Here is a 101,820-nt window from a genome sequence, read left to right as displayed (position 1 = left end):
CAGATACAGGAACCAGTGATGTGGGGGTTTTAACCTGTTTCTACCACTTCTTGTGACATCAGTCAAGGTTACTTAACCTCTCCATATCTCTTTCTTTGTACTGTATGTAAAATGGGGATAATAATAGAATGTATTTGAAAGAGTTACTATGTCTAACACATAGTACAAAAAAGTACACAAAACAAAACAAAAAAATTTTGGTAGTGGGAATTAAACCAATGGGTACTCTACCACTGAGCCATATCCCCAACCCTTTTTTTAAATTTTGAGATATGGGCTCACTAAATTGGCCCCAAACTTGCGATCCTCCTGCCTCAGCCTCCCAAGCAGCTGGGATTACAGGTGAGAACCACCACACACAGCATCAAAAAAACTTTAAGTGCCTAAAAACTTGAGTCCTGAAAATCTATGTGGGTAGCCCCATGAAATCCCAGAGATCTACACGTCGCAGTCTTCTGAACTCTTATTGTAGATGGGGTAGGAGAAATAAAGGGAAGTATCACAAAATTATCCTTTATGAGAGGCTGAGCCCAGAATTCCCTGGAGAATAACAATCAACTCTAGAACGATAACTCTGGCACTCTAAACTTGGGCATAAGTCTCAGGATTAGCATCCCTTTCAAATGACCATTGTGGTGCTGTATAAAGGAAACACCATAGTTAATCTAAGCAAGAAAACTACTAAAACCAACTCCTAGAACTTGAGAAATTAGATCAGGCAACTAAATTTAATCCCAAATTTAGAACATCCTTGAAATGCTACATGAACCAGTGAGCACCTGGACAAGGCTAAAACCAGTGCTGTCCTTTTTTCTCTCCTGTGCTTATCCTGCCCATGTCTAGGGAACCTCTTGGATCAAAGGAATAGTTAGATCAAAGCAACAGTTCAGTATTCCTGAGTTCCCTGACCAAAATGCCATTACATACTCTCATATTAGCCCAGTTACATCCCAATGACAGATTCTGAATCTAAAAGTTTACCTATGATACCATGTACAAGCAATGGTAAGATTTTATTTCCATCAAGAGAAAAAATCCAGTATAGGGCATATATGAATTTTAGTTTTGCAATTTAAGAAAAAGTCTGGGTTGGGTGCAGTGGAGCCCCCCCGTAACCAGCAGCTCAGGAGGCTCAAGCAGGAAGATCATAGGTTCAAAGCCAGCGTCAGCAACTTAGTGAGGCCCTAAGCAATTCAGTGACACCCTGTCTCTAAAAAGGGCTGTGGCTGTGGATCAGTGGTTAAGCACCCCTCTGTTTAATCCCTGGTACAAAAAAGAAAGAAAAATTGGGGGGGTTGGGAGTATAGCTGAGTGGCAAAACACTTGCCTATTACATGGGAGGCCCTGAGTTTAATGATTCCCAGCATCGCAAAAAAGAAAAGAAAAAAAAAGGTACATGATTATATGCAGACTACTTATTCTCTGGGAAGATTTCTCATCTATAAGTGGGAATATATTGTTTTACTTGTGTGACAGCACAGCAAAACTCCCATGTGAGTTCTTTACCACTATATATTCAGTGTCTTAGAGAAAGCAGGTACTCAAAAAAAGATTAACTGAACAAATTCATACACACTCACTTTAAATAAAAACATATTAGTGATTGTTGATCAAGAAAATAAACTTAGTAGCACTAACCTAACGCCAGAGGGTGGTGTGTATGGAGTGAAAAGAGTGATGGAGATCAGTATTGATTAACGGAAGACTGAATTTCACCCAGATTTTTCATAGTCTGTTCCTATAAAAGTATTTTTCTTATGAAATGCTATAACACTTCACTTTCAAACAATACAGTATAATATATACTTTGAAACAACATAGTAATATTTCAATAAACAAAATAACTGTACAAAAAATAGACAAATTAACTTTATTAAGTTACTACTTCAGTTCTTATATTGATTTGTTAAAAAAATATGTTTGGAATATATTACTGAAAGTGAATACATGCAATAAATAGAAAACAGGGATGCAAAGTGCTGGAGATATACCAACCAACTTATTTTCATCTGTTGCTTACTGTGGTAGACAGAATTTAACACGTGATTAGCATTATTGAAAGAGTAGACACAGAACCTGGGAGAAGGCTGCAAACTACTACTCAGTATCATAAAGCTCTGGACCACTTACCCAAACAAAACAAAACAACAAAACCAAACAAACACCTTCAGTGTTTACCTGGGAGCTAATCTCACAATAACAGTGAATTATCAACTACTACCCATATGAACAATCAAAGTTTTTCACTTTGAATATATGATGATTACTCAAATGGTCATATGGCAGGCCCTATAGCAATAAGTTACAAACACTCTGAATATAATAACTTAAACATGATATGTTTAATATATATTGAAGTGCTCCACAGAGGGAGTATTCTCAACTAATCTCTTTCAAGTAAGGTGATAATTAAAAGAATTAAATTTACACTTTCAACTTCCATACAGAAGAGTAATGTCAATATTCTGGCAGTAATGATGACATCCCATTATTATAAATGCAGAACCTGCTGATGTACACATTACTTTAAATTATACTTGATTGAAAAAATAATTCTATGTACAAGTGGGTCCATATTCTATGTGCAAATTTTCAATGGAGGTTTATAATCAAAGTTGGGTTTAGCAAATGCTTTCTGACTTCTGAAAATAAACCATGAAAGCACTTCCTAAAAGTGAACTAAAATTAAAAGTAGGTGACACCAGTTCTTTTTTTTTCTTTATGTGTGGTGAACTTCATGAAACATTAATTCCCGAGGTATACTTGTTTCTGGACCATACAGCTTACATGCTCTTCTTTCAAAGGCAGCTACCATCTGTTTTACAACTTCATCAAAAAACAGAGTAGCAAGCTGCGAGTGTAGAAGCGAGCGGAATTCAAAAGAAATCTGTAAGAAAATGTTAAAAATTGTTTTAGAAAAATCTTTCTTCTGCTAAATTTCCACTGAGGACAAGGTGTTTACACTGTGACCTGGGGATCTAAGGTAAAGTTGTGTAGGTATATAGAGGTGAGACTTTACCATCAGAAGAGGGAATCATCTTTATTGCATTATGCACAACTACTGGCAAAATAAATTTAACAAGGCCAATGCATCTCATTTCAGAGCTAACAGCCTACATCTGAATAAGCTGGAGAAGACTAGAAAAAGTTTTACTGTTCTTATTAATGTATACTTCTTGGATATATCCTACTTCACAAAAGGAATAAGGAAGGGAAGTGACTGTTCTCATAGGCATCATTCCAATGATAAATAGCAGCAAGGAGATCACCTGTGTGCACACATGCATGACTCAACCACAAAGCAGAAAGGGCAGGTGATTGACTCTTATTGAGTAGCCAGAATTCAATGCAAATGTTTGTTTGCTTTTGAATAAATTTTGTTTTAGTTGTAGATGACACAATACCTTTATTTTATTTATTTATTTTATGTGGTGCTGAGGATCAAATCCAATGCCTAACATGTGCTAAGCATCACTCTATCACTGAGCCACAACCCCAGCCCAAGGCAAATGTTTTGAGAAATATTTTTTGTATGTTTGTTTTTTAATTTTTTTGTGGTTGTAGATTGACAGAATGCCTTTATTTTATTTTTTATTTTTTTATGTGGTGCTAAGGATCAAACCCAGTGCCTCACACATGCTAGGTAAGTGCTCTGCTACTGAGCTACATACAGCCCCAGCCCGAGAAACAGTTTTTAAAAACGAACAAATGCCCTCTAGATTTTAAAATGTTTTAACTTTTCATCCTTTTCCCCCCCTAAGTACTGAGGATCAAACCCAGTGCCTCCATTGAGCTATGCTCTCAGCTCAAAGTTTCATTTTGAAATAATTTTATTTTTATAAAAAGGTTGCAAAACTGGTATAAAGAATCCCATGTATCCATACCGAGATTTCTCCCTCTTTCTAAAAAAATTTTTTTTGGTCTTAGTTGTAGTTGGACACAATATCTTTATTTTATTTATTTATTTTTATGTGGTGCTGAAGATCAAACCCAGCACACCTAGCACATACTAGGCGAGCACTTTACTGCTAAGCCACAACCCCAGTGCCCCTCCCCTCCTTTTTTGGTACCAGGGATTGTACTCATCAGGGGCACTCAGCCACTGAGCCACATCTGCATCCCTATTTTGTATTTTATTTAGAGACAGGGTCTCAGTAAGTTGCTTAGTGCCTCGCTTTTGCTGAGGCTGCCTTTGAACTTGCGAGCAATCCTTCTGCCTCCACCTCCTGAGCTGCTGGGATTACAAGCGTGAACTACCACTCCTGGACAGATTTTTTCCATCTTAATGTCCTACGTAACCACAGTATAACTGTCAAAATCAGGAAATTAACAGAGGGAATTCCTTGGAAAACTGGGAATGGAACCACCATTTGACCCAGCTCTATCCCACTCCTTGGTCTATACCCAAAACACTTAGAAACAGCATACTACAGGGACACAGTTACATCAATGTTTATAGCAGCACAATTCACAATAGCTAAACTGTGGAACCAACCTAGATGCCCTTCAATAGATGAATGAATAAAGAAAATGTGGTATATATACACAATAGAATATTACTCAGCAATGAAAGAGAATAAAATCATGGCATTTGCAGGTAAATGGATGAAGTTGGAGAATATAATGCTAAGTGAAGTAAGCCAATCCTAAAAAAACAAATGCCGAATGTTTTCTCCGCTATAAGGAGACTGATTCACAGTGGGGTTGGGAGCGGGAGCATGGGAAGATTAGACAAACTGTACATAGGGCAAAAAGGGGGAATAGGGCTGGGGTTGTGGCTCAGTGGTAGAGTGCTCGCCTAGCATGCACAAGGCATTGGGTTCAATCCTCAGCACCACATAAATGTAAAATAAAGATATTGTGTCCACCTAAAACCGAAAAATAAATTAAAAAGGGGGGGACAAGGGGGTTAAAAAAAGATGGTGGAATGAGATGGACATCACTACCCTAAGTACATGTATGAAAAAGACATGAATGGTGTGAATATACTTTGCATACAAGTAGAGAGATGAAAAATTGTACTCTACATATGTAATATGAATTGTAATACATTCTGCTGTCATATATAACAAAAACAATTTTTTTTAAATTAAAAAAAAATTTTAAAAAAAGGTCCACTTTTTTTTTTTTTTTTTTTTGTGTGTGTGTGTGTGTGGAGGGGACAGGGAGAGGTTGCTGGGGGCTGAACCCAGGACCTTGAGTACACTATGTCTACTAATGTTTTAATGAGAAAGAGCCCAAAACAAAAATAAAACAATTTAACCAAAATTATTACCATTTCTTTTTTGTTTGTTTATTTTGCAGTAATGAGGACTGAACCCAGAGCCTTTTGAATGGTAGGCAAGCAATCTACCACTGAGCTACAACCCTAGCTCACCACCACTGAGTACTGAACACAAACGTGCTTTATAACTGAGCTATCCCCATCCCATTTTTTGAGACAGGGTCCTACTAAGTTGCTGAGGCTGGCCTCAAGCTTACAATTATCCTGCCTCAGCCTCTTGAGTTGTTGGAATTGCAGATGTGTTCCACTGTACACTTGGATCACCAGCATAACTTAGCATTCAATGTCTGACTGGGCATGGTAGCACACACCTATAATTCTAGCAACTTGGAAAGCTGAAGCAAGAGGATTACAAGTTCTAGCCGAGCCTCAGCAACTTAGCAAGACCCTGTCTTAAAATTGAAAAAAAAAAAAAAAAGGTGGGGCAATGGCTGGGGATTTAGTTCAGTGGCAAATCACCCGAGTTCAGTCTGTAGCACCAAACAAACAAAAAGATTCAATGCCTGAGTTACTAAGTTGCAAGACAAAGAACAACTTATATTACCTGCTGCCAAAGAAATTTATAGTAGGCTTTAAGTTTTCTATTTTTAAGGTGATAAGAAGAAAATTATGAGTCCCTAGATTCTAAAATCAGAGTTTCTCCTTTATTCTTCATTTCTACATATAACATGCAATATATAGATTTAATTTGGTATCAATTTTAAATTGTTACTAAGTTTAAATGTTTTTAACTGATGTAGTAAATTCATGGCATGTGGAGCTTTTTGTTTGTTTTTTCTGCATTACGGGTGAGCAAACCCACCTCATGCATCCTAGACAAATGTTCTACCACTGAGCTACATCCTCAGCCCAGGCATATATCTTAAAATCGATGGATTTGTAAAACGTAGAAAAGAGAGAAAGAAATATTCACTGTTGCAAGATTAGAACAGAGAAAAAAATGTTCATAGCATTGGTGCAGCAAAATGTAATCAATACTCAGAAATTTGAGATTTTTAAAAAACTGAGTTTTGGTTATCTCTATGCATACAATATGACTTCAGTACTCACTTCACTTTATATGTGAAACAAATCAAGGACTTTTTGAGAAACTTACTGAAAAATCCAAGGTACAAGTTCTTGGGTAGCCAGGAAGACCTGGGCTAAAACGCCAAATGGTCTCCAAATGATTGAAAAGTTTCCCATCAGTACAGGATGCCTAGAATAAGACAAAAACAAAACAAAACAAAACAAACAAACAAACAAACAAACTACAGTTAAGTACCTTTTGGATTAATAAGAATCTACCATTTTTTTTTTCCAAAGAAAAAAATCTGATTTTTATAGGTCAGACCACAGGAGATGAAGATATTTAACAGCTTGATGCTAGGAAGGAACTTTTTAACCAAAATTAGTTATTTTCTTTTCTTTCAGAATCCCCAAGACTGCCAGTTTTTCTTTATTTCATAGCTATTACCCACTATACTACTTAGATTTCTCTCCTCTAGCAATAGAACAGGGAGTGATATTTTTGGAAGCTTATTTCCAGATCTACCACTTAAAAGGGATCCTGAAAAAGCTAAACTCTTGTACCATATTTCCTTGAAATGTAAAATAATACCTGCTGTATACCATTTCTACGAGATGGCAAAAATGGTTATAAGGTAACTGGTACAGTTAGAACAATTCTATAATTCTCTATTACCCAAATTTCTTTTGTTAATCATATTTAGTCTTTCCTTTTCTTCTTCTTCTTTATTATTATTATTATTATTATTATTGGTGGTATTGGGGATTTAACCCAGGGTTGCCCTATACCAATGAGTCATATCTCCAGTGCCTTTTTAATTTTTAAAAAATTCTTAATTTTCTAGTTGTAGATGGACACAATGTATGTATGTATGTATGTATGTATGTATTTTTATGTGGTGCTGAATATCAAACCAAGTTCCTCACACATGCAAGGCAGGCGCTCCACCACTGAGCTAGAGCCTCAGCCCTCCCCAGCTCCTTTGACACAGGGTCTTACTAAATTGCCCAGGCTGACCTCAAACTTGCAATAATCCTGCCTCAGTCTCCTGTGTAGCTGGGATTACAATATTGTGCCACCCCAACCAGTTCAGCTTTTTTACCTAAAACCCTCAGATGTTATTGGGCATTATTACACTAGTAAACAATTGACTTCAAGAATACCTATCACTTTCCTTTAGCAGCAGACTGTTTCCAAGTGTACAACTTCCTCCTCAGCTCTTTAGGCATATCCTGAAGTCAATAATCAAGCCTCTTTATCCCTTTTTCTTTGGTGATAGATTCCCCTCAAGAGTTTAGAAAGCCCTTCCCCTAAGGCTATAATCACTACAAAACACATTAGCAAAATCGGGACTTGCATAGATAAACTGTTTTTCCTCCAAGTATTTTTTTACTTTTTCTTTCCCAGTTGTAGCCCCTCTGAACAAAGAACACAGGACCATTTCTTTGACTAAATTCTGCATTTCTCCATAGATATTGGAGCCAAAGCAGAAATTCTTTTGCAGTTTCTAACTTTCTCTTCATCTACACACTCTTGAATGAATTATCATCATGAATTACCAGCCAGTAACATGGTAAAATTATTATTAAAAAGATCAATAGCACCCAAGCTAAAAAAGCATTTATGTGCTCCATTCACATGTTTATAAAAAGAAATGATAACATTATTTTAACTTGAAAAGTGGAAACTAGTGAATGTTAAAAATTCATATAGGGTTGGGGATCTAGCTCAGTGGTAAAGTACTTGCTCAGCATACATAAGGCCCTGTGTTCAACCTCCAGCACTGGGGAAAAAAAAAAAAAAGGAAAGAAAAAAATTAATTTTGACATATTAACATAATAATAATTAAAATACTATTAACTAATAAGTGAATTATGCTAAGTCACTGGAGAGAAGTAAATTTTTAGCCATACATGTATAATTCAATAACTGCCAACTCTCTAATTTTTAATACCAGTAAGTATCTACAATGAATGGTGGCATATATGTGTAGTCCCAGTTACTGGGGGGGCTGAGGCAGGAGTTCAAGGCTACTTGAGCAACACAGCAAATCTCTGTCTCAAAAAAAAAAAATGGGGCTGGGGTTGTGGCTCAGTGGTAAAGTGCTTGCCTAGCAGTGTGAGGCCCTGGGTTCGATCCTCAGCACTACATATGAATAAATAAAGTTAAAAATCCATTGGCAACTAAAAAAATTTTTTTAAAAAACTATAATGAAATCTTATTATTTCAGTAATTTAAGTTTAAGATAATACATTTTGGCTGGGCATGGTGGTGCACGCCTATAATCCTAGCTACTCGGGACATGAGACAGAAGGATGCCAAGTTCGAGGTAAGCCTGTGCAACTCAGTGAGACCCTGTTTCAAAATAAAAAGGGCTGAGGAAGTAGCTCAGTGGTAAAGCTCTCCTGGTTTCAATCCCCAGTACAGCAAAAAAACAGAAAAGATAACACATTTTGCCCTTCTTTATAATCACATAAGAAGCTTACAGGAAACTTAACACTGAAGGAAAAACAGCTGTTGGAAATACTCACTATAACACCTCCCCCCTCTGACTATTTTTATACAAAATATGGCAGTGTGCACTCACACCAATGATGTAGTCCAAGGACACATGGATTTTTACTGGTATTTTTTCACATGAATGATATTACCAAAGACCTTATCCCTAAGAGCAGAGATATTTAACACAGATGCACCTGTTATTATAATGACCTTCTACTGGTTGTTCAAAGTAAATTGACCAAGTCTGTCAAATACTCTAACCCAAACAAAATTTTTATATTGTAAACCAGGAAGTAAGATTATTTGAAATGTTTGTTGTCCCTGTTAAATCTGAAAACTTCCAAGGGCTTGTGACCATTATAGATTCATGTAGATTAGAATTACTGACATACTAAGTGATAGGCACATTTTAGTAAGTTAATAATTCATAGATATGTAACACGGCTTCTGTTGTTCCCTTGTTATAATGATTATTACTATATGTTACAAATATGTATTAGGTATTAAAATCTAACACCTGAACTGAAGGATAACTGAAAGCTAAGCACACACAATTCTGGGTTATTCTCAAGTATATCTTTGAAAATAAACTTGTATATAAAGTGACACAGCTTTTTATAATGGAAAAGTGTTTGGAATACAGTGTAATTCTTTTTTTTTTTTTTTGGTACTGAAGGTTGAATCAAAGGGCACTTTAAAACTGAGTGTTGGTCTGGGGATACAGTTCAGTTGGTAGAGTGCTTCCCTACCATGCACAAGGCCATGTGTTAAAAAAACAAAACAAAAAAAAAAAAAACAAACTGAGTGTCATCCCCACCTCTTTTATTTTTAGTTGTAGGTGGACACAATACGTTTATTTTATTTGTTTGTTTTTATGTGGTACCAGGGATCAAACCCAGTGCCTCACACATGCTAGGCAAGCGATCTTACCACTGAGCCACAACCCTGGCCCCATCCTCAACTCTTTGAGACAGAGTCTTGCTAAGTTGTTCAGTTTGGCCTCAAAGTTGTGATCCTCTTGCCGCAGCCTCCTGAGTTGTATGCAACTGTGCCCAGCTACGGTGTGAATTTTTTTAGGGTTATTAATCTTCTTAAGCTTCATAAAAGTTAGATAGCAATGATCATATAGGTTATTATGAAAATTTTAAAAAATCCATTCTCCTCAGATGTGCTGAAAATAACAGATGATTATGAACATCTCTGATCTTCAGGAGTCCAAGAATACAGGTAGTGATAGCTTCATATGAAAGGACTGATTGCCATAGTGTTTGTACTGAGGACACAGAGAGGAAAAAGACAGTGTCCCTTGGGGCTGGGGTTGTGGCTCAGTGGCAGAGTGCTTGCTTAGCATGTGTGAGGCACTGGGTTAGATTATCAGCACTGCATATAAATGATTAAAACAAAGATTCATTGACAACTAAAAATAGAGTCCCTTCCCTCAAGTTCTTCAATCTTGTCCAAAAAATCCAGTGGAAAAAATATGACAGAGAAATAAAGTACATACAAAGCCCAGAAGAATCACTGAGGTAGGACTGATGATTTACATGAAAAGAAAGGGAGCATATAACACTAGACAGCTGGAATTTGAAGGATTAATAGGCAAGGAGAGAAGTACATTGCAGGTAGAGGAGTGAACAATATGCCAAAACACATGGCTGTGGAACAAGTACTATTTGGTGCAATCATGGAACTTTAAGATATGTGGTATACCTGAAAATTAAGGGGAGGGGGCCCCCGTGCAATGATAAAGAGATTGACTTTATCCTGTATATTTTAAGAAGCCAGAGAAGGTAAGAAAGTCAGAGGATAGAGTGGTTAGGTTTTTTTTTTTTTTTTTAAGAGTTCTTTATTTAGATGCTGCATAAAATATTAACATTTAAGTTATAAGAGCTTGAAATGGTAAGAGATTGAGGTCAGAGAACAATAAAAATTTAAGATTATAATTCACCGATTTTGGACAAACTAAAGTGTTAGCTCTTTGACTCTAGGCAAGTTATCTAACTCTTCCAAGCCTTAATTTGCTCTAGGAGATAAGGAATAATAAGATTTGACCCTCAAAAGGCTGTTGTAAGAATTAAAAGAGCAATTAAAGCATTAAGAGCTCAGTAAAGGGGCTGGGGCTGGGGCTCAGTGGTAGTGCACTTGCCTGGCATGTGTGAGGCACTGGGTTCGATCCTCAGCACCACACAAAAATAAAAGTATTGTGTCCATCCACAACTAAAAAAAAAAATATTTAAAAAAAATTAAAATAAAATAAAAGGCCATTAGCTAGGCACAGTGACATATGCCTGTAATCCCAGCTACTTAGGAGGCTGAAGCAGGCAGAAAACAAGTTCAAAGCCAGTGTGGGTGACCAGGGGACCCTGTCTGAAAAATAAAACATAAAAAGAGTTGGAGTGTAGCTCAGTGGTAGAGCACTCCTGGGTTCTGAAAAACAGAAAAAAAAAAAAAAAAAAAAAAAAGCTTTGGCCAGTACAAGGTAAGAATTTGAAAGAAATGAAGTATTACTCCATGGAATTCTCCATTTTTTAATTTTTTAAGTCTAGGTTTCTTTTTTTTTCCCCCCAAGTGTATCCTTCTCTGAAAAGGGTAAGATGATTAGTACAAGGTAACAGGAGCTGGCATTTCAATTCCTGTTACATGGCAGGAGGACCTCAACAATGTTAATATTCCCCACATTTGTATCTTTTCTACCTTTCCTCATCTTCTACCACTTTTCATTCTTTAACTTAAAAAAAAAATACTTATTAAAATTTCCCCCAGTATTCAAAATATATATTTTTAAATAGTACAAAGATTAAATTAAAATATTTCTCACTTGTATAACCCAAGTGATCTTTCCTAAGTGGCTAGACCTCAACAGAAAAAAGAAAAAAAAGGAAAAGGATAATGCTAACATTGCATATAAAATAGCACAATTAGGAGATAAAATAAATGGTTCATTACCTCTCCTCCTGGTTTAGAGACACCCTTTTATGCTTTAAGACATTAAACTATTTGGTATTGTTTGGGGAAACAGAAAAAAACAAACAAACAAAAAACAGAGCTATTACCTTTACCAAATGTGGTTTCACCAAGGTTACTACTGATGTGTATCGCTCCAGCACAGGTGGAAATCCAATTTCTAATCGTGTTTTACAATACCCAGATCTCTTTGATATTATATCTGATTTTTTGCACCAAGGAACGAAATGCTTGTAATCCTCCATTTCTGATACTACATCATACATTTCCTGCATCGAATATCTTTTAAAAAAAGATGAGGGGTGTTAACTGCTTATTATATATGATATATGTACATTTAAAATTGAACATGAAAAAACTTACTCATAAATAATTTTTCACGTATGTTGAACCATACTATAGAATGAATGACTTCAAAACACAGAAATTAGAAGGGCTCTACATAGACACATACAGCAGAGGTCACAATATAGTGGCTCATAGGTTGAATTTGGCTGTAGATGTGTTTTTTCAATTTTTCACTAGTTGCCAGTACTTAAAAACTCAGACTTTATAGTAAAACAACAACAACAAAACTTTAAAATTGAAAAGTCTTGCAGCCACTATATCCACATCGTTGCATAATATGAACTGGTCTGAGATGACTAATAATCCCTTACTGGAGCCAGGAATTTCACTTTCAGCAATTTAACACTCAAAAATAATGTACAAAACAAAGATGTTTACTTCAATATTGATGTGAAAGGGTGGAAAAAAATGGAAGCAACCCAAATCTTTGTCAGTACATAGATATCAACAAATGTTTAATAAATCATGCTAGGTAAGGTAGTGTATGGCTATAATCCCAGCTACTCAGGAGGCTGAAGTACAAGGATCACAAGTTTGAGGTAGGCTTGGGCAACTTAGTAAGACCCTGTCTCAAAATAAAATTTAAAAAGGGGATGGGAATATACAGCTCAGTGGTTGAGCACTTGCATTGCATGTGCAAAGCCCAGGGTTCAATTCCCAATACTGCTAAGTTAGTAAGTAAAAAAACAAAAAAGTAAATGTTTAATGAATCATAATAAAAGATTACTATGGGACTCTATACTGGTTGCTTTAAAATTTTGGTCAAATATATATTTTAAGGCACAGTTTACAGCATGTTATTAATGAGAAAAGCACATTATAAAGCAAAATATCTACAACTAACAAAAAAGTATACAAATACACTGTGTTCCTCAATTTAAACTTACTTAATATTTGTTTTTTCCTAAAAATAACTGTCAATAGTTGTCAAATGAATACATTTAAAAAGTGCTGGAAGGATATAACAATTAACATCAACTCAGAGAAAAAAAGGAAGGTTAAAATAGACCAATTCCTTAGACTACATGCTTCCATGTTATTATTTTTATATAAGCAGGTAATACTGTTGCAATTTTAGAAAGAAAAATGAACTATTTTAGAATACCCCCCAAAAAAAAAAAGCCTATTGTTTAGTTCTTGTTGTTTTTGTTTAGAGTAATGGGTATTAAATCCAGGGGCACTTTACTACTGAGCTATACTCTAGTCTTTGAAATTTTGAGATTGGGTCATGCTAATTTGCTCAGGCTGGCCTCCTGCCTCAGTCTCCCAGGTAGCTGGGATTATAGGCATGCAATACCACTTCTGGCTCCTGTTCTTTTTATGAATCAGCATAACCTCCTAATACCAAAAGCTAATAAAAGAGCATGAAAAGAAAATTACATACCAACATCCCTTATAAGTAGTGAGGCAAACACTCCGAAGAAAAATATCAACAAACAGAATCCGAAATATATTATAAAGATATAATGATCAAATGCAACTAATTGAGGGATATATGAATAATATAAAGAATTTTACAATTATAATCACATTCATTGCAAAAAAGGAAAAACTATATGATTAATTCCATAGATCATAAAATACCCGAAGCAAGTCTATTAGAGTAAGAAATAATACAAAGATGCTACATTATGTACCACTGTTCTGAAAATATTAGCTAAAACATCCAATCAGAGCATGAAATATAAAACATATGTGCTGAAAAATTAACCAAATTTATCGACTGGTAGATGATACAAACATCAATTCAGAAGAAGCAATTCAAAATTTAGTAAGGTGGCCTGTTAGGAAATAATTAGAAACCAATAGCTTTCCTATATTAATCAAAACCAGTAAGAAAACACTAGCATAGCAATAGAAAATATGTAGAAATAAATTTTACAAAAATATCTCAGGGCTTAAATAAAAAAACAAACAGCAAAACTCCATTGTCACATATAAAATACAACCTGAATAATAAGCCAGATATATAGTACTTTTGCTTATAAAGACTCAACACTGTTAATATATGATTCACCCCAAAATGATATAGTAATTTAAAAAATCACAACCTAAATCACAAAAAAAGTGTTTTTGGAAGCAACCGAATTTAAGCCTTTCTTTGTTTAAACTCTCTTGAGAATTGCCAAAAATATAACATACAGAAACGCAGGTCATAAATTATTTTCATTTTATGTCAAGGCTTAAATCTGTCTTATAATCACTCAATAACAAATATTTATAAAACTGCAAGGGGCAATGGAAAAATCAATATAAAAAAGCAGTTTAGTCTAAGAAAATAATTTGGAAAGAAAGAGGCACAATACTTTATAAAAAAAACTATGAATGTGTTCTTTTAGTAGAATTATTATTATATACAAACCCTATAATTCTTCTCTCTGAATATTCTTTTCTTTTGTTTATTAAGGGTGAAGCAATTTTGAAGAAAGTTCTTGAATATATCTCCTTAGGCAAAACTGAGTTATGTAATGGAAGAGTTCTGCTCATCAGTATACCACAGGAAGCTAAATATCTAAAAAGACAAAAATCATCCAATTTAGATTGACAGTAAAAATTAAGAGGAAGCACAAATTATAGAGACTGTAAAAAGTATTTCTTAAGACTTTGTAATTTTAGAGTAAAAAAACGATACACACACACACACACACACATGCACACAGAGGCATAGATAAAAATAAATCTTTGTTTTTCTACTGGGGATCCAAGGGAGCTTTACCACTGAACATCATCCCTAGTCCTTTTCTGCTTATTTTTGAGACAGGGTCTTGCTAAGTTGTTGTTCCATACTCCTGCTTCAGCCTCTCCAGTCACTGAAGTTACAGGCATGTGCCACTATTGCCTGGCTGCCTCGACCAGCGTGGCCAAACTAGCAGGTTCCTGCGAGGGGCAATGGGAGAATGGAAGAAATAGAGTCAACAAATGCAGATCTTGAAGATAAAGCTGGAGTTGGATGGAGCGCTACTCTCTGATGGAGAAGCAGGTCTAAAGAATTACACCAGCAATCTTTATTATATATTTATATCTCTCTAAATCAGATTAAAGACTATGCAAGCATTATTCTTTGTATTCATGAAAGTTAGAGTTAGCAACAGTATGTGGCTATTTCCTCGTTACTGTGCAATGTTAGGAGCACTGTGCAGCTCTCAAGAAAGTGCACTGTTTAAAGTTACTAATTCCGGGCAGATTCAGGGGCAGTGGAACTGGTGAAACATTGTGGTTATCTTAGCAAGGAAGTTCCTTCGTTCCCAGGAGCTGCTGTACCTGGGAATAAGGCAGAGGCTGATAAAACTCTAGCATGGAAGACATCTCCATAGCAACTGGGCATCCTATGCCTTTGCACAGAAACTTTCTCAGTCATCAAGTATGTCACAGCCATGAAGTCATCAGGGGACCCCAATCTCAGACACTGGTCTCCCAGACACTGTCACTGCTTTCCACACCTGGCCAGAAAAATAAAGCTTCTTAAGCACCATTAAGAAAACTAAAAATAGCTGGGACACCAGGCTCACACCTGTAACCCCAGCCACTTTCGAGGCTGGGGCAGGAGGATCACAAGTTTGAGGCTAGTCTCAACAACTCAGTGAAGTCCTTATGCCACTTAGTAAGACCCTGTCTCAAAACATAAAGAGGGGTGGGAATGTGGCTCATTGGTTAAGCACCCATGGGTTCAATCCCAAGTACAAAAAAAAGAAAGAAAAGAAAACCAAAAACAACAGCTTTAAAGTTAGATTAGAAACTTCTGGCACAAAAAGTATCTCTTTCCAGAAAAGAAATATCTTGTTCACCTAGCTATTTTAACTTTCCCTAATATGAATATCGCACATCTATTATATACTGCTTATATACTACTTATATATTCATTATCAATTCACATACTTACTGAGCTCCTATTCTGTTAGACTGTAGTAGTCACTAAGGATTTGATGGTAAAAGAACAAATAAGAACCTTATGAAGATTATATTCTAGTTGAGGATTCAAAACAAGTACCAGAAAAGAGCTGAGCATGCGTTGTACACCTGTAGTCCTCCTGTACTCAGGAGGTGGAGATCAAAAGATTATTTGAGCACAAAAGTTTGAGACCAGCCTGAGCCACACAGTGAGACCCCAAGACCCCATCTCCAAAAACGAAAAGGAAAAAAAAAAAAGTACTAGAAAAGAAAGCGGGGTAGAGGGCCAGGGTTGTGGCCCAGTGGTAGAGCACTTGCTGAGTATACGTGAGACACTGGGTTCAATCCTCGCACCACACAAAATAAACAAAATAAAGATACTGTGTCCATCTACAACTAAAAAATTATCAGAAAGAAAAAGAAAGTGGTAGAGACATCTAATGAGCACCTCAGGACCTCCTTTGGACAGGGTATCCTAGGAAGCCCTCTGAAGTTCTATTTCAGCTAAGATAGAATACAAAAGGAGTTTGCAGAGAAAGAAAAGAGGTAATTTGGTACATAACAAATGTGTGTACAAATATGAATATGCAAAGGTATTTTCCTGTGTGTGTGTGTGTATGGGGGGGAGGGATAGGTAACACTACTATAGCATTCTGGGCTACAGGGAAAGAGTTTGGCAGTGTCAAGAGTTGAAAAGAGACTAATCCTTTAGAAGCAGTATAGATGCCAAGAGAGTAGCAAGAAATAATGTTGGAGACAGTAGTTGGATCATGGTGCATATTGCTGGCCAAGAAAAAGCAATTTACAAAAAACTGAAAAAAATTTTTGAGGAAAGGGTTCCTGGGGATTGAACCCAGGGACTTTACCACTGAGCTAAACCCACCATACCTGGATGAAATTTTTCTTAATGAGAAGCTGTTGAAGAGCTTCAAGTATGAGAGTGATATTTCAATGGGCACAGTGGCATACAACTGTAATCCCAGCAACTCAGGAGGCTGGGGCAGGAAGATTGCAAGTTCAAGGTTAGCCTGGGCAATTTAGTCTCAAAATAAAAACTATAAGGTCTGGACATGGGGCAGGGGTTGTGACTCAGCAGTAAAGTGCTCGCCTAGTACATGCGAGGCCCTGGGTTCAACCCTCAGCACCACATAAAAATAAATAAATAAAATAAAGGTATATAAAAATGAAGGGCTGGACATGTACTTCTGTGATAAAATGACCCTGTATTAAATCCCAGTACCAGCAGAGGAGGAAAAAAGTGATATTTCATTAAATCAAATCTTTAAATTACTATTATTATTATTTTTGGTACTAGGGATTGAACCCAGGGGCACTTAACCAATGAGCCATATCCACAGCCCTTTTTTATTTTTTGAGACAGGGTTTCACTAAGTTTCTTAGGCCTCTCTAAATCGCTGAGGCTGGCTTTGAACTTGCAATCCTTCTGTCTTGGCCTCACGAGCCTCTGGGAATATAGGCATGCACCACCATGCCTGGCAAATTACTTTTTAAAAAGGGAAATAGGGTAGCTGTTATGGCTTTAGATATGAAGTGTCACCCAAATGCTCCCGTTATTAATGCAGGGATATTTGGAGATGAAACGACCAGATTATGAGAGCTATAACCTGATTAGTTCTTCCTAGTTTGAAAGGACTGACTTGTTGGGAACTGTGGGCAGGTGGGGCATGATTGGAGGAAGTGGTCCACCAGGGGTGTGCCCGGAAGGATTCATCTTCACTGCAGCCCCTTCCCCCTTCCCTTTCTCTGCTTCCTGATACTGCCATGAGCTGAGGAGTTTTTCTCCACAGGGTCTTTTGGCCATGATGTTCCACACCTCACTGTGGGCCCAGAGCAGTGGACTCTACTAACCATAGAACTATGAGGCAAAATTAACTTTTCCACCTCTTAAGTGTTCTTGTTGGGTGTTCTTGTCACAGTTATGCAAAGTCAGCTAAAACAGAAATTGATATCAAGAGTGAGGATGTTACTCTGATTAACTTGATCATGTGATTCAGAAGCAGTTGGAAATGATTTGTGGGAGGAGTTTTGAAAAGTTTGGTGATGCAGGCTGGAAAAACCCTAGAATGTTGTAGCAAAGCTTTTTAATTTTTATTTTATTTCATTTTTTTGGTACCAGGGATTGAACCTGGGGAACTTAATCAATGAACCACATCTCCAGCCCTTTTTGGTTTTTATTTTGAGACAGGGTCTTGCTAAGTTGCTGAGGCTGACTTTGTACTTATGATCTTCCTACATCAACCTACTAAGCTACCAGGATTACAGGCATGCACCATCATACCTAGCTGCAGTGGAGCTTAATGAGCAATTCTGGTGGGAACTCAGAAAACCAGAATGCCAACAGAATTAAGAACTGTGCTCAAAAAAATAAAAATAAAAAGAACAACAAAAACTATTTAAAAAAGAAAAAAAACCCCAAAACAAACAAAAAAAGGACTGTGCTCATGAGATTTCAGAGGGGAACAAGTACTCTTCTGGGAATGCAATTGGAGACCACTTACATTATACTCTGGCAAGACTTGCCTACATACTGCCCATGTCCTAAGACTTTCGGTGAAGCTGGAGTTAACGGTAATAGGACTAATTTGCAGAGGAAATGTCAAAGCAGCACAGCATTCAGGAGATGGCATGGATATTGCTATCAGTTTTTAGACAGGTATGCTGTGAGAATCAGGAACAGAAAGCAGAGCTGATGGGCTGGTGATGTAGTTCGGTGGTAGAGTGATTCCTTAGTATGTGTGGGCTCTGGTTTTGATCCCCGGAAAAACACACACACACACACACAGAGGAAGGAAAACAAGGCAGAGTTGAAGATTTCGAAAACTTGCAGAAAAAACTTTCAGTTATACCAGAAAAATACTTAGATACCTAGGACCAAGGATAATATATGGTTGTTAACAAGATTAACAAGCCACTAGGGTGTTAAGTACTTCACCGAGACAATAGAAAAGGTGGCTTGAGGGCATCTTAGAAATTTGCAAGACCACACCCACTATAGGCTCCATAGTATAGAAGGTAAAATTCCTTTGAGAAGATATCATGGGGTGCCCAACATATACAAAGGAGCCTAGCAAGGTGTTTCACCCTGTTCAGCTACCCAGACACTGAGAGACCATAGAGCCATAATTTCAGAGGGCCCAGCTCTTGAGCAAGCTTCAGCAGACCTTGGTGTCATCACATGGTGCTAGTTCTACAGGAATACAAGATGCTGGAGTTGTGGGGTTATAAGGTTTCCACTATAATTTTAAAAGAAGGGTTGAGAGGCCAGGTAAAGTACAGTAGTGATAAGGGGCAGGCTGATGCAATTGATGGAAACATGAGGTTAAGAGAAGAATTCTATAATATGTGCCCACTATGCTGACCCTTACATGCCGTCTTTTCTTTTCTTTTTTTTTTTTTTTTTGGTACCGGAGATTGAACTCAGGGGTACCCAACCACTGAGCCACATCCCTAGCCCTATTTTGAATTTTAATATTTAGAGACAGGTGTCTCACTGAGTTGCTTAGTGCCTTGCCATTGCTGAGGCTGGCTTTGAACTCTCGATTCTCCTGTGAGCCTTCCAAGGCCCTGGGATTACAGGCGTGTACTTCCATGCCCACCCGGCTCATGCTTTCTTTTCTAAGAAGCAATTTACCTACAGCCCTATCCAACTTAAGTGGGCAGGATATGTCACATTTCTCAGCAAACTATCTGTTATCTGCAGGAGAAATGCAGGCCTAAAATAATGTTGATAAGAGGAAGCCAAGTTACCCTCAAGGAGGAGCTTTTGTGACCCTTTTCACAGATCAGATCATGGAACTTATTATTATCCTTATCAGAGAGATAAGGATAATTCTTCCTAACCATAAGCTCTATAAGAATGTAAGAATGTATGGCTAAAGATCAATTAAAACCAGTCAGCATGGACCAGTGACCTAGAGTTATTGTAGCAATAGGAACTTAAAAGTCTCAAATCATTCTGCTGTCAGTCAAAAGTCAGGAGGTGGACCTGGGTGAGAACCTCTGGAAACTTCTCTGGGACCCCCAATAAAACTGGAAAGTGTAGGAGAAGCACACTGTCCCTCACTCCCTTCAGAGTGTCCCCTTTCCCTTTTCCAGTCCCTTCGATAAACTCAAGCCTGTTATTCTAAGCAATATATCTGAAATCTTTCTGACTTGGAGTGGGTGGGATCCTTCATACTACCTCAGTTTCTAGTAATGCTATCAGATTATCTCTTCTCACTTAAATAAATCCCACTCTGTTCAGTCTTCATTATTGACAATGGATTTTACTCTTTAAATTTGCCAGGTAAGAATACTGAAGGAAATTGGTAAGGCCTACAGACTGCACAAACCTCATCTGCCAGCAGAAGCAGGGAATCTAGTTTCATCTCAAAACTCTGGTTTCAGTAGAGTCAGAATCCCAAGGCTGGGGATATAGCGCAGTTGGTAGAGTGCTTGCCTTGCATGCATAAGGCCCTGGGTTCAACATCCAGCACCAATACACATACACACACACACACACACACACACACACAAGAATCCCTACAGGCTGTCCCGAAGGCAGCAATGTGTAAAGCTGTGAAAGTGAAGCCAAAACTGGAATGGAGACCCCAGAAATTTAGAAATGCCAATAATGTGGACTGTCTGCCAAGAAGAGCTGCTGGCGCCAAGCTGAAAGACAGCACTTGGCTGCAACCAGCAAGGCCAAAGGGGCGAGGCCACCCAAACCCTTGGGAAACCATCTCTTGTCACCATGTGCCCCAGATACTCAAGGTAGAACTATAAAAACTGTTTGCCCGGCTGGGATTAGGTCTTGTTTTGGCCCCATTCCTTCTTTCTTTCTTTTGGTACAGGGTACTTAACCACTGAGCTATATCCCCAGCCCTTTTTATTTTGACATAGGCCCTTGCTAAATTGCTTAGGGCCTAAGTTTGCTGAGGCTGGCTTTGAACTTTTGATCCTCCACTTGCCTTACCCTCTCGAAATCACGGGGATTACAGGCATGCCCACCACCATTCCTTTTATCTGTCTTTTATCTCTCCCTTTCAGAATGGGAATGTTTACCTGGTGCCACTGTATATTGAATTTATGTAACTTGCTTTTGATATTTACAGGGATTCATAGCCAAGAGTGCCTTGTGTCTCACAGGAGACTTAGGACTTGAGCTTTTGGGTAATACTAAAACTGTTAAGACTATAGGCTCTTGGAGATGAATTAAAAGCATTTTTTTATTGTGAAATGAACATGATCTTTTGGGGGCAAGAGTGGAATATTATGGTTTGGATATGATACCCCCCCCCCAAAGCTCCTGTGTTAATGCAGAAATAGTCAACTAGATTATGAGAGCTGTAACCTTATCAGCTCATTCTAGTTTGAATGGACTGACTAGGTGGTAACTATGGGCTGGTATACATGACTGGAGGAGGTGGATCACTGGGGTGTGTGCCCTGGAAGGGGCTCATCTTCCCTGCTGTCCTTTCCAACTTCCCTCTCTCTGCTTCCTGACCTTGCTATGAGCAAGCAGCTTTCCTTCAAAGATCCCTTTGGCCATGATGCTCTACTTCATTTTGGCCCCAAGCAGTATCCTCCATTGACCATTGAATGAACCATGAGGCAAAATAAACTTTTCCTCCTCTAAGTTGTCCCTGGTCAGGTATTTGATCACGGCATCACAAAGCTGGCTAAAACAGTGGCCTTGTGAAATCTCATGTTATTATATATAATATTTGATATAGGCAAAGTATAATTGATACATAAATAAAATTTCTTGAAGGACACTGAGACCCTACAATTTAGCTGAGGTGGAGGAGAAAACCTGAAAGATATAAAGAATTAGGAACAGTTGAAGAAATTGGGAATATTCAGCCAGAAGTTAAAGGATACCTGAGAATATGGCTTCAAAATGCAAAAAACAGCCCAACTAATAAAAGGAGACCAAATTTGGGCTCTATAATACCAAAAAAAAAAAAAAAAAAAAAAAAATTAAACAATTAGTTGATTATAAAAACTGAAAGGGGGCTGGGAATTTAGCTCAGTGTTAGCATGTTTGTCTCACACACACAGAACTTGGATTCAATTCCTAGCACCACACACACACACAATTTGAATGGGCTTAATGTAAGGTTCTTGCTTAGCATATGGATGGCCATCTTAAGTGACAGTCACCATTTTAAGAAAAATTTCACTTTCCTATCCAAGAGCATTTCTGAGAAAGGCTCACCACTCTCTCATATCAACCCCACCCTTAACCGCCTGCATCAGGACCCACCAGGCTCTAATCTCTGAGCCTGCCCCATAAAAGCCTTGATCCCCAAGTCTGTTTTGCCTCTCTCCATCTATGGAGAGATGGCCTTTATTTGTCAGCTCTGACAAATAAACTCTCATGTGTATCTCTGCCTGGTCTCTTTCATTTCTCGCTCACCAGTCTCACGTTTCTTTGCTTTCCTTTCACTTATTCTACATGTAATAGAGGTCAATAAAAAAGGTCAAGCTAAATGCTGCATGACTATTTGTTAAAACGTAATGGAAAAGGGCTGGGGTTGTAGTTCAGTGGTAGAGCACTTGCATAGCATGTGTGAGGCACTGGGTTCAATCCTTAGCACCACATAAAAACAAATAAATAAAATAAAGGTATTGTGTCCATTTACAACTAAAAGAAAAAAAAAATTTTTTTTAATGTAATGGTGGTGCATACCTATAACTCCAGAGGCTTGGGAAGCTGAGGCAGGAGGATCTTGAGTTCAAAGCCAGCCTCAGCAACAGCAAGATGCTAAGCAACTCAGTGAGACCCTGTCTCTAAATAAAATACAAAATAGTGCTGGGGAGGTGGCTCAGTGGTTGAGTGCCCCTGAAATCAATCCCTGGCACCCCCCCCCCCCAAAATAAGTCACATACACAAAAAATTATTTCTGGATTTGTTAGCTATATTGATTATAAAAGCTAAATTTAACATACAAAATGTACCAGTTATAACAGTTTCATCTACTTTTCCCCACTTCTTCCACTCCATAGATACCATGTTATTTATTATTGGAGGCTAATTATGTGGCAGATACTGTTAAAATTAACAATTTTCTGATAAATCAGTATCAGAAAAAGTAGGTTGAGAAAAGTTTATTTTTAAAAATATAGTAGACCTGAAGCTGGGATTATAGCTCAGTGATAGAGCACTTGCCTTGCACATGTGAGGCACTGGGTTTGATCCTCAACACCATATAAAAATATAAAATAAATAAAGATATTGTATCCATCTTTAAAAAAAAAAAAAAAAGATAATAGACCTGCAGATGTAGCTCAGTGGTAGAGTGCTTGCCTAGCCGGTGCCAGGCCTTAGGAGATTCACCTCCCCACAAAGAAAAGAAAAAGGATAAAGAAGAAAAAAGAAAGACCTTCACTTCTAAAGAGATAAATTGAATAAGTGTCTGGTTGACTGGAAAGCTTTCTTTCCACTGCATACAGTTTTGTATCAATTCATATATGGTTCCCCAGCACCCCAAATTTTTTGGGTTTAAAGCAAACTAATATAGATTTCCTGGTCAGTGTTCATGCTATGGTTCAGTGCCCTGGCATGCACCACGTGCCTTCTTTCAATACTACTCTCTCAAATACTCTATTATAAAGGCCAAAATCTATGTTAATGTAACACTTTTATTTGCAAACCAATATTTTTAAGAGTAACACAAACAGATCTAAAATATTGTTATTCTGTTTAGAAATACTTTTTGAGATTATTTCCTAAAGCAGGAGTAAATAATATCTGATTTTACTTGTTTATCCAATTTGTTTAAAAGGATTTGGAAGTGTGCCGCTGTTACTTCTTTAGATTCTTCTTTGAATCTAAATGGCCTGGGGCTAGGCCAGATTTGTGCTCTCTCACTGTATACATATTTTAAACACTAATTTTCCTCATACTGTCTACATTTTTTAAACACCAATTTCGAGAAAAATTATACACAATGTTATTAGTAAAAAGGAAACTAGTAGGGGCTGGGGTTGTGTCTCAGCGGTAGAGTGCTAGCTTAGCACCACATAAAAATAAATAAATAAAATAAAAGTATTGTGTCCAACTACAACTAAAAAAGAATTTTTTTAAAAAAGGAAACTATTAAAAAATATGGTATCCTTCATTTCTCCACCTCCATCTCCATTCCAACCTCTCCATAAAGGAACCAACCAGGAAAATCGAAGACAGACTCTGATACAAGGTTACAAGACCTCTAAGTTACAGCGGAATGGGGAAGGAAACAAAAAATAAAACAGGTCCTTCGTTGGCTACATTTAGTTTTTATAAATACCAAATAGTGGGGGCAAAAAAACTCCACCCAAACTGGAAAAGCGCCTCTGAACACCTGGCACTCAGGAGGAACAGAAGGGGAGCTCATCGCCAGGCCACAAACTCCCAAATCCCCAGCAGCGAGCAACCCTTCCGCGCAAATGCTTTTTGTCTTACTAGTTGGGGTGTTTCCGGGACACTAGGGTCTCATCCAGGGTCTCGCGCCTGCGATGCTAGTCCTCTATCACTGAGCTAGACTCCGAGAGCCCGGGGCAAAACAAAAACTTTCCGACCGCCACAGCAACAGGTCATAGGGAAGGAGATCGGAAGAGCCCCAAACACCTGTGGCTGAACTGCTTTATCAGATGCGTCCACAGTCGTTGCGCTAATGCCTCACCACCTACCGGGAGGGTAGCCAATCGCCCAGAGACTGAACTACCTAGACAGCAGGCCAGCCTCGGGCGCTGCGCCAGAGTCCCTCAAATGCCGACACTTCTCCAGAGACAAGGGAAACGCGCCGGGTTCGGCTCCTCCTCACCCCCAAATTTCCCTGTCTCGCCACTCAGCAGGTCCAGGAGTAAAACTGCTCTCGTCCCCGCGCCCCCATTGTTTATTACCTACTATTCCGCGCTGACCCTTGCGCTGGGACTGCGGCTGACGTCCCCAACCTCGGACGGCACTCCGAGACTACCCTTGTAAAGGCCTTCTGACCAGCTCGAGCTGCCATGATCGTCTCTCCGAAGCCGGTCGCAAACACCGGGCCAAGTCCGCGGCACCGCCCTCAAGCCGGGCGGGAGGACCAACTCCAGGGCCTCCCAGCCAATCGGTTGGCCCCTTGAGCACCCAGACCCGCCCCTTCTTCCCTCCCTGATAGCGTCAGGACCACGCAAGCTCTCACAGCCTTAGCGCGGATTGTGAAGGCCTCGTCCTCCTGACGGCCAATCAGAGGGGTGCAGGGGCTTCAGGACACGCCCCCCTCCATTTCCCCATTCCGGATCCTGCAGCGCCCTCGCGTACTTCCGTAAAACTCGGTGACCGCTCGCCCCACCTTCCGCGCTAGAACTCCTTCCCGGATTCGCCAACGGCCACGGATTTCTTGGGGAACTACTTCCGGTCTCGGGGCCCGGCACGTGAGTCCCTCCCAAGAGCCGGAGGGAACCCAAGGGCTGATTAATTATGTAAGTGTCCAACCTTGTAAGTGCTGATCCCCTCATGCCATCGTCTCAAGCTGTGAAGCCTGGCAGATTTTACAATACCTGCTGCTCTTACCTGTGGGGTTATGAGGGCAACATAAGACCATGTCTTTAGGGAAGCGACTCAGTTATCTCTAACAGCCTTCTTCCTGGGTGGCCAGTGACATATTTGGTGTTGGTTTATGTTTTGGATTTCCCTTATTGTTTATAAGCCAGACAACTTTGCTTTGATTCACGTGGTTCAGAAATCAGTCAAGCCCAGACTAATTTTCTCTCCATTTATTCCCAAGGCCTAATTAATCTCTGCAGACCATAGCTTTCTGTAGAGGGAGGATAGCAGTGCTGTTTAAAGAGTTTTGAGGTATAAAGGATATTGTTAAGTATAGTCAACTATTTTGGGGGAACTTACCTGATAGAGAAATAAAAGTTCCACCTCAGAGTTTATATTCTAGTTGGGGAAAGAAAGCAATTACATAGTACAATATCAGATAATTGTATGTCTGTAGAATTAAAAAAAAAGTAGAGCAAATTTATTCCTTTAGAATGTTTTAGATTCGGTAAAGAGCGCCCCTTGGTGTCATTTAACATGTTCTTCTATCCTCTTGTTGTGGAGCTGGGGCCTTCCAAGAAACTGAGGCACTCTGAAGGCCCAGTCTTCAAACCCCCATTCCTGAAATCAAATCAGAAAGATTTCAGACATGCTGCTCAGAGTAATAAGAATGAGTTTATTGAAGGGAAAGGGAAAGGGGATACTCTCAAGGGAAAGAGTGGGTCCTCTCAGGAGAGGGACAGTGTTCCTCTCCTGCACTCCAGTTTTTCCCAGAGAAGTTTCCAGAGAGTCCCATTCAGTCCACTTCTTCAATTTTGACTGACAAGTCCCCACTGTTGTGGCAACTCTAAGTCATGTTTAGCCCCCCCAAAAATGGAGATTAGTTCAGGACCTTTGTATAATCAGTGAAGCTGCAGTCCCTTTGCACCAGTTGTTCCAAACCCATTTACTCCCCAAGAGAATTACTTATAATACTGTCCTAGATTTGAAGGATACATGCATTTTTCTGCATTCCTTTTTGTCCAAAAAGCCAACCTCTATTTGCCTTGGAGGCTCCTACTTGTAAGGCCCAACAAGTTACCTCGACAGTCCTTCCCCAGAGCTTTAGAGACAGTCCCCATCTGTTTGGACAAGCACTGGCACAAGACCTCATGGACTGGTCATACCCTAAAACAGTGTTACTTAGGTAGGAACATGACTTTCTTTAATGTGGAGCTTAAGAAAAAATAATTTCTGAGAGCACCGACTCTCAATTTCCTGGACATATAAGAGATATAAAATCTCTTGAGAGAAGGCTCAGTTGTGCCTTCTCCAGGTTATTTACTTTGGCATGACACTGGGAGGTGAAAAGCGTGGCACAGAAAGAATTCAACCCAAACTCTCATATCCCCTTTCTCAGACAGTAAAACAACTCAGGGCCTTTCTATGAACAAGGAAGTTTTCATGGAAACTTATGCTGCCAGACCAGATTTATCTGATCATCCTATAAATTATCCCAATCTCGTGCTATACACTGTTGTAGTTCCTTGGTGATTAATGGGATTTGGAGATCTGGATATGCAGTAGTGACAGATTTTGAGGTTCTTGAATCAGGGCCACTTTCTGTAGTATTAGCACTTAGCTAACAGAATTAGTTGCCCAAGAGCCTTCTAAAGATAAGAGCATCATCATTACACACACACACACACACACATACATTCTAAATATGCCTTTCTTATATTTTATGCTCACACAGCTATCTGGAAAGAGCAAGGATTGCTTACTACTACAGGCATTCCTATTAAGCGTGCCAAGAAGATTCTTTGCCTCTCAGGTAGCAGTTATCCATGTTACTGGACATCAGAAGGGACAGGACATAATAGCTTAAGGAAATAAGGCTGCAGATGTTACAGCCAAGAAAACTGCTTTACAGGGTTCCATAGTTACCCCACTCCTATAGGAAAATTATTTTCTATCCTCTGAACACCCCTGGTACTCAATGGAAGAAGCTCAACAGGCTGTTACTCAAAGATACTAACTAGATCATAGAGGACGGTGGGTTTCTCCTGAGGGCATCCTATTCCCAAACATACCAATGAAAGATTTTAAAATCTCTCCACCATCTCTAACATTTGGGAAAAGATAATACTTTTACTCTAATACAAAAAAAAAAAAAATGTTTTCAGGAAAAAACTTGAAGGGCATAGTCCATCAGATCATCTAAAGCTGTGAAATCTGCTAACAGGTTAATCCCTCCAATAAATGTCTCTGTCCTCCCGGACAACAAAGAACAGGTTGTTATCTGGGAGTGGACTGGCAGTTAGTGGGGAATAAAATTCAAAATATTTAGTAGTTTTGATGGATATATTCACTGGATGGGTGGAGTCCTTTCCTTGTAGATCTGAAAAGGCTATTAAAGTTGTAAAAGTTCTACTTTAGGAGACCATTCCTGGATTTGGTCTCCCTCAAAGTCTTCAAAGTGATAATGAACTTGCCTTTTTAAATTTTTTTAAATGTTTTTTTTTAAGAAAGAGAGAGAGAGGGAGAGAGAATTTCAATATTTATTTCTTTAGTTTTCGGCAGACACAACATCTTTGTTTGTATGTGGTGCTGAGGATCGAACCCGGGCCGCACGCGTGCTGGGTAAGCGTGCTACCACTTGAGCCACATCCCCAGCCCTGAACTTGCCTTTTTAAAAAATATTGTTTTAGTTGTTGATGGACCTTTATTTATGTGATGCTAAGAATCCAACCCAGTGCCTCACATATGCTAGGCAAGCACTCTACCACTCAGCTACAACTCCAGCCCTGGACTTGCTTTTAAGGCAGAAACAACACAAAAACTCTCTCAAGCATTAAGAATTACATTTCATCTTCATTGTTCACAGAGACCCCAATCTTCAGGCAAAGTAGAAAAAAAAAAACAATGGGCTTCTTAAGAGACACTTAAGAAAATTGCTTTAGGAGACTAAAATCCCATGGGTTAAACTTCTGCCATTGGTTCTGATAAGGCTTAGAAGTACTCCTGGCTGACAGGGACTAACTCCATTTGAGTCCCTATATGGAAGGCCATTTTTTGTCTAATGATTTACTTTTAGATTTCGAGACTACTCAATTAGTATCCCATGTTACTCAGTTGGTCAAGTTTTAACAGATTCTTACAGAAATCTGACAAGAACTTCCTGAGGAAGATCATCAAGGGCCCCCTCTCTTCTGTCCAGGGAATCTTGTCCTAGTAAAAACTATAGATCCAAATAGGGGCTACATACTCCCAACTGGGAGGGTCCTTACCCAGTAATCATGTCAAACACTTTAGCAATCCATGTAGCAGGATAAGGCCTCTGGATACATCATACCCTCCTTAATGCCTGGAGACCCCTTGTTGAGTCCACCACAAAGGAGGCTCCTACAGAGATCACTATACCTGTAAGCTGATAGAATATCTCAAATTCCTGTTTAAACAAGTTAAGTGATATGTTTGATTTTACTGGTCTTTTGATTACAATATCAGTGGCTGTACTGCGTGCTATTGGGTTAATAGCAATAGCTCCACAAGACTGAAGTCCTACACATGAGATATTCCTAGCTTTAACCTATTTAGGCAGAAAACCCTGTTCTGTGTATTATTAGTATATACTTGAGTCTAGTTCTAACAAAGCCTAATTATGACCATATGTGCACAGATATATGTTGCAGGAATCTTTTCTCCTGGACTGTGGTACACACCAGGACTCACAGGATGCCTTTAACTCCAACAGTATAGGTATCATTTGCTTGGAACTATGATACTAAGATGAGGATATAAGATAAATTCATACACAATAGTAATAAGAAATATGTTTTTGCTACTTGGACTCTTCCACCAACTACTCTTGTGTGAAAGGGACCCTCACCTTTGTGTGCCTTGGCACAGGGAAGGTTGTCTTTCACACTGGACATTATGTCAAATCTCACCTTGTCATGCTGCAATGTTTCCTCTTTATGGCCTCCTCTTCCTGCACAGCACCATCCTTATTTATGTTCCTTAGCCATCTTTTACTCTGGTAATCCTATCTTTAAAATACTAATGGGAACATTACTATAGACAAACCACAGATTATTTTATATACTAATGCTACAGACATCCACAATTGTACAATGTGGGTGGAATACATTATCGTTTTGTCTAATATAAAAAACAAAGTACAGCTTCCCCAAATAGTTAGAGTTCCAAGATCTTGTGTAAATGTCACTTAAAATTATCAGAAACATCTACTACACTTTAATTTGACTTTCCCTATTTTAAAACAAGGTAATCAGGAAAAGAGCTTGATATGATACTTTGCTTGATGGAGCTGGAACTAACTGGTTTGGATAATTGACCTTGAGAGCTTGGCTGGCAGACTGTGCAGTGCTGGACAAGATGTAACTCAAGCTTTGACAATTAATGCTCAGTGGCTAACCACAATGATCCTGCCTCCAAAAATGCTCTTGATTATGATAAGCAATTCCTGACATTGTCCAATAAGTCTACTTTTAGCTAATCTAAATACAGATACTAATGTTAACATGTTGTTTAACTGGACTGTCTGCTCCTTAAAAAATATACTTTAATACAGAAAGAAAATGACAATGACTATTAACTGCTAGAAATGATGTCATTTTTAGGAAGTTATTTGCCATGTATATTCCTTTAACCCACTGGATGACTTTACAGCCACTTCATATACAATGCTCTGATTTATTTTGTACTAGGACTATACAGCATTATAAAACCAAAACAACATATATTTTATGTAATTTTCATGCTATATCTTTTGTTGTACATTCCTAATTTGCTTTGCCTCACTTTATTGGTACCCATGTAGATGAAACCAAGGTGACTTATTCCTTATCTGAATATGTTATTTGAGATCAAGGATGAGTATGTTGCTGGTTGAGTAGGCAGATGGAGCCCTGTCTGCTTAAGCATTCCTCTAATATCTGTGACCTCACTCTGTATCCTGTGAATAACTTTTCTCTGTTCTATGAAGTAACTGTTCAACATGTATGCTTAGCAAATAATACTCAATATGTCTTAAACTTTCTTAATCAAGTTGCTCCTTTTGCTGGGTGTATCAAATACCTTTAAGGTCCTCCCTTGGCTGGGTGATGTCTTTTAACCTTTCTTTTGACCAAGTAGTTGATATTATTTTAACATAGACCCCCAAATCTTTGCATATATATATATACACATACACATACATATACACACACACACACACACACATATATCTTTACAATTCTTAATAGATGTCCTTAATCAAACTATTGTAGTTAAAGATATGTTAACACATAATCAACATCAGTTAAATCAATATAAAAGATGTACTCAAATTATAACTAACAGACTAATTGATGTTATCACAATAACTACATACCAGTCATCATTGGTATGATTTTCTGTTTCTTGCTCCAACTGTACAACGATATTCTTCTGTTTAACACTATAATAATATTTGCTTTAGTATTAATCTCACTCTGTTGCTGTAATACGTTTCTGTATGTTAAGATCAAAAGAATGGCTATACAGATGAAACCCCACATAAATATGCTTTCCAGTTTCTTCTGAGGACCTCTGTACAGTCCTGACAATACCTCTTAGCCTTGGCTTCTCCTCAGGAGGACACTCAGACTCAAGCTTTATAATGCCCCTTTCCAGCTTGAAGTAATCAGAGTGGTCAGTGTCCCAACTCCCAGCAGTAGTCAGGGTGTCCTCTGAGAGGGGGGATTGAGGGAGATGTATAAGGGCTTAGGCAGCCAGGGCAGGATGGCAAGTGAGGAGGTTAGGGGCAGGATCAGAACAAAGGAGCACGGAGAGGGTCTTCTGATGAGGTCAACCTCCTGGTTGTTGAAAGCACTCATGGACACAAGTGGAGGACCAGTCAGACAGATACTTCCATATCTGTGCTCCTAAGTGGGGAATCCAAAAAAAGAAGACTTTTTCAAATAACAAAAGCATAGAAAAACTAAAACAGACACGTGGACAGAAGAGGCACCAATCAATAATAGTGAGGAGAGCACGGATAGACAGGCCAAAACCCCCTCACTAGATTCCCAGCTCTGGGGCCCCTTCTCTTCAGAGAAGTCTATCTCTCTCACTTTTGCAATAAATCTGCAGCTTGCTTGCTATCTCTGTTGCTATCTGGTTCTGATAGCTCTTGCTATCTCTGTTGTGTCCTGTTCTCCAATTCTTTGCTGAACAGAGAAAGAACCCAGCACTCCTAAATGGTAACAGAATAAACATGTGAGCCAGGTACTATGGTGAATGCCTGAAATCCCAGCTACTTGTGAGGCTGAAGCAGGAGGATCACAAGTTCAAGGCCAGTTTGAGCAACTTAGTGAGCTTTTGTCTCAAAATTTAAAAAAATAAGTAAAAAAGGCTGAGAGTGTAGCTCAGTATTAGGGTTTCCCTGGGTTGAATCCCTAATATCACAAAAACAAAACAAAAAGCAACAACAACAACAATAAAAACCATACATGAGACTGGGAAAAAATTTAAGTGACTGGATATTAGATGATTTTAAGTAATTAAAATTTGTAGATATGTGCTTGGTGTGGGGGCACATATCTGTAATCCCAGCAACTCAGGAGACTGAGGTAGGAATATCCCAAGTTTGAGGTCAGCCTCAGAATTTAGCAAGGCCTTAAGCAACTTTACAAAACCCTCTTTCAAAAACTAAAAAGGACTGGAGATATAGTTCAATGGTAAAGTACCCCTGGGTTCAATCCCCAGTACCCCACAAAAGAGGGAATTCATTATGATATATTCATACATGTGCATAGTATAGTTTGACAAATTTCAAGAAAAAGAAGACTTTTTCAAATAACAAAAGCATACCTACTGTTTTGTTTTATTTTATTTTGTACTGGGTCTTGAACCCAGGGGTGCTTTACCACTAAGCTACAACCCCAGGCCTTTTAATCATTTTAATTTTGAGTCATGGTTGCTAAGTTGCTTAGGACCTTGCTAAGTTGCTGAGGCTGGCCTCAAACTTGGGATCTTTTAGCTTCAGCCTCCCAAGTTGCTGGAATTACAGGTGTGTGCCTGTATGAATTCCACTTTTATTTATAATTATAATGCACCAATTAAAAAATAATAGAAAGGAGCTGGGCAAGTAGCACATGCCTATAATCCCAGCGGGCAGGGAAGCTGAGACAGGAGCATTGCAAGTTCAAAACCAGCCTCAGCAACCATGAGGCACTAAGCAATTCAGTGAGACCCTGTCTCTAATAAAATACTAAATAGGGCTGGGGATGTGGCTCAGTGGTCAGGTGCTCCTGAGTTCAATCCCTGGTACCAAATAAATAAATAATAATAATAGAAGGAAGACCACTAGAGTAGAGGAAGGGGCTCATGGGAAGGATCAGGGTAGTTACTGGTGATTGAAATGGAGCAAATTATGTTATTTGCATTGATGAACATATCAAAATGAACTCCACAATTATATATAAGTATAATGCGCTAATAATTTTTTTTTTTTAAAAAAGACTCTTCCTTGGCACAGTGGTAAAGACCCATAATCACAGCTAATTGGGAAGCTGAGACAGGAGGATCACAAGTTTGAGGCCAGCCTGGGAAACTTAGTGAGACCCTGTTTCAAATAAGAAGTAGAAGAGCATTGCCTAGCATATATATGACCTTGGGTTCAATCCCAATATTGGGGAAAAAACTTAGATATTTATATGGAAGTATTTATAGTTGAAATGACATCTGTGATTTCCTTTAAAATAACTGGGGGTCAGGGATATAATAGATGAACCAAAATTGATTGTATGTTGATATTTATTGAACTGAATGATGGGTTCATATGGAGCTTTTCACAATCAAATCTAATTTTTATGAATATTTGAAGTCTTCCATAATAAAATATTTTATCTCTGTATCTTTAAAAATGATGTTGTATTTTTTTAAGAGAGAGAGAGAGAGAGAATTTTAATCTTTTTATTTATTTTATTTTTTTTTAGTTTTCAGCGGGCACAACATCTTTGTTTGTATGTGGTGCTGAGGATCGAACCCGGGCTGCACACATGCCAGGCGAGCGCGCTACCGCTTGAGCCACATCCCCAGCCCCAAGATGTTGTATTTTTTATACCTTTCTTTAATTAACTATTTTTTGTAGTGCTGAGGATCAAATCCAGTGCCTCACACATGCTAGGCAATAAAATAAAGGTCCATCAACAACTAAAAATATAAAAAGAAAACAAATACAGGATGAATTTTTTTTTTTTTTTTTGTACCAGGGTTTGAACTTAGGGCCACTCAACCACTGAGCCACATCCTCAGCCCTATTTTGTATTTTTATTTAGAGACAGGGGTCTCTCTGAGTTGCTTAGTGCCTCATGGTTGCTGAGGCTGGCTTTGAACTCATGATCCTCCTGTCTCAGCCTTCCCAGCAGATGGGATTACAGGTGTGCACCATTGTGCCCAGCTACAGGATGAATTTTAACCACAAAACAAGACCTTTATGTGAACATCACATGTGTTTTTTTCTAAAATGAAGCAATGTTTTTATTTGTGCTGGGGATTGAATTCAGGGTCTAGCACATGCTAGGTAAGCATTCTAACACTGAGCTATACACCAACTTTTTAAATTCTTTATTTTGACACAGGGTCTCCCTAAGTTGCCCAGGCTGGCCTTGAACTTGTAGCCTCCTGCCTCAGCTTCCCAGTAGCTGGGATTACAGGCATGTACAACTACACCTGGCTAAAAGCAAATTTTTTGAATTTAACATAATTTCATTACTGGGAAATTTTTGATCAATAGAATAAACTTCACAAAGTGTTTAATGATTTTATATTTACTGAGATTTTTATTGGGAAATCTCTGATTTAAAGAATACCTTCCTTGACTAGGTAAGGAACTGAGTAATAAGAGGTTAGTAGTGTACAGATGTTAGTTTCTGATATTAAAAAAAAAGCAGGATAACAAAGGAGATTAACTGGACAGTTCATCTTCATTGAGTTAGGAACTAATCAGGAAAACAGAAATTATATTAAATATGAGCCATTATTTAAAAGGTTTTGGAAGGGATGGGGGTATAGTTCAGTGGTTGAGCATTTGTCTGCTGAAAGCAGGAGCCAGAAATATAACAGGCAGACAGGGCAGGGACCTCCATCACAATAATTCCATGTACAAAGTATCTGATAGGCCATATAGCACGATATCAAGCACATGATCAACATCCTGATTGGACACGTGGGTGCATGATCACAGAGTGTCACACTCTGGATGTAGAAACTCCTCTCCCTAAAAGTCATTGCCATTAGCTTTAAAGGTCACCTCCAACAAATACCTTTTAACCCCTTAGCAACTCTGCAGCAACCCACTTGGAACCCCTCTCTTATTGGAGCTCCACTTCCTGTCTTTAAAAAATTAATTCTGGGACTGGAGTTGTGGCTCAGCAGTAAGTAAAGCAAGCGCTCGCCTAGCACGGGCGAGGCCCTGGGTTTGATCCTCAACACTACATAAAAATAAAATAAAGGTATTGTGTCCAACTGCAACTAAAAAAAAATTAAAAAAATAAAATTAATTCTGTTACTTTATTCTCTGTTGTCCATGGTCATCTGGAATCATCCAGATTATCAGGATTATCAGATGGGTGAGTAAAATGGACCAACAGAACCATCAGTCTTGTTTTCTGGAGTTCTTTTAGAAAAATCTGCCTCAGTCCAAAATATATATCAGGCATCTGTCAGCCAGCTAAAAGCAGTTAATGTAGCCACCAATCTAAGGACAAAGGCGACAATCTTAAGGAGGCTGGATCAATCCCCTTTGTCTCTGACAGAGGACTGTTGGTCAAGCTCTGTTTCAGCTTCTCTCCTTGGAACACAAGCCGGGTTGACCTGACCAGTTCAAACATCCATATCTTCCTTTCACTTTTTGACTGACTTGGCTCAATGTTGCAGAGTGCCCTCACCAAATATATTTTGGATCCTGAGACAAAGTCTTAGTCTGATTCAAGCTCTTTTTTTTTTTTTTTCTCTGTGGTGCTAGGGATTGTGCATGCAAGGTAAGCACTCTACCAACTGAGCTATATTCCCAAGCCCTGGTTCAAGCTCTTTGGGAAAGTGGCAACTCACTAATCCCCAGAACATGAGCCAAACTTTCTATACTCTACTAAAAATGCCTTTCTCTCATGTTTGCTGTAGATTTCATGTAGACCCAGATTTCTTGATATGCTCCTCCAAACCCCAGTTGTCTCACTAGGACTCATAGATAAATAAGGCTATTGGGAATTTAAACAAGCTGTTGAGAGTTTAAGAAAGTTGCAGGTAGTTTGTGGAAGGTAAATATCAAAAAGTTTGTGAATGTTATTAAATTGGCTATAAATTGTAAGGTCAGTTAAGGTGGTATAAGTTTTTTTTCTGGGTTCAAGTTTTGTTGTGCTGGTGCAGGCCAGAGTTCTCTGTGTCTTGGATCAGTGGGGTTTTCTTGAAGCATTGTCAGGATGATTTCTTCTTTCTGTTGGGATTTGGTTGATTGGGAGGCTGGGTCTTAGGGGGTTGGAGATCATACCGGTTTGGGGGTCTTTTGAATGTCTGCTTCATGACGGATTGAACAGATGACTGTTGATTTGGATTGTTGCAGTATGGTTGACTTCCTAGGTGTGTGTGGCTGACTCTATACTGGGATCTGGGTGTGTTTGTCAGGGAGGTTTGTCTGAGTGTTGATGTGGGGGTTTGTGGAGTGGGGACTTGTATGAGCTTGGTACAGTCAGGATGGTTCGCCTGTGTTAAACCTACATGGGCTTTAATTTTACAGACTTTTGCATTGGAACTTAGAGCTCTCAAGTGGGCGTGTATGGTTCTCAGGTGTGTGCATGTACCTGGTTACTATTTGGTGTATTGGTTGTATTGTGGTGGCCTAGAATGACAATTGTCTGGCCAGTTATGAGGTGGTCATTTGGGGGACTTTGGAACAGGTGCAGGATCTGATTCTTTGGGACTTTGTTTGCTTGAGTAGTGGGAGCCTGGCTGATGTAGGAAGTTGTCTTGACACAAGCAGATTGGGATTTTGGGAGGAACTTGTTGATTTGACATATGGAGTGTTGGATTCTAATTTGTGTCAGTGCACTGAGGTTTGACCTAAGAGAATACTTGAATGATAACTTCTTCCCTATGGAGTGAGGCACAATTCTCCCCGCCAAAAGTCTTTCAACTGATGGTAGGCTTAACACAGGCAGGCCAGGGTTTATCATAATGGACAGGGAATCACAGGACGTGCAAGGCCATGTCAGTAAAAGTGACTACTCCAATAGGCCACAACCCTTTACCAAGGTCACTCATGGAGGAAAGGGAAGGAATCTAAGGGAATTAAAAGATGCAAGGAGAATACTCTGATAGGCCACAACTCTTCACATGAGAAAGGGAAGGAACATCAGGGATGCCCTGGTCAGGAAAAATAACAGAATCCCATGTTCTTCTCCTTTTTATCTTACAGATGGGACATACTCCCTGTGATGTCGACACACACTTAGAATGTATCTCAAATAGTTGGGATCAATTTAATCCACAAATTCTAAAAAAGAAATGCCTGATATTTTTCTGCACCCAAGCCTGGCCTGAATATAAGCTGGAGGATAGAAAAATGTCCTCTCAAGGGAAGCATAAACTATAACACCTTCTTTTTACAACTGGCTTGTCAGAAGTGCCCTGTGTACAAGCTTTGTGCCTCTCATGCTCAAAACAGCAGCTTTCCTTGCCCCTTAGTTGCATGCAGGATATTCACCTGGGATGTAGGATGCATGAATAAGTGCCCCAAATTTGAGAACAGAGGAAAAAAGTGTCACTTTTAAATCAAAACCACTATTGGACATAAATGGCTATTTTATATTTTCTTGTACTCTGGGATTCTGTTTCATCAAATTCCTCCCCAAATGCAAAAGAAATGGAGTGATGGAATGCCCTTCTGTAAAGGCCCTAGACCTTTTGAGGAGATGTACATTCTGCTTTTGAGACAACATCACAGGTGCTCAGCTTCAGAAAACTGACATGACAGGCCCTGTAATGTCGGGGAACACCCTAATTCCCATGGGGTTTTCTTTTCTCTCCAGGGTGGGCACCAGGAAGGAAAATGAAAAGATCCTGTATCTGGGCTGACTCTAATCTGATCCAAAAGTATGTTCTGGTCTGATAAAGATATTCCATGTGCTCCTTTACTAGCATAATTATGGCTGTGTCATTTTTCCCCCCCAAAAAATCTCTTTTTTTGAGCTCATAAGTTCTCTGGTAAATTCACCTTTGGTCCTGCATGCCTAAATTAATATATCTTTTTGTTCCAATTAGTCTTATCTAACTTGTGTTTTCTTTAGCCCTCATTTTTTTCCTGCTCTATTCAGAGAACAATTATTCAAGGGTTAACTCTCAAATACACTGGAAAAAGAGATATCCTTTAAAGAATCCTAAGGAGGGTGATAAACAGTGGTAATAGTGGGAGTAAGTCTGCCCCCATGCAGGACAGGTGGCCAGCTGATCCTTGGATTTCAGCATCCACCAGGGCTGACAAACTCTACTCCTAATATCCCCAATTGCACAGGCCCTCTCCATGTCTGAGTCATTGTGCATACCTGTGTATTGAATTTCATGTCTACATATGAACTTGTACCTACATTGTTTACATGTTACCAAAAATTGACTTGTAGATTTCCGAAGTCTGGCTGGGCACAATTCAGGAGCCACTTGTCAAAAGAAACGAACTTTATTTTTAGAACACACACACTGCACCACACAGCTCTTCAGGAAAACCCTCAGAGCCCAACTGTCACCACCGGCTTCCCACAAGCCTCTCCACCTCCCCAACTCCTCCTGCTCTTGAGGCCGATTGGTTGGGTCGTGTGGGCGGAGCCAAAAAGTCCCCCAATGAGCAGCTCCATGGTCTGAAAGCGGGGGAAATAACCCAATGAGCATCACCGCAGAGGAGCCAATCAGTTGGCAGCTAGAAGTTTGCTGGGGCCGCTGTGAGCCAATCATCAGCTGGCAGCTGGAAGTTTGCTGGCAGCTGGAAGTTTGCTGGGGCCCCTTTTGCTGGGGCCCCTTCTGCTGGGGCCACTGTGAGCCAATCATCAGCTGGCAGCTGGTGCTGGCAGCTGGAAGTTTGCTGGGGCACCTTTGGCTGTGGCTCTCAACAGTAGATAAATGAATACTCATAAATTTTTTAAAAAGGATCCAAATACCTTTTAGTTTATGTGACTTAAATAAAAATTTTTAACAAAAGGATAAATTTAATTGGAAAAGTAAAGATATCTTTTTTTAATATTTTTTAATTGTAGATGGATATATACCTTTATTTTATTTATTTTTATATGGTGCTGAGGATCAAACCCAGTGCTTCACACGTGTTAGGCAAATGCTCTGCCACTGAGCTACAACCCCAGTCCAGTAAAGATATCTTTAAAATTACTAACCTACTTATTTTTCTAGGTGATCAGCCTGTGGTCAGCCAATCAATGGAGTGATGTTTTCTATAAAATGTTTACCAACAAAGTGTAATGTTCATTGCTTTTAAGAATTTTCTTTGTATGGGGTAAAAATGGGAGTTCATAATCCACTTGAATCAAATGTATGAAATATGATATGTCAAGAGCTTTGTAATGTTTATAACAACTAATAATAAAAAAAAGAATTTTCTTTGGCAGGTAAAAAATGGCTTAAAATGTTAACTAGGCTTGTCTGATATCTTGGTTTTCATGGGTAAATTAAATTTAACATAAATGGGACTAATATTTTTATACATGTTTATTAAAAGATACTTTAATTTGCAATATTAAGATACATAAATATCAACTGCTAAATAAAATTCTAGAAGATTATAGAAGTCTGATTCAAGGTCTAATAACATAGGTTATTACATTATAGTTGACACACTAAATAAATGTGATTATAGATACTCATGTCTGATAACTAAATATGTTTGTCTGAACTTTGTATAAGTGTTTTGTTAAAGCTTGTAAAATAAGACCTTAAGTAGGTTTGATAAAGGCAAGGTAACTAATAAATGCTGACTTTTATATATTGTATCTGACACAAAAGCCGACACTGCCGTTTTAAAACCTGGCTTGTAGCCAGGTGTGGGGCACATGCCTGTAATCCCAGCAGTTTGGGAGGCTGAGACAGGACGATCACGAGTTCAAAGCCAGCCTCAGCAACAGCAAGGTGCTAAGCAACTCAGGAAAACCCTGTCTCTAAATAACATGCAAAATAGGGCTGGGGATGTGGCTCAGTGGTTGAGTGCCCTTGGGTTCACTCCCTGTTCCCCGTACCCCTCCCCCCCGTGGGGGGTGGGGGAACAACCTGGTTTGTCTGGTTTCTTTTGGGTACATAATGTCTTATTACATAAATGGGGTACATTTATACATCAGATAAGTTTATTTCTGATCATTAATGCTGTCTCTCTTGTTAATTTCTTTGGCATTTTTCTTGTAAAACTTTTTAACTGTCGCCTAACAATGTTTTGCAGAAGTACTATTCCTAACAAAAGAACCTGAATTAAGACAATAAGCCATCACCTACAGGAGGGAGAGAACATAATGCTGACTTCCAGTACTGATACTGACCCTAATTAAACAAAAGGGGTAACTGTCAAATTGTAGACATTAAAGCTAAAACTCATTACTCCTACTTTAAGACTGCTGAAACTGGCTTGCTTTGTATTTAAAGCCAAAACTTGGAGACAAAAGTTAAGGAAGTAAAAGGGCTAAGAAAAAGAAAACAGCCAATATTCTGGTACTTGCCTTCTAAAGTCAGCCAGAACCCTGGAAATGATGGACTCATAAGGGGCCTACAATTCTGGTGAGTCACCCAAATTTCTGATCAGGGGGATCATGAGAGCCCTAGAGGACAGGAAGCCAACCAGTGCGTATTTTGCAAAAAAGAAGGTTATTGGAGAGGGAAATGTCTCTGATCCTTCCAGGGGAAGCCACATGTGGTCAGCATGACCCTGACCCATCCTGATAGATGGCATGGCTAGTAGAAGAAAAGCTAAAGGAGCGAAGAGCTTCTCCCAAGTTCCTAAGAGTTACCCTCTGGCAAATCTCAGCTGACTTTAACAGTAAATAGAAACAAGGTCAATTTTTAACCAACTTGCTCTTGAACACCTGGCTGGAAAGAACAACCAAAGCACAGCCATACATGGACTTTGAGAAAGAAAAGACAATGGTTCTTTTAGTATAACTCAAGATGTACACTGTGTCAGTCCTTTCAAGGGTAAGTAAAACTGGGAGGTTATAAAAGAATTTTGTTTTTATATAGAAGTGCCTGATAACTATTACAAAAGGCTCTGTCAGAGTCACAGTTTGTTCTAAGTCAGTTCAAAACTTACAGATCTTCTTAAATTCCTACATAGGTAGGCTCAATATGTTTTTCAGTGGTGTGATTATTTAGCCCTGATATTTATCCCTCTAAAAGATATAATGTAGCACATGGAAGCCTAACCAACTTTACCAAGAGAACCCTACATGACATAGCTAAAGGGATCTCTCTACAAAACGAAGGTAATGGTAATAAAAAGCTATTTATAGGCAAAAATTTGATGACAGTTCAACAGATCCCTGAAGCCTATGAAATTTGTCAAAAGAAAAATCGCCTTAACAAAAAGGTAGCTCCTCTGGTATACAATGTTAAAGGTAAATATCTTGCTTGGGGAAGACTGGCAACTAGATTGCCCTTACATGCCAATGTCAAGAGTCATGCAAGTGTACAATGAGTCAAAATGCATTTTTCTGTTATATATACCTAATTAAAATAAATAAATAAACTTTCTTTAAAAAGAGCAATATCTCTGGTCTGGGTAGACAATTGGGTGGAAGAGTTCCCTTGCAGGATGGAAAGGGCCTTGGAAGTAATTAAAGTTTATGTCTCTGAAATCATACCCAGGTTTGGAATTCCCAAAGTTTACAGAGTGACAATGCCCTTTCCTTCAAGGTAACTATCACTCGAAGAATCTCTAAAGCACTATACGTACAATATCATTTTCAGTGTGTCTAAAGACCCTACTAAGCATGAGGAAAGGTAGAAAAGACCAAATATACTCTCAAAAGACACCTTAGAAAATTAGCTCAAGAAACCCATCTCCCATGGTCTTCCTTACTTCTTATGACCTTACTATGAATTAGGAACACTCCATTCCCTATGAAATGTTCAACATTTAGCTTCTGCCTTTAACTTACCTATTGTAGAGGAAAATCACTTGAAACTATAATCCCTGCGGGCCTGGAAATATTTAAATTACACCATGTCCCTCCGAGTGCAATATGAGAAATCATTTTCCAATCAAGAAACAGAACAACTGGGCTGGGGTTGTGGCTCAGCGGTAGAGCACCTACCTAGCATGTTTGAGGCCCTAGGTTCGATCCTGAGCACTACATAAAAATAAATAAAAATAAAGTTAGACAAAAATATTGTGTCCAACTACAACTAAAAAAAAAAAAAGAGGAAGTAGAACAACTGAGAACTGGGTGCAGTGGTGCACACCTGTAATCCAAATGATCTGGGAGGCTGAGGCAGGAGGATCACAAGTTCAAAGCCAGCCTCAGCAACTTAGTGAGACCTTGTCTCAAAATAAAACACAAAAAGGCCTGGGATTGACTCAGTGGTTAAGCATCCCTGGGTTCAATCCCTGGTATGAAAGAAAGAAGGAAGGAAGGAGAGAAAGAAAAAAATAGACAACTGTTTTTAGAAGAATGGTAGGAGGGCTTTCAGAACCAGGCCACAGAGTTTTATATCAGTTACGATTTTGTGATCCTTTCTTGGCTTAGTAAGCTTCATATGAATGCTTTGTTGGCATTTCTAGTTTGATTTGAAAATTCTTCCTACACTCCATCTGATAATTCTATCTTGGGATTTCTAAATATATCACTATGCTCCTGGACATTCCAGGTGACATTCACCACAGCAGAGAGAGAATGGGAGGGAGGATGGAATTCTTTCCTATACAATTAATTAGATGCATAACAAACCCCCCAAAAGACTATTTGTTCTTAAATTCTCCCCCTCCCCACAGGCCTCTTTCTGTTCACAAAGTAATACCTCCAATCTTTCGGTATCTTAACAGTACCAACCTCCCTATTGCCTGAGGATTACTATTTTCCTCTCAAAAATTCTTTTAAAAATATATACTCGTGGATTTGGGGTCAATATACTATATGAAAAAATAAAATAAAATAAATGATGCTTTACTTTGGGAGAGGCTTTCTGATTCCAGGTTCTCTCAGTAAAAAACTCCTACTTTGCATTTCAGTATGGGTTCCAAAAAAATTTGGAGCCAGAAAAGGGTCTATTTTATGGAGATAGGGCTGTTCATTAATTCTGTGAATAATGGGAACCCTCCCCAAAATGAAGTTGCCAGATGTGCCAAGGACAAACCTTTTAAGTAGGTCTTCAAAGGATAACAGGCCTACTCTTTTCTGCACATACCATCAGGGCTGAGAGAACCTATGGAAGATGTTGGGGTTATTATTAGCAACTTGGAGGAAAGGGTCCCACAGCACCAGAAACTAGATCTCTGATGGGAACAGCTTGGCTGGTGTTAGTCATTAGGAAGCATGGGACAGACATAACCTCTATCCCCAAACATCCTGGAGCCTGGGACTCAGATCTCCAAAGAGGAAGCATTGGCTGATGGTGGGCCATCTGAGAGGGTATCATGAGGTCTTTTTGATTCAGTCCTTCAGAATACATTTACATACCTAGGCAACTGAAATTTAAGGATATTAAGTAACTTATACCAACTAGAAGGAAGCACAGTGTTATGGTTTAGATATGAGATGTCCTCTCCAAATGTATGTGTGAGACAATGCAAGAAAGTTTAGAGATGAAACAATTGGTTATGAGAATCTTAACCTAATCAGTTCATTAATCCACTTGAGTGGGTTAACTGAGTGGTAACTATAGGCGGGTAGGATGTAGCTGGAGGAGGTGGTTCATTGGAGGCGTGTGCCTTTGGGATATCTATTTTGTCCTGATCTGCAGTTCTGCAGTGTGTCTGTGTCTGTCTCTCTGCTTCCTGGTCCCAAGTCCTGAGCTGCTTCCTTCCACCACACTCTTCCACCATGATGTTCTGCCTCATCTTAGGCTCAAAGCAATGGAGTCAGCCATCTATGGACTGAGACCTCTGAAATCAAGAGGCCCAAATAAACTTTTTCTACTCTGTTTTGTCCAGTCACAGCAATGAAAAAGTTGACCAAAACACACAGAGATAACAAGCAAATCCACATTTTCTGATTGAGTCAGAATGTTCTAACTGTATGACTTATTGAAAAATGTAGCAGCAGCAGCAACCTTGTTATACTAACAATATTTTCTTAAAAAAAAAATCAAGTGAGTCAAAACTAGGATTTTCTCTCTCTCTCTCTCTCTCTCTCTCTCTCTCTCTCTGTGTGTGTGTGTGTGTGTGTGTGTGTGTGTGACGTTGGGGATCAAACCTATGCTAGTCAAATGTTTCTACCACAGAGCTACATGCCCCGCCCCTCAAAACCAGAAATTTGAGAAGAAAATGGTATAATTAATTACTGAGGGCCACAAAGTGTGACAACATAGTTGGAGTTGTTCTTAGCTTTCCAGATCATACCCAGTAGATCAAAAAAATAGATTCTTACTGGTTATATTCACAGCATTTTAGCCAGTCCTAGAATTCTCTTTTAGCTGCTCCCTGACACACACACGGCAGTTTCTAGATCCTCTAAAACTCCATGGTGTTTGTTACCTATACTTTTTTCCCCCTAGATGTCCTGTTTCCTACTGCTTCCTCATCTCTATTATTTCTTTTAATGGCCAACTCCTTCTCATCCTATGGGATGAGATTCAGTGTTACCTACCATCTTAGTTTTTTTGTGTGTTGTCAGAACCAAATACCATAGACTGGGTGATTTATTTTAAAAAGAGGTTTATTTGGCTCTCAATTCTGGTGGCCAGAAAATCCAAGCAACATGGTGCCAGCATCTGGTATAGAGTCCTGGTTATGTCACAATGTGGCAGAGAAGTGGAAGGTGAAACCTGGCACATACAATGAGAGAGAGGTCATGTGGTGAGAGAGGAAGAAGCCTGGGAGAGGCCAAGCTTGCTCTTTTATAACTTCCTTGATAGAATTAATCCACTTCTGTGAGATCTAACCCATCCTGCAAGACCATGCCTTCATGAAGACAGTCAGGACTCACTTCCCACAAGGCCCAGCATCTAAAGGTCACCACTTTATCAATACTACTATACTGTGGAAAAAGCTTCCAGCACATGAAAATTTGGGAAACAAACCACAGCAGCAACTCAGGAAATCTCCCTCAAGAAGTAGATTTGAGGTTATCAGGAGTCCAGAGGAAAAGGAAATAGGAAGTCATTGTTTAAGGTCAGAGTTGGGTTTGGGGCAAGAAGAAAATAAGCTTGGATATAGATAGTAATGAAAATTACACAACAGTTTGAATATAATTAGGGCCACTGAATTTTATAATTAAAATGCATATTTACATAATTTTAACACACACATAAAGGGAGGTGTAAGCTGGGCATAGTGGTGTCCACCTGTAGTCCCCAGCTATCAGGGAGGTTGAGGGAGGAGGATCACTTGAGTCTAGGAGTTCAAGACTAGCCTTGGAAAGACAGTGACACCCTGTCTCAAAAAAAAAAAAAAGTCAAAAAGGGAGGTGGGTGTTGGCCAGATACAATTCATGGTTTGGAGATTGCTATACCGTGTTACAGAAAAAAAAAAAAAATGCTCACCCTTCTTTCTCCTCTCATCTAAGGATTCCTGAGACCATTTATGGTGACAACCTAATATCCAGAAACCTTTGCTTGTTATTCTTGCTCACTGTCTGAGATTAAAACATCAGAATCAACAAATGGGATTGTATCAAACTAAAAAGCTTCTTCATAGCAAAGGAAACAATCAAGAGCACAAAGAGAGAGCCTAATGGGAATGGGAGAAAATCTTTGCCACCTGCACCTCAGATACAGCATTAATCTCCAGGATGTATAAAGAACTCAAAAAACTTAAACCAAAACCAAACAAATAACCCAGTCATCAAGAAATGGGACTGAAAAGGCACTTCACTTCACGGAAGAAAAAAATATGAATGGTCAACATATATATGAAAAAAATGTTCAATGCTCCATAGCAATTAGAGAAATGCAAATTAAAACTACCCTGAGATTCCATTTGACTCCAGTCAGAATGGCAATCATCAAGAATACAAGTAACAATAAATGTTGGCGAGGATGTGGGGGAAAAGGCACACTCATACATTGCTGGTGGGACTGCAAATTGGTGCAACCACTCTGGAAAGCAGTATGGAAATTCCTCAGAAAACTTGGAATGGAACCATCATTTGACCCAGTTATCCCACTCCTTAGTCTATACCCAAAGGTCCTAATATCAGCATACTACTCTAGGTGCTGTGGTGTCATGAGCCAGCCATGGGCTGGCTGTGTGTGTGTGAGCTATGTGCATTTGAGCATATGAAGGGACTGGTCTGACGTTACTGCCTGATTGGGCTGTGTGACCTATGTGTGCCTTTTTTGCTCTGCCTTTGCTCCCACACAGCACCTGAGATGGGTGTGGCTTTGCAAGATGTCAATCTGCTGACCACAAGACATCACCAAGCAAGACTCACCTGTTTGAAACCTAATCCCTTGCTTTATTTGGGTGAAACTTTCTCAAATATTTGTCTTTCCCCCAATAAATAGAAGGTTTCGGGTGTGTTCACTCTGTTGCTCCTTCCAGTGCTGGAGCTGACCCTTGGGGTCACTGAGCTGAGCAGTCCTGCCTTAGAAACCTATGTTTGTGCACTGTGTGGTTTCTTCACTATTTTCTTAGTTATTGATACAGCCAGCTCCTTTGAACCCAATTCATATGGCCAGTCTGGCCAGCTGGCGATATGGTGGCACATGCGTATAATCCCAGCGGCAGGGGAAACAGACAGAGGAGGATCACAAGTTCAAAGCCAACCTAAGTGACTTAGCAAGGCCCTAAGCAACTCATTGAGACCCTGTCTCTAAATAAAATACAAAATAGGGCTGGAGATGTAGCTCAGTGGTCAAGTGCCCCTGAGTTCAATCCCCAGTAACCACCCCCCCCAAAAAAAAATACAGTGATGCAGCCATATCAATATTTATAGCAGCTCAATTCACAATAGCCACACTATGGAACCAACCTATGCGTCCTACAACAGATGAATGGATAAAGAACATATGGTATATATACACGATGGAATATTACTTAGCCATAAAGAAGGGTGAAATTATGGCATTTGCTGGAAAATTGATAGAACTGGAGAATATCATACTAAGTGAAACAAGCCAATGCCCCTAAACCAAAGGCCAAATGTTCTCTCTGATATGTGGATGCTAACACACAATAAGAGCGGTGGGAAGGAAGAATAGAAGTTCATTGGATTAGATAAAAAGGAATAAAGGAAAAGGGAGGAGGAATGAGATTAGGAAAGACTGTAGAATGAATCAGGCATAATTTTCCTATTCATATATGACTGCATGACCAGTGAAACTCCATAACATATACAACCACAAGAATGGGATCCTACTTAGGATAAGTTATACTCCATGTATGTATAATATGTCAAAGTACACTCTACTGTCAGGAATATCTAAAAACAAAAACAAAAACTCCCCCACCAAACACATAGTCATTCACTCTCACAGCCTCATTACTATAGCCCATTGCTTTCTCTTTCCTGATTTTCTCTCTCAAACCATTTTTCTTTGTGCCTTTTAGAACCCCCTAATCCATAGTTTAAAAACTTTTGAACTCCTAAAACATATGGGCTTGAGTTGTAGGAATATTAATTGGCTTTAGGAATTTTGGGGGGTGGGAATGGGAAATTAAACCCAGGAATGCTTAACCACTAAGCCACATCCCCAAGCCCTTTTTATTTATTTATTTATTTATTTATTTATTTATTAAAGAGAGTGAGAGAGAGAGAATTTTTTTAATGTTTATTTTTTAGTTTTTGGCGGACACAACATTTTTGTGTATGTGGTGCTGAGGATCGAACCCGGGCCGCATGCATGCCAGGCGAGCGCGCTACTGCTTGAGCCACATCCCCAGCCCGCCCTTTTTATTTTTATTTATTTATTTATTTTTTATTTATTTTTTAGTTTTCGGCGGACACAACATCTTTGTTTGTATGTGGTGCTGAGGATCGAACCCGGGCCGCATGCATGCCAGGCGAGCGCGCTACGGCTTGAGCCACATCCCCAGCCCCCGGCCCTTTTTATTTTGAGACAGGGTCTTGCTAAGTTGCTCACTAAATTGCTGAGGCTGATCTTGAACTTGCAATATCCTTCTGCCTTGGCCTCCCTAAATCACTAGGATTACAGACATGTGCCACTACATCCAGTAGTGTTTTTTTTTTAAGGTTTTTTTTTTTTTTTTTCCTTGTGTGAGCACTTATACCTTGAGGGAATGGTGGGTCAGTTGGTTAGTCTGGAGCCAAATGTTAATCTCTTCTACTGATGCAACATCCTAGATAATCATTTTGCCCTGTGATAAAGTTGAACAGCTGCAATATTGAGAGAACATACAAGTTACAGTGAAAGAAAACAAATCCTACAAGTAACAGGTTTAGGACCTGGGGAGTTTGTCTTTAGCCCTTTGAGGCAATCTTCCAATAGTTTCATTCTTATCTAGTTTATCCTTCAAGATGTAAAGGTGAAGGCATCCTGGCTTTAGTGATATACCTGGTTTTTGAGATCAGTAAGATTGTTTGAGGGAGTGGGGGATAGGGAAGAACACATATCACACTTTTTAATGGGTAACAGGCTATGATTTAAAGTTCCCTGAGCACATTTGCCCTTTTTGGGGGAGTAGGGGGGGGAATACTGAATTTTCACTACCTTAATCCCATCCCCCACTCCCCTAATGGGGATTGAATCCTCACACGTGCTAGATAAGTACTCTACTTCTGAACAAAATCCCCAGTTCTACTATCTGAATCACAAGGAGTATTGTTTGTATGGGAGTCCCTGACTACTTCAGTGAGGGGACAGACTGCATGTACTATCAAATAATCAGGAACTTTTATTTCTTCTTCTGGCCATGGAACAATAAAAGACCTGCACACCTTCTTCAAGAACTCAGAAAGAGATAAGCGCTGGGTGCAGTGGTGCATGCCTGGAATCCTAGCTACTCTGGAGGCTGAGGGCAAGAGGATTGCAAGTTTGAGACCAGCTTCAGCAATTTAGTGAGACTCTATCTCAAAAACAAGAAGGGCTGGGAATATAACTCAGTGGTAGAGCATGCCTGGATTCAATCCCAGTAGTGCCAAAACAAAAAAGAAAGAAAAAAAAAAAGACAAAGAAGGAAATAGATAACAAAAAAGACTTTGATAGCAGGGCATGGTGGTGCATGTCTGTAATCCCAGTGGATTGGGAGGCTGAGGCAAGAGGATTGAAAGCCAGTCTCAGCAATTTAGTGAGACGTTGTCTCAAAATAAAAATTGAAAAGGACTGGGGATATTACTCTGTGGTTTAATCCCTGCGGGGGCGGGGGAGAGAGAGAGACAGACAGACAGACAAACAGACTATGGTATTCAGTGTTTCTCAAAGTATGGTGGAAGACCACTTGTAAAGAATTTTCATTTCAAGACCAGCTCTCTGGAGGATGGCAAGTTCAAGGCCAGTCAGGGCAATTTAGCAAGACTTATCTCAAAATAAAAATAAAAAGGGTTAAGGAAGCCAGGCATAGTTTCACACATCTGTAATCAAAGTGATTTGGGAAGCTGAGGCAGGAGGATTGCAAATTCCAGCCCTCAGCAATTTAGTGTGGCCCTAAGCAACTTAAGGAGACCATGTCTCAAAATAAAAAGGGCTGGGGTTGTGGCTCAGTGGTACAGCACCCTTGGGCTCAATCCCAGTACCAAAAAAGAAAGGAAGGAAGGAAGGAAGGAAGGGAGGGAGGGAGGGAGGGAGGAAGGAAGGAAGGAAGGAAGGAAGGGAAAAAGAAAAGAAAAAAGGTTGGGGATGTAGGATGTAGCTTAGTAGTAAAGCACCCCTGGGTTCAATCCTCAGTATCACCAAAATAAATAATTAAATAATAAATTCAAAAATCACTTCAAACCTACTGAATCAGTCTCTGTATTGTGTTTGGGCCTACAACTCACTTTTTTTTTTTTTTTTTGGTACTGAAGATTGAACTGGGGATTCTTTACCACTGAGCTTCATCCTCAGTCCTTTTTATCTTGAGACAAAGTTTCAAGTTGCTGAGGCTGGCCTCAATTTTCAATCTTCCTACCTAGCCTCCTGAGTCCTGGGATTATATACACCTGCACCACCATGCCTGGCTACAACCTATAATTTAAATAAATTCCCAGGGAATATCCTTAAGTTTTGGTAATTACTGCATTAGTGGAAAACATACATACACACACACACACACACACACACCTCTGCATGAACACAGATACAAATTCTACTCTTTGCCCCCAACCCTACTTCTACACTCAGCGGCTCCTAGAGAGAAAAAGCCACTGATATATTGCCATGAGGAAAGAAAAAAAAACACAGACTTTTAAAAAATCATTTCAATTAATATCATCATTCCAAGAAAGAAAAAAAGAAATTTTGAGAATCAAGGAAGGGGTATTTGCCAGCTCTTGCTATCCAAGTCCTTCAAGGTCAAGACAGCAGGACTGATATCTCCTTCACTTATCAGAAAAGCTTTCACACCACTATTTACTCATTTGTGTGTGTGTGTGTGTGTGTGTGTGTGTGTGTGTGTGTGTGAGAGAGAGAGAGAGAGAGAGAGAGAGAGAGAGAGAACCCAAATTTCTTTGAGTCTCGTGTCCTCAGGTTAAAGTGTCACCCTCTGTCTGGCTGCATCACTGCCATCTCATGGCAGACACTTTTGGACACCAGTAGTGGATGCTGTGGTGGGCTAACCAGATTCCTCCCCTCTCTCCCTCATAACTGGAGTTGCCAGGAGTTCTGTAAGTGACAGCTCTCCAATGTAGCTCTCTCTGGAGATTGCATGAGGCCAAAAGAGAGCTCTCTCTTCCCTTTTCCTGTAGGAAGTGCACATGCAAATCTTTGTTTATATGAGAATATAAAAATCTCTTAGAGTATTCCCACAAACTTCTTGCATTTCTATTTCAGAGACTGCTTCCTTTATAGGAAACCTAACCTCTACCATTGGGTTCCAGTCGTCAGCCAAGAAAGCAGTTTCTTTATTTTCCCCATTTTTTAAAATTGGTGCATTACAAGTATACATAACAGTGTGATTCATTGTTACCCATGATATCTAGAAAGCAGTTTCTAAAATGTGACTTTTGGATCTAGATCACTTGCCATCTAACTGGCAATAGTAAGTGAAACACTAATAGTTTCTATTTAGATACTAGAGGAAGAATATGAAAGGCTGGGAGTGAATGATCACTAAAGGTTAGGTAGGTGTAAAAGAGGGTGGTTGGTAAACACAGTGAAAATTAATAGTCTGGGCTGAACACTTGGCTCAGTGGTAGAGTGCTTGCCTAGCATGCCTGAAACCATGGACTTTTTTCCCCAATAATACAAAACAAACAAAAAGTAAGGACTTGTTCCATTAGTGACATTTTTGAGTATAAGTTTTCTCTTTTTGTCTTTTTTGGTACTGGAGATTGAACCCAGGGGCACTTAACCACTGAGCCACATTCCCAGTCTTTTTTTTTTTTTAACTTTTATTTTTTAAAAATTTTATTAAGGGGCTGAGGTTGTAGCTCAGTGGTAGAGCACTTGCCTAGCATGCATGAGGCACTGGGTTCGATCCTCAGCACCACATAAATGTAAAATAAAGATATTAGATATTATGTCCATCTAAAACTAAAAAAAATATTAAAAAATTAATTAATTAATTAATTAATTTTGCAGTGCTGGGGATTGAACTTGTGCATGCGGGACAAATGCTCTACCATTGAGCTACATCACCAGTACCCCCAGCCCTTTTTGTATTTTATTTAGAGACAGAGTCTCACTGAGTTGGTTAGGGCCTTGCTAAGTTGCTGAGGCTGGCTTTTAACTCAGCCTCTTCCTCCTGCCTCAGCCTCCCAAGCTGCTGGGATTACAGGTGTGTACCACCACAGATAATTCTTGTAAGGAGCTTTCCTGTGCATCATAGGATTCCTGTTCTTTAAATGTTATCCTTTTCTTTGTAACAGCTTTAGATATCACAATCCAGTTAAAGGAGAAGGACTTTCATGGAAATAATTACAATGTAGTTACAGACTTTTTGGTGGTGTTTCAGATGCATAGCACAAAATAAACTAACTAACTAACTAACTAACTAACTAACTCTATCTATAATTGTATCTCATTCCTAGGGTGAGATTTCCTGGTGAGCAAACAGCAGACTATTGTTAGAGGATGAGGAATTAGGTGAAAGGGAGTAGAGGAGATGCTGGTAAGAACAATAAATAAGACTCTAACAAAAAAAAGAGTTGGGACAATCACAATCATCTCTGGACATAGTGAAGTATGTGAGAAAAAAAATCATCCCCTAGTTGAGAACCACTGTTTTAGGGCTACAATAGCCTGGTACTAGTACCTGGACAATCCCTCAAAAATAAAGGACAAATTTTGCATTTCATATTTCCCACTAAGAGGAAAGCAATATGTCTATTAGGTCTTCTTGGATTCTGGGTGGCATTAGGAACTGCTGGCTTTGTACTGTTGCTATTGTTATTATCACCAATTTATGTAGGTCAATGCTGCCTATAACAGAACATTTGTCATTAATAATTCAAGTATTCGAAGCTACCCAACATTTCTGAACCTCTTTCAGAAATCCTACTTCTTCTCTGGTTCTGACATCCTATGTTACCCTACCTTCTACCAGTTTCTTAGTTTATTTATTGATAATTATAATAATCACTGGTAACAATGTTCCTGCTCTTGGACAATACCTCTATCATTGAGAATCCAGTAACAAAAATGTGATAGGTTTATGTATCAGCTAGTAGAAGCACTAGCAGGAAAACTTGGAAGATTTTTTCCTTCAGTATTCATTATCTGATACTTTGATTCAGCAATGTGGTGTTGCTAGGTTCTGGGCAAGGTGGGCTCAGCACTATGGCTACAAAGTTGAATAGTAAAGATCCCTGCCCTAAGCATTCTAAAGTAAAATGAAGGGATAGGGATATAGCACAGTAGTAGAGCATTTGCCTAGCATGTGTTACTCCCTGGATTCAATCCCCAGGACCACAAACAAAACAAAACAAAAATAAAAAATTCAATAGGCTTTATAATTAAGATGATGGATAGATAAGTCAAAGGTTTTAGTACAATGTGATAATGGCTATGATGAAGTTATATACCCACTGTGTTATGTAGTTCAGAGAAAGGCATCTGAGACTTCCTGAAGAATTAGCACTTAGATTTCACTCTGTGGACCAGAAAGGCATTAACCAATTTAAGAAGAAAAGAGCATTCCATGCACAAGGAATAGCAGGTATTGGGGTATTCAATGGTATCAAGTAAGATTACTGAAGGATTTTACTCCAAGTCAAGACATGAACATATTTAGCTTTTATCAAGAGCAGATAAAAGCACCAGAGATGACTGGAATGGAGGTATGGAGTAGCAGCAGTGAGGTATAGAGCAGAGAAAATGGTACTGTCATGAACTAGGAATTAGTAACAGCTTGAACTAAGATAATTTAGGAGAAATGAAAGCATGGTCATGGATTTAAGAGATATGAAGAAGGGATATTGGTAACTTGTAATTTTAGAGGAAAGGGCGGTAAGTGAAAAGATGGAACAGATTCTATCCAAGAGGCTTAGGGAATGATGCCTTTTCTCACTGAGATCTCTATTAGAAGAGAATCTGGCTTAGATTTGGGCACACTGAATTTGAGATATGAAATATTTATGAAACAAGGGTAGACAGTTGATGTGTCACTCTAGCTAGGCTATTGTCCCCAGTTATTCAAATAAATACCAACCCTGGGTGTTGTTATGAAGGCTTTGTTATTGCAATTAAAGTCCATAATAATTGACTCTAAGAGAGATTGTCCTGGATAATCTGAGGTGGTCTGATTCAATCAATTGAAAGACCTTATGAGCAGGATAGTTCAAGAGAGGGTTAGGGCTAGATTGAAAATTTGTAAAAGTCATACCTGAGGCAATGTGCATTTTTTAAAAAATATTTTTTAGTTATACATGGACACAATGTCTTTATTTTGTTTCTTTATTTTTTTATGTGGTGCTGAGGATCAAACCCAGGGTCTCTCACTTGCGAGGCGAGCACTCTACCACTGAGCCATAACCCCAGCCCAATATGCATTTTTTTTAAAAGTCATCTGCTTTTGTCTCCTTACACAGGCCTAATTCAAATTTCCCTGAGTGCCTGTTAGACACACAGAGGATAACCCACAATATATTCTCTATTTAGCACCAAAATGGACATTAAAAAAACACAAATTAGATCACATTTCTTTTCTGCTTAAAACCCTCTAGTGGGTTTCTCTTACACCTGAATAAGATATAAAGCCTTTCCAAGATCCTGGATGATTTTGCCTTGCTTATTTCTCTGGTCTCATTTCTTGCTACTCTTACCAGCTGACACCACTCTAGACATACCAATCTTCTTCTTAGAACACTTCTTAGAACATTCCCACCTTGGAGAATCCATACTTGCTCTGTCTGGAATACTCTTCCCACAAGTCCTCATTCCTTAACTTCATCCAGGTATCTGCTCAAATCTCATCTCAGATATCTCACCTTTTCTGTTCATACTCACCTTATTATCTTTTATTTTTCTTCATAGCACTTTACAGTACCTGAAGTAACACACACACACACACACACACACACACACACTTTTATTTTTAATCTGCCCTTGAAAGAATATAAACTACAGGAGGATACTGTGTTGTATAACACTGTGTTCTCAACACCTAAAATAATTTCTGACATATGACAGGTCGTCAATATGTATTTTTTGAATGAGTAGTGAAATTAACCTTTGGCATTTGCATCTGAGCACAGTAGATACACATAAAGATATTTATTGCAAGGAATTGGCTTTTGCAGTTGTGGTCACTGGCTAGTCAAATCTAAAATCTGTAGGGCAAGGCTTTCAGTGAGGGCAGGCTAGAACTCAGGCACAGGTTGAAGCTGCTGTCCACAGGTAGAATTTCTTCATGAAGGAAGTCTCAGTTCTGCTCAAAGGCCTTTCAATTTTCAATTGATTGAATCAGACCTTCTCATATTATCCAGGACAATTTCCCTTAAAGTCAATTATTATGGACTTTAATTGCATTAACAAAGCTTTCATAACAACACCCAGGTTGGTATTTATTTGAATAACTGGGGACAATAGCCTAGGTAGATTGACATATCATAAGATCATCATAGAATTTTGTGCATCTAATACTTCTGGGACACCTTCTCAGAATCTAGACATTTCTTCATTATGAATCAAAGTCAGCTCTCAGGTGACTTTTAAGTAGAAAAAGTAGCTAGTAAATGAATTAGCACTAATATTTTAACTTATTGCTGTTTTTTTCTAATTGGGCCTAGTTTAGTTGAAAGAAACAGAAACCCACTCAGAGGTGAGTTCAAGAAAAGTAGTTATTATTTAAAGGATTAGCCTTAAGAAGCTTGTAGCTGAAGGTAGTTCAGGATTCAAGGTAGCTGTGGGGTCTAGGGCAGAAGTTTGGGATTTTCATTCTGTGTAATGTTATTAAAGCAATATTTTCTTCTGATTCTTTTGATTCAATAGCATATTTCCAGTTCAAATTTCCAAAAGAAGGAATCTTGACTTAGCAAAAAAATATTCTGTTGTCTGTGGGTAGGGGGTCCTATATTCCAGGACAGGTTTTGATAGATGGCTAGGTGCCTCTCTCTTCCTGGAGAACAACCCAGCACTGTATGGTAAGGCTGGGTGAAATAAAACTCTAGTTTTGGAATTTGAGACATAACTAAAAGGCAGATGAAATTTATTTCAAGCCTGGGGTAGGTAGAATCTGATGTCTCCTTAGTACAGGAGACCTCTGGAAAACTTAGTACTGCAGACAATCCTGTGACAATCCTTTCACCTGTGAAGATGGGTGTGTGTGTGTGTGTGAAGCTAGAGAGTTGAACCCGGGGGCAATCTGAGCTACATACCGGCCCTTTTAATTTTCTAAATAAATGTCTTTTTATTTGACACAGGGGTAAGTTCCTGAGGCTGCCCTCGAACTCCCGATCCTCCTGCCTCCCGGAATTGCTAGGACTACCGGCATGTGCTACCGCGCCCGGCTAACTTACCTATCTTAATGGGCTACTGGTGATGTTCAACAATGTTTGGGACAAACACAAACAATATTTGTTTACAACAAAATGTAAACAAAACGCCTACCCAAATGAAAATCATTGAAAGAAAAATGAATCTGAATTACAGCGCGGAGGATGAGACTGCGTTTACTGTCTCATCCCTGAGCACTCCAACACCTAAGACGCGCTAAAGAATTCATTTTTTTCAGCCCCAAGACGCTTTCCAGGGAATGTGGAGAAAGGGGATAGATGGTCTGTGGTCTCTTCCAATCCTGAAATTATAGTGTTTCCACAGCGTCCAGTCTTTCTCGCTCCGGTTTCTCCTGGACAAACAAAGCTATTTACTTAAAGCCTCTATCGCCTACCCTGTGCTTTTCTAGGGTCTTAACCAAAGCCGCCACCCAGCCGAACCCTGGCTCCTCCCACACCCACAATGCACTTCGCGGTTCCATCTAGGTGGCTGCTCTATCACGTGTCACCGACGGAGCGCGTTCCCGCTTGGCGCATGCGCAGGGAGCAGTCGCCCGCTATTTTTCTCCGTGGCGGCGGCGACGAGCGGAAGTTCTTGGGAGCGCCAGTTCCGTCTGTGTGTTCGAGTGGACAAAATGGCGAAGATCGCCAAGACTCACGAAGGTAAGCGGTCTTTCCCTACTTACAGGCCTTTTTCGCTGACAACGTGCTAAGACCCTGTCTTCCTAGGCTTCTGCTTCTTCCTGTAGTTCAGTTAGTAGGGACCGGTCCCGCGCTTCGGAGTCGGGGCCGACTCTTTGGCGTCAGCGGTGCAGGCCACTGCCCCGCGTAATGGCGTCCTTACTCTTACACCCCCGACAGGCGCTTTGTTCCGTGTTTGGATGCTGCTGCTTCACAGTTGCTTCTCTTTTCTGGCCAGAGGGCCTCGTTTGGGCGGCTTGCTGAGGAGGATTCCAAGGCAAGGGTTCGGGGAAACGGGCGTGGGAGGAAAGTCTCTTCCGCCTCTCGGCACTGTCGTGGGCATAGTTTGTGCATCTGAGAGCCAGAAAAGCACTGAAACACGGCAGCCGCTTTTCCGGCTGCACTAAATCGAGTTTGGTTAAAACGAGGCCCGTTACTCCTAACCCGGGTAATGAGTGTCTTCAGGCATCCGGGTTACGTGATTATTTTTCTTGCACGAAATGATTTGGACGTAAAATCTGATAGTTTCCTCCCTTAATCACTTCTAGTGTAATATTTGTGTTTTCCTTTGCGTGACTGTTGTAGGTGCAGGCAGAAGAGGGAAAGGCACAGTACTTTTGTTAATGACCGAAGCTTTCAAGATAGTTGATCGTTCTGTGGTATACAAAATAAGGAAAATGTTGTCCATGAGGGAGTATTCAAATAAGCCAGGAAATGGGGCAAGGGAAGTTGGAACAACATTTTTTTTATTTCTGACTCAAAATTCAAGATTTGCACTGAACACAAAGCTAACGAGAAAGAGACATTTATTTTACAGTCCTTCCTAGGTGTGTGGTATTAGTCTATGAGTGTAACAGACTAAAGCTATCAAAATTTCATTCTGGTGGGGGAAATAGACGCGTATATATTGTAATTATTTTATGAGGCCAAGTAAGTGCATAAATAGAAGTCAAAGCAACATGTTTTGTGTAACGGAGTGATTAATTTATGCTCAGTTATTTCACAGAGGTGGTGACGTGTCCCTGGTCTAAAAGGATCAATCAGATTTAAATTAGGGAAGAACATCTGAGCCTGAGAGAACATCATGTAACAAGGCGAAGAGTTGTGAAAGGTGTGCTTGGGTAGTCTGCTCTGGCAAGAAAAGAGGGTGCAAGGAGAAAATCAGTAGATGAATCTGGAAAGATTGGTTAGGACCAGAAGTTGAATGTCTTTGAATAGTTGGGATATCCTGAGGAACTGAAAATCCAACACTTTTTAAACCTACAAGTGTTCTTAAGCCTTATTATTTGTCTTAAGGACCGTTTTAATGTATCTTTTGCAAACTGATTAGAAAATAGGACGATGTTGCTATTTTTGTTTATTCTGGGGTAGATTATTCCTATGAGGGCACTTTGTAGCTTTGATTACTTGTTTATTGGTTTCTTAACTATAACATACCCTTGGTCAGGAAAATCAGAAGGAGTTACCAGTTTCCCTACATTTTAGAAACCGGCTAAACGCCTTGGTGGATTGCATTTTTTGGCCAAAATTGCCATTTTATTTGGGATTATTAGTGCGAATTAAGTGTGCAAAAGAAGATATTGGAAGATTTGGTTTTAGTATCTGATTACTGTTTGCAAGCAAGATATTTATTGTTCATTACTGTGGGATAGATAGATCAGAGTGATACGTTTTTACAAGTACATATCATATTTACATGGCTTCTTGCTCCTTTTGTCTTGGCATTTTCCTTGAGAAGTCTATTTTTATTAAGTCACTTCGATAACTTTGAGTAGAATTAATTTCTTGCTTTCTTTTTTAAAGGTTGTGCTACTGTAGGTCTTAGTATAAATGTTTATTATGTTTACTTAGCAGTCTGTTATTTTTTTTCCTTCTATTTCGAGATTATTGCATATGGGAATTATGCCCTGATATCCTCAGGGCTTGATACATGCACAAATAGTTAATAAACTTTTTTATTTAAAGGCTGTACTGAGGATTGAACCTACCGGCACTCTACCACTGAGCTACATCCACAGCCCTAAAGAGGGCATTTAAATTTATCTTTGGTAGGCTTTGCTACTTCTCTTTGGCTTGGATAGATGAGAACCAGACTTATTTATGTACTGGGAAACTCCTGAATTGAAAGGGAGAAATGTTGAGTTAGCATCAATTTTTTGTAGGTTTTGAACACTGCAAGGTTTGGTTTTGGCTTTCCAATAACTAGAAAATAAAATTCCCTTTTCCTTCTCCCATGTAAGTTTGCTCCAGAAAGTCACCAGTTGTGGGGTGAAGGATGGATTAAAGGAAGGCAGAGCAACAACCGTTCTTAGGCTGTTGGATTATTTGAGAGGAGGACTTGGATTTGAACCTCACTAGAGCGACTTTTAAAATTGTATAATACTTAATTTTTACTTCGGAGTTCATCATGTTGCTTTTTTAAGTAAAAAAAGATTATCTGATCTTTTCATCCTAAATAATGTTGCTGGTGAAGACATTTCTTTTGTTGTACCTTCTAGTATGTATTTTTTTGGTGGGGAGGGGGGCAGGTAGTGGGAATTGAATTTGGGATACTCAACCACTATGCCACACCCCAGCCTTATTTTGTATTTTATTTAGAGACAGGGTCTCACTGAGTTGCTTAGTGCCTCATGGTTGCTGAGGATGGCTTTGAATTCTTGTTCTTCTTGTCTCAGCCTCTGGAGTCTCTGGGATTACAGGTGTATGTCCTCAGCTAGTATGTTTTTAAAGTAATGGCTGCATCAGTTGTTTGTGCTTGCATCTTGGGAGGTCAGTAAATACTGCTTTCAGACTGAAATAGTACAACAATAGTACTTTACTGCATGGTTTTTTTCGTAGGCTATTCCCATCATTGAGCCATGCAGAAACTTTTTTTTTTTCCCTCCTTACTGTCACGGCCTTTTTTTTAAGTTCCTGGGATTGAACCTAGGGGTGCTTAAGCACTGAACCACATTCCCAACCCTTTTTATTTTTATTTTGAGACAGGGTCTCTCTAATTTGCTGAGGCTGGCCTTGTATTTGCGATCCTCCTGCCTCAGTGTTCTGAGTAGCTGGGATACAGGTGTTTTGTCACCGCAACCAGCTTGTCATAGCCTTTACAAATATTTCTATTAGGATCAGCCTTCACATCCTCTTTAATCAACTTGATTAATTTTTACCCTGGTCAGGGAGGTTTATACTTTACAGTGTTGAAAGATAAAAAGAGCTAGACTTATTCAAATCAAATGTTTTGGGCCTTTTCTGCATGTTAACTTGTGTTGAGTGTGTACAATTGGGTTGGGTGTGTAGCTGTGGTAGAGTGGTTTACCTAGCATGCATATGGTGCTGGGATCAAGTCCCAGCATTACCAAAAAAATAAATTTATGTGCATCTAGCAGTATTTGAGCTGATTTTATACACAAAGAAAACCACTCACTGCTCTGTTTTGGAAGGGGAAAGATGGTTTAGCAAAAAATTCCATATATTGGCTTGTTTTACCATTAGTTCCTTGAATTGGAAAATTTGGGTTACCACAAAGCTGAAAAAGTTTCTTCCTTAATTCTTTGCTTGAGGAATGACTGGAATAAGTAGTTTTATTATTCTGAATCTTGCTGTGATTTTTTGTTTTCCTTTATTTAGTTGTTGTCTTGGTTACAGATTTTTGGTGTGAATATTGCTAGTAAAAATTAAAAGGAGAAAGTAAAATTTGCTTACAGGTTTAGAAAGACTTTTTTCTTCCTGTAGAACTAATTGTTTAAGAATCGATTTTCCAGTATTTTCTATAGTGTTGAGTAAAATAATTTACACTATAGTTAGTTGTCTTATTTGGATTTTGTTTAATGAAAAGCCTGAGAATTGGGTTGCAGAATACATTTCCTGTTTTTTTTTTTTGGGGGGGGGGATGTCTTTTAAAAATCTCATTTGAAGCTGAATGTGGTGGCACACACCTGTAATCCCAGCAACTCCAGAAGCTGGGCAATTTAGCAAGACCTTGTCTAACAATAAAAATTAGAAAGGCCAGGGTTCAATGCTAGAGTGCCTCTGGGTTCAATTCCCATTCCTATCTCCTCCCCAAAAGTCTTATGTTTGGGAAATACTTGGTCACCACTTGTTTCTGGCTAGATAAAAATAGATTTCACTTATGGAGGGACACTCAAAAAGGGGTCAGTGAATTTAACATCTGAGAGCTGTCTTATAACATGTAATAAACAGCAAATAGTGCATCAAAAATAATCCTGCTTGGTAGGTAGGTACGGTGACCCGAAAAAACAGATACTTGGGAATCTGAGAGAGGATGATCACAAGTTCAAGGCTGGTCTGGACAATTTAGGGGACACCCTGTCTCAAAATTAAAAGAGCTGGGGGTATAGCTATGTGGCAGAGTGCCTGTGGGTTTAATTCCTAGTACTGCAAGATGATAGAAGGAATGAATGAATAACTGTCCAAATTGAAAACAAGGAATGAAGAAGCATCAAGGAGGAAGAAATGCTATAAGCTGGGACATATGTGAGATATAGAAGAAAAGGCACAGGAGGGGAAACCAGAATTGTTGGGAAGCAGTTAACAGTTATATCAGTGGCATAAGTTTTTTTAAAAATATTTTTTAAGTTATACATGGGCACAATATCTTTATTTTGTTTATTTTTATGTGGTGCTGAGGATCGAACCCAGGGTCTCACATAGAGGTGAGGCTCTACCACTGAGCCACAACTCCAGCCTCAATAAGTTTTTTATTTTAGTTTAATTCTTAGAGCTTAGATCTTTAGGTCTTAGTTTTTATTTTTCCTTTCTTTCCCTTCCTTTCTTCTTCCCTTCCTTCCCTTCCTCCCTCCCTTCCCTTCCTTCCCTTCCTTCCTTTCTTCCCTTCCTCCCTTCCTCCCCTTCCTTCCCTTCCATCTGTCCTTCCGTCCTTCTGTCCTTCTTAGGGCCTTGTGCATGTGAGGCAAGCACTCTACCAACTGAGTTGTAGCTCCACACCAGGTCCTAGTTTTAAAATACAAACAGCGGGTTTTCGGTTATATCTTTGATGTCAAATAATTCCCAGATAAAATATTAGATGTTTATATCAGCAAAGTTTTTGTAATTTTATTATCATTATTTTGAGAAAGGGAAATCTATTGTTTTTTAATGTGGTTTTGGGGATTGAATCCAGGGCCTATGCATGCTAGGCAGTTTCTGTACTTCTTATCTATACTCTCAGCCTATTCTATTTTTGAATGAATTGAGAAGTCAAATATGCTAGTCCCCTAGATTATCCATAAACATATTAATGCTGTTAATTAACATCTGTCTTCTGTACCTTCTAGCAGAGTATTTATTTTTTGATAGTTGAAAGTATGTCAGAAGCAGAAGCCCCCTCCAAAAAGCCGGGGCGGGGGGAGATTCAGAGAAGTTAGAACATTTAAGATTTAGGATATTATATAAAAGCTAAAAAATTCTATTTATGTTTAATAGAGGATTCCATTTCAAGAGAATATAAGTTTTTATTTTTTGTGGCATGGGGTCAGAGGCCTTGGTTTCCGGATGATGCAGGAGAAAACCAAGAAAGGAAGAGGTGAACTTAAGAAAGTCATGCTAAAGAAAAGGGGGAGAAAGAGTTTTGTTTTGTTTTGTTTTTTACCTTTTTCTTTGGGGTTGCTGTCTCGGCTCCTCTGACCTTAAGGGTCCACAGAAAGAGAGAGAGCCAGAGCAGCGCTGACCCCTTTTATTGAGGAGAAGCTATTTAAATGAGGCAAGGGGTCAGGTTTCAGGGGCTGAGTCTATCTTCATGATGTTCACTGTCAGCAGGTTGACTGACACCTGGGTAGGCCACACCCAAGGGCACAGTAAGAGGAGGGGACACACACAAGGCACTTCCATGGAAGATTCTATCCTAAACAGGGCAAGGGGTTGTATTACAAAGGAACAGGTGAGCATAGCTTCACCCATGGGGCTGTAGCAAGACACACCCATTTCTGTGACTGAGCGCCTCAGTACCCAGCTGGGGAGTGTAACTCAGTCACCCGTAAGGTTGGCCTCCCACATATTCCCCCGGGAAAGAGTTTTTTTAAACTGAAAACTTCAGATATGAGAAAAAGTACAGAGAATGATGAAATTAACTCCCAGGTTCTCACCAGAATTTTAGATTTAGGGCCAATTTTGTTTAATACATCCACTAGTCCTTTTCACCTGTTTTTAAAATACAATATAATTTTAGTTTTTAATATATTATTATTGATGCATTGTAATTACACATAATAGTGAGATTTCGAGTTGCATTCCGCCCATTATTTTAAAGCAGATCGTAGATATCATTTCATCTGTGAATATCTCAGTATGTATTTCTAAAATGTGAAAATTTAAAAAATTAATGCCATTATTATATCTCAAATTAATATGACAAAATAACCAGTTAGTGTTCAGTTTTGCCCATTGTCTTATAAACTTTTTTTTCTGTTCAAATCAGAAAAATATGAAAACAATAAAGCCTGTAGATTGTGATTCATATATCTGTTATTAAATCTTTTCAATCCATAGGTTACTCACCCATCCTTTTATTTCCCCCTTGCAGTTGATTTGTTGCAACACCTTTGTCCCATGTTTTGCTATAGTCGGGAGAGAAAGGGGAAAGACAGCAATAAAAACATCTAGATTTCGCTCAGTACTATTGCAGTGAAGATGTCAGGGGCCGTACACGGGTTCGGGTTGTGTCTCTGTTGTGGAGTGCTTGCGTGCTGGTTTCGATCCTCAACACAATATAAAAGATAAATAAAATATTGTGTCAAAAAAAAAAGATGTCAGGGGCCTACAAAACAAGGGAAACACCAAGAAAATTATCTTTTTTAGGAATGAGTACAGTTTTCAAATCACACTTCAGGTTTATTTTGTACTAGCCTTGGGAAGGAAATCTAACAAAGGGGTTGCATATTCTGGTTTCTCTCCTACTGTAATTTAAATGGCAATAAACGTACTCTCACACTTTTCTAACAGCTTATCTGCTACCTGAAATAGTTTTGAATGATGCCCAGTGATATTCATATCTTAAAATCAGAGTAGCAGTTTAAGAAAGACCTTATTCTTTTATTTATTTACTTTTTTGGTACTAGGGATTGAACCCAAGGGTGGTGCTCAGCCTCTTGAGCTACAAACTGGGCCTTTTTTTTTTTTTTTTTTTTTTTTTTGGTACCAGGGATTTAACCCAGAGAGCTTAATGAGCCATATCCCCAACCTTATTTTTTAATTTTTATTTTATTTTGAGACAGGGTCTTCCTAAGTTGCTAAGGCTGGCTTTGAACTTCCGATCCTTCTGCTGGGATTATAGACGTGCCACTGTGTCTGGCTCCCGATGCCCCCCCCCCCCTTTTTTTTTTGAGACAGGGTCTTTCTAAGTTGCCTAGGCTGGCCTCTAACTTGCAATCCTCTTTCCTTAGTGTCCATAGTTACTGTGATTACAGAGGTGCACCACCATGCCAACTAGAAGAAAGACCTTATTCTTGACAGTTTACTTCAAGCCTTCGGCATGTCTCTTGCAGGTTCTTTGGTGAATAAAAATCTCATAATCTCATGTTCTTAACTGTTACTTTGATCTGTTGTCTAAGACTTTTTTTTTTGTTTTTTGGTACCAGAGATTGAACCCAGAGGTGCTTAAGTACTGAGCCACATCCCCAGCCTTTTTCTAATATTTTATTTGGAGACTTTGCTGAGTTGCTAAGTGCCCCATGAAGTTGCGGAGGCTGGTGGGCTGGCTTTGAACTCTGCCTCCTCCTGCCTCAGCCTCCAGAGCTGCTGGGATTACAGGCAATGTACCATGCACCTCACTTGTCTTAAGTCGTTTTTTAAAAACTACACTTAGACTATGACAACTCAGGATTTGAAGGACTGCCCATAATTTCAGTTTTGGGGTTTTAAATCTGCGACATACTGGGTATTTATTCATGCTTCCTTTTTATGATTTCAGAATTTCTAGCTAAGAGTTCTACCATGTATCCCTGTTCTACTCCCAATTAGTATGTTTTACTGAAGATGAGGTGAGATGAGTATTGGGGCAGGGACTAAAAATGATGTCAGGTGTTTAGAAATCCATGTTAAATAATTCTACTCCCTTAAGCCTCGCCCTTTCTAACACCTTATTACTATGGAATTTATAATCTAAACTTGTCCCAGCTTCTCTTCATCTTGTTCCCTAATCTCTCCTCTTTCCTCTTCTCCATTTCATCGTTCAAAATTCTTCCTTTGTTATGTAGAGTACTTCAGCTCTTGTCTTAATCTTGTGTATATAAACCTCCCAAAGGCCTGTTTCTTACAAGATTAAACATTTTCTTAGAATAGAACCCAGCAATGCCATTCCCTAAGATTTTATCTAAGTGATGATAAAAACCATGTTCACATATACCGGTGTAGAATATTTATAGCAATCTTATTTGTAATCATTTCAGATTGCAAATAAATCTACTTCTACTAGAAGATAAACACTATGATATATGAAATACTACTTGTTAATAAAAAGGCACAAACTTATTTTTTCCTTTTGCAGTGGTGGGGATCAAGCAAAGGCTTTGTGCACAGCTCATGCTCTACCACTGAGTCGAGCCACATCCTCAGCCCCAGTAGCAAAAGTATTGATATATACAGTAATATGGTGATAGGCACATTTATGGTTTCAGATGGGTTAAAGTGCTAGCTCTTGGCAGTTGTTATTTATATGTGGCCACTAAGAGGTCCAGTTCTCCTCTTGCCCAGTCACTTAGCGGAGTATCCATATATATATATATATATATCTTTTTTTGTCTTCACATATGAATGTGTTGGATTACAGGGAGTCCTAAGGGAATGGGTTTAGGCTGGAACAGTGGATTTGTTTTATTTTGGTCAAAATTGAAGTAGGGAGAGATTAGCATTTTCATATTTAAGAAACTACAGGAATACTTAACACCAGTAGCTATAATTTGGTTGTTAACGTTGAAAATACGGAGTTAAAGACAACTTTCTTTTTCCTATCCCAGAAATGTTCATAAAGTTTCAAGTGGAATTTTATAAGCCTTTGCTGGCATGGATGGGGGATAGAAGTTCTTAATGACCCCCCGCCCGCCTTTAGCAGTAGTGGGCATTGAATCTAGGGCTGCTTTACCACTCACTGAGCTACATCCCTAGCCCTTTTTATTTTGAGAGGATCTTGCTAAATTGCTGAGGCCAGCCTCAGACTCAGGGAAAGTTACCTTTTTTGTTGTTGTTTTGTTTTGTGCTGAGGATTGAACCCCAGGGGCCTTCTACTGTTGAGCTATGTCCCCTTTTTATTTTTTATTTTGAGACAGGGTTTTGCTTAGCTGTGTAGTCTGACCTCCTGAGTTGCTGCTGATACCAGGCGTTTGTCTCTGTGCCTGGTGAAAAGTTACCTTTTTATTATGAAATATTTTAATATACAGGAAAATACAGGGCAAAACCTAATGAACTTTGTAACCCATAGCTCCGATTTTAATGTCCTTCCATTGCTTTACCTCTTCTACTTAGTATCTTGAAAGTGAAACTTAAGATATAAAGTTACCTTATTTCACCTGGCTCTGGAGACTTCAGGCAGGAGGATTGGGAGTTCAAAGCCAGTCTCAGCAACTTAGCAAGGCAGTTAGCAACTCAGTGAAACCCTGTCTTTAATTAAAAAAAAGCAACTTAGTGAGATCCTGTCTTTAACTAAAAAAATACATAAAAAAGGGCTGGGAATATGGTTCAAGTGGTTAAGCATCCACGATACCAAAAGGGGAAGAAAAAAGGTTACCTTTTTTATGAAAGTAATGACATAAACCTGTTTGCTTATAAATATTTGAGTGTATCATGTTTGATATTCTGGCACATAGTTAATTAAATAATTAATGAGCTTTCTAGTTTTTAATTATTCTGTTAACTTGCCCAACAAGCTGCTGAGCTTCAAGGAATCTGATATCTTAATAATGTGGATAAGATGTCTGTATAAATGTGCAGCAGTTCATGATGCATTACAAAACTCATTAGGCTTTTTTTTAAAATTTTTTATTCATGGTTTTAAGCAGAGAAGGAAAACAATGCCTGGATTTCATATAAACATGTACCTTTGTAGCCTGTAGAAATTTAGTAATGAATTCCCCTCAGAATTAACTAACTACAAACAACTTTCTAGCTCCAGAAGACCTTGGGCTAAGAAATTTTGTACTAAATTTTTATTTAATAGGAAACAAATCGTGCTTTACATGGGTTTTGCACACTTATTTAATGTTTTATGAGCCTTTGTAATTAGAAATTTGCTATTAGCAGGTACATAAAATAAACAGGTAAAATTCAGCAGATAAAGGTAGTTTCTGAGTAAATATATTATCCAAATGAGAGAGGCTAGTTACTGAAAACTCTGAGCTATATCCCAGCCTTAAAATTATATTTTAAATTGGATATTTGGTGGGCTGGGGCTGGAAATGGAGGGGTTGAAGGGCCAAGTAAAGTAGTTTCCTGGGATGTTTGTTAATGAACTGGGCTCTTCGGTTGAAAGTTCTGTCTAAATGTACATCAGGTCTAGGACCTCACCTTTTTAATTTGTGTATCAAGTCATTTTGATTTAGGTGGTAATGCTGTAGAGGAGAGAATGCAGACTGTTTGGCTGGCTTGACTAACCCATTCATGTCTTCTGCCTGAATATTGATGAAAGTAGCATTTTCAGTCATTAAAAACAAAGCCCCCCAATCCATTTAGTTAAAAATAGTATGTGCATGTTGCAGGTGGATGTGGAGGCCTCAGATTTTCTAGAAAGGAAAAAAAAAATGAGTAAATTATCACTTATCCTTTAGCCAGTTTTTCTAATGTTGGAGTGTTTTTGTTTCTGTTCCTCTGGGAATAAAAAAGTGGTACAAGTGGGTAGAGGGGCAAATGGGGATTTAATTTTTTTTTTTTCAAATTTGGTGTTGGTAATTGAATACAGGGCTTTGCACATATTAAGTGCATGCTCCACCACTGACACACACCTCCAATATCCAACGCCCCCCCCTTAAATAAAAACTTTTATTTTTTAATTTTTTTTAATAATTTTTATTGTTGGTTGTTCAAAACATTACATAGTTCTTGATATATCATATTTCACATTTTGATTCAAGTGGGTTATGAACTCCCATTTTTACCCCGTATACAGATTGCAGAATCACATCGGTTACACATCCACTGATTTACATATAAATAAAAACTTTAAACAGAAACAAAATTAGAGACAAGGGCAAAAGGAATCACCTACCCAAGTGAAGTAGTTCTGCCTGCCTGTTGTAATTTTTTTTTTAGTTATAGATAGACACAATACCTTTATTTATTTTATGTGGTGCTGAGACTTGTGCCTCACACATGCCAGGCACATGCTACTGGGCTACAGCCCCAGCCCTGTTGTAATGGTTTTGAGAGATGAGACGCAAGGAAAAAAGTAATACCTGTGGAGATGGTGATGTGACACACTGTAAGAATTTTGAGATCTGATTATAAAACAAACTGAGGCTGCTGAGTTTGGCAGTAAACCTATTACATTACTTTGAATTCCTTAAAACTGCTCCTGCTCCTTTTCGTAAGGGGAAATGTGGCCCACCTGTGCCTTGGACTGAATAAAGTTGTTACATTTTCTTCTTTTTTTTTTAAAGAGAAGAGAGAGAATTTTTTAACATTTATTTTTCAGTTTTTGGTGGATGCAACATGTTTATGTTATTTTATGTGGTGCTGAGGATCGAACCCAGCACCCAGCACCCTGCGCATGCCAGGTGAGCGCGCTACCACTTGAGCCACATCCCCAGCCCCCATTTTCTTCTTTACCACAACCATCTTAAGGAACTGTAGGATGATTTCTTTTTTTAGCTGGGGGGAATGGGACTGGACAGCTACATAATGCCAAGAATCATTTGATTCTTGCAGCTAGTGAATGAGCTTTTTTAAAAGTGCCTGGTATCAAAGGGGGCTTAATTCAGTTGGACAAAGGGTTAGCAAGAATTGTGACTCTTTGTTAGGCCTTAAAAAAATTATTTGCAGGGCTGGGGTTGTGGCTCAGAGGTAGAGTGTTCACCTAGCAGTGAGGCACTGGGTTTGATCCTCAGCACAACATACAAATAAAATAAAGATATTGTGTCCATCTATAACTAAAAAGTAAATATTAAAAAATAATTGGCAGGGGTTGGGGTTGTGGCTTAGTGGTAGAGTGCTCGGTTCTGGGAGGTGCTAGGTTCGATCCTTAGCACCATATAAAAATAAATAAAGGCATTGTGTCTAACTACAACTAAAAAAAAATAATTTGCAGTAGAAACTTATTTATTTATACATCTATGTATTATTAAGTTATCAAAACAAAATTAATTTGTAATTTAAAGTTACCTGGTATCACACAGGATCAGGCGAAAACTGGATGGAAAACTAGTCTTATATTTAAAGAAGACTAAAGAAAATGACAACAAAATGCAATGCCTGGTTCTTTTGTTTGTGGGACAGGGAATTGAACCTGGGGGTGCTCTACCAGCTGAGCTACATCTCCAGTTCTTTTATTTTGTTTTGAGATAGGATCTCACTGAGTTACTGAGGCAGGTCTTGAACTTGTGATTCTGCTGCCTCAGCCTCCTTAATAACTGGGATTACAGGCATGTGCTACTCTGCCTGGCTTAGTGCCTGGTTCTTGACTGGATTGTGGATTTAAAAACAAAAAACATAAAACAAAATCATCTCTAATCTTGGATGCTGCTAGGGCATTTGGGGAGATCAAAGTGAATGCTGTTGTGGTTATGTAGGACAGTGTCTTAAACATGGAAATATATGCAGAAATCTTTAAGGGTAAAATCTGTAACTTAGTTTTTTAAAAAAGATATTTATTGTTTAGTTGTAGTTGGACACAGTACCTTTATTTATTTATTTATTTTTATGTAGTGCTAAGGATTGAACCCAGAACCTCGCACATGCAAGGCGAGCAGTCTACCACTGAGCCACAACCCCATCCCCTTTGTAACTTAGTTTTAAATGTTTTTGCAAAATTTACATATACACATACATTTGTTTTATCTCATACAGAAACAATTGATGAATAATAATAGATGGAGAAGTATGGTGGAGTGGGGTGATGGGTATAACTCAACAGTAGCTTGCTTACAAGTCCCTGATTTTGATTCCCAGCACTGAAATAAATGAATAAATAAAAATTGGGGGAAGTTTGGAAAGCAATTGAGAAAAATTGATGCTTCATTCACCAGATGTGTTTTTTGTTTTTGAGGGTTTTTTTTTGTTGTTGTTTAGTTTTGTGGTGCTGAGGATCAAATCCAGGGCCATGCTCATGCTAGGCAAGTGTTCTTTCACTGAGCTACACCTTTGGTCTCAGATATGCATCATCTAAATATCAGACCGATGGCTTAAGTGTTTAAAGGATGAAATATAGGGGCTGGAGTTGTGGCTCAGTGCTAGAGTGCTCGCCTAGCATGTGTGAGGCCCTGGGTTCGATCCTCAGCACTACATATAAATTAAGGTATTGTGTGCAACTACAACTAAAAGAAACATTAAAAAAAGGATAAGATGTAACAAGAGTTAATTCATTTATTGAGTACTTAAGCATTTATGTTTATTGTCTCATTTAATCCTTAAATTTTTTTATGTTGTAGAAAACTATACTCATAGATTAAGTTAATTATTAATTAGTAGAGAGAGCCATTATTTGAAGGGAGACATTTTGATTCCAGAGCTTAATTAAACTTAATCACAAAACTAAGGAGCTGTTGATTGCAGGCAAATCATGTAGGGCTGTTGTCTTTGTTTTTTATTTTTATAACAATGCACCTGAGGCTGGGTATTCTACACAGTAAAGAGGGTTTATTTAGCTTACAGTATTAGAAGGTAAAGGTTCTGGATTGAATACACCCATCTGTTTAGCCTCTGGTGAGGGTCTTGTGGCTATATCACAACATGGTGCCTAGCATCATGAATTATGTTTAGGAGGAAGAGATTGCATGGCAAGACAAGCAAGAGAGAGTTGGGGAGGTGCCATGGTCTCTTAAAACAACCCACTCTGGAGAAATAACCTACTTTGTGAGACCAATGTTAATTAATTTCTAGGGCATTGCTACCCTAATAACCTTCCTCTAGTCCCCACCTTTTAAAAAGTTCTACCATCTCAGCACTGCCACACTGGAGACCAAGCCTCCATTAAGTACATGATGAATCTTCAGGGGACAAATGATAACCAAACCACAGCAGCCCTGAACTCCATGCTAAAGAATTTAGACTGCTCCTGTATTATTATTCAGAGTTTGGTTCCAGCTGACCAGGACATTACATGAGGGGAGGGATCTTGTTAGAAATGCAGACACTTGGGTCTGACCCAGGCTACCACATTAAATAAAATCTGTAGGTGATTTTGTTGTAATTCAAGTTTGAATAACTCTCCACAGCACTTTTGCTTTTTTAGATAGTCTTACTTTCTTGCTTAGGTTGACCATGAATTCCTGGGCTCAAGTGATCAGCTTCCCCAGTAGATGGAGCTACAGATGTATACCACTGCACCCAGCTCAGTACTGTTGTGTTTACATCCTTGGTAGTGTTGAGATTAAATAACATTGAGTGGGGGCTGGGACTGTAGCTCAGGGGTAGAACAGTTGTATCGTGTGTGGAAGGCCATGGGTTCCATCTCCAGCATTCAAAAACGGGGGAAAAAGTAAAATCTTGAGTGTAGTTCTGGGTTCCTAATCAATATCAATAACATCAATCTTTCAGTGAGAAAGGTTTAAAATTCAATAATTTATGAATATTTTTGGCAGTCCATTCTAAGGGTGAGGATAATTTGCAGTTGTTGAGATAGTAAACAGCTCTTTGCATTAGTTTGTTGAGGTGAGGAGATGTATTAAATGTATTATGTGCTTGGTACAATCATATTTACCCATTATATGTGGCAGTTATTTTAAATATCTGCATTATGTTGATACCTTTTTGGAAAAATGAAATTAAGAGCGTTTCTGTTTTCTGTCTTATAGATATTGAAGCACAGATTCGAGAAATTCAAGGCAAGAAGGCAGCTCTTGATGAAGCTCAAGGAGTGGGCCTTGATTCCACTGGTTATTATGACCAGGAAATTTATGGTGGAAGTGATAGCAGATTTGCTGGATATGTGACATCAATTGCTGCAACTGAACTTGAAGATGTAAGTTACAAATTCTATAAGAGCAAGCTTCCTCCTCCCCTGATTAACTCCCTCCCCATGAGAAAGCAAGAAACATGAATAGTCATAGGCTTTTTGAATTTTTTTTGGTTATTTTGGAGAATGACAACCTCTCGTTATGAAAATATTATCACTATTTTTAAAAATATATTTTATGAAGCTTATATTTTATCCCACCATCCCAAACATATAGATGGGATTAAATTTCTAGCTGCTGTTTTTTTTTTTTTTAATATATATGTTTTTAGGTATAGGTGGGCACAATACCTTTATTTTATTTATTTACTTTTATGTGGTGCTGAGGATCGAACCCAGTGCCTCACACATGCTAGGCAAGTGTTCTACCACTAAGCCACAACCCCAGCCCTTCCAGCCATTCTTTTGTGTGATTTTTGTAACAGACTTTATGTGTTTAGATGCTCAAACTAATTAGTCAAACTAGTTATTATGAAATTCAGGTCATGTTTTACTTAGCAGTTTGAGCCTTTTCTTTTCCTTGAAAGAAATTTAAAAATACCAAAGGTGAAATTTTCTAGAAGCCAATCAAGGGACTAGCATTCTGAGTTCTCATAGTCTGATGGTAAGAGAGTAATGGCTATATGTTCCAGAAATTAAGGGGAAAGTTGTCCTTTCGTTTTTAAATAAAAAATAAGAAGCCTTAAGATCTTCAGAAGTACCTGCTGTTGCTTTTTTTACAATTGAGACTAACTAGTATGTGACAGTGTACTGTTTATTAAATATATTATTAAGGAAACAAATACATTTAAAATTACTTCTTATTTTGTGACCACAAAACAAACCTTTGTTTAAAAACAATAGTCAAAAAAATTAAGGAAATAGGAAAATTTTCAAATAAGCTGTTTTTAGCTGCCAAATTTGAAATTAAAATTTCATTATGCTAATTTTTAAGTTCTTTGTTTTATTTTTGGGGATTTCATTGCAGGATGACGATGACTACTCATCATCTACAAGTTTGCTTGGTCAGAAGAAGCCAGGATATCATGCCCCTGTGGCATTGCTTAATGATATACCACAGTCAACAGAACAGGTGACCTTTTTTATTTTTTTTAAAACCCTAGTTTATTCTGCTGAAGAAAAGTGAATGTTTGAATTTCTATGGAAGCCAATACACTTTAGGAATCAATTCTTAAAATGTTTTTAAGTAGAGTTGATTTAGAAGTAACACCTAGTTTATTTTGGAAAGGTAATCATTTTTGGAAGCATTGAACTGTGAAAATGTGGAGATACATATATTTGTGTATACACACAGACACACACACACAATTTCCCTATGCCTTGTTTCTCCATATTAAGATTTATGAAATGTTAGAGACTATTTCTTTCATCAGTAGTCATGTATTAAACCTTGTGTTTTATAATGCTATGGTTTTTGTGTATGATATTCTATTTGGTTATTTAATGAAGTGAGTTTTAAGTGAGATTTATGTCTTTTTAGTATGACCCATTTGCTGAGCACCGGCCTCCAAAGATTGCAGACCGGGAAGATGAATACAAAAAGCACAGGAGGACCATGATAATTTCCCCAGAGCGTCTTGATCCTTTTGCAGATGGTAATTCTTTCCCACTTTTCTATAAGTATTCAGAAATTTATTTGTATTAAGTTGTCTTTAGCCCTTTGATTTTTTTTGGCATGCTTATGAATTTGCTTTTCTTTTTTAAAATCCCCCTTATTATAGATTTGTGTAGATTTGGTTGAAGTCACAGATGCCATATTCTTCATCTTTATAATGCAAGTTTTCTTTCCAGGTAGAAGGACAAGAAAATAATGAGCCAATGCCATAGAAACGCAAAGGGTTAAAGGTTTTTCTTTTACTTTTGTTTTGGGTACTCTTTCTATACTTTGAACAAATGTGTTTTTCTGCTCAATATACTTTCAAATTATTGAAAGTTTTCATTCCAAATTCTAGAGTTTAGGATTGTTACTTTTGAGAAACTGTTTCTCACACTAGAGCTCCCCCCATATTGTTCTAAATATAGCTTAGTAAATGCTCCTGCTTTGCTCTAAGCATACCTAAGTTAAAACAAAAGTATGTATACAAAGACTTTGATATTTTTAATAGTTGGAGTCTGTTTTGCTAATTTTAGTGTGCAAGTCAGCACAAGGGGCATAGTGAGCCTGATGGAAGCTTTCCTCAGGTGAGTTGAGTTTCACAGTCAAAATTAGGTGCCTGTTTCTTAAAATTAGATTTGGCTGCAGGTTTACAAATTAGATTTTCAGCCTGCATGAATTAGTAGGGATATTCTTTTTTTTTACTTGCATAATTGTAATTGATTTAAACATGTATGTCAGAATTCACAGGCCCATACTAACTGTCCTTAATTTCTTTCCTACAGCAGTACTGCTATATGCCAGTCCTGTCTGCATTCTTAAGGGTGCAGTTCAACACATCCTCTCTAGATTATGGTGAAAAAGTATTCCAAAGGAAGTCTTATCAGAACTAGTGTCAGAAAGAATGACACTGCCAATTGGGCATGATCTTCAGCTTAGGAAATGTCTTAGAATTTTATTATTTTATCCTAAGTTATGATGCTATACTTCTTGTATAGCTAATTATCACATTTCTGAAGCATAGTGTGCCTCTATGAATCTTATAATGTACTATTTGGGCTTCTTTAAGATATTTCAAAGTTTGAAAAGCAAATGCTGAAACTTTAACCAAGAGACTAACACATCTCTTTGTACAGCACTTTTCTTCTGTGTGCATCATTAAAAACTGGTAGAAGTAATGTATTTTAAATAATGTTTCCAGTTGTAATTTATAGTTTCTAAGAAAAATGTTTCTGGGTCAAGGAAACTTTTAAAAACACGAAGCCCTTTTTAGTAACGTGACATCAGAATAAGATTATAGGTATATTTTTAAAAATCAGATTTTCTAAACTACAAATATTTTAGAACACTGTATGAAGAACTTGTCTAGTCATAGTTATTTGTAGTCAGGATTTTAACAGCTTGCAACAGGTAATGTTTTGAATATAAATATCTTTCCAAAGTGTTACTAATGGTAAAGAGATAATTTTCTAGGCTTCTATTCTGCTGCTTGAAGTCAGAACTGCTGATGGAGACAAAGGCACGAAAGTGTACGTATTCCGGATTAGCAACCCAGGAACCCATCACTTCTGAAGACTAAACTGTGCTGTCATTTTGTTTTTATATGCATTAAAGTATTTGTTTTAAACTGCTGTAGATATGTTTGTGTTCAAACAGGTTAAATTGATCAGCAAACTCAATAAAAAGTAAGATGTATAATTATTAAAGTTTTTCTATCAAAAAATAAATTAAATGATTTTGGAATAACATAACATTAGAGCAGGGCAGATAAATCATTTGAACCTAATTATTTTTTATTTATTGTACTCTTGTCCTGTTGCTGTTCTTTTCTGCAGGAGGGAAGACCCCTGATCCTAAAATGAATGCTAGGACTTATATGGATGTAATGCGAGAACAGCATTTGACTAAAGAAGAGGTATGTGAACCTGCCTCATATTTTAATGGTTGTAAAAGAATGTAAAGAAAATTGAGATTGAGAGGCTTTCATATTTCTCATTTTGTTAGTTGCTATACAAATAATATTTTTAGTAGTATTAATGAAAATTAAAATGAAAAAAAATGACTCCCAATTCTATCACTGTTCAAATTAATCTTCATATTTCTATGTCCTTTTCTCATCCAGGACTTTTTGGCTGTGAATGTGTATATCTATCTATGAGTGGATGTATGAGAGAGAAAAGGTTAATGATATGCCTCTAAAGCCATTATGTTAGGGAAAGGCCAGATGGTCATGTTATTCTTGAAAAAATCGCTAATTTTCCCACAAGATTCAGTTTGCATATGGATGGAGAATTTTGAATAAATGATGTGTGTGTGTGAGTGTGTGTGTGTTTGTGTTGCAGTCCTAGGAATTGAATCCAAGTCCATTTTGTTTTAATAGTTAATTCCATGCCTTTGTTATATTTAGAGTTGTTTATTATGTGATTTTTAAATGGGGTACTGGAAACCCATTTTAAAATCTGGATGAATTAAATATTTGTTATGACTAAATCAGGATAGGATTTATGTAATTACAGATCCAAGTAAAACATAATTTTGATATTTTCATTTTTTACCATCTGTCTGTTTTGTTGCAGAGTGTCAATTGCTATTTATGAGAGTTTTAAAAAGCCCTAATTTTTCATTTTATGTAGTGCTTAAGACCAGATCCAGGACCTTGTACATGCTTAGGCAAGCACTGTACCACTGAGCTACATTCCCCAGCTAAAAACTTACTCTTCAGTGAAAGTGTTTTGGTTCCCACTTTTGACTTGAGATTTTGCTGAACTAACTATATGTAAAGCAAGGTGTTATATGTTAAAATTCAGTGTTTGCTTGTGTAGGAAGAAAGGCATTTTGTAAAACTGGAAATACAAAAAAAGAGTTAGAATAAGGAATGGTAATAACAAGTAAGAAAAAGTAAAGTGAACAAAGTATAAAGTAGTATATTAAATGGAAATGATTGTATTAATGGCATTAAAATAAATTGATTTTTTGTTTGTTTGTTTTTGGGCAGTGCTGGGGATCTAACCCACATTCTCATGTATGGTATGCAAACACTCTACAATTAAAAACACTCTTTGTTTTTTCCCCCTGGGGATTTAACCCAGGGGCACTTTACCATTGATCTAATTCCTGTCCCTTTTATTATGAGACAGGGTCTCATTAAGTTGCTGAGGCTGGCCTCAAACTTGTGATCTTCCCACCTCAGCCTCCTGAATTGACTGGGATTATAGGAATATGCCACCTCCCTGGGCTCATGAAAGAATTTTTAAATTTTTAGTTGTAGATGGACATAATACCTTTATTTATTTAATTTTTTTTAGAGAGAGAGAATTTTTAATATATATATATATTTTTGGTTTCCTGCAGACACAACATCTTTGTTTGTATGTGGTGCTAAGGATCGAACCCGGGCCGCACGCATGCCAGGCGAGCGCGCTACCACTTGAGCCACATCCCCAGCCCCAATACCTTTATTTTTATGTGGTGCTGAGGATCGAACCCAGTGCCTCACACATGCTAGGCAAGTGCTCTACCACTGAGTTACAACCCCAACCCTTATGAAAGCATTTTAAAGATAAATGTTTTCTGCTTTTTCAAATGTTTTTCAGAGAGAAATTAGGCAACAGTTAGCAGAAAAAGCTAAAGCTGGAGAACTAAAAGTCGTCAATGGAGCAGCAGCATCCCAGCCTCCCTCAAAACGAAAACGCCGTTGGGATCAAACAGCTGATCAGACTCCTGGTGCCACTCCGAAAAAGCTGTCAAGTTGGGATCAGGCAGAGGTGGTTGTTTTTTATTTTTCGTTGTTATTTAAAAATGGTTTTCAATTATGTAATATATTAGTATACTTGGGCTTCTGTACAAGAAACCATTGACCGGGTAGCTTAAAAAACGGATTTATTTTCTCACAGTTTATGGAGGCTTTGAAGTCCAAAGATTAGAGTGCTGGCATGTAGGTATTTGGTGAGCCATCTTTTTGTGACTTGCAGATGATTACTTTCTCCCTCTGTCCTCACAAGTCCTTTTCTCTGTTTTTTGGTCACTAGTTCTGTCAGATTAGGACCCTACCCTTACGACCTCATTTAACCTTAAATACTTCCCAAAAGGATTAATCTCCTAATACAGTCACATTAGGGGTTGGAATGGCAACATCAGTTTGGGATATTTGCTGGATCCTCTGTTAGAACTTTTAAGTGCTTTAGTGATCAATCCTTCAAATCCCCTGCCTGCCACCTCATGGTACTGGAGGTACTAGTACCATGGTACTAGGGGTACTTTTACCACTGAGCTACACCTACCATAGCTTTTCTTTATTTTTACTTTGAGATAGGGTCTTGCCAGGTTGGTTAGGCTAGCTTTGAATTTATGATCCTCACTATGATGCCGGTCATGAGAATCAATTGGGGCTGAGTTTCATTTCCCTAGATGTGAAGATTGAACATCCGAGAAACAGGCAAGCACGAGTGTCAAGCTATTTTTATTTAAAGGATAGAACAGAGATAGACTTCTGCCCGGAGTTGGGTATCCGAGGAAGTGGGGCTGTTCTGCCCCTTTTATACTTTTTAGAATTCCTTTATTCTCATTGCCTCTCTTCCCAAGAGGTGAGCCAAAAGGTAGAGTTCCTGGGTTGGAGAGGAAAGGAGTAGCCCAGAGTATCTCCCCAGGAGGCATTCGTTAACAGCCCTTTATAGGGGGAAAAATCCCTAGAGACAGGAACCGGTGGAGGAGGGGGAAATGTCCTTAAGGTATTATCATTTTATTTTCTCCTGAATCAGCCCCCATTTCCCCTATTAATTGTTACCAACACTGAGTTACCCCTTACCTCCATTCCCCGCTTCCTCAGCCACAGTCTTTGGGATTATAGATGTCTACCACCATGTCTGGTTATCCTTCGAATTCTTTTAACATTGCATTCATTTCCTAGGATCTTATTTCTGTCTCTACATACCATCTATACAACAGCTGGCAAATTTATGAATTTGTCCCCTGCTTCTGTTCTTTAGGCTTATATATGTCTTAACTTGACAAACTTACTTGTTTAACATGCATTTCAAAACCATTTTTTAAAATATTTTTTTAAGTTGTAGATGGACACAGTACCTTTATTTTGTTTATTTAGTTTGTTTATGTGGTGCTGAGAATTGAACCCGGTGCCTCACGCATGCTAGGCAAGCACTCTACCACTGAGCCACAACCCCAGCCCCTCATTTTTTTTCTAAACTTAAAAAGAAAAGAGGATTTTTTTTAGGTTACAGTTTTGAAGCCAGAAAGTCCAAATGTCATGGCAATTTAAATATATTCAGTATCTATCCACTTTTTTGTCATCTAATTCACTGTTTACTGTGGTCTAGATTACTGTAGATAGTAGTCTGTCTATTCATATGTCAGGAAAAAAAATCCCTCACAACATGGCAGTATTTTCACATTCTCAAAATTAGACTATATTAAATACAACACATAATTTCCATAAAATTTAAGATAGATAGATCCTGAGGATTTCTGTCATTTGCTTGTGAGAGAATTCAGTTCTGCTGAATATGATTAATTATTAACTTTAATGCCATGGTTGACATTCAGTGCTTACCTTTTCTTTTTTAAGAGAGAGAGAGAATTTTTTAATATTTATTTTTTAGTTTTCAGTGGACACAACATCTTTATTTTTATGTGGTGCTGAGGATTAAACCCAGCGCCCCGCGCATGCCAGGCTTGAGCCACATCCCAGCCCCTTAGTACTTACTTTTTTAAAAAATATTTTTAGTTATAAATGGACACAATACCTTTATTTTTATTTGCTTGTTTGTTTTTGGGCACTAGGGACTGAATTTATGTGCACTGAGTCCACTGAGCCACATCCCCAGCCGTATTTTGTATTTATTTAGAGACAGGGTCTCACTGAGTTGCTTAGCACCTTGCCATTGCTGAGGCTGGCTTTGAAATTGCGATTCTTATGGCTCAGCCTCCTGACTGCTGGGATTACAGGTGTGCGCCACCACTCCTGGCTTATTTATTTATTTTTTTAAGTGTGTTGTGGAGGATCCAACCCAGTGCCTCACATGTGCCAGGCAAGTGTGCTACCACTGAGCTACAACCCCAACCCCTCAGTGCTTAATTTTAAAAACTGAGATAAGCTTGTTCTGATGGAATTGTTTACTATAAGCTTATAAATAGACAAAGAGTTAATGTCTTTCTTGTAACAGTTGCAGAGATCCAGACCATGTTTTCTTATCATTCTGCTCATTTAACATAACTTTACCCTAATCATGACACTGGGAATTAGAATACATAATAGGAAGGGGTTATTTCCCACCTTTCCTTCTAATTCAGCAGGAGAGACAAGTGCCAGAAATTGAGATGTTGAGCAATTTATGTTCTTTACTCAATACAGAATTTCCTAACCTGGAGTAATAGAGGTTTTTTAAAATGAACAAATATTAAACTTAATTTTTTATAATTTGCAAATAGAAAACTAGAGTTCTTGGGTCTCCAGGAGGATCCCATTTTAAAATAAATGTATAAAGTATATTACAAATTCTGTTGAATATTTAATGGAGCAGTGCTTAAGTCTAAATTTCGTTTGCTTACACTAAGTCATCTACTGTTTTAATATGATATTGTCTATTTTGGTGGAAGTTCTTTTGATACTCATGCTATCTGGTGCCTTGCATCACCTATTAGTCTCTTATTCAAACTGCTGTGGAACCATAGTGTTACTTAAATTTACTTCTGATCCCCCCTCCCACAATCTTGCCATCATTACTTGGATGATATTGTTTGGTATATGTGGTTTAAAGATAATTATCTGGGTAATCCAAAATATTTATTAGACATACATAACGTGCACAGTGAGCACTATTTAAAATAGTATTTCTTAGAATTTATGGTTTTCTTCTCCCCTAATAATGTATGTCTTTCAGTTTGGGAAGTACTGAGGGAATTAGAGCTGACAGTCTTTCAGTGCAGATTTAGATGGAAAACCATAGTCATACCACATACTTAGATTCAAGACTTTCACTGTTTCAGATTAATACTTGAAATTGTTTTTGGTCTTAAACCTATTTGCAAGAAAATGGGTATCTCTTTTTTTAAACAGAATGATAGTCTACTTTCGCTGTAATTATATAGAGACTAGAATTAAAATATTTTATTTAAAATTTTTTAGTTGTTCTCTGTGGGTATGTAGATGTGTGAATAAGTTTTTTTTTTCTTTTTTGCTTTGTTAAGACCCCTGGGCATACCCCTTCCTTAAGATGGGATGAGACGCCAGGTCGTGCAAAAGGAAGTGAGACTCCTGGAGCAACCCCAGGCTCAAAAATATGGGATCCTACACCTAGTCACACACCTGCGGGAGCTGCTACTCCTGGACGAGGCGATACACCAGGGCATGCAACACCAGGCCATGGAGGCGCAACTTCCAGTGCTCGGAAAAACAGATGGGATGAGACCCCCAAAACAGAAAGAGGTAGTACTTCTAGTGGAATCTGGATGTGTGTTTGGATAAGATGTTGACTTGAGTGGTAGGATCAGCCTGAGATCTGTTCTCTAGGCCTGTCTGGTCCTGTAAATAACCAGATGCTATGAAGATAAATAAGAAACTGAATAGATCAAATGCCTAATTTTCCCTCTTGAAGACGTTTAAGATTTTTTAAGGAAGAATCTAAAGTAAAATCTTATGATTAAATATACCTGACATAAAATTTACCATTTTAACTGTTTCTGGTTTTTTGTTTTGTTTTGGTATTGGGAATTGAATCCAGGGGTGCTTTACCACTAAGCTACAGCCTTTTTTATGTTTTGTTATGAGGCAGGGTCTTACTAAGTTGCTTAGGGCCTTGGTAAGTTGCAGAGGCTGGCCTCAAACTTATAATCCTTTTGTCTCAACCTCCTGACAGTGCTGGGATTATAGGCATGCACTACTACACTCAGGTCATTTTAGCTGTTTTTAAGTGTACAATTTATTAGCATGAGGTACTTGCACAGTGTTATGCAGTCATCACCATTATTCATTTCTAGGACTTTTTCTTTATCCTAAATAAAAAAATCTCTGTACCTATTCCCTCTGCCTTTTAGTTCCTGGTAACCTCTATATTACATTCTATCTCTTAATTTGCCTAAGCCTCTTGTTTTCTGTATAGATGATCTAAGGCTATCTTTCAGTGACTTCATGAGAATAACTGTGGCAAAACTAAGATTTAATAGTACATTTGCTATATTAAAAGTTTTCAAAGAATTGGTAATGATACAGGGAAATGCTTAACATGTAATTAATGAAAGAAGCAGTATAGAGCTGTCAACTGCGTGGAGAAATGCAGAAATTGGCTCAAGATATAGAGAACCATTGCTCTGTATAGTAATATAATGGGTGGTAAAAAAAAAAAAATCTCTATTTTCCTGTTTATCATTAGTTATTATGCATATTTTTGGAATCAGCAGAAAAGAAACCAAGAAATAATAAAAGAGTATAACATAGAACATTAAAACTTGAAATGTGTCTCTGTTTTAGGAATGTCCTATTTCTGAAATTAATGTTGAATATATTAACTATTTGAATCAGCAGTGTTGTTCTAACAGTGGTTAATATTGTGATTTTATTGGTTCTTTCTCTTTAAAGATACTCCTGGGCATGGAAGTGGATGGGCTGAGACTCCTCGAACAGATCGAGGTGGAGATTCAATTGGTGAAACACCGACTCCAGGAGCCAGTAAAAGAAAGTCACGTTGGGATGAAACACCAGCTAGTCAGATGGGTGGTAGCACTCCTGTTCTGACTCCTGGAAAAACACCAATTGGCACACCGGCAATGAACATGGCTACCCCCACACCAGGTAGAAACTCTTTAATTGGAAATAATTGTATTATAGTTTTTTCTTTGTGGTTTTCTGTGTGTTGTTAACATCAGCTTTTAGCAAGAAAAAAGGTGTATAAATTAGTTTTGGTTTGCATTTATAATATAAGCAAGTAAGTGTTAAGAGTTAGTAACTGTCTTATATTTCAAGGACTATATAATGATAAAGTCTTAAAATGTAGATTGTTAATAAAAATTTTCCTTTTTGGTAGGTCACATAATGAGTATGACTCCTGAACAACTTCAGGCTTGGCGGTGGGAGAGAGAAATCGATGAACGAAATCGCCCACTCTCTGATGAAGAGCTAGATGCTATGTTTCCAGAAGGATATAAGGTAGTAACAATGCATGTGAACATAATAAGATGTGAATTTTCTTTTAAGTATTTGTTGAGAACATTGGTCAGTTTGCATTGACCTTCCTCAGATTTACCAGTGGCATTCTGTTCTTTTTATCTATTTCCAAGTACATTTTAGTTTAAAAAAATAATAGATGAAAACAAATAACATGACGTTTTATGTTTGCTAGTAGGAAATTTTAAGATCTTTAAACACCTATATTAACAGTATGGCTATGATAATACCTATATTAACAATATATAATTTCCTTTAGTTTATCAGCAGTCCCAGGATTAAGCTCACATTAGATTATGGTTGTTTTACTTGTATGTGCAAGTTCATAGATTGCCAACGAGAAGAAAGAATATTCTCTTTACTGTAGTAACTTGAAGTTTATTTTGAACTATAAACTTTTCTAAGTCCCTGGCACTTGGAATATTTGCTGGTCTAAGGGTAGTCTGTGGTTATATAGTTAATACCATAAACCCAAACTGGAATCTAAATCATCTGATGGCCTTTCTGCTAATGACTTTTGCTTCCTTTTAACAGTTTATTTGTATATATGCTTGTCATGTTTTGTTTCCCCTGTTAAGTTTGTATTAAGATGATTTGTTTCGTGTATGTATAAATACCTGCTTTAAAACTTCTTGTAACCTCCACATAATGCTGTGAGTATAGGCAACCTAATTTTGACTGCCCTGAGTATCTTTCTCAGTTGTAGTCATTGGTATCCTTTGTATTGATAAGAGGAAAATTGTCCTTAGTGAATCCTACTAAGAAATAAAATCCTTACTAGTGAATGTTTAAAAATAGTAGGTCTTTAAGTCCTTAAAATAGAGTGATGTTTGTGGACATGACATGGATTTCATAAGCCTCTCATAGAATAAATTCCATTTTTTACAAAATGGTTAGTCAGCTGGGTGTGTGGTGCATACCTGTAATCCCAGCAGCTCAAGATTCTGAGGCAATGTAGATAGTATTAATATGTATTTAACATTATTTCCTCTTAAACTAATTGACTTTTTTTTTTTTGGTAGTTGTAGAGGGATAGCATGCCTTTATTTTATGTTTGTTTTTACATGGTGCCCTACATGTATAAGGCAAGCGCTCTGCCACTGAGCTACAGCCCCAGCCCACTAATTGACATTTTTAGACACTATTTTAGGCTCATCAGGTAAGACCTGTAAGGCCCATTGGCTCTGCCCAGGAAGTTGTATAAAAAAAGTTCTTGTATCAGCTTTAAAAAAACAAATCTTTTTCTTTTTTAGCCCACATTTCAGAAATTCTGGTGGTTTTACAAAAGATTTAATTAGGTGGTATGTTTTACAGAACTCTAGTAAATATTTTGGTTTTAGTATTCATGCATTTAACTAATTTTTTAGTTTAGACTTAATTTGTTTTGATAGTGTAGGGGTTTATGCGAGTGTTCTATTTTATTACTCAATTATATATAACCTTTTATACATTATATATGAGCTTTTTTCCATTTATGTGAATACATATGTTATTTGTTCTAATACAGCTTTTTTGGAAATCACTGACTTAGATTTTATTATTTCTGAATTTTTAATTTGGTATTATCAACATGTTTTTATAGATAAATTTGTTGGGGGTGGTTTATAGGGCATTGAATCCAGGGAAACTTTACCTCTGAGCTACATCCCTAGCCCTTTTTAAATTTTTGAGAAAAGATTTCACTAAGTTGTTGACTTAGCGCAGACTTCGAATTCTCCTGCCTCAGCCTCTGGAATTGTTGGGATTTCAGGCATGTACCACCACTCCCAGCTAGATTAATGTTTGACAATGATCAGAAATTTATAAGCCTTCCTCAGATTTTTCATTTCCCTGTACTCTCAATTTTAATTAGCAGATGAGAACTATGAATTAAAAAAAAAAATTGGCTTTTTTTGTGGGGATGGGGTAAGGGGATTGAATCCAGGGTTGCTTTACCACTGAGCTATACTCCTAACCCTTTTTATTTTTGAGACACGGTCTTGCTAAGTTGCCTAGGCTACAACTGCCCCAGCCTCCCAAGTCTCTGGAATCATTGGAGTATGACACCATACCTGGTGAAATATGAATATTTGCCACAAATATTTTAAACTTCTAATTAAAATAGAACAGTGGGATGGGTGGTAATTTGTTTCTCCAAGTAACTAAAATGCTTCCTAACTAATAAACTAAAATATTTTAAGCGCAGTGTTACTCATTATTGTTATTCTTCAATTTATAAAGTGAAGAAAATTCTAAACTGTTTTATAATTCTATTAGGTACTTCCCCCTCCAGCTGGTTATGTTCCTATTCGAACTCCAGCTCGAAAACTGACTGCAACTCCAACACCTTTGGGTGGTATGACTGGATTCCACATGCAAACTGAAGATAGAACTATGAAGAGTGTTAATGACCAACCATCTGGAAATCTTCCATTTTTAAAACCAGATGATATTCAGTACTTTGATAAGCTATTGGTAAGTAGTAATAGCAGAAATTATTTACTATTTTTTGTGTGATAGTTATAAATCAACATATTGACCTTCCTTTAAATATTCTTTTACTAGGTTGATGTTGATGAATCAACACTTAGTCCAGAAGAACAAAAAGAGAGAAAAATAATGAAATTGCTTTTAAAAATTAAGAATGGAACACCTCCAATGAGAAAGGTAGGTACCAGTTTGCTAAATCATTAATTATGTTCATTATATTGGTATGTTAAGGAATTTATATTTATCCTCTTCATCTTTATCGGGGCATTGCATGATGGAAAGGAAGATAGGTAGTATGAGAAGCACTCTATTACTGGACTATATCCCCATTACAGGATTTAGTTTTTTTTGTTGGTTGGTTTAATTCGTGGTGGTGGGATCGAAACCAGGGTCTTGCACATGCTAGTTAAGTGCTGCACTACCATGCTACATCTCCAGCATTTTTTCTAGTGAAAGAACTTTCTACTTTGAAAAGGAGTTGGAAAAATAAAAAATTGTTTTGTTCTTGTGGCTTTAAAATGTGCTTAAGACTTGAAGGTAATTAGTGGAGTTATGTGAAGAACTGCATTAACATCTTTGTTTCAAAGGTAGAAGGGACTTAGGGGAAATGAAGGCGCATACACAGACACACATACACACTTCTGTGCTTCTATAATTTTATTATTGCCCTTTTGTAATTAATTAAAAACATTGAATTTCTCTTGTGTTCAAACTTCAGAGTAATTTTGACAGAAATGAACTCATGCTATTCTATGTAAAATATCTGTAAAAGTACACATTAAAATATTGTTACAGAATATCTTCCCAGAGTAATTTGCTTTTTTAAAATGCTTGATTTTTAGGGCTAGGGATGTGGCTCAAGCGGTAGTGCGCTCGCCTGGCATGTGTGCGGCCCGGGTTCGATCCTCAGCATCACATACAAACAAAAGATGTTGTGTCCGCTGAAAACTAAAAAATAAATATTAAAATTCTCTCTCTCTCTCTCTCTCTCTCTCTCTCTCTCTCTCTCTCTCTCTCTCTTTAAAAAAATAAAATAAAATGCTTGATTTTTAAGTAAACATAACTTGTATTCTACTTTTTCCCCAGGCTGCATTGCGTCAGATTACAGATAAAGCTCGTGAATTTGGAGCTGGACCTTTATTTAATCAGATTCTTCCCCTGCTGATGTCTCCTACACTTGAGGATCAAGAGCGTCATTTACTTGTGAAAGTTATTGATAGAATATTATACAAACTTGATGACTTAGTACGACCGTATGTGCACAAGGTTTGTTGTTCTCCTCAAATAATGTTTCTAATAATTTAATATTTTTATTTTTTTTTAGAATAAAAGGAATTCATGGATTTTTTTAGTGTAGTCTGGAAAGGTACTTAAAACAAAAAAAAAAGCTGATTCTGTATATTTCATAGTAGAGAACCAAAGTTTACCCCCTTAAAAGATGCTCATAGTTAACCTAGGTTAAGTTTGCCTATCCTTCCAGATCTTTTTCTTTTCAGAGGCATAGGTTACAGATGTAACATGTACACAGCTATATGTTACAGGTACATGTAGGTGGAATGTTTAGCCGTCTTTACCATAATTGTTTATATTATTCATATTATTAGTATTAGGTTATGATGAGAAATAGGTATATTTCTATTATATTTAGTGTGTAAAGAACCATTTTTTTCGTGATAGTAATTTAATTACAAAGTGCTTAATGTATGTGTAAGTTTTAAAAGATATATTTGTCAGTCTGCATGGTTAACATATTCTCAGTTTTTCATCTGTATTGGGGGGTTGAAATTGTGTACTTAAAATTCTTAATTTGTCCCTTGCTTAATGAAGCCCTGCTAACTATAAATTTCCTATTTGTTTTATGGGGGCATCAGTAATTGATGTCAAAATGTAGTTCCTTTTCTTCTTTTTCAGATTCTTGTGGTCATTGAACCATTGTTGATTGATGAAGATTACTATGCTAGAGTGGAAGGCCGAGAGATTATTTCTAATTTGGCAAAGGTAATATGTTAAATTTCTAGAGAAGAAAGTTTGCATCTTTTTTTGATTACAGAACTTTTGATTATAGAAGGAAATGATCAAGAATAATGTACCAACTCAGACTCTCCTTTTATCTTTTCCTTGTAGGCTGCTGGTCTAGCTACTATGATCTCTACCATGAGACCTGATATAGATAACATGGATGAGTATGTCCGTAACACAACAGCCAGAGCTTTTGCTGTGGTAGCCTCTGCCTTGGGCATTCCTTCTTTATTACCCTTCTTAAAAGCTGTGTGCAAAAGTAAAAAGTCTTGGCAAGCAAGACACACCGGTATTAAGATTGTACAGCAAATAGCTATTCTAATGGGCTGTGCTATCTTACCACATCTCAGAAGTTTAGTTGAAATTATTGAGCATGGTAAGTTGTATTATAACTTTTGTTTTTTATAGGATAGCTATCCTGAAATTTGGGCTGTTGACTTGGGGAGATAATGGAAAGGCTTATAATTACATAAACTCCTCATGTTTTGTAGTAGGATTTATAATAATATCTGCTAACACACTTGCTTTATTCTGGCTTTTGCCCAATTTTGTCTGAAGTGAAGAGATTCTGTAGTTTGTCTGAATGGTTAAATATATTGCTAGAATATGGATGATATTGTGGAGATTAAGTGTTGGTACATAGTTAAAAATCTGTGCTTGGTTTTATAGGTCTTGTTGATGAGCAGCAGAAAGTTCGGACCATAAGTGCTTTGGCCATTGCTGCCTTGGCTGAAGCAGCAACTCCTTATGGTATCGAATCTTTTGATTCTGTGCTAAAGCCTCTATGGAAGGGTATCCGGCAACACAGAGGAAAGGTAAATCTACTAATTAGATTGTTTTTGATAGCCACCCCTGAACATTAAAGCAAGGTAAACCTAATTTACTAAATTATATGTTTTTTACCTTAAAATAGGGTTTGGCTGCTTTCTTAAAGGCTATTGGGTATCTTATTCCTCTTATGGATGCAGAATATGCCAACTACTATACTAGAGAAGTGATGTTAATCCTTATTCGGGAATTCCAGTCTCCTGATGAAGAAATGAAGAAAATTGTGCTGAAGGTATTTATTTCAGATAGTTGTTTCAGATTGCAGGGGTTGAAATTGGGCTTCTTTCATGGTCAGAGAGAATTTTGTAGCATTTGTTTGAAAAACCTTATTGTTGGTTTCACCAGTACTCTGTTTGATTTATTATTATTTTTTAACCTTTCAGGTGGTAAAACAATGTTGTGGGACAGATGGTGTAGAAGCAAACTATATTAAAACAGAGATCCTTCCTCCTTTCTTTAAACACTTTTGGCAGCATAGAATGGCTTTGGATAGAAGAAATTACCGACAGGTAATCCTTTATTTAAAAAAAAGGGTCAAAAGTCTTTTGACTGTTCCTTTAGTCAGTTTAAATGCATGTTACAGATTATTTTTTGTTTTGATTATTTTACAGTTCATTTGTTTTTGATTGTGGAGGAAGATACATTTTCAAAAGCCAGTTAATTTCCACTTTGATTTTACATTGAGATAAATACTTAACTGTGAATTGATGTCTTTGTCTAGTAAATTCAGTGGTTTTTCTGGCTCGCTTAAACATGGGTATAATTTTGCCTTGAGTATCTTGACTGACTTAGACTCATTTAAGTTTTTTAGTCACTTTTCTCTTGAAGTTTAATAAGTAGGAGTTAATCATTGTCAGTGTGGTTACTAGCTAAGTAGTATATTTAGAACATTGGGTTTTCATTATACTGCTTTATTTCCTTGAACAATAGGTTTATTTATTTATTTATTTATTTGTCTTTTTAGTTAGTTGATACTACTGTGGAGTTGGCAAATAAAGTAGGTGCAGCAGAAATTATATCCAGGATTGTGGATGATCTGAAAGATGAAGCTGAGCAGTACCGAAAAATGGTGATGGAAACAATTGAGAAAATTATGGGCAACTTGGGAGCAGCAGATATTGATCACAAACTTGAAGAACAACTGATTGATGGTATTCTTTATGCTTTCCAAGAACAGACTACAGAGGTAATGATAACTGATTAGTATGAAGTTAATTATTATGGAAAATTGCTAGTGATTTTCAAAAACATTTTTACTTTTCAAGCAGATTTCCTAAAAATAACGTAATTAAGTTCACAATAAGTTTTTCATTCTTTTTTTCAGTGTTGGGGAGTGATTCCAGGGATGCTGTACTACTGAACAACACTACTAATTCTTTTTTTTTTAATTTTGAGGTGGGGTCTCAGTAAGTTGTGAAGCTAGTCTTAATCCTCCTGCCTCAGTCTCCAGAATAGCTGGGATTACTGTGTGCTACTGCACCTGGCTTCATTTTTTAGAATGTCCATATTCTCATTTACCAAAATATTCTTTTACCTGAAGTTTTTGGATTTGATATTTTTTAAAAGACAAATGTTTGAGTAGTTGGAAAAAGTTGAATTTTAATATGTACCAACTGTCAGTCACAAGGAAACTAAATTCTGGTTCTCAGTGCTTGTGTATGTATTTTTATATAAAAATTGGCTTTTGTTTTACAGGACTCAGTAATGTTGAATGGCTTTGGCACAGTGGTCAATGCTCTTGGCAAACGAGTCAAACCATACTTGCCTCAGATCTGTGGTACAGTCTTGTGGCGTTTAAATAACAAATCAGCAAAAGTTAGGCAACAGGCAGCTGACTTGATTTCTCGAACTGCTGTGGTCATGAAGACTTGTCAAGAGGTAAATTTTGCACCAGATTCTTGTTTCTTAAACAAGCAGTTTAATGTAAATAGTAATATTTTAATGTTATTTCTTTTATTATAGGAAAAATTGATGGGGCACTTGGGTGTTGTATTGTATGAATATTTGGGTGAAGAGTACCCTGAAGTATTGGGCAGCATTCTTGGAGCTCTGAAGGCAATTGTAAATGTAATAGGTATGAAATTTGCTGGTCATGTAAGAATTTGTTGTTTTTTAACTTTCTTTGTATTTTTGAAAGTAAATTGTGGAAACATATTAGGAATTAGGTGATTTTATGTTACCTTTTTTTTTAAAAGCACTTCAAGATTATAGTTAAGTTGGAAGATATCACAAAAATCTTCTCTAAGTTCACTTATATTTTACTTTAAAAGAGAAAAGGGGCAAGTTTAGGGCCTGTAAGTGAGGTGGGGAAGTAGTTGTAACTCACAAAGCCTTAAAGTCATGGAGCAGAGGACCTAGTAGAACTAGTCTGTTAGCTGAAAATATTGTCATGTTCTGCAAGGAGAGGGGACAACTCTGAAGTTTGAATTTAGTTTTACAATGAAATTTTAAATATTCAGCCTCAGTTATTGTGACATGTTGGGGTTTTATTTTGTTTTGTTTTTTGTTTTGCTTGCCATCAGTTCAAAGAACATAACTAGGAAAAACTGGGGAATTTACAGCTCAGTGGTAGAGCACTTGCATGCATGAGGCCCTGGGTTTGATACCCAGTACTGCAAAAACAAAAAACAAACCAAAAATTAGGAAGAAAAGTGAACTGATTAAATTACATCTTGTCTTTTTATACCCAAGTCTTTGAAACTCCATTTGGTTTTTTAATCCAAGTAAAAACAAATAATCTTGGGTATGGAGAGCAAAGCTTTTTATTCTATTAGGGAAGTATGATAAAGCAGGCATTTGGCATCTTGTGTTTTATTTCCCCTTGTAATTGAACATAATGCCAAAAGTAATTCCTGTTGGGCTTAGTGGGTCAGAAATAACTTAGCAAGAGGTCAAAGGAGCTGGCTGTGATAGCCACTGGTTTTCTCATTTTAGTCAGGTTTATTTATTTTATAGATCTTTCAACTATTGTATTTTCATATAATTCCCAATTCATCCCAGTCCTCTATACTCCAAAGGTAGTGACTTGCCAAAGATCAGTTACTTGGCTACCTGTGGGGCTCTGGTTTTCAGGGAGTTATAAACCGTATGGTTGGTTAGGGAAACATGGGAAAAACAATGGAGAGAGAATCAGAGCAAGCAATCTAGTTAGAGCAAGAGCCCCTGCCAGCTGCCTCCTTTTTTCTCTCTTCATAGGTGTAAATACCATCCAAGTATGCCCTGCATTGCAGGGAGACTGGAGATCTCTTTGTTTTGCAGTTAAAGGGTAAGGGGGCCCTTTCTGGAAAATTTTGCTTTAATTTACATGTCTACCTCTGGCTTATATTGTTGTGTATGGCCGGAACATAAGCTGTCCCCATATTTAAATGTCAGTGTACAAATACATTTCAGAACCAAATAAAATTTTTTTTGTTATTGAGTATCCATCATTCTTAATTCACTTCACTGATTTCTTTCATTTCTACGCATAATCAGAAGTTGTTAATAAAAAGTTAAAAGCAATTCTGAGACTGGTCAAAACCTGGGGTTTTCTCTTTCCATAGGCAGCTGCAAGTTTATATTTATGCCTAGTCATGTGTATCACATTGAAAAGTAAAAGAAAAAAATGAGCAAAGGTTGCGGTTCAAAAGTTCAAATGTTAATTGATAGTTTTTTGACTTCTATTAAATAGGTATGCATAAGATGACCCCACCAATTAAAGATCTGCTACCTAGACTCACCCCCATCCTAAAGAACAGGCATGAAAAAGTACAAGAGAACTGTATTGATCTTGTTGGACGTATTGCTGACAGGTAAGCAGATTACCTAAACATTTTTATAAGCAGTATTGGTTCTCAGATTTGACCATTTTGCAGTTAGATAAATTTGTTCAGTGGTGTTGGTGTAAGTGTATATGTTCAAGCTATCCAATATTCATATTTTTAGTCAAATTTTAGTTCAGCTAGTAATGGGGAGTAGCAGTATAGTTCTAACACAACCAGCTTTTCTAAAGAGTAAATAATAACTTATTTAGTGATTAAAATGAGTTGATTATGTTTTTAGAACTGAACCTGCAAATTTACCTATTAAAACTTAGGAACAGGGGCTTACCTCAGTTATGTTTACTTGGTATGTACAAGGTTCTGGGTTCAACCTCAACACTGCAAAAATATATTTTTCTTTTTAATTAGGGGAGCTGAATATGTCTCTGCAAGAGAGTGGATGAGGATTTGCTTTGAGCTTTTAGAGCTCTTAAAAGCTCACAAAAAGGCTATTCGTAGAGCTACAGTCAACACATTTGGTTATATTGCAAAAGCCATTGGGTAAGTATTATTTTCAGTTTTTTTATTAGCTTATAATAACAATTGAAGTGTTGGAAAATGCTTCCATGTAGAAACCTCTTGAGATATACTACACTTAATGCAGTTGGGTAATCACTTTATTTAACTATGGACTTACCAAATTTTAAAACATTTTCTTAAATTTTTAATTAAAATAGACGGGAAGCTTTAAAAGTTTCAAGGAAGGAAGCATTTCCATTATCAGAATAATTTCAGGTTTTTTTTGGTTCTTTTTATATTGCTTAAAATATTAAGGCAAATTCTTAATATCACCATCATCATGATTCATGTTTCATTGGTACTTTATATGTTTTTTAAAAATGTTATTCCCTGGGCTGGGGTTGTGGCTCAGTGGAAGAGTGCTCACCTTGCATGTGCGAGGCCCTGGGTACAATCCTCAGCACAACATAAAGATAAATAAAACAAGGTATATAAAAAAGTCATTTCTAGATTAACCCACAGATTTAATTGAATTATAACTGCTTTATTGATAATCTGTGGTTATTTACTTCTTCATTAGAACCAAGGTAGGAGAATCAGTAATGTAGATACTTCACATACATGTAGCTTAGTAGCTAAGAAAATATTTTCTAGAAATACACAAATATCAGATTAATTAGGTAGCATCACCCTTATCCCCAGCACAAACACATGCTTTTTCCTCTTATTTTTGGGGTGAGAGTAATAATTATTTTAGTGGTTGATATAATCAAGAAGTTTGCAATGAATAACTATTATGTGAACTTTTTAGCCCCCTAGTGTGTTCCTCAAAGGTGTGGCAAAAAGAAGTGCCTTAAAATAGCTGGGTGTGGTGGCATAGGCTATTGAGAGGCTAAGACAGAAGATTGCAAGTTCAAGGCCAGTCTGTCTCAAAACAAAAGACTGGGGATGTATCTCAGTGGTCAAGTAGGTGCCTCTGAGTTTAATCCCCAGTATTTAAAAAAAAAAAAAAAAAAGAACAGATATAGTAAATGTATGTGGGAGGGAAGATAAGAGAAACAAACAAGGTATGTTTGAATATGGGAGATGAGATTTTTGGATATTACTGCCCCCATAATGTTCCGTAGCGCTGATGTCTGTTTTGACCACTCAAAGAATTAAACATTTAATTAAATTTCTTTATATTTCAAAAAATTTAAAAACTGAAAGTTATATTTGAAAATTAATCCATTTGAATTAAAAACTGACAATTTATATGAAGTTCTTAGTAGAAACAGTATTGCTATTGACTCAAGTATTACTGAATTCCCAGGGATTAATTGTTTGATGTCTTTGCATTTTCCCCCTTTCTCTCTGAAAAATTTTTGACTTGTAATATAACAGCTTGCTGATACATTTTGGAATTTTTGTTTGTTTGTTTGTTTTTTTCCCCAGCCCTCATGATGTATTGGCTACGCTTTTAAACAACCTCAAGGTTCAGGAAAGGCAGAACAGAGTTTGTACCACTGTAGCAATAGCTATTGTTGCCGAAACATGTTCACCCTTCACAGTACTTCCTGCCTTAATGAATGAATACAGAGTTCCTGAACTGAATGTTCAAAATGGAGTGTTAAAATCACTCTCCTTTTTGTTTGAATATATCGGTGAAATGGGAAAAGACTACATTTATGCTGTAACACCATTACTTGAAGATGCTTTAATGGATAGGTAAGTGACTTAAGCCAAATGCAAGAAGATAATTATAAATTTCATTTTAGAACTTATTAAATGACCTATTTGTTGTGATATTTTAAAGAAGTACTAACCTGGATTTTTTCACAAAACTGTAAATATGACTTTTTAATATATATGTTGTAGCTGTTTCCAAAATTTTGTCTTTTAAGACCTCCCTGATTTAAATTCCTTTTCATATTTGTTAGATTAAATATATTCTTAAATACATAATCAATAGACTTTTGCTTTAAAAGTTAGTCAAATATGGTTAGAATAATTGACAAGCATGGGTTAATCAGTGTGGCAGAGAGATCTGATCTTTTTTAGTGCAAGTGAACCTATTAAAAATTTCTTTTAAGGTTTTGAACCTGCTGAACACCGTCTACCAAGAGCTACACTGTTATTGTTGTAGGCACCCAGTGGTTCAGATGGTGACCAGTAATTCCATATTGCTCAAGTTATTTGTCAAATTCCTGATATCTAGATTGACATTCAGCCTTAAACATAAGACTGCTTCAAGAAGGAATAAAGAAAAAGTGCAAGGTCCATGTAATTTCACTGGCTCTTTATATTTCAGAAGAAATAAGTACTCTCATTTTAGTTACTTTTGGGCAGATTAAAATTACTAATGACCTTCATAAAGGGCAACTTAATTGAGTCATCAAGTTACCACCAGGTGTATATACAGGACATGGAGACAAATATTAAGAATTGTGCTCTGTAAAAGTTTGACCTCAATGGGGTACAGTGATGGCACACCTGTAATCCCCAGGAAGTTGAGGCTAAAGGCCACAAGTGTGAGGTCAACCTTGGCAACTTAATGAGACCTTATCTCAAAAGAAAAAATAACTGGGATTGTAGCTCAGTGGTAGAGTGCTTGCGTAGCATGAGTGAGGCCCTGGGTACAGTCCCCAGGACACCACCCACTTGCCAAAAACTGGCTTCCTTGTGCCAAAGAGGGGATCAATCACCCTCATTTCATATTCTTTAGTGAGAAGTTCCTGAGCATCCTAGTATAGTCATGGGTATATATGACCCGTGGCTATAAATTATGTTCTGTGTACTAATAAGTTGAGGTAGTAACTCCATTGAAAATTACTAAAAGAAACAATGTTGGAAATGATTAATGAGAAATACTGCTTCATTATGGTGAATAGATTAGACATTAAGAGAATGAATTAAGGATGTTAATAAGTACATATCTTTTTTCTTTGAACTATTCTGTCTTTGGGGCTAAGTGTGTGACCCCAATGTGTATTATTCTGGGCTCATACTCAGAATAACTTTGGAATGAATGACTCAATTGATTTGTCATAAACATAAATTCAGATAGCACAAGAGATGAAGAGATCTTATTTCTGTAGGTTTGAAAAAAATTACATCTTCCTCTTCCCAAGTTGAGTTTTTGAAATGAAACTTAGTGTTTACATGAGAACAGACTTAATTTTAATTTAGTTATCTGTTATATTCTAGCATTTAAATTTCTTTCTTTCTTTTTTTAGTTGTAGTTGGAAACAATACTTTTATTTTATTTATTTTTATGTGGTGCTGAGGATCGAACCCAGACTTTCACATGCTAGGCGAGCACTCTACCACTGAGCCTCAACCCCAGCCCCAAGCATCTGAATTTCTACCAACATTTTAAGTGTATAGTTTAAAATGAGATATTGCTGTTAATCATTTGTATGTAAGAGTCATAGGCCTCCACTTCAGCAGCATTTTGAAACTAAGGACTTTTGCTCATATTCCTTTTAAAAGTTAATTAGGAAATGTGAATTATTTTTGAAACTTTGTGAGGTTTGAGTTATTAAAGCAAAAGATTTCAAATGGAATCATTATAAAGGATATATGAGATCATAAGGTGTTGGAATGACTTCGTATTTGGTCAGTACTTTGAATTAATGATTTAGTTCCTAATGGGCAGATGAATATTTTCTGAAAACAAAGACTTGCTTCTTAACAGAACTCTCTCCCCGCCCTCCATTACAGGGACCTTGTACACAGACAGACAGCTAGTGCAGTGGTACAGCACATGTCACTTGGGGTTTATGGATTTGGTTGTGAAGATTCCCTGAATCACTTGTTGAACTATGTATGGCCCAATGTTTTCGAGACATCTCCCCACGTAATCCAGGCAGTTATGGGTGCCTTGGAAGGCCTAAGAGTTGCTATTGGACCATGCAGAATGTTGCAGTATTGTTTACAGGTAAGTTAAAGATTTTTAAGATTATTCTATTAGAAAAGTAATTTGATATATAATTAAGTTACCGTTCCTAATTATCAATAGGGTGTGTGTATTGTGCCATATGGGAAAACAGGTATACGGTGAGAATTAGATTTTGATTTTGCCCATTGCAATTTTGTGTAATTGCCAGATTGTTTTCTTCCCCTTTAAAGGGAAGTATTTTGTTTTGTTGTTTTTCATTGTATTTTTCAAATTCTTTTGTTGGTGCATTATAGTTGTACATAATGTGGGATTTGTGTTTACACAGTTATACTTGTACACAGTAAAAGAATATAATTCAGTTTCATTCTCAGTATTTCTTTCCCCTTTTCTTCCCCGGACCCTTTTGAGTAACATTCATACTGATTTCCATAGTGAGTGTACCAATTTACAATCCTACCAACAGTGTAAAAAGTGTCCCCCCACACACACATCTTCTCTAGTATTTATTTGTATTCTTGATGGCTGCCATTCTAACTGGCATGAGATAAAACCTCAGTGTAGTTTTGATTGCATTTCTTTTTTTTTTAATATTTATTTTTTAGTTGTAGTTGGACACAATATCATTTATTTTTATGTGGTGCTGAGGATTGAACCCAGGGTCCCGTACATGTGAGGTGAACACTCTACCGCTGAGCCACAACCCCAGCCCCTTGATTTGCATTTCTTAAAGGGAAATATTTTTAATCATAATTTTATGGCCTTTTAAAAAATTCTGTTCAAGTAATTGAAATAATGGAATCTTTCAATTATTCTAGGGTCTGTTTCACCCGGCTCGGAAAGTCAGAGATGTGTATTGGAAAATTTACAACTCCATCTACATTGGTTCACAGGATGCTCTCATAGCACATTACCCAAGAATCTACAATGATGATAAGAACACCTATATTCGTTATGAACTTGACTATATCTTGTAATTTTGTTTTTGTGTTTAATGCACAGCTGTTTCACATCTTAAACTTGCTTTGATTTGGTGATATAAACTTTTAAACGTTGCAGATCAGTGAAGAGCTGGTCATAGAGGAAGAGCTAGAAATCCAGTAGCATGATTTTTAAATAACCTGTCTTCGTTTTTTGATGTTAAACAGTAAATGCCAGTAGTGACCAAGAACACAGTGATTGCACACACTATACTGGAGGGATTTCATTTTTAATTCATCTTTATGAAGATTTAGAATTCATTCCTTGTATTTAAAGGGAATGTTTAATTGAGAAATAAACATTTGTGTACAAAATGCTAATTTGTGTGTGTTTTTTGAACATGACTTGTAAAATGCGGAAGTTTGATAAAGTATTGGTCTGTGTAGACTAAGTGGCTTTTTCATTTTCTGTCACCTGGTTTCTAGAAAGTATTTAGCAGAATACAAAGTATATAAAGTGATGGCATCTTTGTCAAAATTCCATTGTTGATGATGACAGTGAGAAGAGTAGCTTTGCGGGGGGTGTCCCCTCAGTCTAGCACAACAATTCCATTACCATAGGAAAATAGCACCTTGGCTAAACTGTTTTGAATATTATTATTTTGTACTTACATAGCACCTTTCACCTCATGATTTCTCAAAATGCTTTACAAACATGTTTAAAGGAAGCGATCTATGTCCAACTCTTGACTGGTCTGTGTTTGTGGGAAAGCTATCTTTATTTCAAAACTGCTTTCTGCCTGTTGGGAGCAAGGCTACTTAAGTTCTACTAATAGAAGAAGACAATCTTTGGGCTCTTTCTGTGTCTTAAGCCACTATTCAAAGATGTATTTAGTAAGTATCTGTTGAATACCACTGTGCTTAGATGCAGGGGATACAAAGGTATGACCTGCCCTTTACACTTACTAACTAGTACAGTGGAAGGGGGCTCACGATCATTGAAGAGTCTTTGGGTGCTATGACATTGCACAGTGACTGCAGCTAATGAGTCTTGATTTGTTAAGTTTTGTGTATAGTAATTAGATGATAAATTGATCTCTGTGTGGCATCAACTGAAATGCCATTTAATTCTGGAGCCAAGCATTGAGGCAGTTATTAATGTTCTTGGCAAATATTTTAAGAATCATCTTGACTTCTAATTTTATTTTATGGTCCCAAATTTCTTGGTTTTAGACCTGTTACTATCCATAGCTGTTTTTTTTTTTGTTTGTTTTGTTTTGTTTTGGGTGGGGATCTCCCTATGTTCTTTTGAACTCTAAAGGGAAAAGAAATTCTGTGAAAGAAAGAAAAGAAAGCAGTGTAAGTAAGTTCATGGGGACTAGAGTACGTAACTCCTACTATTAGCGTGTAGGGCTCCCTACTTTGGAAGCTTGAATGAGAATAGGCTTATAAATTGGCTTTTACAAAATTGAAACTGAGCATCAATAGTACCCAAGCAGAATGTGTAACTTCTTATTCCTTGTATGGTGTAATTTTATGGCAATATTTGTCATTGTGTAGTAAAATTAAACAAATTCCCCAATCACCTATATCTGATCTTTAAAATTGTCTTGTCTTCCCACCCTATGCATTTTAAATCTTGTTGTTTCTATGGTTAATTTTGAATGACTGAATAATTATTAATCATGAATTAAATAGATACAGAGCCAAAATTTGATTTTAAATAACTCTTGGGAAATGTATATTTTCAATTCAAGTATTTTCATGGCTTCAGTTTGCTTGGCCTCTTACTATTTATGGATAATAAGCTTTGTAGTGGAAATATGGAGCAAAGGAGACTAACACTCCTGACTGACTTTTTGCTGACAAAATAATTTGAGGTTAGAGAGGAGAAAAATACTGAAGGCTGTGACCTAAAAAATTGGGACCAAATAGAGGCTCACAGATGTTTGGATTATTTTATGAGCTTATTATTGCATAAGGAAAGCATTTTGTGATAAGTGAAAGATGCTATGTGAAGTTTTAACTCTTCTCAAAGACCTTTTCTTTTGCACTTTGTTTTGATGTTTCTTAAAGCCAAACTTAAGCAGGAAGAAATTAATGTTCTCAAGGGGACAGAGGGTGGATTTTTCTGTGGGCTTTTGTTGGTTTTTCTGTGGGCCATTGCCCTCAAATGGAATTAATCTCTTTGGCTGTTTGATTTTTTTCATATTGTATTTTTTAAAATTTGTTGTACGGTGCCGTGTGAGCATCAAGTACCACCAGATAAATAAAACTTATTATATCTAAAGTCTTAGTAGACCAATTTTTAATCTTAGTTGACTCTGTATTGTCACCACACCGTACGCCCTCTTGTGGTTGTGCCATTTTAATAATATTGAGCTTTTTGGGTTGTTTTCCAAACAAAGGAACTTAAGTGTTTTAAAAAAAACTCTTTATGTGGTAAGAGACAGAAGAGATAATTACAGCTGTGTGGGTTCAGTTGTTTGGCTCTTTGGTTTCCAGTGGCTCAAAAAGAAGCAAAAACTACAACTATCCTAGAGTTTCTCAGCTTGGGTTAGATGAATCTATTGTTGGGGGCTGTCCTATGCATTGTGGGAGGAACAGCTTCCAGTAGCACCTCCCAACCCAGGGCAACTTAAAATGCCTCCAGGCATGATCTATGTCCCTTGTTGGGCACAGTCTCCCTAGGTTGAAAACCGTGGAGCTAGCCTCATACCGTTTTAAGCAGGACTCATAGATCTGATAAAAATCTGATAAAAAAGTATGGTGTACAAAGTCTTTAATTTTAGGAGCAGTGCCTAGGAAATTACTTGAAATAGTATTTAGCAAATATTTAAACTTACCTATCTTGGAGTATGTAGTTTCCTCATATGATTCCTGGGGAAAGCAAGCCACGAAAACATCTTAAGGTGTTGACCTCTCTGGTTCTTAGAACATCTTGTGGCAAAGTTGGAGATAGGTGTGCAACACCTGAAATAGCTGGGTGTGACACATAGAATGCTGATCCTTAGGAGATGTGTTCTTACAGTTCAGTTGACAATGAATATGGGGAAGGAAGGCAGGCAGAGGGGTTAGAGACCCTTTTCAAGACATTTGCATAGGAAGCTATAGAATGTAAGGTGATTTGGTTGAGAATTTAGGTTTGCAAGGCAGCTAGGATTTGTACACCTGAGGGAGTAAGTTTAGAGAATAGTGATCAGTGACATCTATGGTGTTCCTTTTAGAAAAAAATTGAGTTCTAAAATTTCTTAGTTTGTGTTTAAAAAATTATAAAGACCTAGTTGGGTATTACGTTGAACAAATAATATTAATTTGGGGGACCTTGATTTTTATTGAAACCAGGTCCTCAAGTGTGCTAGATAAGGCATTCTACCATTGAGTTTCATTCTCAGCCCTGGGAAGGAGACTTTAAACAAGTTAGCTGAGAGCTTTGTGATTAGGGTTAGTCTGAAGTTATCCTGGGATATGTTTTTGCTAGGAAATAAGCTTGCAAATAAGATAAATTGTTAATTTACTTCTGTATCTTATCCCCTGCCCCCCAGCTTAAAGTTTATTGAAAAGTTTAAAGACTAGTATAATAAGCACACACACAGGTGTGTCTTCCACCTAGATTCAGTATTTAGTATAATCTCTTGAAACAATCTTCAATTACTGAAGAGAAATTTGTGGCTAGGTAAAATAGATGAGGCTGATGAACTAAGTGAAGTGGATCACTGCCTGAATGAATTTCTGATGAAATTGAAAGGGGTGTAAGTCAGGCACAGAGTGAAAGATTTTTTAGATAAGAAGAGAATCATCTTTTCTTGAGGGAGAAATTACAGTGTGATGTAGTTTGTCCTTGGCATGTCAGGGTGTTCCAAGTTAAAATATTTTTTTAGTGCTTCAGAAATAAGTAGACATTGGGCTGGGGTTGTGGTTCAGTGGTAGAGTGCTTGCCTAGCATGATTCTCAGCACTGTATATAAATAAATAAAATAAAGGTCTATTGACAACTAAAAATATATTAAAAGAAATAAGTAGACAAAGTAAATTGTGTAAAGAATTCAAACAGCAAACCTAGTTAATTTTTAAAAATTAGAGCTGTATAGTTCATAGTGGTTGGATTCATCCTGACAAACTCGGAAATGCATGGCAATGCATTCAGTTCATGATTATCCCCTTTTCCCTCCCACTTTTCCATCCTACCCTCCCCTGGTTATTTTAATATCCATGTCTCTGGTTGGCAAAGTGTATAATGTATAACCAGATACTCATACTTCGTATACTTTTAATCAGAATATAAACATTGGGGAAGAAAATGACTTAGCACCAAGATGATCTTCAAGGAAGAGTTGTTCCTGTGCCAAACATCTAGGTTTTTTTGTTTTTTTTTTTAAAGAGAGAGTGAGAGAGAGGTAGAGAGAGAGAGAATTTCAACATTTATTTTTTAGTATTTGGCGGACACAACATCTTTGTTTGTATGTGGTGCTGAGAATCGAACCCGGGCCGCACGCATGCCAGGCGAGCGCGCTACCGCTTGAGCCACATCCCCAGCCCACATCTAGGTTATTGATACTCCAGGTGTGGTCAGGAGATCAGCATCAGTGTCACATGTTTTGTTTTTGGTACTGGGGATTGAACCCAGGGGTGCTTAACCACTGAGCCACATCCCCAATCCTTTTTATATTTTATTTTGAGACAGGATCTTGCTAACTTGCTGAGGCTGGCTTTGACCTTGTTATCTCCTGCCTCAACCTCCCAGGCCATTGGGATTAAAGGCATGTGCCACGGTGTCCGGCCAGTGTCACATTTTTTTGAGAAATAAACTCTCAGGCTCCACCCCAGCCCTACTTAGTGAGAAGCTGTATTTTACAAAGATCCCCACGTGGTTTTATGTGCATTAAGGTTGTAAGAAGTTATAGGAAGGATACCACTCCATTCCCAATATGGTGATGATAATAGTGATAAAAGGGACAGAGATGCCTTGCATGTAAATAGGTGGGACTATTGACACAGCCAACAGGTAGTCAGAACACCTCCAGGAAGGTGCTTTTTAAAAACCTGCAATGAGATTAGGAAGGAATGAGAAATTTCTGGGTTTTGCTTCTTTAGGCAGCAGTGCCTAGAAAATTACTTGAAATTCTGGTCGGTTGATGGAGTGAATAAACCTCAGGCGTGCATTTGCGTTACTTTTCCTGCTACTGATTAGATGAC

The 101,820-nt window shown here is 37.8% G+C and overlaps 2 protein-coding genes across 9 annotated transcripts; one reads left to right on the top strand and one right to left on the bottom strand.

Moving 5' to 3' along the window:
- Nucleotides 1-1,856: 1,856 nt before the first annotated feature.
- On the bottom strand, nucleotides 1,857-25,065 carry Coq10b (coenzyme Q10B). 4 transcript variants are annotated; one of them, XM_058580349.1, is made up of 6 exons: nucleotides 24,885-24,973; nucleotides 22,690-22,790; nucleotides 14,470-14,619; nucleotides 11,849-12,041; nucleotides 6,381-6,482; nucleotides 1,857-2,887 (listed from the first exon to the last, which is right to left on the bottom strand). In XM_058580349.1, the coding sequence occupies exons 3-6, from the start codon at nucleotides 14,592-14,594 to the stop codon at nucleotides 2,720-2,722; spliced, it is 588 nt and encodes a 195-aa protein (XP_058436332.1). In that variant the 5' UTR covers nucleotides 14,595-14,619; nucleotides 22,690-22,790; nucleotides 24,885-24,973; the 3' UTR covers nucleotides 1,857-2,719. The 4 variants fall into 4 exon arrangements, with proteins under 4 accessions (XP_058436332.1, XP_046303263.1, XP_046303264.1 ...); XM_046447307.2 differs by lacking the exon at nucleotides 22,690-22,790 and having other exon boundaries at nucleotides 24,885-25,065; XM_046447308.2 differs by lacking the exon at nucleotides 22,690-22,790 and having other exon boundaries at nucleotides 24,889-25,022.
- A 227-nt stretch (nucleotides 25,066-25,292) lies between these two features.
- Sf3b1 (splicing factor 3b subunit 1) lies at nucleotides 25,293-97,006 on the top strand. 5 transcript variants are annotated; one of them, XM_046447301.2, is made up of 26 exons: nucleotides 25,293-25,445; nucleotides 56,111-56,363; nucleotides 71,324-71,490; nucleotides 72,452-72,556; nucleotides 72,965-73,079; nucleotides 74,914-74,993; nucleotides 76,672-76,842; nucleotides 80,282-80,519; nucleotides 81,669-81,881; nucleotides 82,114-82,235; nucleotides 84,510-84,707; nucleotides 84,798-84,899; nucleotides 85,809-85,988; nucleotides 86,634-86,720; nucleotides 86,847-87,117; nucleotides 87,411-87,556; nucleotides 87,655-87,801; nucleotides 87,953-88,078; nucleotides 88,534-88,755; nucleotides 89,265-89,447; nucleotides 89,532-89,643; nucleotides 91,240-91,360; nucleotides 91,739-91,870; nucleotides 93,263-93,535; nucleotides 95,531-95,747; nucleotides 96,524-97,006. In XM_046447301.2, exons 2-26 carry the CDS (start codon nucleotides 56,336-56,338, stop codon nucleotides 96,680-96,682), a joined length of 3,915 nt encoding a protein of 1,304 aa, XP_046303257.1. In that variant the 5' UTR covers nucleotides 25,293-25,445; nucleotides 56,111-56,335; the 3' UTR covers nucleotides 96,683-97,006. The 5 variants fall into 5 exon arrangements, 3 of the variants coding, with proteins under 3 accessions (XP_046303257.1, XP_046303259.1, XP_046303258.1); XM_046447303.2 differs by lacking the exons at nucleotides 25,293-25,445; nucleotides 91,739-91,870; nucleotides 93,263-93,535; nucleotides 95,531-95,747; nucleotides 96,524-97,006 and adding an exon at nucleotides 90,765-90,834 and having other exon boundaries at nucleotides 56,206-56,363; nucleotides 91,240-91,288; XM_046447302.2 differs by lacking the exons at nucleotides 25,293-25,445; nucleotides 56,111-56,363; nucleotides 71,324-71,490; nucleotides 72,452-72,556; nucleotides 72,965-73,079 and adding an exon at nucleotides 73,127-74,607.
- The last annotated feature ends 4,814 nt before the right edge of the window (nucleotides 97,007-101,820 follow it).

This window comes from Marmota monax, unplaced genomic scaffold (genome assembly GCF_021218885.2).
Source record: "Marmota monax isolate L192 unplaced genomic scaffold, Marmota_monax_Labrador192_F-V1.1 WCK01_AAM20220418_F8-fsc00007, whole genome shotgun sequence".
Taxonomy (NCBI): Eukaryota; Metazoa; Chordata; class Mammalia; order Rodentia; family Sciuridae; genus Marmota; species Marmota monax.
The sequence above is the reverse complement of the archived record's forward strand: the minus strand, read 5'-3'. Positions and strand labels throughout refer to the sequence as shown.

Bases quoted from the DNA above. Each gene is read 5' to 3' on its own strand.
- Coq10b (XM_046447307.2), bottom strand. From the start codon at position 24,994: ATGGCAGCTCGAGCTGGTCAGAAGGCCTTTACAAGGGTAGTCTCGGAG. The intron at 6,483-11,848 runs GTAATAGCTCTG...GTCTTATTCTAG, and splicing joins TGAAACCACATTTGGTAAAG to GCATCCTGTACTGATGGGAA. The intron at 2,888-6,380 runs GTAAGTTTCTCA...ATTTTCTTACAG, and splicing joins CTTGTACCTTGGATTTTTCA to ATTTCTTTTGAATTCCGCTC.
- Sf3b1 (XM_046447301.2), top strand. From the start codon at position 56,336: ATGGCGAAGATCGCCAAGACTCACGAAG. The intron at 80,520-81,668 runs GTAGTACTTCTA...TTCTCTTTAAAG, and splicing joins GACCCCCAAAACAGAAAGAG to ATACTCCTGGGCATGGAAGT. The intron at 91,871-93,262 runs GTAAGTATTATT...TTTTTTCCCCAG, and splicing joins TATATTGCAAAAGCCATTGG to CCCTCATGATGTATTGGCTA.